Source organism: Sciurus vulgaris, assembly GCF_902686455.1.
Source record: "Sciurus vulgaris genome assembly, chromosome: 9".
In the NCBI taxonomy this organism is placed as follows: Eukaryota; Metazoa; Chordata; class Mammalia; order Rodentia; family Sciuridae; genus Sciurus; species Sciurus vulgaris.
In genome coordinates, this window is record NC_136469.1 from 35,068,462 (window position 1) to 35,212,640 (window position 144,179).

The 144,179-nt window shown below is 34.7% G+C and overlaps 1 protein-coding gene across 2 annotated transcripts; it reads left to right on the forward strand.

Annotated features, from left to right (window-relative positions):
• Nucleotides 1-23,256: 23,256 nt before the first annotated feature.
• On the forward strand, nucleotides 23,257-107,134 carry GLRB (glycine receptor beta). 2 transcript variants are annotated; one of them, XM_079153548.1, is made up of 10 exons: nucleotides 23,262-23,532; nucleotides 25,189-25,338; nucleotides 62,264-62,370; nucleotides 64,078-64,145; nucleotides 81,058-81,287; nucleotides 81,395-81,477; nucleotides 83,466-83,606; nucleotides 88,943-89,095; nucleotides 97,704-97,996; nucleotides 105,651-107,134. In XM_079153548.1, exons 2-10 carry the CDS (start codon nucleotides 25,217-25,219, stop codon nucleotides 105,945-105,947), a joined length of 1,494 nt encoding a protein of 497 aa, XP_079009674.1. In that variant the 5' UTR covers nucleotides 23,262-23,532; nucleotides 25,189-25,216; the 3' UTR covers nucleotides 105,948-107,134. The 2 variants fall into 2 exon arrangements, with proteins under 2 accessions (XP_079009675.1, XP_079009674.1); XM_079153549.1 differs by lacking the exon at nucleotides 88,943-89,095 and having other exon boundaries at nucleotides 23,257-23,532.
• The last annotated feature ends 37,045 nt before the right edge of the window (nucleotides 107,135-144,179 follow it).

Here is a 144,179-nt window from a genome sequence, read left to right on the forward strand (position 1 = left end):
TTTTCAATGAAATAATATCATAAAGTTTCACAAATATAAAGAATAAAATCAAATCAAGAGGCTTATAGGACACCAAATGTGTAAAATTACAACAGACCTAAATCAAGGCACATTAGAATGAAAATGGCTTGCATACAGAATAAGGGTAAAACTTTAAATACTGTGAGAGAAAAATATCAGATTACATATAGGAAGAAACAAATACAGATCTCAGTTGATTTCTCAACTCAGACCCTCAAAGCTAGGATGTCCTGGAATAGTACACACAAAACTCTGAAAGAAAATGGATGCCAACCAAGAATCCTATATCCAGCTAAGTTAAACTTCAGATTTGAAGATGAAATAAAAACCTTCCATGATAAACAAAAATTAGAAGAATTTGCAACCAGAAAACCCACACTTTGGAATATTCTCAAAATATTCCATGGAGATGAAATGAAAAATAAAAGTGAAAACCAGTGAAGAGGGGGACTATGCTAAGGGAATAGTCAATCAAAAGAGAAACTAAGTCAAATTAAAAACAAGAAATAAACCAAAATGACCAGAAGCACAAATTATATTCCAATAATAACCTTGAACCTTAATGACCTAAACTCATCAATCAAAAGACATAGACTGGCAGATCAGATTAAAAAGCAAGGCCCAACAATGTGCTGTCTCCAAGAGACTCACCTTATAGGCAACAACATCCACAGACTGAACATAAACAAGTAGGGGTTTCTATCCTCATATCAGATAAAGTGAACTTCTAGCCAAAGAAAATCAGAAGGGACAAAGAAGAAGGACATTTCATACTGCTTCAGAGAATTATACATCAGCAAGACATAACAATCATAAATATTAGTGCCCCAAACAATGGAGCATCTACATACATCAAACAAACCGTTCTCAATGACAGGAATCACATAGACAAAACAAGATAATATTGGGTGACATTAACACACCTCTCTCCCTACTGGTTAGAGCCTCCAAACAATAACTAAACCAAGAAAATGTGGAACAGATCAGTTTCAAGCAATTAAGTTGAAAATGCCATCAAAACCTCCAACATAAGAAAAGCCCAGGACCAGATGGATTCTCAGCGGAATTCTACAAGTCCTTTAAAGAAGAGCTAACACGAATACTTCTCAAAGTATTCCATGAAGTAGAAGAGGAGGGAACCCTTCCAAACTCATTCTTGGAAGCTAGTATCACTCTGATACCAAAACCAAACAAAGACACATCAAGGAAAGAAAACTTCAGACCATTATCCCTGATGAACATAGATGCAAAAATTCTCAATAAAATTCTGGCAAATCACATACAAAAATCATGTTAAAAAGATAGTGCACCATGATCAAGTGAGGTTCATCCCAGGGATTCAAGTTTGGTTCAACATCTGGAAATTAATAAATATAATTCATCACCTCAACAGACTCAAAGACAAGAATTGTATGATCATCTGAATATATGAAGAGAAAGCATTTGAGAAAATACAGCATCCCTTCATGTTCAAAACACTAGAAAAACTAAGGATAGTAGGAATATACCTCAACATTGTAAAAGCTATCTATGCTAAGCTCATGGCTAACGTCATTCTAAATGGAGAAAAATTGAAAGCATTCTTTCTAAAAACTGGAACAAGACAAGGATGTCCTCTTTCACCACATCTATTCAATATCTTCCTTGAAACTCTAGCCAAAGAAGTTAGAAGAAAGAAATTAAAGGAATACAAAAAGGAAAAGAAGAACTCTATCACTATTTACCATTGACATGATTCTATATTTAGAAGATCCAAAAATTCCCCCAGAAATATTCTAGAATAAATGAATTCAGTGAACTAGTTTGGATATAAAATTAACACCCATAAATCAAATGCATTCCTATATATCAGTGATAAATCCACTGCAAAAGAAATTAGGAAAACTACCCCATTCACAATAGCCTCAAAAAAATAAAATACTTGGGAATCAATCTAACAAAAGAAGTGAAAGATCTCTACAGTGAAAACTACAGAACACCAAGGAAAGAAATTGAAAAATACCTTAGAAGACAGAAAGACCTCCCATGATCTTAGATAGGCAGAATTAATATTGTCAAAATAGCCATATTACTAAAAGTGTTATACAAATTTAATGCAATTCCTATTAAAATCCCAATGATGTTCTTCATAGAACTAGAAAGAGCACTCATGAAATTCGTTTGGAAAATAAGAGACCCAGAATTGCCAAAGCAATTCTTAGCAAGAAAAATAAAGAAGGAGGCATCTCAATACCAGACCTTAAATTATACTATGGAGTCATAGTAACAAAAACAGCATGGTACTGGAATCAAAATAGACAGGTAGACCAATGATCCAGAATTAAAGACACAGAGAAAAATCCACATAAATACAATTATCTCATATTAGACAAAGGTGCCAAAAACATACATTGGAGAAAAGATAACCTCTTCAACAAATGGTGCTGGGAAAACTAGAAATCTATATGTAAGCAAAATGAAATTAAACCTCTATCTCTCACCATGCACAAAAATCAACTCAAAATGGATCAAAGACTTAGCCAGTAGAACAGAGACCTTGTGCCTAATAGAAGAAAAAGTAGACCAATTATTCACTATGTTGGTGTAGGAACTGACTTCCTTAACAAGACTCCTAAAGCACAGAGGTAAAATCAAGAATCAATAAGTAGGATGGAATCAAACTTGAAAGCTTCTTCACAGCAGAGGAAACAATCAATAATGTGAAGAAACAGCCTACACAATGGGAACAAATCTTTCCCACATGAATCTCAGAGAGAACATTGATCTCTAGGATACAGAACTCAAAAAACTTAACACCAAAATAACAAATAATCTAATCAATAAATGGATAAAGGAACTGAGCAAACACTTCACAGAAGAAATCCAATCAATCACTAAATATATGAAAAAGTATTCAACATCTCTAGCAATTAGAGAAATACAAATCAAAACTACACTGAGGGGCTGGGGTTGTGGCTCAGTGGCAGAGCAATTGCCTAGCATGTGTGAGGCACTGGGTTCGATTCTCAGCACAGCATGTAAATAAATAAAGGTCCCATTGGCAACTAAAAAAATTTAAGAAAAAAAAAAAACTACACCAAGATTTCATCTCACTCCAATCAAAATGGCAATTATCAAGAATACAAGCATCAATGAATATTTGTGAGGATGTGGGGGAAAAGGTACACTCATACATTGCTGGGACTGAAAATTGGTGCAACCATGTGGAAAGCAGTATGGAGATTCCTTAGAAAACTTGCAATGAAACCACCATTTGACCCAGTCATTCCATTCCTCAGCATATACCCAAAGGACTTAAAATCAGCATACTACAGTGATGCAGCCACATTAATGTAGTAGCTCAATTTACAATAGCAAAACTATGGAACCAACCTAGGTGCCCTTCAACAGATGAATGGATAAAGAAATTGTGGTATATAAACACAATGGAATATTACTCAGCCTTAAAGAAGAATGAAATGATGGCATTTGCTGGTAAATGGTTGGCACTGGAGAATATTATGCTAAGGGAAATAAGCTATACCAAAGAGCCAAAGACCGAATGTTTTCTCTGATATGCAGATGCTTTCTTATTCGCAATATGATGGGTGAAGGGTAGAGGTAATTTGGACTAGACAGGGGTAGTGAAAGGAGGGAATGGGACATGGAGGTAGGAATGATAGTAGAATGAATAGTACATTATTACCCTACATGCATATATGACTCCATGAGCTGTGTAACTCTACATCATCTATCAATCAGAAGAATGAGAAGTTTTACTCCATTTATGTATGACGTGTCAAAGTGTATTCTGTCATGTATAACTATAACAAAAAACAAACAAAACAACAAGAAAAACACAAAAACAAAGACCCAAAGACAAGGGTATGAGAACAGCCCAATTATAACTATCAACTTGTGCCCATAATTCTCTACCCCCCAGGGCAGGTGGCGTTTGAACCTGAGGTGAAGAACTGATATATATGTGACTGGTACGGAGCCTCCCTTTGAATGACAAGTTGGGTGATCTTATTGACACCTCAGCACAGAAAGCTCCCAAGAGAGGCATTGCCTCTGTTTCTGGACAGCTCAAGGACCACAATTCAGTGGCTGCTCCCCACACCCAAGCCTGCAGCACTATTGGGAGGTGGTAGAAGCTTTAAGAGAAGAGGCCTACTTAGAGAAAATTAGGTTGTTGGGAGTGTTCCTTGATGAGGATATTAATCCCTTTCTGTCTCTTTCTTTGCTTCCTGACCACCATGACTAAACTCATCCTCTTCCACGTAAAACCCCCATGATGTACTATGTTGACACAGGCTAAAAGCAACAGGGTCAAATGTCAAATGACCATGGACTAAAACCTCTAAAACTATGAGCCAGAATAAACCTTTCCTCATGAAAGGTGGTTTTCTCAGTCATTTGGTTATATAAGAGAAAGCTGACTAACACCTGCACTCAGAGCAGTAGAGGTGCAAGTTCCACGAAAAATATCGGTGTTAGCAGCCATTCTTGGCAGTGTTATCTTTATTATGTACAAAGTTATTTAATAAATATTATTGTTATAAGGCTAGTTATCAATTGAGAGGATACAGATTGATTAGCATTTAAATGTTTTACAGAATTCTTTAAAGAAGAGATTTAATTTTTTGCTTGTTTCCAGGGCTGCTTTACCACTGAGCTGCATACCCAGCCCTTTTTACTTTTTGTTTTGAGAAAGAGTCTCACTCAATTGCTGAGGGTCTCCCTAAATTGCTGAGGCTGTCCTTGAACTTGTGATCCTCCTGCCTCAGGCTCTTGAGTCCTTGGGATTACAGGTGGGTGCCACTACACCCAGCAAGACTTAAAGAAGAACTCCATAAACAACTCCTTAAATTAGTTGTGCAGCTATTAAAAAAAAAAATACTTAAAGGAACTATTATAGCATAAAATTTGAGAAAATAATCGTGTGTTACTTTATTTTATTTTATTTTTTTATTGTAAACAAATGGGATACATGTTGCTTCTCTGTTTGTACATGGCGTAAAGACATACCATTTGTGTAATCATAAATTTACATAGAGTAATGTTGTTTGATTCATTCTGTTATTTTTTTCCCTTCCCCCCACCCCTCCCACCCCTCTTTACCCTCTATACAGTACTTCCTTCCTCCATACTTGCCCCCCTCCGTAACCCTAACTCTAACCCTAACACTAACCCTTCCCTCCCCCCCATTATGTGTCATCCTCCACTTATTAGCGATATCATTCGTCCTTTGGCTTTTTGAGATTGGCTTATCTCACTTAGCATGATATTCTCCAATTTCATCCATTTGCCTGCAAATGCCATAATTTTATCATTCTTTATGGCTGAGTAATATTCCATTGTATATACATACCACAGTTTCTTTATCCACTCATCAATTGAAGGGCATCTAGGTTGGTTCCACAGTCTGGCTATTGTGAATTGAGCAGCTATGAACATTGATGTGGCTGTATCTCTGTAGTATGCTGATTTTAAGTCCTTTGGGTATAGGCCAAGGAGTGGGATAGCTGGGTCAAACGGAGGGTCCATTCCAAGTTTTCTAAGGAATCTCCACACTGCTTTCCATAGTGGCTGCACTAATTTGCAGCCCCACCAGCAGTGTATGAGTGTACCTTTCTCCCCACATCCTCGCCAACACCTGTTGTTGCTCGTATTCTTGATAATCGCCATTCTAATTGGGGTGAGATGGAATCTTAGGGTGGTTTTGATTTGCATTTCTCTTATTACTAGAGATGGTGAACATTTTTCCATATGTTTGTTGATTGCTTGTAGATCTTCTTCTGTGAAGTGTCTATTCATTTCCTTAGCCCATTTGTTGACTGGATTATTTGAATTCTTGGAGTAGAGTTTTTTGAGTTCTTTATAGATTCTGGAGATTAGTGCTCTATCTGAAGTATGATTGGCAAAGATATTTTCCCACTCTGTAGGCTCGTTCTTGGCATTGCTGATAGTTTCCTTTGCTGAGAGAAAGCTTTTTAGTTTGAATCTATCCCAGTGGTTGTTTCTAGCTTTTATTTCTTGTGCTATGGGAGTCCTGTTAAGGAAGTCTGATCCTAGACCAACAAGGTGAAGATTTGGACCTACTTTTTCTTCTATAATCTGCAGGGTCTCTGGTCTGATTCTGAGGTCCTTAATCCATTTTGAGTTTAGTTTCGTGCATGGTGAGAGATATGGGTTTAGTTTCATTCTGTTGCATATGGATTTCCAATTCTCCCAGCACCATTTGTTGAAGAGGCTATCTTTTCTCCATTGCATATTTTTGGCCCCTTTGTCTAGTATGAGAAAATTGTATTTATTTGGGATTGTGTCCGTGTCCTCTATTCTGTACCATTGATCTACCTTTCTATTTTGGTAGCAATACCATGCCGTTTTTGCTACTATTGCTTTGTAGTAGAGTTGAAGATCTGGTATTGCAATACCCCCTGTTTCACTCTTCCTGATAAGGATTGCTTTAGCTATTCTGGGTTTCTTGTTCTTCCAGATGAATTTCATAATTGCTTGCTCTATTTCTGTAAGGTACGTCATTGGGATTTTAATTGGAATTGCATTGAATTTGTATAGCACTTTAGGTAGTATGGCCATTTTGACAATATTAATTCTTCCTATCCAAGAACATGGAAGATCTTTCCATCTTCTAAGGTGTTCTTTAATTTCTTTTTTTTTTTTTTTTTTTTTATTGTAAACAAATGGGATACATGTTGTTTCTCTGTTTGTACATTGCGTAAAGGCATACCATTTGTGTAATCATAAATTTACATAGAGCAATGTTGTTTGATTCATTCTGTTATTTTTTTCCCTTCCCCCCACCCCTCCCACCCCTCTTTACCCTCTATACAGTAGTTCCTTCCTCCATACTTGCCCCCCTCCCTAACCCTAACTCTAACCCTTCCCTCCCCCCCATTATGTGTCAACCTCCACTTATTAGCGATATCATTCGTCCTTTGGCTTTTTGAGATTGGCTTATCTCACTTAGCATGATATTCTCCAATTTCATCCATTTGCCTGCAAATGTCATAATTTTATCATTCTTTATGGCTGAGTAATATTCCATAGAATATATATACCACAGTTTCTTTATCCACTCATCAATTGAAGGGCATCTAGGTTGGTTCCACAGTCTGGCTATTGTGAATTGAGCAGCTATGAACATTGGTGTGGCTGTATTTCTGTAGTATGCAGATTTTAAGTCCTTTGGGTATAGGCCAAGGAGTGGGATAGCTGGGTCAAATGGTGGTTCCATTCCAAGTTTTCTAAGGAATCTCCACACTGCTTTCCAGAGTGGCTGCACTAATTTGCAGCCCCACCAGCAATGTATGAGTGTACCTTTCTCCCCACATCCTCGCCAACACCTGTTGTTGCTCGTATTCTTGATAATCGCCATTCTAATTGGGGTGAGATGGAATCTTAGGGTGGTTTTGATTTGCATTTCTCTTATTACTAGAGATGTTGAACATTTTTCCATATGTTTGTTGATTGCTTGTAGATCTTCTTCTGTGAAGTGTCTATTCATTTCCTTAGCCCATTTGTTGACTGGACTGTTTGAATTCTTGGAGTAGAGTTTTTTGAGTTCTTTATAGATTCTGGGGATTAGTGCTCTATCTGAAGTATGATTGGCAAAGATATTCTCCCACTCTGTAGGCTCTTTCTTCGCATTGCTGATAGTTTCCTTTGCTGAGAGAAAGCTTTTTAGTTTGAATCTATCCCAGTGGTTGATTCTAGCTTTTATTTCTTGTGCTATGGGAGTCCTGTTAAGGAAGTCTGGTCCTAGACCAACAAGGTGAAGATTTGGACCTACTTTTTCTTCTATAATCTGCAGGGTCTCTGGTCTGATTCCGAGGTCCTTAATCCATTTTGAGTTTAGTTTCGTGCATGGTGAGAGATATGGGTTTAGTTTCATTCTGTTGCATATGGATTTCCAATTCTCCCAGCACCATTTGTTGAAGAGGCTATCTTTTCTCCATTGCATATTTTTGGCCCCTTTGTCTAGTATGAGAAAATTGTATTTATTTGGGTTTGTGTCCGTGTCCTCTATTCTGTACCATTGATCTACCTTTCTATTTTGGTACCAATACCATGCCGTTTTTGTTACTATTGCTTTGTAGTAGAGTTGAAGATCTGGTATTGCAATACCCCCTGTTTCACTCTTCCTGCTAAGGATTGCCTTAGCTATTCTGGGTTTCTTATTCTTCCAGATGAATTTCATAATTGCCTGCTCTATTTCTGTAAGGTACGTCATTGGGATTTTAATTGGAATTGCATTGAATTTGTATAGCACTTTAGGTAGTATGGCCATTTTGACAATATTAATTCTTCCTATCCAAGAACATGGAAGATCTTTCCATCTTCTAAGGTGTTCTTTAATTTCTTTCTTTAGTGTTGTATAGTTCTCATTGTAGAGGTCTTTCACCTCTTTTGTGAGATTGATTCCCAAGTATTTTATTTTTTTCGAGGCTATTGTGAATGGGGTAGTTTTCCTAATTTCTCTTTCTGAAGATTCATCACTTATGTATAAAAATGCATTGGATTTATGGGCTACTTTACTGAATTCACTTATGAGTTCTAAGAGTTTTCTGGTGGAATTTCCAGGTTCCTCTAAATATATAATCATGTCATCAGCGAACAGGGATAGTTTGAGTTCTTCTTTTCCAATTCGTATCCCTTTAATTTCTTTAGTTTGTCTAATTGCTCTGGCCAAAGTCTCAAGAACGATGTTGAATAGAAGTGGTGAAAGAGGGCATCCCTGCCTTATTCCAGTTTTTAGGGGGAATGCTTTCAGTTTTTCACCATTTAGAATGATATTAGCCATGGGCTTAGCATAAATGGCCTTTACAATGTTAAGGAATGTTCCCACTATCCCTATTTTTTCTAGTGTTTTGAGCATGAAGGGGTGCTGTATTTTATCAAATGCTTTTTCTGCATCTATTGAAATAATCATGTGATTCTTGACTTTAAGTCTATTGATATGGTGAATTACGTTTATTGATTTCCTGATGTTGAACCAACCTTGCATCCCTGGGATGAAACCAACTTGATCATGGTGCACTATCTTTTTAATATGTTTTTGTATGCGATTTGCTAAAATTTTGTTGAGAATTTTTGCGTCAATGTTCATTAAGGATATTGGTCTGAAATTTTCTTTCCTTGATGAGTCTCTGTCTGGTTTAGGTATCAGTGTGATATTGGCTTCATAGAATGAGTTTGGGAGGGTTCCCTCCTCTTCTATTTTATGGAATACTTTGAGAAGTATTGGAATGAGCTCTTCTTTAAAGGTTTTGTAGAACTCGGCTGAGAACCCATCTGGTCCCGGGCTTTTCTTTGTTGGTAGGCTTTTGATGACTTCTTCTATTTCAGTACTTGAAATTGGTCTATTTAAATTGTTTATGTCCTCCTCGTTCAGTTTAGGCAATTCATATGTCTCTAGAAACCTGTTGATGTCTTCGAAATTTTCTATTTTGTTGGAGTATAGATTTTCAAAATAGCTTCTAATTATGTTTTGTATTTCAATCCTGTCTGTTGTGATATTTCCTTGTTCATTCCGAATTTTAGTGATTTGGGTTTTCTCTCGTCTTCTCTTTGTTAGTGTGGCTAAAGGTTTATCAATTTTGTTTATTTTTTCGAAGAACCAACTATTTATTTTGTCAATTTTTTTTATTGTTTCTTTTGTTTCAATTTCATTGATTTCAGCTCTGAGTTTAACTATTTCCTGTCTTCTACTATTTTTGGTGCTGGTCTGTTCTTTTTCTAGGGCTTTGAGCTGTAGTGTTAGGTCGTTTGTTTGTTGAGTTTTACTTCTTTTATTAAATGAACTCCATGAAATAAATTTCCCTCTAAGTACTGCTTTCATAGTGTCCCAGAGATTTTGATATGATGTTTCTTTGTTCTCATTTACCTCTAAGAATTTTTTAATTTCCTTCCTAATATCTTCTGTTATCCATTCATCATATAATAGCATATTGTTTAATCTCCAGATGTTGGAATAGTTTCTGTGTTTTACTCTTTCATTTATTTCTAACTTCAATCCATTATGATCTGATAGAATACATGGTAGTGTCTCTATCTTCTTGTATTTGCTAACATTAGCTTTGTGGCATAATATATGGTCTATTTTAGAGAAGGATCCATGTGCTGCTGAGAAGAAAGTGTATTCGCTCTTGGTTGGATTGTATATTCTATAAATGTCCTTTAAGTCTAAATTATTGATTGTGTTATTGAGATCTATGGTTTCTTTGTTCAATTTTTGTCTGGAAGATCTGTCCAGTGGTGAGAGAGGCGTGTTAAAATCACCTAGTATTATTGTGTTATAGTCTATTTGGTTTCTGAAATTGAGAAGGATTTGTTTGACATACATGGATGAGCCACTGTTTGGGGCATAGATGTTTATGATTGTTATATCTTGCTGATTTATGCTTCCCTTAAGCAGTATGAAATGACCTTCTTTATCCCTTCTGACTAACTTTGGCTTGAAGTCCACATTATCGGAAATGAGGATGGATACTCCAGCTTTTTTGCTGAGTCCATGTGCATGGTATGTTTTCCCCCACCCTTTCACCTTTAGTCTATGGGTATCTTTTTCTATGAGGTGAGTCTCTTGCAGGCAACATATTGTTGGATCTTTCTTTTTAATTCAATCTGCCAGTCTATGTCTTTTGATTGATGAATTCAGGCCATTAACATTCAGGGTTATTATAGAGATATGATTTGGTTTCCCAATCATTTGGTTCATTTTTTAAATTTTATTTATTTATTTGTTTGACACAACTTGTTTCCTCCTTTATTTGACAATTCCTTTAGGATAATTCTTCCCTTTGCTGATTTGCTTCTTTGTTTTTCATCTCTTCCTCATGGAATATTTTGCTGAGAATGTTCTGTAATGCTGGCTTTCTTTTTGTAAATTCTTTTAGCTTTTGTTTATCATGGAAGGATTTTATTTCATCATCAAATTTGAAGGTAAGTTTTGCTGGGTATAAGATTCTTGGTTGGCATCCATTTTCTTTCAGGGCTTGAAAAATGTTGTTCCAGGCCCTTCTAGCTTTTAGGGTCTGGATTGAAAAATCTGCTGATATCCGTATTGGTTTCCCCCTGAATGTAATTTGGTTCTTTTCTCTCACAGCCTTTAAAATTCTGTCTTTATTTTGTATGTTAGGTATTTTCATTATAATGTGCCTTGGTGTGGGTCTGTTGTAATTTTGTGTATTTGGAGTGCTATAAGCCTCTTGAACTTGATTTTCCAGTTCATTCTTCAGATTTGGGAAATTTTCTGATATTATTTCATTGAATAAATTGTTCATTCCTTTGGCTTGTTTCTCTAGGCCTTCCTCAATCCCAATAATTCTTAAATTTGGCCTTTTCATGATATCCCATAGTTCTTGTAGATTCTGTTCATGATTTCTTACCATCTTCTCTCTTTGTTCAACTTTGTTTTCAAGGTTAAATATTTTGTCTTCAATGTCTGAGGTTCTGTCTTCCAGGTGTTCTATCCTACTGGATATGCTTTCTATGGAGTTCTTAATTTGGTTTATTGTTTCCTTCATGTCAAGGATTTCTGTTTGTTTTTTTTTTTAATATCTCTAACTCTTTATTGAAATGATCTTTTGCTTCCTGTATTTGCTCTTTTAATTGTCGATTGGTGCGATCATTCAATGCTTGCATTTGCTCTTTCATCTCATCATTCAGTGCATGCATTTGCTCTTTCATCTCATCATTTGCTTCTCTGATCATTTTAATTATGTACATTCTGAACTCCTTTTCTGTCATTTCTTCTGCCATGCTGTCATTGAGTTTTATTGATGTAACATCTAGATTTGTTTGCAGCATTTTCTTTCCTTGTTTTCTCATATTGTTCAGGTATCAGTGGATCACTGAGATATTGCAGATTTCCTCTATTGACTTACAATGTCCCTGAAGATTTCTATATATATCCCCCCTTAGCCTTCAGTAGGCTGAAGTCTTGGAGGACGTTGATAATGCGGTGCTCCACAAGGAAGCTGCCTCTCTAGGAGTGGTGGCCTTCAGGTGGGGTATAATCCCTGCTAGTGGGCAGAGGTGCCTCCACTTGTTGACCAATGGTCATCCAAAGGGGACCTAGGCTGAGGGCTGAGGCAAGGCCTGTTTGGGCCTGAGTCTCTGGTTTTACCGTCCTTGTGGGGAAACCTCACCCAGCAGGGAAGACTCACCCGGTGGGGAGGTCTCACTGGTCAGTTCCCTCCTAGAGGTTCCCCTCAATTTACAGCTACTGCCTGGGCTGGGCTGCCTTCCTCTGCAAAATCCCAGGGGCCCGGCCCTACCTCCTGGGCCTGGGAGCCTCACCCTTCGCAGATGAATCTCCTTAGGCTGCCCCTCCTCAGAGAATCTGCCCGCAGGCCTGGAACCTTCGCTCCGCCCTAAGCCTGTCTCTGTGCGGCTCTTCCACCCAGAAGCCTCCTAGATCCTGGGACCCTGCTCTGCACCTAATCGCCTGGCTATGCGGCCCCTCCTCTGAGCAGCCACCTGGGGCCCCGTACAATCGCTCTGAGTCCCAGAGACCCGCCACACGCCTCTTCCTCCAGAAAGCCACCCAGTATTCCAGTGCAGTCACTAGGAGTCCAAGAAACGCACTGCGTGCCTCCTCCTCCCACCAACCACCCGTAGCCCTGGGCAATCAATCACTCCGAGTCGAAGTGACCCTCCCCGTTCCTCTTCCTTCTCCAGATAACCCCCCGGGTGTTCAGGAGCGGTCGCTCTGAGTGGCTCTGAATCCACGTGACCCACTGCACGCGTCCTCTGGGCAACCGCCCGGAGCTCTGGTGCGGCCACTCAAGACCAAGCGACCTACCGCGCTTCTCCTCCAGGCAGCCCCCCTGTGTTCAGGAGCTGTCACTTTAAGTCCAAACAACTCACCACTCGCCTTCTCCTCTGAGCAGCCGCCTGGAGCTCTAATGCAGTCACTGTGAGTCCAAACGACCCGCCGCGCTCCTCCTCCTCCTCCTACTCCTCCGGGCAGGCCCTGGTGTTCAGAAGTGGTCTGAGTCCAAACAGCTCACCACGCAGCCCCTCCTCTGGCAACCGCCTGTAGCTCTGGTGCAGTCACTCTGAATCCAAGCGGCCGCGCTCCTCTTCCTCCTCCTCGTCCTCAGGGCAGGCCCCGGTGTTCAGAAGCAGTCGTTCTGAGTCCAAACAGCTCGCCACGCAGCTTCTCCTCTCTCGTGTGTTATTTTAGAATCACAATGTTACTATGAGATTTACTCTCAGTGCCAATTCATTATGTTCTTTGCTTAATGTATTTTAATGAAATTATTTAATATTTGGAATAATTCAAAGTCAACATGTTCCTCTGCTAATCATACTTAAAAGTAATACAGCCATGTTTTTGATCTACTTAATATCCTTCAATGACATTGGGGCCCTGTAAATGAATTATGGGTTTGTTTGGGCCATCTCAAAGTAGGGGTGCTGCTCTTCTGAGAACTCTTGATGAAATCTCACCAATTCAAGACTGCTCACTTTGTGTTGACACCCTGCCCATTGGCTCAGACAGCCCTAGGTTCAAACGTAGCAACCTGGAATTAGAGGAGGTAGGCATAACCTGCCAAGCCTCAACCAAGTTGTCTTTGCCATCTTCCTGTTTTTTTCAGGAAGCCATTCACTCTGAATCCCATTGGCATTCCTACCCGTTTAAATAAAGAGGGCTCCATTTTGTGGTTAGATCCAGTCTCCATTGGAGCTAGATCATCCCTCATGCCCCCACTTTTCACTCATTTCTGTGTGTTGTCTTTATTTCTTAAATTTCTCATACCTTTAATATTTAGGATCTGACTCACTGCCCTAGTTTGGGGAAACTGAGAAAATGTCATGTGGGTTGTGATACAATGGATCTCATTCTTCAGAATGAAAAAAGAATAAACTCTAGCATGTGTTCGGGATGCTCCATTGTTTGATCTTACTTCTTTGGTCCTATCTTTTCCCATTTTCTTCCCCACAATGCTCCAACCACACTGATGTTCTGACTGTTTATTGGATTCATGCTTGATTCAAATGTCCACATGCACCACAATGTATCTGATCAGAAAAAAAAAAAAAAAAAAAAACCATCTGCACCAGAAGAACTTTGATCCAGTTCACTCCTAATTTTGTTGCAAGATCCATCTCAGTCATCTCCTTAAAGAAGCCTTCCTGAGTCCCCCCTACTGGTCCACGTGCTCCCAGAATGTGTAGACTCACCTGTGACAACTCTTCCTATGCCGATTTATAAACATCTGGTTTTTCCCTTGTACATTGCATAATCTTACTGTAGAATCCACTTTTTATGAGTTTTTTATATTATAGATATTTGACCCATAATAGATATCAAAAAATATTTTTATTAAAAGAAAATTTAATTGAAATGAACTAGGTGGTAACCCTTCAATCTTAATGAATAATTTTCTTGCCCTTTTAAATATTGTTGTCTGACATATTGTTCTAGCCTTCTATCATTTGCATCTTCATAAACCATTGATAACTAGATCTTGGATTTTATTAATTTATGAAGGAAAGTACAGGAAACTACTTGAGTTGAGTTAATAAAGAAGATAAATTGAACATAAGAATAAGAGATGGAGCCTCATCAAAATTACAGTGAACTATTTTGTCTCTGGATGAAAAGTTTTCACTTGGGACTTTGCAGTTTGACTAATGACCTCCATGAAATCTTATGGAATCTCTGATTGGCACTTGATGACCTATATATGATGTTGAAAATTTCAGACCTCATTTTTATTAATATTTGTAGAGTAGGCAGATCTATCAATCATTTTTACTAATTCTATTTTCCCTTCAATACTGTGTTTTGACTTCTGCATATTTCTTTTAAAGTTCTAGGCAGATATTTTACTATAGATAATCTATGTAGTTTTTGAAATAATTTATAAAAATAAAAAGACCCAGATTTCAATCGAATACACAGAAAAACAGAGATATGACCTCTACATCCAGCATTAGAGATGTTCCACACCAGGCTTCTGGTACAAGGCAAGCAATCCATGCTGGGTTTCAGTCCTTTGTACCTCCTCACCCCAATTTTTCTTTTTCTTTCTTTTTTTTTTTCCATCTTACTCCTTGAAGATGAAAGATTTCAGCTTTCAGCTCTGGCTACTGCCCTTTTCTCAAGTTGTCTTTTTTCTTCGCTCCCCTAACATTGCATTTTTTCCTTGTCTATAATAATGATTCTTCTTCTGTCTTCCTCTAAGTGTAAGTATTCTCAAAGACACAGCTAGATTTCTTTTTCTGTGTCTTCCTTTAGAGCATCAGTTGGTATTATGCCTCTATCCTGTACCTCTATCCTGTACTTTCTCCTAAATATAGGGGTTTTCATTTCTAACAGCCTATTAGGTATTACCATCTGATGCCTCAGTTTCAAAGCACCTGCATGAGAATACTTTAGCCTTCTTCCCACAAGTGTACTTCCTCCTTTACTTCATATTTCTATAAATATCCCATTAGCCACCTAGGTGTCCAACTTCAAAATCTCTGAGTTGTCTTTGTTTTTCATTATACTTCTTATTCAATCAGTTTCAGAGTATATGGCTCCTTCTATTGAAATACATCACATATATATCTTCCCCATTTCACCTGCCTGTTCAAAGTCCTCTTCACATCCATCTCTGATATTCATTACAGCATACCAAATATTCAGTTTATGTATTATACTAGGTCTGAAAATTTTCCATCTATCTTCATAATGAGAGAATAAATTAATAAGCTAATACTGTAAGTAGTAGATAAAGTTGTAAGAGTTTTTAGTTTGTTCTGCTTTTATATATGCTTCTAATATTTGCATGGCTGAGTTGTGTCTCTCTGAAATTCAGAGGTTGAAGTACCAAACTTCAGTATGCACAGTGTAAATGTATTTGTAGATGGGGTCTTTCAAGAGGGATTAAGTTAAAGTGAGCCCGTTAGAGTAGGGCCCAGTCCAGTATAACTGGGGTCATGGAAAGAGAGGAAGAGTCACCAGGGATGTGTATGCACAGCAGAGCAACCATGCAAAGGGGCAGCAAGAGCATAGCCACCTGCAGGTCAAGGAAAGAGGCCTCACAGGAAACCAACTTTCTTGGCACCTTGGTCTTTGATTTCCAACCTCCAAAACTGTAAGAAAATAAACTGCTTTTTTAAGCCAATCACACTGGAATTCTGTACTGCGGTCCTAGTAAACTAATAAAACAGTAAAGAACTTGAGTATGGTGTTTTCCATTACAGTAGGTATATTGGTATTATTTCTCCAATACACAGTAAGATTAATTGTGTAAAAAGAGAAAAAAAGTAAGAGCAAAATAAGCAAAAGGAAGCATAAATATAGACATAAAGTTTCAAAGTCAGAATGATTTTTACCCATTCCTTTGTATTTTTTACAGTTAATAGTAGGTTACTTAGCCTGTCAGTTTATCTCTATTTGCTCAATAAAAGGCACATGAAGCATCAAGTTTTTAAAATGAAGTGAGGTATAGAAGTATCCATTTTATTATTTCTTGACTTTCTGAATTATCTACATGGATATACTAAAAATGAAACTAAACCACCTATTTTTCTGTTTTTTTTTTTTTTTTTTTTTTTTTGTCTTTTATTAAAAGGGAATCTACTACATTTAGTAAAATAAATTATTCCACTAAAAAACACCCCTTCACAATATAATATCTCAATGGTGTATTCACTATCTAGAATTGCCAACTCGAGATATCCTTCTATTCACAGTTTGAATGATCCTTTCCTGGGTTGCTTGCTTAACCTTCTGTAGTTTGGCAAAGGAAGTGCCCAATGAGTTTATTTTTAAAATACTACAGAGTTCCTACTATGTGGCAGGAACTTCACATTTAGATGCAGAAGATATAATGGTGAGATAGAAAAAAATTTCTACTCTTGGAGACATTACATTTTAGTAGGAGAGATAAATAAGTAAATAAAAAAAAAAAACGATAATTTTAGACTGTGCCAAGGGTTATGAAGAAACTAAACAGTTTAGTAAAATGGAAAATGATATGTGGTACTAATTTAGACCAGGGAGTAGAAAATGCTGACAAAACATTGTAGGTAAAGATAAAGGACAGCATTCTAACTCTTAAAGGAACTGGCAGAAGGACATTCCTCCTAAAATGCACAATTATAAAGTTGATAGCTAAAGATAGTGTTGGTTTTTTAACACTGGGTTTTATAATATTGACAAGTTTCTGTACTTATGACATAAAAAGTTAATATGCTAAAATACTTGGTACATTTTTAAAAGGAGAAAATATGATAGATAGATAATATGTTTTATTTTTAAAATTTTGTCCTTTTTCTTTTTTTCCCCCATGAAGGACCCTGAGGACTAATGTTGAATAGAACATTTTAGGAATTGCTAACCCATTGAATTTTATATGAATATTTATTCTGGTCCCATTTTTACTAACCCAAACTAATGTTTTATTGAGTCTTTTCTTGGCACCTTCCCCAGACAAGCCAGCCTCAGCACTGGGTCTTTACCTCTCTGTTTTCTCTCTGCTGATGCTATAACCTTAGGACAAATGTTCTGCTCCTTTTGTACCAGTACTGCATATAAATACTGTTGACAAAGAAAGTTTTTAAAATAAGGTTAGAGACATATAATCTTAAAAATCTCCAGCAAGCTTACTTAATGATGATGATATGATGAGAGCTTGCTTGGTGAGGCTAAATTTAAAGTCTTATTTTAAAGCCTCAATAATTTAATAAATGACATTCTTTTCTTTTAGTAGCCTATTTAAATATATTTGTAGGACAGTTGTCCATTCACTTTCTTATTAAAAAAAATACTAGAGTGCCACTGCTGATTCATCACCTCTCATACCACACATATAAATTATAAATGGAGTTTACTGATGTGGTTAATATGAAGCATTTCCCACAACGACAGATGTAGCATTCATACTCTACATGGTTGGAGTTTTCAGTTGATCTCTCTTGATGTACTAAGCCAGGAGGAATAAATTGTAACATGGTCCTTGGATAATACTTCTGCAATATTAATTGCTTACCTAGATCTTAAAAACTGGAACTAACAACAAAATCAAGATTGACATTATTGATTAGTTTCTAAGACAGAGTTTTGGATTGCTTATTCAACTGAGGTTATATATCTGTTTTTGATACTAGAGGCAGAGATGTTGTCATAAACATTTAAGGCTCTGTACATAATATATACCCTTAATCAATATGATGATCATTATTATTTGTTAGATTATTATTTTGCTATTATTTTTGCTATGAGTATTTTGAACAGAACAATTTAAGTAAAAAATAACTCACATATTAGTTGAGTTTTAAGGCCAACCTTGAGTTGGAAGGAAGACCCAGATCTAGCATTAGATCAGCTCCTTTATCTTCAACTTTTTCTTACACAGGGAGAAATTTTAAAAGTACTTCTATGTCTAAAAACTAAGCCACTTTCCCTCACCTACATGCTACTGAATTACAGACATGTTTTTAGAAGCTGAACATTGAACCCAGGGCTTCACAAATATTAAATAAGGGGCTGTATTATTAAGTTCACATCTCTGATCCTTGGAAACAGAGTTTTAATGACATAATAGAGTATTAAAGATTAATAATCCTATGCTCCCCCTTCCAAATCTATTATCCTGGTTAATTTAATTTCCCTCTCTGAACCTTTTTTTCCTCAGAAAAATATGGGTATGAAAAATAACTTGCAAAAAACTTGAAGGTTTAAAAACATAGCACAAAAGGTTGTTCTTTAATTAATAATACTCTCTTTATTATTTATACTTCTATTTTGAGAAATTTTTGAAGATGGTGATTTGGGGAAAAAACATCAAGAGAGTATGGGTTTGCCTGTCTTACAAATATCTGATAGGTATAATGCAAGGAAGTTTTGATGAAAAAATTCATGAATGACTATTACAATTCCAGCTGTCATTAAAAAATAACAACTCAAAGGAAAAATGAGGAAGAATTTTATATTCAAGAAGTAAATGTTAAGACTACTTAGGCAGTGATGAGAGCGATAAGTATTCATGTCATACGAACAAACGATTTGGTAAGAATAATCTCTGTTCAATATTTGATTTCTTAGTCTAAAACAAGATATTTAGTGCTGAATTTAGGATTCGTGATCATGTAAAATGCAATTGATATATTTTAGGCTAGATCTGAGTACAGAGAAAGTAGGGCTCCTATTAAATGTTTTCAGATAAGTCTACAAAATATTTCCAGTACAGATGTCAAGAAAATAACCAAAAAGTAGAAAGAAATGTATCACAGGGACCCATCAATCAAACTTTTATCATACAATTAATCAAAAAGAAAGTAGTAGTATGGAAGGGGTAATTCCTTGTGGCCCTTCTTCTCGGATCAGAAATTTAACAACAATATATCTCTTTAGATATATACAATTCTGTAAATTCTTTTTGTCATTTTCATTTCGCTGATAAGAAAACATGAAATTTCAGAAATTTAAGTTAGTAGAGCAAGATTTACTATTATTCAATACTATTCTAGGTGCTTGGGTATCTATAATGGGTGAAAAGAAACAAAAAAAACCCCTGCCTTTCTTTGAACTTAGAGTAACAAGGAAAGAGTTGCAATAAACATGAAGTAAGTATACCATATTGTTATGGTTTAGATATGAGGTGTCCCCCAAAAGCTCATGTGTGAGACAATGCAAGAAAGTTTAGAGGTGAAATGATTGGGGGAAGAGTTTATGAGAGCTTTAACCCAATTAGTGCATGAATCTGCTGATAGGGATTAATGGGGAGGTAACCATTGACTGGAGGAGGTGGGTCATTGCAGACAGGCCTTTGGGGCTTAAATTTTCTCTTTGGTGAGTTGAGCTCTCTCACTATTTCCTGATTGTCATGTCCATCCTGAGCTGTTTTCCTCTGCCAGGACCTTCTGCTCTGATGTTCTGTCTCACTTTGGGCCCAGAGCAATAGATCTGGCCATCTATGGATTGAGACCTCTGAAACCATGAGCCCCATGAGCCACATTTCCTCTGCTAATTGTTCTTCTCAGGACAACAATGAAAAAGTTGAGTAAAACATAATATATTAGAATACAATAATTACTATGAAAAGAGAGAAAAGAAAAGCAGGTTGAAGAGGATCAGTAATGCTTCAATGGAGGAGAGAGTCTGCACTTTTAAAGATAGTAACATCTGAGAAAATTGAAGATGTTAGGGAGTTAGATAGATGCCTGTCTGAGGAGAAAGCATTTAGGCAGAGGGAATAATTGGAACCAATAATGTAAGGTGAGACCATAATTGGCAAGATCAGAATAACTGGATCAGAGTGGAAAGAAGAGAAAAGTAGCAAAGTCAATTATTTGGGAGAGGCTAATAACAATTGGGTTCCTTTAGCATTACAAACATTTTGGTTTATAATCTCATTGAGGTACTCATTGCTGGATTTTGAGTTGAGGAATGACATGATAAGACACATGATATGTTTAAAAGGGATCACTCTGGCTGCTAGGTTGAGAAAACTCAAGGATGAAGGAAGACAGTGGAAGAGGCAGGGAGAACAGTTTGAACACTGTTGCACGAATCCAAGTTAGAGATATTTGTGGCTCAGTTCAGGTTGGTGACCAAAAACAGTAAGAAGTAGTCGGATTCTGGGTATAATTTGAGAGTGAACAGGATTTCCTTACAGATTGAATGTGGAGTGTGAGGAAGACAGAAATTTTGAACAGCTTTACAGTGTTTGGCTTAAGTAACCAACCCAAGGGATGAGGCTGCAATCAACTAGAAGGAGACTGAATGTAGAGAAATTTTAGGGAAAACCAAGTTCAACTTTGGACATGCTGAACTTGATATATTCATTAAATGTGAAGGTTGAGGAGCTGAGTTGGATAAACAGAGTTTGGAGTTCTGGAAAGAGGAATGGAGAAGTAAATTTAGGAGTCATGAACATGATATTTACAACTGTGTGAATGAATGAAATCCTATGAGTGAATATAGAGAAAAACTAGAGGAGAGTGGGTCTATACTTGATATGACTGGGGAAAACAGGTCATTTCATGGCATTATTTTTGAAGCTTACCCTTTCATATTACACTATAAGATAACTACATAAATTGTTGGGAGCAGTGACTAAATTATGGATCTTGAACTCTCTTGTGACAGAGGTGATGCCCCCCTGGAGAATTCTAGGTGCAAAGGCAAAGATGGAAGATTGCCCAGTTGCTATGATGTTGCCCTGTTCAAAGGGAAATTTTGTGCCAGTCTCAGAATTTTATCAGTTCTTGACCTCAGGTTCAAACACCAGCTGCCCCAGCGGTAGAGAGTTATGGGCATAGGCTGATAATTGTAAGTGGGCTGCATTGAAGTTTATTCTTCACTCTGAGTTCTTTGAAGAAACTTTCTTAGTTTTGATGTTTAAACCTATATAATAAATGTGCCAAGTTTGCTCTTGGTCAGTTTTCCTTCATCAGAAGTTGGCTGAACCACTGAGCCCTGACTTTTTCTCTATTTGTGTCTCTGTTTATCTTTTCCCCAACCCCTCACCAACTGCTCTGGTTAGCCCTGAATAAACTGTTGTGCAGGCTGGGACAATAAATATTGGTAGGCAGATCATCTTTATAGAAAAAAAATGTTTAAAACAATGACTGTGACTGCTTTGTGGCCCTATAAGAAATTTTTTTAGGTTACCAACTATATTTCCCAACTTTTGGGCAAAACAACTCACAGAGCTGTCCTGAGTGGGATATGCTTTTCTTATGAATAACCTCATTCTCCACTACAATTCCCAACAGCGGCAGAGCTGGAGCCAATACAAGGGAGAGTGGACAAGTCAACCATAGAGACTTCCAGGATAGAAGTTCTTCCACATGTTTCCATAAGATTTTGTAAATAAAAGATATATTTACTTCATCGCAGGAATCCAAACATCTTATTTTCAACTCTTAATTCCTTGGTTACTTGAAAACTAGGTTTAAAGATTTCTTCAGCTTCTGAACCCATGCAGTTACACGACAGCTATCTTATCCTTTCTTATTTGGCCTGTTCTCCAAAAGTTGTGTTGTATGTAAGTTATGTTATCAACATCATTCTAAAATTCAAAGTCCTATCCTGATCCAATTTGGAGATCTCCAAATAGCACAACTCTTTAAATAAAATAATGACCACTTAGTAATGTAAATAATGATCACTTATTAATGACTGTTACTCTCATGTAGCATAATATTTTGTAGATCTTGTAGAACATGGCTACATATAGGGAATATTCTTTCTCATACGCTCTGGGTCAAAAATATTTATTAGTGGGTACACCCGTATGTCTACAACACAATGCTAAGAATTGCTCACTGAGACAATGCTTTCTTAAAAAAAAAAATCAGATATTCATTTAAGAGTTAACAGGAAAACCATGTCTCTTATCCAAGAGTTGTATATCCAAATAAAGCTATTTTGTTTATTTTTGTAGTAGTGGGGATTGAACCCAGGGATGCTCAACTACTGAGCTACATACCAAAGTCCTTTTATTTTTTATTTTAATGTCTTCCTAAACTGCCCAGGTTGGCCTCAAACTTGCAATCCTCCTGTCTCAGACTCCCTTGATGCTGGGATTATAGCTTGCACTACTGAACCTGGCAAGGTGCATTTCTTAAATAACGATGAAGACAACAGCATCTTGCTAAGGATGGCAAAGCTAATAATACCTGGCCCAGATGAGTAAAAATAAGTGACTTCAAGTCTTTGGTAAATTCAAGATTTTAACCTTAAGTCAGGCTCTTAGTATTTCTGAGCTTCAGTTTATTCATATATAAAATGGGAAGAGAGACTTAAAACTTGCACAGGACCATCATTAGGGTCAAACTCGACATGGGTGAAAGGTGTTCAGAAACTGTCAAGCTATGTACAATTGCTAATTATGTAACAAATGTTAAAAGCCATTTCACACACAGATCTATATTGTCCTAGTAATTCTAATCAATTTAAGCTTGCTTAGAAAGGTCAGGCTTTTCGAAATTGGAACCCTCACTGAGATTTAGATGCCAGGATTCCGGGCAAATATGAAATCACACCAACTACTTTGACCTTTTTGGTCCAAAAAGGTCATTTGTACTCTATCCTGTGTTTCCTGCTAGTGGTCAAAAACTGACCCTAAATAATTCCTGTCCCGTGAAAGGTGTTAGTATTATTACTATTTTTCCTTTTTGAACCAACATTGTCCTCCCCTGTATCCCTCCCTATCCTAGTTAGTCCCTAAAACGGGCGGCGACAAAACCGCTCCGCTCAGAATCCCCCAGTGCGCCCGGAGGGGAGGCGTCCTTCCTCGCTGGTCGGGCTACTTCTTCCCTCCCCCGTCGCGGTGCTGCTCCCGCGCGGCCCCCACGGTCCCCGCAGCGGCCCCGACAGCGGCGCCACGGCGCACGCTCCGCGGCCCGAGCAGGCGCGTCAGCCGAGCTCGGCGGTCGCGCGGGCGGCGGGGACGCAGCTGACCCCGCTCTGCGCCCGCTGCACCCCGGCCGCCACCGTCACCTCGGCCGGGGCCGCCGTGATCTCGCCTGGCGGCTGCGGGCGGGGCGCCTCGGGTAAGGGCCGGGGGCTGCACCCAGGAGGGAGGCGCAGGAAAGGACGGGAAGGGACGGCGGCGGAGATCTAGGGACAGGAATTAACGCCGCTGCGGGAAAGAGCGGGTCCGGTCTGGGGTGGCGGGGGCTCGGGGAGCACTGCGGCGTGCAGCGGGAGGCAGAGAGCGCCGCTCGCCCCGCAGAGGGGCGCCGGGCGCCGGGCCGCTGCAGCCGCGTCACCGATGCGGTGGCGTCCACCAGGACGCAGGGGAAGAAGGTGCGCAGAGGGCCGCGGATAATTAGGGAACGCAAGATTGGGTGGGCTCCCTGTGGTGCTGTGTGTGTGCGTGTCCCTCCAGTCATTGCAGCTGTCTCTTTTGAGAGACTTGAGAATGAAGCCTGAGAGCCCTGTTGAATTTTTCTCCTGCCTCCCCTTCGAACCATTTTCTTGGGGAAAGATGTGGAGATGGGAGAAGTACCTGCTGCTGAGGGCAAAAGTGACTGGAAGCAGATGCCTGGCTAGGATGGGGGAAGGGAGCACCCGAGGCTGTAAGTTGACAGAGAGCCTTCAGCTGCTGTGGGTCTCATCAGCCCCCTCAATTGTGTTGGGTGTAAGGACCTAGGAAGATGCCCTTCTGGCCTGCATTGGAAGAAAAAATAATCTAGGAAAAAGATGAAAAGCATGACATAGAAGTAGCAGATTTATGAGACTGAGATGGAAATTAAGTTAGTGTTGAGGAACCTGACAGGTCTTGTACTCTGCAGAAAACAATGAGAGAAACAATTTATGGCTTGGCAGTGAAGAATCTAAAAGAGGGTCCAATATTCCAGTGTTAGTAGATGCTTAAAGTTTTTTTTTTTTTTTTTATGCATTAGACTGGCGAACATTTAATTCTCATTTGAGCATTAACAATTTTATTAAAATGTAGCTAAGAAGATTATTTAAAGAGTGTGACCACACTTGCTGTATTCTTTCATGTAATGTTCCCTCCAATTTCTAGAGAAATCTTTTTGATGATAAATGTTAGTATCCCATAAGTGGGAAAGCTAGCATATTAATATAGCATATTACTGTTGTGAGGTAAAAATATCTTGCAAATTTCATGGTATAAATAAAAACAATGAACTTAGGGTAGAATCTTGGATGCTGAATTTTTCCTTTATCTCTTTTAGTTGTTTAGTACTTAGAATTAAAATACTTTTATTGTTTTTGAAAAACTTTACATACAAAATCCAAACAACATAGACATTTTAAAAGAAAACAAGAATTACACAAAGGTACTAGTCAGAAATAACCATTTTAACATTGTCAGATATCCTCCCAGGTATCTTCCTAAACATATTTTGATATACTGTTCAATTCAGTATCAATTTACAATTTTACATAACCCTAGAGTGGAAATTTTACATAGTAACCCATTATACCTCATTGGAATCCTATTTTGTATATATCATTATTTCAACTGACTTTTACTACTATATAAAAAAGATTTTACTACTACTATATAGAAGAGACTTGAAATGTAGAGCAATGTGTAACCATGTGGGATTGAGCAATGAGGATTTGATATACAAATGTATTTACCCTGTGGGTACTAAGGATCATAATTCTTAAAGGGACAGTCATATATTTATCATTTGCTTCATAAATGTAAACATTTTCTTGTTCTTTTATAGGTCCATCTCCTGAAATTAACTTTTCAAGATGAAGTTTTTATTGGCAATAGCCTTTTTAATTTTAATTTCTTTGTGGGTTGAAGAAGTCTATTCTAAAGAAAAGTCTTCAAAGAAAGGAAAGGGGAAAAAGAAGCAATACCTATGCCCATCGTATGTTCTTTATGTCTTATATTCTTATATAGAGAAATGTCAATGCATTTGTTATAAAAGCAAGGTGGTTTATTAAAAGACACATCTGCAAAACTTTTCATATCACAAAATGACAGTGTGAAGTGAGGTTTAGAATATGATACCTAATTCTCTGTTAAAGTTTATAAAGTTTTGTTAGTGTCATGGGTTTTTATAATTTTTATATATCCTTTAGTAAGAAAAAAGTAAGAAAAATTTACTGTTGTTTTCTTACGCTATTTGTGCAACTTAGATACCGAGATTCCATGTTTTGAGCAAACACTAGTTCAAAAAGTTTTGAGTATTCTTAAAAATCAGATAGCTAATCTATGATTTCAAGGTCTTTTTAGTTTATATTAATGCATGAAAGAAGAAAATTTGCATGGTAAATGAAATTTCTATTTCAGTAAAGACACTGAAATATTAGGAAATTAGGGTATTTCTCGTAAAGCATATAATTAAATGTGGTGTTATTTGTAAAAAGAAGATTTAAATCTAGCCCTACAAAGACAACGTTTTGCATTTTGGACTCTATTTTTATAGGAAAATATTACTGGTGAATAAAGGCAGATAATATTCACTCGTTAGAATAGTTGAACACTATATACATAAATAAATTTCTCAAATAATGCAACATGTGCAATGATCTGGAATAGAAATTAATTTGCTAGTACAGGTAATTTTTCCATTAAGATTTCTTAAATGTCATATTGATCATAGACAATATATTGTGGCATCATTTTTACTTAAGTATTGGCTATTACAATTTTATAGATGTTCTGTAAGAAACATTAGGGTGTTGGGTGTGGTGACACACTCCTGTAATCACAGGGATTTGGGAGGCTGAGGCAGGACAATTACAAGTTTCAGGCCAGCCTCAGCAACTTAGTGAGGACCTAAGCAACTTAGTGAAACCTTGTATCAAAATAATAATAGAAACAGTTGGGGATGTGGCTCAGTGGTTAAGCACCCCTGCATTCAATCCCTAGTACCCAAAAACAAACTAAAAATTAGGGTATATTTGGGGAAGTGTATTTTATAAAGAAGGGACATTAGAATTGGTATTTTGCAACTGGTATTTGTATGATTATATGAGACCAAAAGTCTCAAGTCAGCGTCACAAAGACATAAAGCCTAGCATTAGACAGAGCTCCTTATTAAAGGACATCTCCTAATGTTCACCTTTGATATTCCTACTTATTTAACAGTCTGATGTCAGAGCCAGAGTTTAAGGTGTCTGATACCATGTCCTTGAGTTATTCACGTGTCCACCCTTGGCCATCTGCTCAGTTGAGTATCAACTGGGGCACTGGGGCCAGATTCATGGTTAACCATAGTCTGCAACCATCACCATTTTTCACAGTTGCAGTTTTTGTGTCATAGCCAAGAGATGAGCATGAACTGGATGTTGTCAGGTCTTACTCTTCCCATGTTCATGTTAGAGGTTCCTTATAATAACCTTTTATTTGATGAAGGCTGATCTATTGACATCATGGTGACCTATGACTTCTGGTACATGCTTTGTTGTCCTGATGATTCCATGTGTGAACTTAAGCCCTCTTGGCTCAGTCAGATTTTCCTGTGTGATAAAGATGACAGGGCTCTGTTCTCCTTCCTGACCCCTGCCTAACATCAAAAATCATGGTTGGATTTTTATGAAGTTTGCAAAAACTAGTCTTAGAACTACCATGTATCTTACACAGTGTGAATTACATATGTAAATGGACTCTGTGTGTGTGTGTGTGTGTGTGTGTGTGTGTGTGTATGAATTTGAGTCAGATCAGAAACTTTTCTGGCTTTTTAAATTCATTAAGCCCACAGTATTTTGAAGCACTAGAAAATCATAAATTGTGCTATTATTCCTTTTTTTCTTGATGTGTAAGTGAAGCAGCAATACCAGGCTTGATAAAGTACGTGGTAAATTTACTTACAAAATTTTAGAAAATTAATAGGGATTAACAAATAAGAAAATTTAAATTAGTATAAATATTTTAAATAAGTCCTTGTGCACCTTCACTTTTTTATTTTACAACTTGAATTTGATGTTGACTTTAGTTATATTGATCTTTCTTCTGATTTTCTCTTGTACCTCAGTGATTTTGTCCAAATCCACGGCTGAAACTGCCATCATTCCCTGTCACCTCCTAAGTCTCTGCCAGCATTCCTTGTTAATTCCTAAGTCTCTGCGTCTAGTTCAGATCTCCCAGAAGAGTGCTACACCTGTATATCCTGACTATTCCAACATGACCTCAAACTCAACATGACAAAGCCTGAATTCAAAACTCTACCCCACCACTCCTAACACAACAGGCCCTTTCTTAGCAAATGACATGTCCTTCTCCTTTGCCATCTAAACTAAACTCCTGGGGATCACTATAGACCTCTTTTTACTGGAGTTTCTCAAATTTAGCATCATGCAGACTTGTCAATCCAGAATCTTTTCCATCTCTGAAATCTCCTTCATTTCCATTACCATGTACACATTGCTTTAATTACTCCTTTTCCTCCCTCTTTGGTGGACCCTTTTTCAGTCTCACTACTTCTTATCGTCTTCCATCAACTCATATTCCACCCTGACTCTGAAGTGTATTTCTGGAATCTTAAATCTAGTTAGGCCATTCCAATGTTGAGATCCTTTATTGAACTGCATAGCTTACTGGATAAGGCTCAGATTTCTTGGCTTCACCCACAAGGCTCTTGAACTGGTGTCTTACATCTCCAATAGTATCTCCTCTATGCTTGCCCCTGTTCTAATCTAGCATATACATGACCCATATCTCATCTGTATTTGATCTTTCACATCTCTGCAACTGTTCTGCACTCTACCAGTGCTTTCCCTCTTTCTCCTGCCTCAGTGGTCTTTTCCATTTACAAATTCATAGTTATAACTATAATTTATTCACTATTGATTCCTAAGCCTGTATGTCTAGCCCAGAGCTCTCTGAAGAGCTACTATACTACATCCGACATGTTAATCTGACTATCTCATCATGACCTCAAACTCAAACTCGAACTCTGTTGCCTCCTTTGGAAAACTTATCCTAATTTTGTGTTTTCTTCTAAGTTTGAGGTACTGGAGATCTAACTCAGGACCTCATATATGCTGTATTAAGTGCTTACCACACTGATTTGTCTAGTCCCCTTTCCTAATTTTGATGGTGTGATTTAGATAATCACAATCTGTACCTTCACGGTTCTCTGATTGCCTCTCATGTTTATAATATTTTATGGCAATCATAAGTTGTAACTGTCTGTTTTTTCCACTAGATTTTAAATTCCTTAACATCAGTGTCTTATTTGACTCAATCACCAGAGAACAGCATAGTGCCTGACACAAAATATACATCTAATACAATTTGTTTAAAGGCTCAGTAAAAACCTAAATATCATCAGGCATGGTGGGGAAAATGTGTCAAGCTACTGTACCTCTCAAGTAATAATCATCACAGGATGACAATTAGAAATGATTGAATCAATGCCTACCATAATTTATAAGAAGGCCTAGTAATATGGACTTATATTTGTATATGTAGTGCATATGAAACCAGAACTTACTAAAACACACTTTCAGAATGTTTGATTGAATAATAACAATAAAAACAAAACAGAATGGTCTCAACAATACCATCATAAAACTCCAGAGTACTGTTTGCCATTTTTATTTTTACTCATAGCAGACCTAACACTTTTTAATACTGATTGTCCAGGCTGTGCAATGTCTTGGCACCATTTTTGCCATCACTGAGCTAGGGAAGCTTTTTCCTTTTGTTGAGGATTGTTCAGATTTTAGACATCTGCTAGTTTATGATAAGTACTACTAATATGTTTACAAGATGCATTTGAAATCTCCCAAATTGCTTATACTATACCTTAGGTATGAAGAACTTAATAAGCTCTCAAGTATGAAGGCTGCTTTTATATCAGTTATGTGTTTATGTTAGCATGTGCTTATCTTGTCTTCTAAATCAGCTTTCCTACACAAACTGTTGACACTGTAGCTTTACACTCATGACGTAAAATGTTTTCGTTTTGGTTTGGGTTCTATATGCATTTTGGGAAAATGTGACTTATTTCTAGTAGTCTGTTCATAAGCCAAAAACATGGTGTATGCATTTACATGTGTTTGATATCTGTTATGAGAACTTTTTGTCTCCTGCACAGAGATATTATGCCATTTAATGATAGTATGTGTGCTCTTGAGGTCTATATGTTGTGGGGCGGAACATTAATAATCAAAGTCATCATGTACTGTCTCAAGATTATGTTAAGTCATCTTCCTGTTCTGATTATCCTATCTGGGATTGTTTAATGGACTAGATGGATTTCAATTTAGTACCAATTTCTTGCTTCCTCATGGAAATGCTTGAGACAGTTATACTGGTCAAAAGATGAAAGACTGGAAAAAGATATGGATAATCTGTAAAATAGATACAAATGAAAGTTGCCTGTCTTGTTATTAATAGTTATCTAGACCAAGTTTTTGACTTTTTTGCCAATGTTTGGTTATGTATTTTCTTACTGCCTATTGAATAATTGCATTTTAATGGCAGGCTATTATTTTGTAGTCAATTGAATTAATGATAATCCCCTTTCCAAATAATTTACCAGGTTTTGAAATTGGCATCCTCATTTTATCAGTTACTCAGGCATGAAACTTAAATGGAATTTGCCTTGCTTTTAAAATGAACTCCAAGATCATGTTCACGTTTTTCTTCAGTGCATCTCTTACCACTATTTTCAACATTTCCATTACAATATTTTCCCAGTTATTCACTCTAATTTTTCTTTTCTCATTATTATCCATCTTATCATGCTGTTTGCATTTCTCTCTTGCTGGTCTTAAGTTCTGTAACCTGCATTTTACCAAACCCTTTTGGTCCATATTGCACCTTTTGATACTTTATTAGAGTTGATTCTTTATGTGACAATGTCCTTCATTTTCTAGTTAAAATATACATAGTGTTAATTAACTATGTTGTAAGTACTTGAGGTAAGATGGTTATATATACTACCTGTTTCAGAATTCTTTGTATAAGAACTCCATTTATGTTTGATGAATCAGATGGAATCAAATGGGTAACTGATTACATAGAAAAAATCAAAAGTTAATTTTTGATGGGTCAGTGGTTCACTGGAATTGTTTAGAAGTACCAAATCTAAACTTGTACAGTTTAAAATTAACTTTATGTGTCTACTTACTAAATTATGATGGGAATTATAATACAGCAGAAAGAACACTACCATATCTCAATTAACACTGTTTTTGATTGGCTTAATGACATTCACTGAGACATTTCATGTATCTTGGTCTCAGTATTCTTACTTGTACAGTGAAAAGTATGATTTCAGTAGTTTCTTAATTTCCCTCTTTCATTCATGGCAACTATACCTTTTATGACATAAATTTCTTTGTATGCATGTTTTCGAACATTTCTGTCATTCTGTTTTGTTTTCCAGTTTTGAACCAGTCACGTCTAGAAAAAAATACTCAAAATATCAAGCTAATTGCAAAGGGATATAATTTTAGAATTGACTTTGGTAGGTTTTTGAAGGTTTTTACAAGGAAGTAGAATAAGGCATGTGTCAATTGAATCGTCTACCTTCTTAGCTGACCACATTTTCACAAATTAAGATGTTTGTGCCACCTATTTTTTTCTTTTGGAGGCTAATAATTTCTGTAATATTGCCAAGAATAGAGTAGATTTATAAACGTCTCCTGTGTTCTTTTTGGGCTACGGCGTGAAAAAGACACATGACTGCCCTGCTATGGAGAGCTCTTTATAAATGAGTTCCTTTACAGACATTTTATGTAAATTTACACTTAGTATTCATGAAGCAAATTATTCAACTTTATGTACATAGGAATAATTACTCTGAGAAAGAATGTAAATATGAAATAATATTTCTAGAGCTCTGATTGAAAAAACAGTAAAACGCTTATTAAGTCATTATCAGAATATGTTGGATAACTTGAAACATTAAAGCTCATGTAAGGGCATGATAGTAGGAACTCATGAGTATTCAGGAAGTTAACTGCTTGGATTCCTGATTCCTGGGAATAACCTCATATGAAAGATTGAGCTATTAATGAGGAGATGCTTGGTGTTCTTTACATCAGCCTTTAACTCTCAGTGACACCTTGGCCTATAGACAAGGTTGTCTAAAGGTCTCAATGCAGCATTCTTTAATATCACCTATATGTTCTACTTTGACCTGCCCAGAACATAACTTTTAAAATTTAATTTTACAAGTGTGTATGTTCTCGGTTACTTAGAATCATTATTAATTGTTTTGTGTGATCTGTTCGTGGCTGGGTCCTACCTATGGTTCCACAGTCCTCTTTTGTGTCCCATAGCAATTCTGTTTTCTCTGACCATACTCTTTCAGGCCCAGCCCTTTCAGCCTTAGCAATGAAATTTTAACTTTCACTTCAAAGATGAAAAATAAAAGTCTTTGAGCAGAAACTCTGCTGGTGTCTGTTTTTACTCCAAAGCTAACAAATGTAACAATATTTTTCCTTTTCTCCTCTGCTGCTGCCTTAGGAGAAAAGGAACTTCCTTTGGTCAAAGCCCAAGGTCCTGTCTTCTCCATTCTCTCCTGAGTCATCTCTTATCAGCTGACCTCAGGTCTCCCAAGTTTTTAATTTTCTTCTTCTATTTGGTAATTTTTTCCCTTAAGGGCTTACAGACATACTGAAGGTTCTCTTGCCAGAAAAAAAAAATATGTGATTCTTATATTCCTATTTCATTAACTTCCCCTTGCTCTGTTAATTACTCTATTTCTTGAACCAAAATGACCTGCGCTTTTTGAGTTCTCCTTCAGGATTTTTTCTGTTAGTTGAAGTTCCTTAAATTACAAAAGCCACACATGATTTTTAAAACAAATAAATCATGTGCTTTTTAGTCATTCTCCTATTAATATTGATTTCTGTCACTGCTGTACCTTTTGATAAAGATATTTATCTTCTTCCTTTAAAATAAATCTAGTGACTTTCTTTAAGTCATTATTATTTGGTAAGAAATACTATCTTCTGCATTCTGAAATAATCCCCTATTTCATCTGCCTTACCTATGACTTCTTAGAATTTTGCTCATTTTTGGGTCATTTTTCTACCTTTCTGACTGCAACCGATTATCCATCTTTGCTGACTGTTCCTCTGTATTCTTGTCCTGAAATATTGAGTTTTAGCAGATATTACATCCTTATTTTTTTTAGTCTCTTATTCATCAGTTTTCCATTTGTGTCAGTGCTTAGGCCTTTATCTTTATCTCTAGGTGTAACTACTCTTGTGATTTCCAGGCCATTATCCTCATCTTCCTCTTGGACCTCAAGGTTATGGTATCAGACATCTTAAACTGGCTCTGCCCTCTGGGTTCCTGGCTCTGTATCCAGACTTTCATGAGAAATGTTAGAATCATCCTCAGCTCTTTTATTGCCCTTTTATCTTTATCATCTCATCATGACTCACGATTCTTGCTCAAAAATGACTCTTGGATCTGGCTGTTTCTCCCCATCCCTACTGCTGAGGTCTTTGTCAGGCTAACGTTTCACCTTGAATCTGTTACAGCAGTTACATACCAACACTCCTGATCACCATCCTGTCCTCTCCACTGGTTGATACTCTACAGCAGTGGACCTCAAATTGTTGTTCCAGGAACCCTTCAGATAATACATCTAATATAGAATCTCATACATTTTTAAGGACACAAAGAACTTTCACTTATGTGGGTTGTATTTATATTACCTTATTACAACTGGAACATCAATTTTAAATAATATTTATATTTTAAAATACTTAAGTGCTGTGATTGTAGTTCAGGATAGAGCATTGCATAGTGTGTAGCTGGCTCTAGTTTCACTCTTGACACACCATACACACACATACACACACACACACACACACACAGACACACACAAACACATGAACCCAAACACAAAATAAACCACTTAAAATAACTGTATCTATTAAATATTAATATGAATAACTTATTTTTATGGAAAATGATCTATATTTTCAAAAACCAAAGAAATTTAATAAAAGAGGGACCTTTTTATTTATCAGTTTAATGACTGGCTTCCTGAAAGATGGATTCTCATCTGCTTCTGTATTCAGTTCATTATGATAGATTGTTTTGGTTGAAGTATATGAAGAAAGTATGACCTCATGCAGACATATAATTGAAAGAGGGAAGAATGTTTTAATAGCCTTTTCATAACTGTGAATGTTCTTTAATGTCATGCCAAAGTTTAACAAGTGATAGTTCCCTAAAAGAGAGTTGCAATGTGAATGTGAAATCAGATCAGTGAACATTTTGTTCTCTGTTTCATTAAAATTCACTGTTCTCTCTTGCACATTGAATGGCTTCTTTTGTTCAAAAGTGATTTTATAACATCATGCACTGGACATTTGGAAAATATTGGTTTGTTAGGGTTTGTTTTTTGCAAATCTTCCAAATGCTGACATATTTTATTATACAACATCAAAAAATCACATTCATCTAATAATACTGCCTATCTCACTGGAATGAGTGTAAATATTGAGAAACTGTCAAAATCATGGTGGCATTTATTTTTTCCAAAATTCATATTTTTGTTTGGAAATTCAGATTCTGTCATTGAAAGCAAATACTCTCATTTTTTTTCCCTCAAAAGTACAAACTCCTTTCATTCACTTTTGCAAAAAGTTTGCCCAAATATGCACATCTGAATTATCATAGTTTTTCTGTGATAGTCCATGCAAATGGCCTTTCCTGAGGAGTATTTATTTCGGCTATTAAGTTAAACAATCATTCAACTGTACTTTTCTCAGAAAAATTATCATAGTTTGGTGTGCAGCAGAAATGGTATCTGAATACTCTCCATTTTGTCACACAGGATATTAAAAGGTGTTAATACAAGTTTCAGAATTTAAAAAAAATTAATAATTGTCTTACTACTTACTTAGCAACATTGCTTAGGAACACTGTCTACAAATTTTGCTTGGCCAGGATATATGGTGGTGAAGAGCACAGTTACACTTAGTATATGTAAGTGTTGTTTTCTTGATTTGTCCTATTGCTCCAGCAGTGTTTTTGTACCATCAGTGTAAATGTCAACATATAAAAAATGTAAATAATATTTTATTATTATTATGAAAGTAGTTTTGATTCTGTTGACTGAGAGTCTGGGCAACTCAGGGGTTGTTGTACCCCACTTGGACAACTGTTACTCTTCTGTGTCGACATTATTTGTGATGCTTCATGTAGCTCTGATCATTTACTTCTCTGCTTGTGACCAACCTTCAAGTTTCTTTTCCATCTGCTCTTCATTTCCATCCTCTTCTGCCTTGCTGTACTTCTCAGTGTCCCCGTACAGCCACACCACTTGGTGAGCCTATTCTGTTATACATTCTTTAACTTCTTCCTAGCATTTCCTTATCCCTTTCCTCTTACTCTGTTGCACCTCTTCTTACCCTTCTAGTGCCAGACAAAAGTCATCTGTTGTATGAACTTCCTGCCATTTAATCTGTACCAAATGAGTGCCAAAAATGTAAAAATATAACAATAATAATGATAAATTTCAAGTAAAATTAGTTGAATTAATACAGAGGAAAAAATCAATGGGCCACAAAATTCAGGAAAATAGAGCTCCTGTTCACTCTATTATGGATTTATTGTGTGTCCTTATATAATTCTTCTTGGGTCCTGATTCATAAACTAAAGGCATTAGCAAAATGATTTTATGAGTTTCTCAGTGTCATTGGGAAAAACACTTATTCTGCAATTGTAATATGTGGAAACAGTATTGTCTATAGAAGGAAGAGACCTTGCTTCTGTTTTAGAGTGAATTACTGAATGCTTTTGTAAGAAGCTATCATTTTGCCTCTTTCAGGTCTCCATTTTCTTATCTGCAAAATGGAAATGATCATCTTTACCTATTTCACAGAATTCTCAAACAGTACAATTTGAAATTATATATGAAAGTATTTTCTAAATTGTGAAAGTTCTACAAAGTGAATTACCTATCTTTGTGATATTAGAGTTTCCTTTAAAGAGTCCAAAGGAGTTTTGCATTTAAATAGTACTTTTGGTCTCAGTCTTCTGCCATTACTTAAGATAATTTGTAAAGATAGAAAAGCTAATTGTGGGGAAAAAATCTGATTAGTGGCAGATTTGGCAGTCAGACTTTGTTCTTTTCATTCCTTATCCAAGTTTTTTCATTAATGTTCTTGCCACTGTGTTTATATTTATTTAGTTATTACCCTCACTAATGGGAACAAATTTTTCATCTTCATTGTCACTTGGTCTTTGTTTATTTTATCATTTTCAAGCAACATTTGGGCTTACTTATAGTTTTTTACTGTAATTTAAAGTTCATTGAAGTTCTTTTTAAATAACATAATATTACTTTCTGAGCACACAATCTTACAATCTTCCTCTTCACGGGTGTATGTTTCACCACATAAAAAATAATCATGAGTTTGATTAATAGTATTCAGTTTGAATGTTAACTACCAAGGGGAGTTTTGAAATAAGAACTTACTCTGAACTACTATGGTCAAGAAAAAATGTCTGAAGCCTTCCTTCTTAATAGTGCATGTGTGTATGTAAGGAAGCAAAGTATGAAATGTATTGCAGTAAAAGTAGGTAGGAGATGAGGGGAACCAGGAGTTTAGTTTTGAACATGGTAAGTTTGAGGTATCCATTAGATATTAAAGGGGAAATGTCAGTTGTCAGAAACTCTGGAAAACTATGAGACCTGATGAGGTTACTTAGAAAGTGAGTTAACTAGAAATGTAAAGGTACCTGAGAAATAATTGTTTGGGAACAAGGTTGTAGAAATGAAGAACAGGCAAAGAAGAATGAAGAGAAAACATCAAGGAAGTAAGATCAGGATTAAAAGTGTGAGGTCTTTTACTTGGAACTCTAGTGAAGTTAAAAAATAAATCTTAGGGATCAACAATATCTGATACTGTTGTTAGATCAAGAGAGAGAATGTTGGAAATTGGCCATGGAGTTTGACCACATGGTTGACCTTGACATGGCTTGTTTATATAGGTGGTGGTTACAAAAGTCCTAAAAGATTGAATTCAAAAGATATTGCAAAGAGAAGAAACAGGGACTGAAGTATTAATATTTGATGAATTTTGATATACGCAAAAGCAGAAAAATTGGCCATAGTTGAAGGGGAGGTAGGATCATCAGAAAGGTTTTTAACAGATGATGGATAATAAAGCATATTTATACGGTGATGAAAATGTTCTAGTAGAGAGAGAAAATTTATGATGCAAAAAAGAGGGACAATTTCTGGAGTGATTCCACAATGGCAAGGATTCTCAGACAATTGGAAAGTGTGACCTTGAGTAGCATTTTCCAAGCTTATCATGAGATGCACATTGATAGAGAAAAATTAGATTATCAGTTGTTTTGCTTAAAAGCCACATTAAGTTGGGGAATATAGTGAGGAATTTCATATCATAGCATGTCAGCACCTTCTAACACTGGCATTTAATTAGAACATACATTCAAAGCAAAACACCGTACTTGAGTGATTCTGATAAATAATAGAACACCAAGTGTTTTCTCTTAAGCCTCAATTACATAAGCCAAAAAGCTCTGCAAAGTCGGTGTAGGTTTTAAGTTACTGATCCCTCTGCCAAATCATAGGTAACTGTCTGTGTATCCTCATTCTGCTCAGGTTCCTGAAGATTAGTGTATGGAGCTTTAGATTGCTTATGAAGGTCAATTTCTAAGCCGTATTTGTGAATTACCTTTTAGTAGTGTGTGAAATCTTAGGGAGAAAAAGCTTGCTTGAATGGGAATCTTAATTGTCCTAAAACCTCCTTATGTATATCAGATAAAATTCTTAGTAACCTTGCAGGGAAAGGAATAGGGTTTCTAAGATATGAACTCTTGGTATCACAAATTAAGCTAGGTGTTCTTTGAAAACTTACTATTATTTTAGTTTTCAAATTTGTGAGGTGCCATGTTATGTATGATTCATTACATTTATGTGGCATGTTGTGATCAGAGTAGTGAACATTTCTATCTCCTAAAACATTTTTTAAAATGTTGCTTAACATAAAATAACTGTACATATTCATGAGGCTCAGTGTGATGCTTCATACACATATACAATATGTACTGATCAAAATAAGGGTAATATTTTTTCTATCTCCTTTTCATTGTTATTTTTGGGGATTTCAAATTCATCTCTTCTAGTTATTCAAGGAACATATAATGGGCTATTGTAAACTATAGACCTCTACTTTTCTGTGGAACATTAGAACTTCCTATGTCTATACAGTTGGTTTTGGGCACCTATTATCTAATCTTCTGCTGTCTCCCCTCCTCCCTTTCCATCCTAGTAATCACTGTTATACATTATGATAGAATTCTTTAGCATCCAGATGTGAGAGGGAACATGTGGAATTTGTCTTTCTCCATCTGATTTATTTCACTTAACATGATGTCCTCCAGTTGCATCTATTTTGCCATGAATAATAGGATATTATTCTTTTATGGGGAAATTATATTTTATTATATATGTTTACCACATTTTATTTGTCAGTTGATCTGTTGATTGGCATCTCGATTGATTTCATAGCTTAACTATCATGAATCTAGGTTTTCACATAGAGGTTTTTGAGCTCTGTATAGAAATGACCAATGGTTGATTAAACAACTAATTTAGATGACAGAACTTTAATTAAAAACAAGTTATTAAATTTAAAATTGATAATATTCATAGTTCTTAAATATTGGCTCATGTGAAATTTCCAAAGTTCCTATTTTAAAAGCTATGCCTAGCTATATTTATTTATGATGACCTTCTGTATTTGGAAGTCTTTGTCTTTATGCTGTGTCCTGTCAGAATCCAAAATACAGACATGATCACTGATATTTTGCTATTAAGGTACATCCTAATTATTGCTATGGTTTGGACATTGCTTGAATGCACCCCCTTATGTACTTAACTTTGTCTCTAGGGTAGTATGTTTACATGATACAACTTCTAAAAGGCCTTGCCTAGCGTAGGATAATCAGGTCATGGGGCCACCATCCTTGGAAGCAATTAATACTGGTTTTACAGGGTAAGTTAGTTCTCATGAGAACAAGTTTATAAAGGGAGGCTCTCTGATGTGTTTTGCTTCTTCTGCACATGACTGGTTCCCTTTCTGTTTCTCTGCCATGTTGTGATTTAGCTATGGGGACCAGGACATAGGCGCTATGCCAGAGGTTAACCCTAAGCAAACCACTTTTCTTTATAAAGTGACCAATCTCAAATATTTTTAAGTTATAGCAGTACAAAATGTTTTAATACAATTGCTTATTTTTAACTTTTTTTATTCATTCATGTTATGTGGTGCCGAGGATCGAACCCAGTGCCCCAACCATGTGAGACAGGTGCTCTACCTCTGAGCCACAATCCCAGCCCCTGCTTATTCTTAATTTTAAAATAAATATTTGTTTTCATATTACTTATGTAGTCAATATATATTTAATATGAGCAAGATGTACATTTAATACATAAGCAATAGTTATATTTTCTGTTTAAATTAACACTTTAAGCAGTTAAAAGTTAACTTAGTGTATCAAAATGTTGAATGAGACTCTTCTTCAGTTATGGCTGAATCCTGAAGGTCAAGAACAAAACAATAGAACCAGAAACTCCTATAATATCAGTTTGAATTCTGATCTCTTATACAAGTCATGCCAAAAAAGGTTTTCATATAGAGACTGAAAATTGGCTTTATTTCCTTTAGCTCAGCATTTACTTCAGTGGCCTAAAAGGGATAAGGTTGGAGAGACCAAGTAGGAGTCATTCTTTGGAGGAAATTCTGTGGTTGTTTTCATATTACCAGCTACAGGAATGGGAGGAAGATGCTTTTCCTTTTCCTCAAATCGAATGAGACGGACTTAAAGGCAGAATTGTATCTCCCCTTGTATTTTGCTCCTCGTGCGCTGATATCTGATTCACACTAGAGAAGTCAAGGCAGGCTGTGACTATAAGACAGAAGCAAGGCAGCAGAGAGGAGAGCTGACATGGGAAGGGAATGTTTTCTGTCAGGAAAAGGAGTACTAAGTATTTACCATGGCTCAGATTTAGATCACAGGGGAGAGATCCAGAAAGTGAGAGATCAAGAGAAAAAGCAAGTAAGTGAAGTGTTAGCTCAAGTATGAAACAAAGAAACTTTGCCCTAAATGGTCTAGGAGGGTGGCGGAACCCCACAGTGACAGCCTGTTGTGGACTACAGAATGCCTGTGGCTGAAGGTTGGAATCAAGAATTGCCAGCTGGGAAAACAAAACAAACAAACAAACAACAATAACAACAACAAAGACCACATGGTCTTTGGTAACTGAATTTTGAGCTTCTGCAGCAGGGGATTTTGCAAAGATACTGTAAATTAGGAAGGCAAGAGAACAGAGGGAACACCAGCCATGCCCCCGGTCCCACTGCAGTTTCCCAGTCTCTGGAAGGTTTGGCTGGGGAGGGAGGAGATTTCATTATTGAATCAAACTCAAGAGTTTTCATTGTTTCCAGGCGTGCACATCTTATGGTGTGACAATTTTAAGTGGTCCTGAAAGTGCCAGGAGGGACCGTTTTTCTTAGGAGAGACCTGAAAATGTTCTGAAATTTGCATGAGATGTCATCCAACTGTATTGGGAGGTACCAGCTCACAGAGCAGGTTTGGATGGATCGGGGAAAATGGAATTTCTTTATAATTAAGTCCCATAGGTTCTGGTTTATTCAATCAAAGACATTGGTTTCTAAACAATGATTGATAGGAATGATTGAGGCTTATTATTATCCATATGCAAGATTGCATTCTTCATTGAGAATCATATCCGTATTTGTTGCCTCTGTGTGCGGTAGGGGTTTTTTGTTGAGAATTCAGGTCATTTTTCAGACAGGTGGACCTGTGGTTGTTATAATGAAGTCGATAATTCAAGAGATTATTTTCTTATCTCTCTTTTACAAATAATCTTACACATATGGGATTATATGAAGATCATCTGCAAAGCGTAGTGAAAGCAAACAGTGGGTATTAGGGGTGGTCTTTTAGGGCTTTTGCACTAGGTTCATGAGGTTCCTGGCCAGGAGGAAAAAGCCCCTTTATCTGTAGTGTCCCTAAGAGTGAATTGCTCATAGGGCTGTGAAAAATTATTCATTTCTGTTCTCAAATTCTGTTTGAGCCTCTCTTTGCTTAACTTCTTCTTTTTCAGTTTTTGTTTATAGTGGCAAGGAAAATACTTCCTTTTAAAACTTGATCCCATCAGGGACTGGGATTGTGGCTCAGTGGTGGAGTGCTTGCCTAGCATGTGGGAGGCACTGGGTTTGAGTCTCAGCATCATATATAAATAAATGAATGAAAATAAAAGTCCATCATAAACTAAATAATTATTTTAAAATAATTTTAAAAAACGCTTGATCCCATCAATGTCTAGAGAACAGTGAAATTACAGTAGGGATACTTGAATTTATTGTATGTATTTATTTAAGAAATCAAACTTAACCAAACCATATATTAACAACTCTCAAGAAATTGGAACTTGATTTTTTTTTTCTGAGTAGTTCTTACTTTTGGAACATAAATTTCTCTTATTCTTGGTGTTACCATGAATTGTTTATCACACAAACATTTGGTGCTAGTCTGATCTCCTTACTTACATTGCTTAACTTAATTATGGAAAGGTTTTTTTTTGTGCATATGAATAAGTAATTTGGGGGTATTATTATCTCTACTTACAAATGAACTAATTAAGGCACAGAGATTAAGTGTCCAAAGCTACACTATTAGTGGTATACCAACCAGAATTCAAATTCAGTCACTCTGTCTCCAGAAGAGAAATGTTTCATTCCCAAGTCAGGGGAGCTATGTCTTTTTTTCTATTAGGTGAGAAAGAAAACTTGCCTTTAGTCTATAGCTTAGGAAGTCTGAAATGATATGCCAACAATTTAGAAGTTATTGTAAAACTGTATAGACAAATCTATATATAATACTGATGTGCAATTAAAAAAAATGATAAAATAAACACGTGTGTATGTGTTACCCAGCCTAGGAATTGAAACATGACTATTCTTTTAGTTTTAAATGTAAAATACACAGCATATATTTACCACAAATGCTAGTTGTAAATTACATAGTCATCTATTCCTCTTCTTGATAGAATATTTTGATGCATTATGCAGTATAGTACCAAACTGTCTACCTGATTCTTTTTGAACTCTCTTTGAGTTTGACCTGTAACATTCAGCAAAGTACACAGATTTTAATAGTAGAGTTCAGTGACCAATTCAATGACTTTTTTCATTCAGCTCATGATTCCTCAACTCAGACAAACGTAAAACATTTCTAGTACTCTAGAAAATTCCCACATGCCATATTCCAGTTAATACCTCCTTCCAAAGGTAAATCACTCTTGATTTTGTTGTGTTAGATTGAGTTTTCCTCTTCTTGACCTTCATATAAATGGAATGATAACTATAGACACTCTTGAATCTACTCTCTTGCTTGGCAATCTTATCTGTGAGATTTTGTCTCTGTTGCTGGTGTGGCAGTGGTCAGTCCCTTCTCATTGCTCTTTAGTGTTTGTTTAGTTGTTGTGGACATATTATCTTTATCCATTTTACTGTCAAATGAAAAAACAAATCCATATATAGATGAGGGGCTTTATTTGAAAAGAGTGTTGTGGAAGGGAGAATGTTCCAACTGGAAGAATAATAAGCCTCTCCAAGATTGGCAGAAAGGGGTTCTCTCTCTTCCAAGAACACAGGGTCAGAGGAACCAACAGTTGAACATGTGGCATGAGTGGACAGCGAGTAAGAGAAAATGAAGGAGGGGCACGTGAGAAAGAAGCCTAATGCAAGTTTGATCAAGTAAAGTTGGCAAGCATTCTGTTCAGATTGGTCTCCTTGGACAAATAGTTGAGCTACTCATAGATGAGGCCAAGCAGGAGAGTTTGGAAGTTCTGCATCCAGTCTTGCGATAGGTAAACAAGGAGACCATCAGCAGGTCTTGTCTAGGTAATTTGGGAAATGGTGATTGTTTGCAATAAGATGCTTCATGTAGTAGAAAAGAATGAGGGCATTTCTAAATGTTATTCTTGTTCCAGGAGCTCAGATAAGTTCGGCTCTCACTGTCATTGCTATTGGTGAATATTCTCAGCTTGGGCCTCTTATGTTTAAAGGTATTATGAACATTTACATTATACATGTACTTTGGATAACATGAACATTCATATCTGTTGGGCATATACCCCAGAGTAAAACTTTTGTATCATAGCGTACATAGCTTTAGAAGATATGGACAGTTTTCTAATTATACTCCCATCATCAGTGTATGAGAGTCTCAGTTGTTCTACAACCTCATTAAAATTTGATACTGTTGGCATTCATTTTAAGTTTAGCTGTCTCCTTTTACAAAGTTGTTTTTCAACTGTTTGCCCACTTAAAAATTATTGATTTTTTAATTGATATGTAGAAGTTCTTTTTATATGCTATCAGATCTTTTTTCAGATATATGCATAGATGTATGCTGCTTAATGACAGGGATAGGTTATAGAAATGCATCATCAGCCAGTTTCATGATTGTGTGGAACCAAAGAGCTCACTTACACAAACCTAGATGATATAGCCTACTGCACATCTAGGCTGTATACTATTGTTCCTAGGCTGCAAACCTGAACAATATATTACTGTACTGAATACTATAGCTTTAACGCCTGGTAATTATTTACGTTTCTAAACATATCGAAACATTGAAAAGGGGTCATAAAAATACAAAAGTGGTGCACATGTACAGGGCACTTACCATGACTGGAGCCTACAGGACAGAAAATTACCCTGGTTGAGTCAGTGTGTGAGCAATGAGCAAATGTGAGGCCCTGGACATTGCTGTGCCCTGCTGTGGACTTTATAAGCATATGGGCTATACTCAATTTATTTTGAAAATGTTACTTTCTTCAATAACAAATTAATTTTAGTTTACTGGAAATTTTTTTTACCATATAGATTGTTATTTAAAAACCTTTTTTACTTTTTTGTGATAATACTTCACTTGAAACACAAATGTTGAACATCTATACATATTTTATTTCTTTATATCATTATCTTATGAGCTTTTTTCTATTTTAAAAACTTAAAATTTTTTTTTCTTAAAAATTAGGACACAAATACACATGGTAGCTGAAGCCTACACAGGTCAGAATCATCACTATCACTGTCTTCCATGTTCACATCTTGTCCCTTGTCCTTGGAAGGTCTTCAGGGACAGTCACATGCATGAAACTGTCATCTCATGATAATAATGACTTCTTCAAGAACGCCTCTTGAAGGACCTGCCCAAGCTAATTTTACAGTCAACTTTTTGAAAAATAAGTAGGACACGTACACTTTAAAATCACATTGAAAAATATGGTGGCATAAATACGTAAACTACTAACAATTGTTATCATTATTAAGTATTATGTATTACGTATTATACAAAATTGTATGTACTATACTTTTCTAAGACTGGCAACTGAACAGGTTTGTTTACTCCAGTGTCACTACCAACACTTCTGTAAAATGTGTTGCCTGAAAATATTACATTAAACTGTCACTAGGTGATAGGAAATTTTTCAGCTCCATTAAAATCTTTGGGGACATCCATCATCTATGTGGTCTATCAGTGACTGAAGTATTGTACATGACTATACTACAGATCTCCATTCTTTGATGTACATTTTCACTCTCTAACAATGTCCTCTAATGAACTGAAGAGCTTATATTTTAATTAATTAATATTTAAACATTTTGAGACATAATATTTGTACCTATTTATGGGTTGCAACATAATAATGTGTGCAGTGATCAAATCAGGATAATGAGCACTTCAACTCCTAAACATTAATTATTGCTATGCACTGGCAACTTGCATGCTTTTCTAGTTATTTTGAAATATATCATCGACTCTTTTAACCAATAGTTACCCTACTGTGCCATAGGAAACCAGAACAAATTCTTCCTCTCTGTTTTGGTGACCTCTAACTTATTTCCATCCTCTTAACCCTCCCCTTCCCAGTCTCTGTGACATAATTTTACTCTGTTCTTCTGTTGAAATTGCTTTTTAGTGTTCACAAATGAGTGAAAGCATGTAGTACTTGTCTGTAACTGACTTATTTAACTTAAGCTGACCTCTAGTTTTGTCCATGTTGCTGTGTACAACAGGATTTCATTGTTTTTATGGGTGAACAATATTCCCTTGTGGAATAAGAAATGGATAAGGAATGGACAAGAAACAGAATAAGGAATGGATAAGAAAATGTTGTATATATAAATACATAGTTGTATGTATGTAAATACATATATCATGTGCATATGATGTTTTTGTGCACTCCTTCATTGATGTATACCTTGATTGATCTCATAATATTGGCTATTGTGAATGGTATTGCAATAAATGTGTAAATGCAGGTATCTCTTTAATGCCATGATTTTATTTTCTCTGGAAATATATCCTGGGTTTGCTGGATCACATGTAGATATACTTTTAGTTGTTTAGGGAATCTCCATACTATTTACTACAATATCTGTACTAATTTTATATTCCCATAAACTGTGTATGAATTCCCCTTTCACTACATCCTCATAAGTATAATTATTTTTCTTGTATATTTGATAAGTCATTAAAGAACTTATTTTTAATGAAGTCCAATTTGTTGATCTTTTATTGTTAATGTATTGCATTTAAGAAATTTTTTTTTCTATTCTAAGGTCATGAACATAAAACTGTTTTTTTTATTATTTTGAAGAAGTTTGTTGCTTTATGTTCTACACTTAGACCTGTAATCCATTTTTTTTTCAGTATTGGGGATTAATCCCAGGGCCTCATGTGTACTAGGTGATCACTCTACCTTTGAGCTACATCCCCAACCCAATCAATTTAAGAAAAATATATATACGATGTATATCCTGATGATTAAACTTTCCTTTCTTTTTTGGAGGGTGAGATGGGTAGAAAAGCTCCATTTATTTTAATTTTCAAAGCTGAAATATGTATAAACTGTATCAGTGATGTTTCCTCCGGTGGTGTTTACTGATAACCTTTTCGTGTGCCAGATTATATTTAGAAGAAAACCAAGAACTTAAATTTTGTTTCCAAGTAATAGCTATGCAGATAGTTCAAACAGTAGGCCATTGTTACATTAAAAAAATTCAAGCTAATTTTTGACTGATTTTTTTTTCCTGTACCAAGTAAAGCAATAACTCAAAAAGTCATTGTGTTTATGTACATACCATTCAACTTGTTTCTTAGGAAGAGTTGCCTAGGGATCATTTTCTAAAAAAATAAATAAATAAATAAAATTATGGTAAGAACACTTAACATGAGATCTACCCTCTTAACACATTTTTATGTATATAGTATTGTTAACTCTAGGCACAATATTGTATAGCAGATACATAGAACTTACTCTTCCTGCGCAGATGAGACGTTATTCCTCTTCAGTAGCAATCCTCCACTTTCCCCCACTCCAGCTCCCACACTGACCATTCTACTCTCTTTTTCTGCGATTTGACAATTTAGTGACTTTGTATAATTGGAAACCTATGGTATTTGTCTTTCTGGGACTGGCTTATTTCTGTTAGCACAGTGTCTTCAATATTCATCTGTTTTGTTGCACATGGTGGGACTTCTTTTTAAGTCTGACTAATATTCTGATATGTATCTATTATAGCACATTATTTTTTTTGTTCACTCACCTTTTGGTAAATAGTTGGGTATATCCCATTCTTGCCTATTGTGAATCATGCTGCAATGAATATGACAGTGCTAATATCTTTCTAGAATTACTGGGCTGGGGAGATAGCTCAGCTGGTAGAGTGCTTGCCTTGCAAGCACAAGGCCCTGAGTTTGATCCCCAGTACCGCTAAAAAAAAAAAAAAAAAAAAAGAATAACCATTGCAGTTCCTTGGGATAAACGATAGCAACTGAAAAAGTTTACATTCCTACCAACAGTGTACAGGGTTCTAATTTCTTCATGTTCTTGCAAACATGTGACTTTAATTTTTTTTGTTTTTAATAGCAATCATTCTAATAGCTGTGAGATGACAATTCCTTGTGATTTTGACTTGCATTTCCCTAATTAGTGACATTGAGCTCTTTTCATAGATATGTTAGCTCTTCATATGTCTTCTTTAGAGAAATATATGTTCAAGTCGTTAGCTCATTTTAAAGCAGGTTATTAGGTTTTTTTGTGATTGTTGTCATTATTGAGTTGTAGGAGTTCATCATATATTTTGGGAATTAATCTCTTATTAGATATGTGGTTTACAAGATATTTTCTTCCATTCCATAGGTTACCTTTTCATGTACTGACTATTTGCTTTGCTGTGAAAAACTGTTTAGTTTCAGTCACACTTATCTATTTTGACTTTTGTTTGCCTGTGCTTTTGATATAACATGCATAAAATCATTGCCAAGAACAATGTTTTAGAAGCCTTCTCTCATGTTTTCTTCTAGGGGTCTTACAGTTTCAGGTCTGTGTTTAAACCTTTTAATATATTTTGGGGTTGATATTTGTGTGTGGCTTAAGATAAAGGTACGGTTTCAGTTTTGCTCAGATCATTTGTTAAAGAAACTGTTCTTTCCCCACAGGGTATTCACGGTCCACTTGTTGAAGATCAGTTGACTATATATTCTGGATTTATTTCTGGGCTATCTATTTTGATCCATGTCCTATATATTTTTATGCCAGTACCATACTGTTGTAATTACTGTACCTTTGTTATATACTCTAAATTTGGGAAATGTCATGCCATCAGCTTTCTTTTCTCTTAAATTTGCTTTGGCTATTTGAAGTTGACTCTTTGTGGCACCATATGAATTCTGGGATTGATTTTTCTATTTCCTTTGGGATTTTGATAGGGATTGCATTGAATCTGTAAATCTCTTTAGGTAGTTCATATATTTTTAAAATGTTAAGTTTTTCAAACCATAAACATGAAATGTCTTTCCATTTTATTGTTTTTGATTTCTTTTTCATCAATGTTTTACAGTTTTCAGTGTAAACATCTTTCATTACATTAAAGTTATTTCTAAATATATTATTCTTTTTGATGCTATTGTAAATGGGATTGTTTTCCACATTTCCATTTCATGGAGTTTATTATTGATGTATGGGAAATCAACTAATTTTTGTATGTTGACAATTTATCCTGCAACTTTACTGAATTTATCAATTCTGTGTATGTGTGTGTAGTCTTCAGATTGTTATAAATAATGTCATGTGATATGCAAAGATACATTTCTTCTTTTTTTTCAATTATGATACTTTTACTCTCTCTAATTACTGTGGGACTTTTAGTACTATGTGGAATAGAAGTTATAAGACTGGACATTCTTGTCTTGTTCTTGATTTTAGTGTAAAATCTTTCAATTTGTAATTATTGAGTATGACTTCAGCTATGGAATTTTATGTATGATTGAAGTAATTTCCTTGTATTCCTAATTTGTTGAATTTTTTTTATCATGAAAGAATGTTAAATTTTACTAGATGCCTTTGGTGCATCCATGTGAGTAAATAATTTTTATCTGCTTCTTATTGTTGTGGGTGATGTGTGCCACTAATTGATTTGCATATGCTGAATTCTCCTAGCCTGTCAGGGGTAAGTGCCACTTGGCCATGGTGTGTGACTTAGGAAGTCTTCCTTCCTTTTTAATGTTTTGGAAGATTTTGATAATGATTGGCTTTAATTTTTCTATAAATGTTTCCATAAATGGGGGAAGAGAGTCAGGGAGGGAGACAGGAGGCACGGGAGAATGAAATAGAACAATGTACGATACGAACATATGAATATATCAATGAATCTCACTATTATGTTTAATTAGAATGCACCAATAAATTTTTTTTTATAAAGACCTTCTTTTTGGACCCTACATTTGATCTATCCTGTGGAACGTTCCATGTGTGCTTGAGTAGAATGTATATTATGTTGTTAGATAAACTGCTGTGTATTTGTTATGTATATTTAATTTATAGTGTGGATTAAGTCTACATTTTTGTTGATTTTTCTGACTGGTTCTTTTATCAGTTATTAAAAGTGTAGTATTAAACTCTCCTATTATGATATTGCTATTAGTCTTTTCTGTTTTATCAATATTTTCCTTGTATATTTATGTGCTTCTGTATTTGGATACATAGGTATTATTATTGCTACATCTGGCATATTGACCGTTTTTTCTTTATATATTTTTTCTTTGTTTCTTGTGACAGTCTTTGACTTAAAATCAATTTGATCTAATATAAATATAGTTCCCCCTGCTCCAGTGGTTACCATATGCATTGGGTAACTTTAATTCACCACTTTCAGCCTATGCACGTCCTGAAGTCTAAACTAAACCTCTTGTAGAGAACTATGGTTCAATATTTTTTAAATCCATTTACCTGTTCTGCATCTTTTGACTGAGGAATTAAATCTATGTACATAAATTTTGGCAGGAATTTCCGGGGATTGAACTCAGGGACACTCAACCACTGAGCCACATCCCCAGGCCTATTTTTTACTTTGTTTAAGACAGGGTCTCACTGAGTTGCTTAGCACCCAGATTTTACTGAGGCTGTCTTTGAACTCATGAGGCCTCCTGCCTAAGTCCCGCCGCCCAGCCACTGGGATTACAGGTATGTACCACCATGCCTGGCTCCGTGCACATAAATTTAATCATCAATGGGGGAAGATGTGCTATTATCATTTGGCAAATTGTGTTATCTTAGTTCTTTGTTGTTATTTTCTTCTTTTGCTGTCTCTCTCTCTCTCTCTCTCTCTCTCTCTCTCTCTCTCTGTGTGTGTGTGTGTGTGAGAGAGAGAGAGAGAGAGAGAGAGATTGATTTGTATATACATGTGCTTTTGTTCCTTTCTCTTTCTCCTATATGACTTCTATAGGTATTTTCATTGTGGTTATTAAGGGGCTTACAAAAACATTTTAAGTATTTAAATATTTTAAATACTTAACAGTGTGTGTATATAAAGTTGATGACAAATGTTAATAACAGAAAATATTCCACAATGTACTTTCTTTCCCCTCACTTTGTCAGTGTTGCCATTAACACACTTAATACTTAAATAGTTATTTTGGATACTTTTTATATATAGTTTTATATTAAAGTTAAAATTATTTGCCCACCAATATTATAGTAATACAGTATTGTGTATTTTTGTATGTAGTTCACTTTACCAACAAGTTTTACACTTCATTATGCTGCCATAATAATTGGAAGAACTCCCTTCAGCATTTCTTGTAAGGTGTGTCTGTTGATGATTAATTTCCTCAACTTTTGTTTGTCTAGAAAAGTCTTCATATCTCTTTCATTTTTGATGGAGAGTTTTGCTAGGTATAGTATTCCTGTTTGGCAATATTTTGTTGTTATTGTCATTGTCTTTTTTTCTTAGAGCACTTTGAATGTATCATCTCATTGTCTTCTAGCCTGTAGGGTTTCTGTGAATAAATGTCCTGTCATATAGAAGTTCACTTTTTCGTGACAACATGTTTTTATCTTACTGCTTTCACAATTATTTGCCTAACTCTTTTGACAATTTGATTATAGTATGCATGATGCTTAATTTTAGGTGCCAACTTAACTGGATTAAGGTACATGTAATAGTAAAACATTATTTCTAGGTTTATCTTTGAAGGCATTTCAAAGGAAATTGACATGTGAATTAATGGATCAAGTAGGGGAGATCTGCCCTCAAAGTAGGCAGGCACTATCTAATCTTCTGGGTCCCTGGATAGAACAAAAAAGAGAAATGGAAAGGAGAGTTCTCTCTCCATCTCTCCTAGAGCTGTGGCATCCTTCTTCTGTCCTTAGACATCAGAATTCTAGATTCTCTGGCCTTTGGTTTCTGAGACTTAGACTGAGTTCCCCAGGTTCTTGGGTCTTCACACTTGGACTGAGAGTTACAGCTTCAGAGTCCCTGCCCCTGAGATTTTCAGGCTTGGACTGAGGTGTCTTTTCGGCACCCCAGGATCTCCAGCTTTCAGACTGCCTGTGGGACTTCTAAAGCCTCTATTATAGTGTGAGTCAATTCCGTGAGATAACTTCTTCTCATATATCTATACCTATCTAAGATAGGTATCATTTATACCTATCTTTACATAGGTATATCCTATTGATTCTGTTTCTCTGGAGAATCCTTAATAATATAATGTATTGTAGGGTGTATTCCTTGGGATTTTTTAATGATTATTATTATTATTTGGGATTCCTGGATTTGGTTATCCAGTTGAGGCAGTTGAGGAGATTTTAACTGTTACTTCTTAGAATAAACTTTCTGGTTCTTTCTTTTCCTTCTGGAACATACCCAATGCATATGTGTCTGTCTACTTGATGTTGTCTATAGGAAAGATAGAAAAAAATCCAAAGTGTTTTACGTACTCAATTCTCCATTGATTACTATGCCTCTGACGATGTGTGTGTGTGTGGGGTGTCGGCAGGGGGAGTGGTCCTCATATATCAAGCTATCAGTGTTCCAGTGGGCACCAGTTACCTATCCTATAATTTGTGACACTATCTTTCTGGATATGGTGTCAAATACTACAGCTTGAGGGCTCTAAGAAGACCACAGCCCCCTCCCATTCAGATGCTAATTACAAGGCCTAGGGTGTTACCTATATTTCTGATCAACCAACTGTATCTCAGGGTTTCCATGGCCCCCTTTTTGGGTTTGATTAATTTCTGAAAGCAGCTCATAATACCCAACTCTTTGATTACATTTACCCAATTATTATGAAAGAATATTAAAGAGAATACAAATAAATAGTCAAGTAGAAAACATGCATAGAGTAAGGCATGTGGGAAGCAGCAGAGAACTTCCATGATCTCCCCTGACACACCACCCTCTAGAAGATGGATTCCGCTAACTGGAAACCATTCAAACCCAGTCCTTTTAGGTTTTTATGGAAGTTTTGTTACACAGGCATGATTGATTAGATCACTGGTCATTGGCCATCAATTCAAACTCAGCCTTTCTCCCCATACCTGAGGTTGTGCTGTGGTGCTAAGACCCTATTAATATGACTTTCTGAGAAACAGCTCACATCCTGAGGATATCCAGGGACTACCATCCACCAGTCATCTCATTCCAAAGATTTTAGGTGCTCTGTGCTAAAAAATGAGAATGAAGAAGAAATACACACACACACTTGGTCTTCGTATATATACACACACATACAAACATAACACAAACACATACATAATATCTATGTATATATAGAAATTCATTTATTTATTATAAATCTCAATATAATACTGTCCCACAAATCCTTTAAGCTTTCTTTCCTTTTTCATTCTTTTTCATTTTTATTCCCTGGGCTGAATAATTTTAAATACCTTGTCTTCAAGTTTGTTGATTCTTTCTTTTTTCCTCTAGAAAATTGTTCTAGTGTGCTTTTAAATCACTATTGAATTTCTCGTTCAGTTGTTATATTCTTCAGCTCTGAGATTTATCTTTGTTTCATTTAAAAATTTCTCATGTATATTGAAATTCTCACTTTTTGCATTATTCTTTTGAACTTGTCAAGCATTTTTATGATATTTATTTTACACTGACTATCAGACAACTCACACATTTCCATTTTAATAGGGTTGGTTTTTGGAATTTTATCTTATTCTTTTTATGGGTCATGTTTTCTTGTTTCTTCATTTTTTCATCAGTCCATGTTGAATCTGTACCGTAGAAAATACCTCCCTCTCTCCCTGACTTCATGGACTGACCTCATAGGAGAATACCTTTACCAATTTGGTTAGAATTTTGTGGGCTTCTCAAACCTTCATGCTAGTGAAAAACCACTGTCCTTTATTCATACTTGTCCCCAGATGTCTGGAATATGTCAGGTCCTGTCTGCCCTCCAAGATAGATGGTTCAGAAGACAATCTCTCATACAGTTCTTGGAGAAGTTGGGATGCTGAATCTGTGGCTCAGCTTTTCCCTACTTAGGGAGAAACAGGAGACTGGCTCTTTATTTACTTGCTCACTCTACGTTGAGTTGGAAAGGATTTGTTGTAAGTCCTATATACTGGTTCAACCACCACTTCATTTTCTAAAATCTTCAAGGGCTTAAGGATCTTGGAATACTGTCAGTGTTCTGAGAAAGATGACATAAGGGATGTTAGATGTGTTGTCTAGGTGTTTTCCTCTTCAGGGCAAAGCTGACAACTGGGGTTTACTGCTTGCTTGCTCTGCACTGAGCTGCAGCAAGTGCTTGCATACTAGTCAAACTTTTGCTTTTTCTTTTTTTTTTTCCCCTGTAGCCCTCAGGACACTAGTGTACTCTGAACCCCCTCAGTGTTTCCAGAGAGGAGAGATAGAAGCCAGCACGTCAGAAAGCACCTAGAGAAATTGGGACACTACATCTTTCATCCAACTCTTTGCTTCTCAAGGAGAAGCAATGAGCTGTGGATTCCCTCCCCATCACATTGTGCTTGGCTGCAGTGGGGAATATGGCAGAGGGTGTCTCTCTCTTTCTTACTGGTCACATGTAGTTGATTTCATACTTGTCTGAGTTGTAGGAGATTCAAAAGTAGTTTTAGACTTTCCACAAAGGACACTGTTCCATGTGTTGCTGTTGAATTTGTGTGCCCTTGGAGGGAAGGAAAATCCAGAGTCTCTTGTTGCATGGATTTGCTGGTGCCATTACTAGTCAAGCTTTGCAGTAAGTCAAATGTACTTCCTCACTCCATTTCCTCATAATTACTAGTCTGCCTATCCCAATCTGGCTTTTACCTCTTTCTTAACTGAAAAACAGTTCTTTTGCTAAATCTCATAGGGAGTTTTTACTCCTCATCTTAACCTCCTATGGTCATCTGACTTTTAACCAACCATTCCTTGAAATAGTCTTTTTCTTTGAGTTTTACTGATAACCCACACTTCTGAATTTGCCTGTGATTCTATGGTAGTTTATTCTTTTACTCAGTTGTTGGCTTATCTTTCCCTATTTGCTCATATTTCATTTGAGGATTTTGCTAGTGTTAGACATAAGTAGTTTATAGACCACCTCAGCTAAATTCAGTGTATGGCCAAGACGAGACTCATTAGACAAGTTCATTTAAAACCAAAGTTTTAAATATTATTTTTATTAGAATAATGTCTGTGTTTTTGATTCTCAAATGCATAACCTGATGGTAATGTGCATGGCATATAGTAAAGACTCAAAAATTGTTAAATGTAGTGAGGAATGACTAAAGTAAAAGAGAAATTCATCATTTTGGTAGCGTAACTGATTAAAGTTTTCTGTGTTCTTTAAAGAATCTTAGTTTATTAGTCCATTGTCTGATGCTGTAGCAAACTATCTAGGGCTAGGTACTTTATTTGAAAAAGTGGTTTAGTCAGCTCATAGTTTTAGAGGTGAAAAGTCTAAGACTTTGTACCCTCATCTATTTGACTTCTTGTGAAGGCCCCCTTTGACTGTGTCACCACATGGCAGCCATTATCACGGTGGGAGTGTGGGCAAAAGTAACAGATCACATAGTGTGATGGAAAGCCAAGACAGGGAGTGGCCAGTCTTGCTCTTGTAAAACAACTCCCTTCGTTCAGCAAAACCAGCATTAATCTCTTCTGGGGATAATGCCTCCATGATCTAATTGTTTTCCTGTAAGCTCTACCTTTCAAGCACCACTGCCATGCTGGGAAACAAGCTTCCAGCACATGATCCTTTGGGAATCACTCAAATCATAATCCAACCACAGGACTTAGTGTTTTGATGTTGTGTGTTGACTTCTCTCAGAGACAGACTCTGCCATGAAGAGTTGAATGAAGAAAGGGATTGCTGTTGGGAACAACAGCTCTCAATGATAAGCAAGTGGTTAAAACACAGAATCAGTGTAGGTTATCTGAGTCAGTATTCTATACCACAGGGAGCTTTGGATCTGAGATGGCCCTTCAAACTTGTCTCAGTTTGTAGGAAGGGACCCAGCCATTTACATCTCCATTTCAAACATTGGATGTGGACTGCCACAAGGCAAGACAAGCCACTTCAACTGAAGGCTATTCCAGAAAAGACCCAGCTCCAAACCTTGAGCAGCTCAACCTTGAGTGAGCAACCGCACTTCTGAAGGGACATCCTGATAGTGGAACACTGTATCCACTCTAGGTAGAATCAGATCATCAACTGAACAGGATCTTGGAGGTTCTATAATTTGAATCTTCAAAAGTAACTGTACTGAAGCTCACAGTGATCTGCTTAACCTCATATGGAATGGGGCTCTACCACTAGTCTCTTGACTCTTAGAGAAATGTTTTTCAATTATACTAACACTTAACTTGAATGTGTATGTGTGTGGTTTATCTTATAAACGTTTTTGTTGGGCTAAGAGGGAAATATTTTATATTTGTACTGTATAGAGAAAATTAAGTTACATTATAGTTGGTAGCAGCATTAGAAGTTTTACTGTAGATTCTTATTTGCTGAGCCAAGTAGAACCCTGTTCTGCATGGTATGGAAAATTACTACACAATAACATATTCTGTTTGGATTGAGGTTTAAATATGATTCCTTATGTCATGAGGTTTAAATATGATTCCTTATGTCAGGAGGAAACCAATTAGAATAAGTAAGAATGTATTATATTTTACACTATTTGAGAAACATGTCATATAAATAGGAGATATTTCTATTCTGTTATTCAGAGAATGAGTTGTCTCACATGTGATATAAAGCTAAAAGTGACCAAGGATAGCTTTCAATGTCATTTGGAAATTGCTGGTTCAAAATCTAGCATCTCTCCAAATAAATGTTTCTACATAATGAAAAATACTTTTATTTGAGCCACAAATGATGTAATGGCATAATTGGAGATATAAAAGATTTGATAATGTTTCCACAGGCTATGACAGTTCTTTCAGCCCAACTGCAGGATAAATAAAATGAACGCTGTAAGACTGTTCTTAATTAAGATTCTTGGCCCATAAGAAACCAACAGACTTTGTCACACCATACACATACCATAAACACATTCTTCTTAAATAAATTTAGACTAAACTAATCGTATAAAAGGTTTCACTTACTGTCTGTATTCATAACCTCCTATTCATGGCTTAATCCATGAAAATAGAATGGAAAATAAATACAGAAGCTGTCAAAAGAGATGACATGTTATGGGATAGATAAGAAAATACAAAACAAATAAAATATAATAAACTCACAATGATCTATATTCATAACTAATTACTGATATTTATGAAGTATTTGATTCTTTATCTATCTGATTATCTCTCTACCCACCTGTATATCTAAAAATTGTTCTATGTAGATGGAAATGTCATGCTGAATTTTTAATAAGTTGATATGTACAGACTTGTGACAGTGTTTTTTCATAAGCCTCAGCTACAGAATATTATCAAGATGTCACTCCTATGTGATCACTTTCTTCCAGGTAAGATTGTATGATCCAGCTCTCATGAGTCCTTCAGTTTCTTTTTTGCCCTGTAGGGCTGTGAGGAGTACTGGTCAGGTGTTTTATAGACTCTCCCTAAATTTGGATTAGCCTGATAGTTTTCTCATGATCAGTCTGTGTCATATGCTTGGGCAGAAAGACCAGAACAGATTAAAATGCCATTCTTTCCGCATCTTGTCAAGGGTACATTTTATGAACATGGTTATTCTTGGTCATCTGCTCAGGAAGCCATTGTCAAGTTCCACTATAGTAGAGTTACTCTCTTGTCTCCTTTTATATTCTAAACCTTTGGAAGGAAGTCAGTATGCACAGTCCCACACTAAGGAGTGGGATGTTTATGTTCTGATAACTTGAAAGTAGAGGTTCTATACCAATTATCAAAATTCTGCCTGGGAGATGTGTCTGTTGTTCCCTATTTATTTATTCAGTCTTCTATTTTTACCAGTTTGAACTCATGTATTTCTTTTCATAATTTGGATTATAATCCAATATTACTTTATTTTGTTGTTGAAATCATTCTGGCTTTGACCATTGAGAGTCCTGTCAGTTGATCTTTGGGTCCCTTTTTGACATGTTACCATCATGGTGAGTTTTTTGCTTGTTACTGTTAAATCCCTCCCCCCAACTTCCTGTTTAAAATCTTCTCTTCTCCCCTCACTTTATAGGATAACAGCTTTTTAAAAACAATGAATAATAAAGTCACTGTTGCCACTATTTGCAGTTGTATTTTTTTTTTTTCCTTGATGGTATGATTCCTCTGTGAGTCCTGTTAGTGTGGTATTCAGAAAGGAGTCTGCCATCTAAAGACTCACCCAACAAGGATCCTTTGTGTGCTTGTATCTTCTTGTGTCTGGGAAGAAGAATTAGCATTTATCAAAGCCTCCCACGGAGCCAGCATCTCTTCTATGTGATGATGAATGATTACATTTGTTTCTTTGAAGGAGGGTATCTTAAATGTGGTCCGCAGGTACAGGACCCCTCAGACTTGCAAACTTTGTGTACATTTTTCAGGGAAACGCAGGTTTTATTGGATTCTAAGAGGTGTCTGTCACCTAACAAAGAGGTAAGGAATCATTTCCTTTGAGCAAGAAGAAAATAATACAACCTATACACTTTACATACCGTGTTCTTCCCGTCGGTAGCTTTGTGGTTACTTTCCTTTATGTCCAGAGGCGCCCCTGCCCCTAGGTTTCTCACACTGCCATGTACCACACTGCATTCAGGTCTGAGAAGCCCTGTGATCATTGTTGTTGCATTTATAACTCTGAAAAAAATAAAGCAATCCTTTTGGACTCAGACTTTTGATTTGAGGGAAAAGATCAAGACAATATGCTCACACACCTGTTTTGAAATAGTCACTAACAGGTCTTGTAAAAATAAGCATGTTCTAGAGTTGGTGCAAAATGAGCTTTCCCCTTTTACAAAGAAATTTTTGGATTTCGCCCTCAGTGCTGGAAAACATTACATCATGCTGCTATATAGCCTGACACATTCCTCGCATAACTTTACTTATTAGTAATGACATTGGTTGAAGTTTAGGCAAGTGAACAAGAGGACTGGTTGTAAAAAGACTTTTAATATGAAACATTATTTTCTGTAGTCATTTGATCACTTTGCCTGAGTAGAGGCAGAGTAAGTTATTTTCTTAAATTAGTGTCATATTTTCAAGAAATAAATCCTGCTTTGTGAAATATTAGAATTGTTAGATTTCTTGAAATCAAACATAATAGTATAGTCAAATGGATAAAACATTGGACTGAGATTCAGAATATGAAGACATTAATAATGAAGCAGGCCTTAAGTGTGTGACCTAATCAAAATCATTTAACTCTTCTAATTTATTAATTTGCAGACACAGCTGTATCCATCTAATGCTTAAACATTTTCAACAGTAAAGATGATTGTGATTTTTAATATTGGTAAACTAAAAACTATGGTTACTATTTTTATTTCCTTAGGTAGGAAAGAATCCAAAATTCATTCTTGTGAATATAAACTACATGGAATTCCATTGAAATTTTAAAATCTTTGAATATAAAGTGCACTGTCAATTAAATATTTATGTCAGGTTACCTGTAGCAGAGTCATGAAAATTCAGATTGACACAAATAAAGAATGGGTTTTTTGTTTAATTTTCCCGGGATTCTGTCAACTGGGATAGAATCCCAAACAAGCATTTGTTTTTAGCCGTGGAGAGAAATAACATTTGGAAGTGGCTAGTGTAACACTGGCAATTTAGAATAGGCCAATCCATATTCTCACTATAATGAATTAAAAATAATTAGTAAGACTAATAGAACCCAAAGTGCATATATAAACCCTGAAACAATATCTGTATGGATGACATCATAAAAATTACAGGAGGCCATTGCTTTGGATCCAACTTCTGCACTGGTCTCCAACAAAATGGGTAACAATCAAAATGGAGACACTCAACAATGAAGTTCCCCATTGCCAGACTGCAACTGCGATACAAAAGAGAAAGAGATATACTGAGTCTTAAAGGAAGTGCCCATGAATCACTGAAATGCAGGAAACATCCAGAAACTATTGAAATGCAGAAAGTGTTCATGAACAGTTACAACTCCTGATCAACCCAGCTCATGCCCTGGGCCTGCACCCCTGACCTACATCCTTGTCTGCAAAAGTAACAGAAGGGTAATGGGCATGTGCAGGGAAAACTGGCTTGAAATTGCTTAGCTACTCCCTGATTTTACCTCTACTGCAGCCCCTAGCCAACCCTTACTCTATAAACCCCACACCAAGGGGTTGCTGCTTTTTTTTGGAGGTGGTGGTTGCGGGGACTGAGGATTGAACCCAGGGTTGCTTAAGCACTGAGCCACATCCACAGCTAAATTGCCGAGGCTGGCTTTGGACTCAGGATCCTCCTGCCTTCGTCCCCAGAGCCGCTGGTATTACAGCATGTGCCTTTGCGCACTGCAAGGTTTGCTGGTTGGTTGTTTCTCCCTTGAATGTACCTCCACTATTCCTAATTAAATGATTGGCACATGCTGAATTTCTTTTTCTTTATGTATGTCAAGAACCCTGCCCATCCTGAGTCCAATTCTCCCTTCTTCCTGGGAACCCCTGGATCCATCTTCTGTGACAAAATTAGAGGTTTATTTTACTTCCTAAGAAATCAATATTACAGATTGCTGCCAATTTCATAAAATGGTCAGTTTCAGTTGGCATAACAATGAAATGCCCACTACCTTAATCCTTACATAAAAAAAGGTAATTTGAAGTAATGTGATGTTAACCAGTTGTTTTTCTATTGTTCTGTTCCTTTGTCCCTGAGGTATAAGGAAAGTAACTCTGAAATGACCAGTTTACTTCTTCTTCTTCTTCTTCTTTTTTTTTTTTTTTTTTGATTCTGCTTTCTTCAGCCTTTTCTTATCTATCCAAGGAAATCTTCCCTGATGGATTCTTTGGAACATTTATGTAATTTTTATGCAATGAAGAGTTGCCTGATTCTATAATTGAAAATAAAGTCAGTTAAGATGTTAAAAACTCAGTCGCTGTAATTTTGTCCTTTGACAGTGGTAATAGGAAGATAGATCTTATTTCATTTCCTTTCGATCAGGTTTACCTGGAATGAGAATCCCAAGTAAGAATAGCCTATGCCCCCCCCCCCCTCTGTGTGTGTGTGTGTGTGCGTGTGTGTGTGTGTGTGTGTGTGTATTGATTTGCTCTTGTTTTTGGCAGTACTTGTGGAACCCAGGATCCCATGTACGTTAAGCAACAGCCCCAGCCCAGGTTTCAATCTTGATTCTGCCATCTTAGAAAAATCCTGTAACCTATCTGTTTTAGTTTCTTCCTGTACCATGTACTCTTTCACTTTATTTACTTATCTCCTGCTCGCTTCTCTACCTATCTGGGTTCTTTCTTTCTCTCCATGATGCTGATATTAACTGGGAAAAGTTGGAAAATGTAAAGTGCTTGAGCCAATGTGTATTTAATAAGCAAACAATATAGGGAAACACAAACATATGGAAGTCACCGCTTCCTCAGTAGCCATACTGTTTGCATTGTATTTAGTTGGTAATATATATGAATATGGAAAAAATAGTTAAAAATAATTGCAAATGGTGTATTTATTAGTTTGTGTTCATTGGAATAAGGTGGCATGATTGAGGAAAAACTTTAGAAAAATGATGTTTTAAAGCACTTGAGACACATTGGGATGGGCCTGGTGGCACATGCCTGTAATCCCAGCAATTTAGGAGGCTGAGGCAGTAGGATTTCAAGTTCAGTTAACCTAAGCAACTTAGTGAGACCCTATCTCAATATAAAAAATAATGGGAATATGACTCATTTTTAGCCCCAGGTTCAATTCCTGCTATCAATCAATCAATCAATCAATCAAACACTGGGTTTAGAGTAATATGATGGAAAATGCAAATTTCACTTTTCAGGGAATAGGGTCAAATTCTGTACCAGTAAAAGGAGGAAGAGAAATTTGCTACTGAATTAAAGAACTGGAATTTGAGTTTGATTGACATAGCTTATAGGTAGGAAACAAATTAGGCTGGGAAGTTCAACTCCACAAAAATTAGTGTTAATTTTTTTATGTTGTCTATTCATTGCTTAGAAGACATGTAAAGGATTTTATATCAAGAGACACAATAGCAGGCTAATTGATCAATACAAGTGTATTTCATAATCAATTCTGTTTCTTCCTTTGAAAAAGAAAATTTCAAAATGAGATTGGTTCAAACTCTAATTTGCATCCAATATCCAATTTCCCCACATAGGCTCCTTCTTTGCAGAGCTTCCCATCTTTTGATAAGGAGTCACAATGGGCTCTAAGGAGGTTACAGTTTCACCTGCAATGAAATAGAAAATCTCATTACTAGTGCTGAAATCCCTGAAGCTGTGATGTGGAAACTGATAAGTACCTGAGAAGCAATTTTAGAAAATCTACATAAGCTTCTGAACCTTTGGGAATTTTAACTAATTGATTTTCATTTTTTTGATTTAATGTTTTACACCCTGAGTCATTTCTATTTGAAAGAGTTGTCTGTATCAATTCAAAGTCATTTTAGATTTGCAAATAAACTTTGTGCTGTCATATTTCACCTGTAGTAGTTGCCTCCTATAAACAATTGTATGATAATTAAGTCAGAATATAATTTTCTAGTAAGAAAGAGTTGATTTCAGTACAAAGCCAAACCTGTTGCATCAAAGTTTGCTTCACATAAATTAACATAATTTATGAAATTAAAGCTTTTTACTATATAAATACAATATAAGCAATGCTAGATACTCCAAGTATAGTTTTAATGGACCTTGTGATTGACATGAACTTTTTAAATTTTTGTTTTGTTTTGGGGGAAAATGATTATATGATAAAACATTTTTGTGGTTAAACAAACCAGAACAAAAACAACAAAAAAATTTTCCCTTGGCTTCTGAGGAAGTGCCTTTTTATATAAGTTCTCTGAAGCAACCACCAATTTAGTCATGACTCGTTTTTCAGATAGTTAAAAATAGTAAAACATGACAGGTTTTCCTGTTCTTAATAAAGAGCTGATGATAAATGCATTCATAAAATGAATAGGTAATTAATATCTTATAGCTCCGTATTTTCCTCACATGACCTACTATCCCCCATATATATACATATGTATATATACACACATACATATATATATATAGACAAACATATATATACATGCATGCATTTATACACACACACACACACACACACACACACACACACACATACATGTACACATATATATGTACCAGGGATTTAACCGAGGGCTGTTTAATGACTGAATCACATCCCTAGCCCTTTTTATTTTTTTTTATTTTGAGACAGGGCCTTGCTAAGTTGCTGAGGCTAGCTTTGAACTTGTGATCCTCCTGCCTCATCCTCCTGAGCCACTGGGATTATAGGTGTGCACCATCACGCCTGGCTTGGACTAGTACATTTCAGTCAGTAATCAGAATATTCACTGTGTTTCTTGAGAAATATCACTTTATAAATGTTGACATGATTGTTTTATTCTTAGGCTACTTCTCTAGCTACAATATCTCATAATATGAACTCACTCCTTTGCTTAAGTGGAAAGTTAATAATATATGTTGTTCAAAAGTGTTCTTTTGAACAACGTATATTTTGACTTAATGGATAGGTTCCTTTTGTACTTGTCCAGATTTTGATAGTGAGTTGTTTCACAACAAGTAAGATACCTGATTATTAGAAATGACCTGGAGTATTTAGGCCAGTGTTTTGTGGATTTAGTAAAGTAAGTGATAAAATACTTCGTTGTTATTTTTTATTTAATATACAAATATCTCTTGGGCTTCTTAAATATTTTAAGAACTTCTTAAATATTTTAAGTAACTACTGCTCAGTTACTTGTATTTGGAAAAGCACTGTCATATCTGTGGATTTGCTTCTAAAGAGCAAAGTCTTTTATCCCAGTGGGGAAAAAAAACATTTTTGTTGCTTCTTGTCTCTTATATTTTTTTCTTTCTTTTATAGTCAGCAGTCAGCAGAGGACCTTGCAAGGGTACCGGCCAACTCCACTAGCAATATCTTGAACAGACTCTTGGTCAGTTATGATCCTAGGATAAGACCAAATTTCAAAGGTTTGTTGCCTGTCTGCCTCGAAAAAGAACCTCTTTTTTCTTTATAGCTTAAAAATGTCATTCTTTGTAATATACAAAACAATATGTTTTCAAATTGACATATAACTGTCCTGTAATATGCTTTTCTTTTAAGTTCAGAGCAATTTAACACCTGACATAGTAAATGATAAGGAAAATATTAACTTTAAGAGTTTAATATGGTTGTTAGTTTTTAAAAAATGATATGCTGTAACTTAATAATCTAACCCATGTAATGGATTTTCTAAGGAATAATGGATTTTCTAAGATTTTCTGTATATTCTTAACTTCAGTGATTAAAAATTTTAAGTTGTGGGTACAGCTCTGGATTTCGTTTACAGATGCAACAGTTATAATTTGTAGAATAACCATTTACCCATTTAGAGAAAAAGAGCAGTTCTGATATTTACTTAAGTTCTCTTACTTTTGTTAGTGCTTCACATTGATAAAAAAATAAAATCCCCTTTTGCTGAAACAACGGCCATATGGTTTTTAAAAGCATGTTAACTTTATGAATAAAAGTGACTACATGTTCTACAACAGAGATTATTTTTATTCCAAAAGAATATTACCATTTATTGCACCTTTCAAGAACAAAAACTCTACTTCAATAAGTAAAAGTCATGAGCAGATTGTATATTTGTATACTCCCCCAACCTTTTTCTTTAATCCTCTTGATGAATTAGGGAAAGCTATGTGGAAAAAAAAAAGTCTCCTCTGGAAAACTGTAATACTTATTGTTGGTTAAGGACAGGTATTAATGTAGATCAGATTAACATTATAAGTAACATTATAAGGCTTGATATTTTTCTCCTTTGCAAAAAAAAAAAAAAAAAAAATGGTCTGCAGCTGCTTCTAGTCAAGTGAAGTTATACAACTATGTTGTAAAAACAGGGGGTTTTGTTCATTACCAGAACCTATTCAGTTACTTTCAACAACAGCCATGGTCTGGGTTGTCACATGTCCACCATATATTGATTCCCCACCTGGTTTTCATCAGGCAGTGGTTATGTGGCTAAAAGGCTAAATTCACATTTTCTCTTTGATAGCCTAACCAGCAGTCACAATGATTTGAAGGAAAAAAAAAAAAAAAAAAAAGAAAAGAAAAGAAAAGAAAAGAAAGAGTTGCAACATTATACCTTAGTTCTCACTCCATGAACTTTCAAATTATTTTCAAACAGGTCAGTCAGAAATCTTTATAATGGCTCTGTTACACATCTTATTAACTTTGTATTTTCATGAATTAAAAATTAAAATATAGTCATTACAAGTAAAGGTTATTGAATATCGTTATGCCATTTGGTTTAAAAAATTGAAATGATTAGAAAAATGAAAAATGAACTATTTTAAAACAGTTTTTAAAAGAATCATTTGCAGTTTCATAGAGCTAAATGCAGTAGGCCAATTAAAACATTTTTGAAAGTTAAACATGTTTTCTAGAGTTTCTTCAAATTAAGAGAAATATTTCTGAAATATCAAACATTATAAAACACAACTCATTTTTATTTGTATTGTCCCTACTTGAAAAAATAATTTAACAGCAATTGTGAACCTGTTCTAGTAAGACCATAGATTTTGTGTTTCAATGTGGATTTAAAAAATACCAAAACTAAATGTATGAATCATATTATGAAGAATCTGATCACGTTTTTTATGACTACTAAATATATTCTTAATTTTTATTCATAGGCATTCCTGTTGATGTAGTAGTGAATATTTTTATTAATAGTTTTGGATCCATCCAAGAGACAACAATGGTAAGATGTTTGATATTTTTGATTGTCAAAATTTTAGAGTAAGTACAATTATTTCAGAGTAGGTACAATATTTTAGAGTAAGTACAATTATAACTGAAAAATAAGGAGTCACTCTAAGGAAAAAACACATTCCTTTCTCTTAGTATAAATATTTAAATTCCTAGATTTTGTTATGCCAGTGATTATATACCTTTGCAAGTTGCACTAAAACTTAGTTTTGGAAAAATTCATGTATTCTCCCTGGAAAGCTATGACTTGATACTGCCTGGGAAAAGGATTTATGCAATGAAATCTCTTGAGCAACAGTTTGTTTTTTTTTTTCTTTCTAATATGCTTATATATTCAGGCCTCCCAAAACACTTCACATATTCGCAGTTTTTTCTTCCAGTTTCCTGAGGAGATACTTGTTTTCTCTGATATGCTAATTTAGTGATGTGTGAAGCAGGGAACTGTGAGAAGCAAAGAGGAAAATTGATTATCATCATATAGGGTACCAGAACTCTCTGAAAAGATGGAGAACCAAGGTGAAAGGACAATGGAAAGACAGATGAAGGGTGGGGAGGAGCGACCAGGCAGCCTCCTCTCTTGAAGAAAAGAGAGAAGAAAGTTTTGAGAGAATGGCCTCTGCCCATGATGATTTAGATTTTAGGAACAAAGACCTCTATAAATTATGAATAGTAGGTTTCCTGAATATTGTATAATGTCATTTACCTCCAAGTTCTTAAAAGGCATTTGGTAAAGTGTACTTGTCATTCGATGTTTTAGAATGTTAGGTCTGTTGCCTTTTTGACAAATGACATGCAGATATGATACTTCAGGTGAGAGAAGGAAAACCCAAGGGTTCATTTGTTTATTTATTTTGAGATACTTACATCTTTTATTTATTAATCATATCAGGTTTGGATTGTAAGTCTAGTTAAGAATGTTTAGAGTGCATTATAATCTTTCCAAGAGTATTGCAAACTAGAGAGAGAATGATTTAAAATATTTACTTCTTTTTTTTTTTTTTTGGGGGGGTGCTGGGGTTCGAACCCAGGGCCTTGTGCTTACAAGGCAAGCACTCTACCAACTGAGCTATCTCCCCAACCCAAAATATTTACTTCTTTTTTCCAAGTAGAAGCATAGTGTGGTGTGTTCCAAAAGTGATTGTATACTGTATTTAATTTATGACACCCATCATTATATCTAATTATGATATGTTATTTTTAATTTTCTTTTTGTAGAAGCATATACATAAAATAATTGCTATTTTGGATAGTATGTAGATATATTGAGAGAATTATTTAAGGGAAGATTTTGGGATCAAGTCCAAAGTTCACTTCCACTGGCTTTTTGTTCATTTAAATGATATAGACATACATTATTGATCACTAGAAGATTGCTCTGAAATGAGATATAACTGCCATATATCACTGAGGAGACTAGAATAACACTTGTTAATTAAAACATGCTTAATCTGTCTTAAGCACGTCACTATGTGAGAGTAAGAGATAACATTTCATAATAGCATAGTTTTAAGGGTATCAATTCTTCTGTTTGATCTCCATCATTCTCTCTGTACCCTGAACATCTTGCATGCCCCCACTTATACTAACCCTAAACACTACTAAGATGTTCTATGGGGACTCTTGGAAACATCTCCACTTTTTACCTTGCTTGCCTCTGGAGTCATATCCACAGGGCAATTAATGCCAGGATCTATTTTCTCATTTGAATTTATTCACATGGATCAGAGCTCAGCATGTATCATTAATGTATTTATTCTTTTATACATGCTAAATACCATCTAAGCACCAGGGACCTAAACTTCTCTAGGTCCCCTCAGCAATTATGTGACTATATTGTGTTGAATATATCTGGGAGAATGGAATATTTAAAAAGGAAGAACTTACAGATTGAAGATTACAATAAAATGTTTTATCATTTCTAATACTCTTATTCTCTATCATAAAACAAATATAGTAGCTTGCATACACACACACACACACACACACACACACGCACACACACACACATATTTTCTGCCCCTTGGATCAGATTCTTATCATGGAAGTTTTGCCTCTTTTATTTATTCCTATCTCCACTAAGCTCTTCTAATCAGATCCTTTTATGGGTATTTCACTCATTTTGACTTACTTTATGTCTTTCATCTCTATTTTTTTTGTTACTTACATATGATTCCTTCTATATGCTATATTTTAATATATTCATTTTATTCTGTAATGAATTATAAAGCTCTTAAAGTTAAATATAATATATTCTAGCTTTCATTTTCCATAAAATATAGAAGATAGTAGGCATAGATAGTGAACACATAAATAATTTTTATATTTGCTAATATTGAATGAATGAATTCTGTTCTTGACTAAGGTAAGTAAAAGGATTTTAAAGCTCTTAAAGTTAAATATAATATATTCTAGCTTTCATTTTCTATAAAATATATAAGATAGTAGGCATAGATAGTGAACACATAAATAATTTTTATATTCGCTAATATTGAATGAATGAATTCTGTTCTTGACTAAGGTAAGTAAAAGGATTGGCACAACAAGGGTAAACACGATATTAATTTTGAGCATTATCATAGAGTGTTAATTTTGAAATTTTTGGAGGAGGTCTTTATCCCGAGGAGTTAAATTAATATTGCTATTTCTTTTGATCATATAACCTGGATGAAATTTGGTCTGTTCTACACCTCATGTTGGAAGACACAGCCTAAGTGTTCAGAATCAGAACCACAGTCATCAAGTAGACTTAAATATTCTACTGTATCCTAATCATTATTTTTGCTTTCACTAATGTTTACTTCATCCACCTCTATAAAATGTTATAGACATATCTTATGAGGATGTCATATTTCATACATTTACTCCTTTGATTTGCTCAGACTTGTTGCTTACTCGTTAGGAAAGACACAAGTTATAGATATATAGATAACATTAAAATGTCTTCCAAGGAAATAATGGATCTAGACAAAACTTGTTCTTCATGACTTGTTACAGACATTGATTAGAAACAACAGTGAAGACTCAAGAGAGCAACTCAAAAGCATATTCATTCATGGGTAGGACTTATTTTAAGTGGATACTCCTTAAAAGCCAATGAATAAATACAAAAAAATGTACAAAAACAAATAAGTACAAAATAGTTTCTCAGCATGAGATTGAGAAAGCAGAGATATTGGATTCATCTAAGAACAGGAAAAGTAAAGGTAGTGTGTGAGTTGCCAGCAGACAGACCTGTTGTATACCTGCTGTATTACGTCTTAAAGGGGAAACACTACCTATTTAAAGCAACAGTATTTTTCCTGGCATAGTGACTATTCAGTGATAGTGACCCTTTGGTTGTCATGCATTTTCAAACTATTACAATATTTCACAAGAGAATCTCACCCTAAAGAAAACAAGCCATTTATGGGTTTAATAGTAGTCTCATTGTGCATTTATGGATGTTTATTAATAGCCTTCTAAAACTCTTCCTTAAAGAGATCGTCTGAAATAAAGTATATCCTGACATTTTGGAAATTTCAGTATTTTCCCAACATTTCCCTCTCTGGTTCAGACATTTCTACCTCAACAGGCTTGCTTATTCCAGAAAGCACAATGCAGAACACAGAGCCTGAGGGTAGATAGAACATTAATTGCTACTAGTCAGGCAGCAGACAGGGATCCTGGCAACTCCTTTCTCCAGTGAGTTGATTATTAAACAACAAAAACTCAAGGTAATCATCACTGATATTGTTGTCAAGACATCTTAAACAATGACATTTGGAAAAATTCCTTCCTACTTACTCATTTATGGTTTTTTTTTTTTTTTTGAATGCCAAATAATGCTAGCTAAATTAAAAGTAATCTCTGTAATTTGCAAATCATACTTGTGTAGTGGAGGAAACACTACAGCTATATTCATATTCCTTATACACTTTTATATCTCTGGTTATAAGCTCCTTCAGACTGTTTTTTTCTTACTTATTTTTTTGTTGTTGTTTGGTACTGGGAATTGAACCCAGGGGTGCTTAACCACTGAGCCACATCCTCAGACCATTTTTATTTTTTATTTTGAGACAGGGTCTCGCTAAGTTGCTGAGGCTGACTTTGAACTTGCAATCCTCCTTCCTCAACCTCCCGAGCCTCTGGGATTACAGGCTAGCACCCCTGCGCCTGCCCTTCAACCAGTTTTATGTCTCAATTCTGTAGCTTTATAGTTCCTATTTCTTATGTCTGTGTGTTCATTCACATTCCACTACCTTACGTTTTTGTAAGGTATCAGTATTAATACCGTAAGTGACATTTACTGATATTAATAGTAGGATCCCCCAAATTGTCAAATAAATGTCACCATCCCAATTTTAAGTTACTGGAACAGTGACTTCTAATTTTATCAGCTTTTGTGGTGCTATTTTTGACAAATGAAATAGGAGCATTCAGATCAGTGAGAAGAATGATTTGTGAGAGTCTAGGTGGCATCTGCTCTATGCTTAAATATTTGTTCATTTTTCTATTCATTTCCTACCTTTGGCTTAAACCGGTGGGATTTTCATAAATGAAAATATGAACTATTGCACTCATGGGAGAAATATTGGACATTATGGTTTATTGTAATAATCTATACACAGGCACTTTGTCTCATCAGAAATACATAAGAGCTCTTTCATGGAAATAAAAGCCTGTATATACAATCCATTTTTTTTTCTTTAGTTTAGGCATGCTTTGTAATTATATTGAATTATTATTGCACTACAATTCATGATCCTGTCAGTCTTTCTGTGCCTTTCCGCTGCATGACTTTTTGTTTGTTTTAATAATAGACTTCAACTCATTTTGGGCAACACAGCTGTGCTTGTCAAGAAAGAAAATCATATTTGGGATCAGCTTAAAGAGCTCATTTCAAGTTCTTTGCAATTGCTCATCTTTGTTGTTGCAAAACAGTGTTTCTTTGTGTATATGTATTTTAAATCTTTTCCTTAAAATGTGTCTTAGTTTACTGTTCTTCATATTTTGTTGCTTTTCCTATTGATTTTTAGCATGGTTTCATTTTGATGATATTAGACATATTTTGCCAGTTTTTAAAACTTTTCTTTATAGTAAATTTTATTTTACATCTTAGCCATTAAATCATGAAGCTTAAAATGACATTGTACTCATTTCTCTTCATATTATTTATCTTCAGGAATTATATCCCGTGATAGGCTGAATAATAGTCCCCAAAAAAGTTCATGTCCTAATCACCAGAACTTATGAATATGGTGTTTTTCAGGGTAAAAGAGGCAGATGTGATCCAATTAAGAACAGGGGGAATTATTCTGGTTCATCCAAGTGGGTCCACATGTAATCACAAAGGCCCTAATAAGAAAGACACAAAAAGATCCAAGGCAGTAACAGTTGCTGTGATAAAGGAATCATAATGGTGGAATGATGTGAGGAAGGGACCACAGGTCAAAAAATTCAAGCAGAATTCTCTAGAAGATGAAAAGAGCCAAGAAATAGATTCTTTGCTCAGAACCTAAGAGGGAACCAGCTTTGTGTACAGATACCTTGCATTTAGCCCAAGGAAACTTATTTTGGTCTTCTGAACTACAGAATATAAGATAATGAATTTGTGGTGTTTCTTCTGTAAAGTGTCTGTTCAGTTTCTTAGCTCGTTTATTGATTGGGTTATTTGTTATTTTGGTATTGAGTTTTTTTGTGCTCTTTATATATCCTGGAGATTAATGCTTTATCTAAGGTGAATGTGATAAAGAATTTTTTCCCATTCTGTAGGCTCTCTTCACATTATTGATTGTTTCCTTTGCTGAGAAGAAGCTTTTTAGTTTGAATCCATCCCATATATTGATTCTTGATTTTATTGCTTGTTAAGAAAGTGAGATCCTAAACTGACATGGTGAAGATTTGGGCCTAATTTTTCTTCCGTTAGGCACAAGGTCCCTGTTCTAGTGCCTAAGACTTTGATTCACTTTGAGTTATTTTTGTGCAGGGTGAGAGATAAAGTTTTATTTTATTTTGTTACATGTGGATGTCCAATTTTCCCAGCACTATTTGTTGAATAGGCCATCTTTTCTCCAATGTATGTTTTTGGTGGCTTTGTCTAGCATGAGATAACTGTGTTTATGTGGATTTTTTTCTTTGTCTTCTATTCTGTACCATTGGTCGATGGGTGTGTTTTGGTTTCAATACTATGCTGTTTTTGTTATAACTCTGTAGTATAGTTTAAGGTCTAGTATTGTGATACTTACTTCTTCACTCTTCTTACTAAGGATTGCTTTGACTATTCTGGGTCTTATTTTTCCAAATGAATTTCATGACTGCTTTTTTTTAGTTTGATAAAGAATGTCATTGGGATTTTAATAGGAATTGCATTAAATCTGTATAATGCTTTTGGTAATATGGCTCTTTTGGTACTAGAGCTTTTTAAAATATTTTTTTCTCCCTAATTCTCCTGGATAGGTGTCTAATTTATATATAACCTTCTTCCTGGTCCTGCTGTGGGGTTTTCTGATTGTATCTAACTTTTTCCTTATGTGGAAATATCAGACTAGTAAGTTTTTGTTTAGTAATTACTAAGAACACTCCTTGAAGTTAATTCTCTAAGAAATTAAAAAAGATCAGTGTTTTGAATAGTTAAAAATACTGCATTCCTATCTCTTTATCAAAGTTGTATTTTTTTAGCATATCTGAATCTGAAAAATAACATAATTTTTAGGGGTACTTTCTTCTGTACCCCTAAAATCTTTTTTCTTCTTGCTGTTGTTCAGGAGATTGGTAATTAAACTTTGTAAGTTAGAGTATTGCATTAGTCAATGAAGAAAGATGAGAAATTTCATTTCATCTTTTGTGTAATTCTTTTATTAACTGTTTCCAATAGTTGTTATCAATGGATAGGTTAAGAGTGAAATTAATAGTGTGAAGATCCTAAACTTCTAACCTGTTAAAATGTCACAGAAGTATTTTCTTCATCCCTATATTTCTTCATTACATGTATGTTGATTGAATACTTTCTGCACACTCAGTCCCATCAGGTTGCTACATGCTATGGTCTCTTTGTCCCCCCCAAATTCATATCTTGATATCCAATCTTCCATGCAATCGTATTACCAGGAGCCACATGAACAGGTTTAATGTCCTTATTAAGGAGGCTAGAGGGAACTTATTTGTACCTTCTGCCATGTCATATAGAAGGTACAATCTATGAGCAACAGCTTCTCACTAGACACTGATCTTGGACTTCTCAGCCTCTAGAACTGTAAGCAATAACTTCACTTATAAATAACCAAGTCTAAAGTATTTTGTTGTCACAGAAGGAACACAATTAACGCCTTCACACAGGGGATTTGTAATCTGTCTAGTGTGACACTATGGCACTACCTATGAGGCACTCCTAATAAAAATGAGCTATTAGCATAGGTCTAGAAAATTGGGACTATTCATAAGGTGATATTAAGTCATAGGTAACTATAAACTTTTAAAAGGATTTTTTGAGAAAAATTGCTAAAATATCACTCAAGAGATTTTATTGGCATTTTTGTTAACTTCTAATTCTTATGTAAAACTTCTAACTTCACTAAAGTCTAAATTTTAAATCCTTTCAAACCAGGCTTGTAATAGCTCTGTTGACAGAACTCTAATTATAATGTTGCCAGATGCTGTGAGATGCTGATCTCTTTTATTTTCTTAAATGCTAATTTTTTGTCATAATGTAGAGAAAATAAATGAGTTGGTGATTTCATATGTAAGAGTTAGGTTAAAATGACATCCAGCAGAGTTAGCCTAGCAGCATTACAAAATATAGATAGAAAGTTCTTAGTAGTCAAATATCATTAATGAAACCTAACCAGTTATACTGTCTTGTTATGAAATGTTTTATTGCCTTGAAGAAAGAGTTTAATTTGGGTGTTAATTGATACTGAAAATTTTGGAGAACATCCATTTTCCAGATAATGACTAATAGTGTGCCATTTGGAATAAACAATGAATAGTATTTGTCACCAAGCACTTTAAAAACAATTAAGTAATTTCCCACTGATAAAAAGCAGTCTGTTTCTGATGGGGAATTTGTTCATTGAAAAATAAATAACAGAGCTATAATTATTGTGATTAAATAATTGAAAATGAAAATAAATGTCTCAAAGATAGTTATCTTAATAAAGAGCATTTAAAATGCCAGTAAGTAGCAATCATTTGGAAATACTCATTAAACATAAACCAAGCACACTGACTAATGAGCTTTTACCTTTTAATGAATGTTGAACCCAAAATATTAATTTAAATTATGAAATTTTATCGCATTCTTAAAAGGTGTGTAAGCTTGCTGTAACTTGTGTTGAAACATAATAGTATGTAGCTACAAAAGTAATAGAAAAGAATCCTGGAAGTTCTTTTAAAATAAAATAGTAAAATATAGCCAAGAACAATACATTGAGTGAGGCAACAAAGCAGGTGATCTCCAGTGTTTTAGAGATCCTCTTTGGAATATGACTCTGAAAGATATCTATTGCAATTAATTTTAAAGGATTGGAAAAAAGATCTGAATTTTATGTGGTGTGCTGAGCTTACAATAGTGCATCTTAAAGCATGAAAGAGCATTTAGGAGATGCAACAAAATTGTATTTTAGTACCATGTGGAGTTGTCACTGAGAAACAAATTAATGTTAAGGATAATTATAGGTCAGCATCCACAGTCCAGAACAAAACTGAATTAGTTATACCATATGAAGAAGTTTTTTGAATCAGAGAAAATATTATTCACTACTGCCAGAACTATAAAGGAGTAACAGCAACATAGGCACAGATCCTGAGAGGGTGAAACACTTGTTTAGTGTTTAATCCCTCCAGGTTCATTTCATGTAGTATACATATATCACCTCATTTCATTCTTATTAAAACCCTATGTTGTGTTTCATTGTTTTTCCTACCTTATTATAAGGAAAATATCCTCTGTTCACTCCTTAATCCTCTGTAATCTTGTGTTGAATATACCACTGTAGCAAAAAATGTTTTTTCTCTACTCTTTGGTAGCTTCCTTAAGTATCTGAAATTATTCAGTTTGTACGTGGTCTTCTGTGTCAATTGTTGCTGTTGACGACCTCAACTTTTGATTTTTTGGTTTAGTAAAATAACACTCTCAGGGTTATTTATTTATTTTATTATTATTAGTCTCCTAGCCAGCTCTTCAAAAGCTTGCTCTCCCCAGGCTTCTTTGTTTATTTTTTTCTTGCCCTTCCTACTCTGGTACTCTGTGTACAATATTAGACAAACTCTTCCTCCGTATGGTTTCCTTGTGATGTAATTTATCCACCTTCCATAAGCTGTCTAACTATACATAGTCAATAATCTAATAAAAAATTCAGGAAAAATATTCCAAAACTGTGAATAAGCAAAGATATTACTATTTATCTTTTTACTATCATCCTTAAAAATAAAATCTTGTTGCATAAGCCCATCTAAAGACCCTATGACTTTTCAGGATAGTGTTATTTTGTTTGATTGTTTACTTTCTATTAACTGGATTCTATAAAATTAGGTAGCTTATAGAAGATTGGTAAATTATTAATCATAATCAAACATTCATCAAAACCCATAGGATGTACAAAACCAAGGATGAAACCTGAAGTAAGCTGTGAACTTTGAGTAATAAGAGTGACCACTTGGTTCCTCCATTGTAATCCGTGTGCCTCTCTGATGTTGGATGTGGATGAAGTAACTGGGGACAAAGTATATATGGGAAATCTGTGACTTTTCTGCTCAGTTTTTCTGCGAACCTAAAACTACTCTAAAACATAAAGTATTCTTTTAAAAGGTGAAAGCAAAATGTATCATAAACAAAATGTAATTTTAGAGCAATTTAGGTTCCCACAGGAGAGGGGTTCTTTTGTTACAACTCATGAACCTAGTCAGACACATCAAAATCACCCAAAGGTCATAGTGTGATGACATGTATCCACCATTATGGTATCATACACAGTATCAATTGCGCAGTATCAGTTCATCCTTCCTTCCTCTCCAAAACTTAGCAACCAGAAATACTTCTGTGGTCTCTCCATGGTTTGACCCTCTCTGAGTGTCATATACTTGGAATCATGCAGTATATTGCTATTTCAGATTGGCTTCTTTCACTTTGTAACATAAATTTGTTTTCCCCATATCTTTTCATGGTTTGAGAGTTCCTTTCTTTTTAGCTCCGAATAATATTCCTATCGTTCCTCTGTCCCACAGTTTATTCAAACATTCACCTACTTGAAGTATATTTTGGTTGCTTCTGGATTTTTGTAATTGTGAATAAGTCTGCTCTAAATATTAATGTACAAGTTTTGGTGTTGATAATATGTTTTCAAGTCCTTCAGGCAAATACCAAGGAGCTTAACTCTTAGATCATATGGTAAGCAAAGGTTTAGTTTTGTAAGAAACCACTAATATGTCTTCCCAAATGGCCATGCCAATTTGTAGTTTCTGTTGGTACAAATGAGAGGTCCTGTTGCTCCACATCCCTGACAAGGTTTGGTGGTGTCAGTGTTCTGAGTTTTGGCCACTCTCTCATGCCATCTTGTTTTAATTTCCACTTCCCTGACATATGTTGAACATCTTTTTATGTACTTATTTGCCATGTATATATATTCTTTGACGAGCTGTATGTTTAGGTCTTTTACCAGTTTTTAAAATCTGGTGGTTTTCTTATTGTTGAGTTTTAAGCATTTGCTCATTTCTTGGTTTTGATTTTAAATCTTTCCAATAAGCACTCCAAAATCTCTATCTCTTGTTCAGCCTTCTTTATATGGATGATCTTGATTGTTCATCATTTTCCTTAGCTTAATATTTAACGATTGGTCTGTGTTGTTGATGAACGTGCTTAAGAAATGATGACTTATTGACTCTTTACTTCTGCTATCCCCGCATGTTACAGTAATGCTGTTATGGTTTAGATATGAGGTGTCCCCTAAAAGCTCATGTGTGAGACAATGCAGGAAGGTTTAGAGGTGAAATGATTGGGTTATGAGAACCTCAACTCAAATCAGTGAATTAATCCCTGATGGAGATTAACTGAGTGGTAACTGAAAGTAGATAGGAGAAGGTGGGTCCCTGGGGCATGCCTCTGAGGTATATATGTTGTCCTTGTTGAGCAGAGCTCTTTCTGTGCTTCTTGGTGTGAAATCTGGAGCCTTCTTCCTGGATCACATCCTTCTGTGATGTTCTGTGTAACGTTGGACTCTGAGGAATGGAGTTGGGTATCTAGGAACTGAGACCTCTGAAACCATGAGCCCTTAAATAAATTTTTCCTCCTCTAATTGTTCTTGTCAGGTCTTTTGGTCACAGTGATGAAAAAGCTGACTAAAACAATCACCATCTATCAAAATTCTGCTTCTCTTCAGTAGTCTCCTATACTTTGATTCTTCAAACTTCCCCAGTCCCTAGTGTCTGAAGCTATCATTTATTCCCTTAACAAGTATCACTTTGTTCTTACTACCTTTAGGGTATTTACCAATTACTTTCTTACTTGTGGTCTTTACCAATTACTTTCTTACCAATTACTTTCTTACTGTCTTACTTGTTATTTATCTAAAACCTCTTTAATAACTAAACTAAAGATTAAATGGAACATATGGTTAGATTTTTTACTCTATTTCTTTATTAAGGAAGTTTGCTTTGTTAACGTACGTATCTTATCAGTGAAAACTGAATAAGTCTAAAAAATCTCAGATTTGTTTTTTAGTAATGTATTGTGTTGATCTCTGTAGGACTAACACCAACATAATGCTTGACATCTTGTATACACAAAATATTATTTTAAAGAATTTTTGGACAATAAAATTAATGTTAGTTTTGATTATTTTTAGTAACCCAGGAGAACTTCAAGGTGGGAGCAATAGAAATGGACTGCTCTCAATAGCAACTGTAACATTTTCAAAATGATAGTAGCTATAATGATAATAATATTCAGGGTACATATAATAAAAATAACTAATGTTTCTGACTACTCACCTTGTGCCACGATTCAGGCTTTCGGTACAATATTTCATTTAATTCTTAGGAATATCTGGGAACTCATGTTTTATCAACAAGGAATTTGAGGATTGAAGAGGCTAAAACACTTGCCCTAGCCAAAATAGCAAATTATTTAGCACATAACTCACATCCAAATTTTTCGAAAAATTCTAAGATTCTACATTCAGGTCTGAATGTAGGTGTCAGTAGATTTGTATAGTTTTAAATGATCCTCAGAGTCTGTAGTAGATGTCCCATTGCAAACTGTTTTTCTTTGCATAGTCTTTTTTGCTTTATATTGGACTAGTTATCAATATCCCTTATAGTTATCTCTCTAAAGGCAGGGAGTACTTGCAGCTCTATCCTTAGTACCTGGAGCATGAAAAGGAATTCATGGCTAATAAGTAATTTTTGAGTGAATGAACCAACCAGTCAATTACCTATGGATTAGCAGTAATTTTAAATAAGTGCTATTCTAAATTCATGTGATGCAATATGTGGCCATATTTCCAAGGTCATAAAATGGGAAGGAAACTAACTTATCTTAAAAGCAGGTTCTATAGTAATCCTCACATTAGGAATATTTGTCTTTTTCCATATTAAGAAACTGAGCTTAAAATGGTTAAGAAACTGGTTCAGAATCACAGCTTCTAAGATTCAAAGTAGAGATTCGAATTAGGAACGTTATAGTTCTAAGTCCTTGCTGACTTCATATTACTTGCCTTTCCAAACTAGATTAATGAAAAAATTTTAAAAAGTCATAGATGATGGCATATACAATAAAAAGGGGGTTGACAGTAAATCAAAGTTTTTCATCATTTCTAATTTTTTCCACAGATGAGCTTTATTTTATCAAGGCTCTCATGCTACACAGGGCTTTCCTGTGTACTGTATACAGCCTTTTGCGAATTAAAATGCTTCAAACTTAATATACTAATAAGTGACATAAATATATTTTTGAATTGTGTGGAAATATTGATTGGATTTCAAGAAAGATTTAAGGAAATAACCAACTTGGAAAAACACTATTAATGATTCTATAATGATTCTTTAAGAGGAAAACTAATTTTGCTATAATTTCAGATGAGTTAACCATACCATTTGGGAAATAGGTAGAACATAGAATTGTACTACCAAAAGTGTGTGTGTGTGTGTGTGTGTGAATTTTAAAGATATTTCAATATAACATGGAATTAATTTCTAAACTTCTTTCCAATTATTATAGATGACTTATCTTTTAATTATGCAAAACATACTGTGGTTAATTAAATAACATTGTTTTAATCCCTGCCTGATGATATCTGGAATATCATTATAAAATATGATGTACTGGCCTTAAAATTAATTACAGATAAGCAAACCAGCATATATTCTGAAAAAGTAATTGTTTTGGTCTAAAGAATACCAATGAGGCCTTAACATTTCTATTTCCATACATAAATGTAATCTTCTAATAAAACAAGAAAACCTAATATTAGGCTAAAATAAGATGCCTTTATTTTGGAAGCCACAACTGTGAAGATGTCAGGAACTATACCCAAATAACGTTGCCCCTTGTATAACATCTGCAAACTGTTATTTATTTTTCATAATTTGCTATTTCTGAAAAGTGTTCAAGGTATATAATAACAAATGAGATAATTGAAATACAACGAAATATGCAATAGTCAAGCAATGACAGTTACACCAGAATATGAGAAGAAATTGTTAGGGAGATTGTCAGTAGGACTAACTTACAGTTTCCTAGCTATAAGAATAAAAAAAAGAAAATATGAGATACTAAACTTTTATTTTACAGTAAAAGGAAGCATTTAAGAGTATCAGGAGAAGGTTTTCATAGTAAACTCTGATTATTAGATGCATTTTTGTAAAGCACTTACACTAAATAAACTTAGTAAACTTAGTAAACTTAGCACGTAGTAAATAGTTATACAATTATGTTTGTAATGCATGAATAAACAAGTAAAACATTAAATAAATAAGTAAAGAGGAATTTCTCTTGTGTGTTTTTACACAGGAGTTATTGACCAAAACATGGGACTATAACTTCAATAACAATTTTATGAAAGACAGACAACCTTATCCTGTTTTTTTTTTATAATGATCCTTGAGAAATAGTTACATGATATTGTTTGATCATAATGTTGAGAAAGCTTAGATTAAACACACAATTTAAAGATGTAGTCATCTTCTCTTTACCTTGGTAAAAGCACAGCACTCAGAGAAGGTAATAACATAGTTTTTTGTATATATAATTTACAATACCAATAAATTTGGCAGATCATTTCAAGGTTTTTATCAAAGAATTTGAAATGGAATACTGTTGTGTGCTCAAAAAGATTTCAAGTGGCTTTTAACTGTGTGCTTTCACTAATGTAGTATAATTGATATTTTATTAGAAAATGATTGCACCTAATGCATATTCTTTTTATTTGATTAGTTTTCATTTACATTTTTATCAAGTTATAACCTATATATGGTTAAAAACATACAAATCATAAGTGTATAAATCAAATTTAAACATGCTTATTTGACTAGGATTTCAGATATTCCTTCTCAAGTGGAAAGCCATTCATGCCTGCATGGAGTAGATAAAAAGTTCTGCCAGGAAGCAACAGTATATTTGCTGGAAGCTTCTTCACATGAAGTAGGCCTTCATCTTGGATATGCTTGAGTTAATTTTTGTACATAACACAATTGTAATTGGATATTGAGTTGTCAATTAACTCCCATTACAAATTTTATATATGTGCATTATAATACAAAATTTTTGTGACTGTGTAGTGCAGATCTTCATTTTCTGTATTATAGGGCTTCCTTGAGTCCACGTTCATTGAGTTAGAAAAATGTTATTTTTTTTAGGGATATGAATATATTCACTGTCGTTCATATAATCCTCAACTTCAGAACTATCTGCATATGACTTTTAGGAGTCAAATTATATGTTGAGTTTTTAAAAAAAATTTATTTCAATCAACATATATGAATTGTACATATTTATGGTATACAATATTATATTCAATACACACACACAGAGCAGTGTAATTAGCACCTATCACCTCAGTCTGTTGAAGTTTCTGTGAATATCTAGCTTAGATTTGTAAGATAAAGGTAGATCAAATCTTATTTCACTACCTGTAGCTCAGTAAATGTATTTTATTATTTAGTGTCTTATCCTTCTCCAAATGCTGTATAGAATCTGGACATAAAAACAAGATTTTATTAGTGAGAGTAGAAGCTCCTAAGGTTTTCTAGAATCACTCCTCATTGTTCACGTTTTATTTGTACTTTAAAGCACATGTATTTATGTCATGTAGAAATGTTTTAGTTGTATCATGTAATAAAATATGATATATCATTCCATCCTATTTAATTATTTGGGTTTTGTTTTGAAGTTCATGATCTAATTCATTTTGACCAGAACAAAGTCTTTGGAGGAAAAGTATTGTATGAATTTTAGATTACTGAAAACAAGAAAGGATCAGGCCGTGTCATATACCTGTAATCCCAGTGACTCTGTAGACTGATGCGGGAAGATTGCAAGTTCAAGGCCAGCCTCAGCAATTTAGCAAGACCCTCAGCAACTTAGTGAGACCCTGTCTCAAATTAAAAAATGAACAACAACAACAACAAAAAAAAAAACAATGTGAGTTCAAGCCTCAATTTCAAAGAAAAGAAAAGAAAAGAAACAATAAAAGAATATAGGGAAGGCCCTGAAGGCCAATATAATTTATGACTTGAATACTTTGGTACATATGCTGAGTTTAGTAGATAAAATCAAAGTTAGAAGATCTGAGCATATCTCAATACTGATTTGACTGTATATACTAATAACTCAATTTGTGACAGAACTTCATTCTTATTGGTAAATATACAGTATACTAAGGAATTATACATCTTCCTGGGTTCATATACTTTCAGAATCTGTATGTCTTACAAAATTCAGTTTTTATAAAATTTTAAAATTGATATCTCTGAAGATAAGCAAATAACTGACTAAAATATTCAACTATTTAGTGCATTTAAAAATATTTTCTACTGTAGTTGAATGTCTGTATCACTTATGAAATTAGCAACTACTCTGATCTGCTTTTTGTTGTTTTTGTTTTGTTGGTACCAGGGATTGAACCCAGAGGTGACTGTCTTGCTAAGTTGCTTAGGGCCTCACTAAATTGTTGAGGCTATCTTTGAACTCATGATCCTCCTGTCTCAGCCTCCTGAACTGCTGGGATAACAGGCATGCACCACCATGCCCAGCTCCGATCTGTTTTGTGTAATCTCTGTCTTATTGGTTATTGATCTTAAACTCTGTCTATAATGACTTACACATGTGGGTAGCCACAGATAGTTTTTCTTTGACCTACCAAAGAACATATAGTAACCTTCTGTATCTACCTTCTTTTTTATATTGAAGAATTTATAGTCACCTTCTGTATCTGTGGGTTCAGTCAACTACAGATGAAAACTATTGGGGAAAACATTGCATCTGTATTGAACATATACAAACTTTCCTTGTCATTGTTCCTAAAATAGTACATTATAAAAACTGTTCATATGATATTCACATGGTATTGTTATAAGTAACCTTGAGATGATTTAAAGTATATAGAAGACTTGCATCAGTTATATGCAAGTATTAATTGTTTTATGTGAAGGACTTGAGCATCCATAGATTTTGGCATACACAGGGAGTCCTAGAACCAGTTCCTAGGAGATATCAAGGGACTACCATGTGTGTATACTCTATTTATGAGTTGTCGTGATCTTGATAATATCAGAAGAACAAAAATATTTGTGCTGCTAATTACTGAAATACATTTTTGCTCTGGTGTTGAACATGTTCTTATAAATAGCAATACATATAAACATTCACTATTTTTTAAATAATTGAAAGTAGCAATAAATATACACATGCACACATTTATTTATTTTTTCCCCAGGATTATAGAGTTAACATCTTTCTGAGACAAAAATGGAATGATCCCAGGCTGAAGCTCCCTAGTGATTTTAGGGGCTCGGATGCACTGACGGTGGATCCGACCATGTACAAGTGTTTGTGGAAACCTGATTTATTTTTTGCAAATGAAAAAAGTGCTAATTTTCATGATGTAACCCAGGAAAATATCCTTCTCTTTATTTTTCGGGATGGTGATGTCCTTGTCAGCATGAGGTACTCCTTTATACTTAATATTTGTCTATTTGTATTTTTCTATTCAAATCAGTGAATCACTGAGGCACATAATAAATTATCTCTGATTTCTCTGTTCCTGTTTTCAGGTTATCCATTACTCTTTCATGCCCTTTGGACTTGACTTTGTTTCCCATGGACACACAACGCTGCAAGATGCAACTCGAGAGCTGTATGTAAATAATGGCATAAGTGATTATGGAAATAAAATGCTTATGTTTAGAAAATATATGCTACTAACATTTTATGTAACAGTGGTAAAAAATAATTTCAAACTTTAATGGTCATTTGAATAAACTGTAGTTATTATTTTATTACATTAATTCATATGGAGATAGACAAATCCTTCCTGTTTTAGTCTAATTTTAGTACAGTTGATATGGGTATATTCAATTGCCATCTCTGTTTGAATGAGTAATACAGAAAAGGTAAAGAAAAAAATGGCGTCTGAATTAAAATAGCTTGTCTAATGATAAGACCCCATTTTTACAGCAGGAAATTTGGAAAACATTGAAAAATAACTCTGTAAGCCCAATCAATTCATTTTTTATGAATGTATAAAAATAATTCTGACTTTTTAAATTTATTTTTATTGTAAACAAATGGGGTACATCTTGTTTCTCTGTTTGTACATGAAGTAGAGGCATACAATTACATAGGGTAATGGTGTTTGATTCATTCTGTTGTTTTTTTCCTTCCCCCCACCCTCCCACCCCTCTTTTCTCTCTGTACAGTCCCTCCTTCCTCCAAAAATAATTTTGACTTTTTACAAAAGTATATTTTTCATGTTCCCATGATCATCTATTTTTTTTAGTTTATAAAAAATTTTGTAGAAATTTCTTGAAATTTTCCATAAAGCTTATTAATTAATTTGCTCTGGTGCTTATCTTTTGAAAATAAAAGTAGGACAAAAACCTTGAAATATTAACACTAAAATTAACATAAGAAATCTTTAGTCTAACTATCTCTACACCACAACCTATTTTGGCAACAAGTAAAGAATAATAAACTTGTAAAATATAATGCATATGCACGCTAGATTTTATACCTAAAGTTGCTTTGTGATTATTTGTTGTTAATGGATCCTATATTTGGTTAATAGTTATTGCTTTCAAACTAAAAAATGAGATTTTTCACATATTGCGTATATATATATGTACATATTTTTATATCTGTCATATAGGTATGTTTGAAGATATGTATTTTTATAAAATATTCCAACTGTGCATTTACATTTTAGTTATATTAGTAGATGCACTAAAATAATGGATTTAAAAATAGATGCACATTAGGGATCAATGGTAGATCACTCTGCTGTGTACCCCTTGAATTTTAACCACATTAACTATAGCCAAAAGGATGCTGAAATGACACTGTAATGATGTCCATTTGAGAGATGATTTGATTGCCCTTTTTTTAATGCTTCCTTTAGTTATACATGACAGAATTTATTTTGACATAATTATACAAGCATGAATATATCTTATTCTAATGAGGACCCCATTCTTATGGATGTATACAATGTTGAGATTCACTATGGTGTACTCATATGTGTACAAAGGGAAATTATGATTGCTCTTTTGTCATAATGCAACTCCTGCCTTATCCTCCTGACAGGATTTGTCAAAAAATTAGGTATTCGAATGCTTACATTCTTTTAAAAATGTTTGGGTAATCAATTGCATGATTTTAAATGTATATAGTCAGAATTCTTTTTCTATATATATATATATTTATGGTGTGTGTGTATATATATATATATATATATATATATATATATATTAAACCATATATATGGTTTTTAGTTGTGAAGGGTTAGCAACCCCAGACCTCCAAAACTTTTGTATCATTTATCATTTTATTGATGATGAGACTTAAGAATTCTAACAGAGAAGTGAATTGCTATACATGATGCCCTAGGATTTTAACTTTTATAAATATGCTCATTAATTAAACATATACCTTCTTTAGGCTGATTATCTGTAACTGTTTTGCTTATATTTTTATAAACGACCATGGATTTTTAACTCTCCATTTTTAACTACAATTTCATATAAGAATGTTCTATTTTCTTACCTTTGTTTTATATTTGGAGTATTAAACTATTAAAAATGTATAATTATATTTCAGTCTAACATGTTCATTAATTTTTGTTTATAGTTGGTTACACAACTGATGATTTACGGTTTATCTGGCAGTCAGGGGATCCTGTTCAGTTAGAAAAAATTGCCTTGCCTCAATTTGATATTAAAAAGGAGGATATTGAGTATGGCAACTGTACAAAATACTACAAAGGCACAGGTAAGTGGTCTTCTTTATTTTAAACAAAACTGAGTTCTATTTCAGAGGTTCATTTTAATATTAATAGATGCTAAAGGAAGAATAGAAAAGAACTAGTTAAAATTAAGTTCAGTATAAGTATTTTATGTTTATATTCATAAACTAAAACTTACAGAATTACATTCACTGAAGTTTTCTAGTCTTCTATTTATGAGGTAGATTTGCTTTTCTTTATTTAATTCTGGTGATAAGAGGTTTTTGATTTTTTATTGTAGTAATGCTAACTGTCCAAGTCATTGGTTTTAGTACATGTTATCAATTCAGTTTAGGGCTAAATATTTTTGGATATGAACAATGTAATCCCTATGTATTCTTCCATTATCTTTTGAACAATTTTTAAGTTGTGATTTGCCCATTTAAAATTTTTTTAAAAATATGACTTTTTGTGCTACACAGAAACCAATAAAAGTGGGAGGTAACTGGACATCAGTGTTTATTCCCTGTACTATCTTCTTGGCCTGAATCATAGAACAGTCAGTTATGGAAAGGAAATCATCCTCATTTATTAAAATATGTTGAGCTCTTGCAAAAAAATAAGATATTCATTATTCGGTACTGTCATAATATAATTAGTGTTCATCTTTGTTGTTTAGTGATAGTTATAGGCATTAAGGGCTTTAACTTATTTCACTTGGCAACATAAATTTAAAAATTCTAAAAGTTTGAGCATTATTAGTAGTAATAATCAGTTCAACTTGTGAGTTGTTAAACAATTGTAATTCTGTATCAAGAAGTAAATCATGCCAGAAGATACTCAGGAGTAGATAAAGGTAAAGTTTAACTATATTGCAATATTTATTTTATAGTAATAAAATGGTATATAGATTAGTTACACAGACCTTAGAGAGATCAAATGTTTGAGATAAAAGGCCACCATCATGACATTGTCAAGAACAAAATATAATTTAAAACAATCCTCTCGATATTAAAATAGGAGAGCAAATATTGATGTCTCTACACTATTATGATAAAGACAACAAAAGAGAAGAGGGTATATTAGTTAGCTTTTTGTGGTCATGACCAAAATGCCTAACAAGAAAAAATTCAAGGAAGAAAGAATTTTTTGGTACATACTCAGAATATTCAGTCCATGGTCTGTTGGCTGTGATGCTTTGGGCTGGAGGTGAGGCAGAACATCATGGTGGAAGGATGTGGTGGAGGAAAGCAGTTCTGCTAATGACAGCTGGGAAACAGTGGGAGAGGAGGGAACTTGAAAGGAAATATACAGTTCCAGGGTATGAATGCCCCCAGGGACCTATGTTCTCCAGCTATGTCCCACCTTCCAGCGATCCATTCAGCCATCCACTGATGTGGTCAGAGACATTACCATCCAATCAGTTCCCAAAAGCCCTATCTCTGAACACGTGAGCTTTTGCGGGACATCCAAATCAAAACCGTAACACTCGGGAATAAAATAATTGCCAGATTATATAACTTATATAATTCTTTCATTTATGGAATTTATAGTATATTAGCATAAGAGAAATAATAAGTTTATTGCTAACTAATTATCAAGTGTTTAAAAGTAAAAACGAGAGCTCTTAAAAATTAGACCATCAGATGCTCAATGAATCAACCATAGATGAATGTAGATTGTTAGATACAGAAGTGATCTTACAGATAAAAAGTAGCTAGCACCTTTATTTATTTATTTATTTAGGTACTGGGGATTGAACCCAGAGGGCTCAACCACTGAGCCACAACCCCAGCCCTTTTTATTTTTTATTTAGAGATAGGGTCTTGCTAAGTTGTTTAGGATCTTGCTAAGTTGCTGAGGCTGGCTTTGAACTCGCGATCCTCCTGCCTCAGCCTTGCATCCAGCAAGTTCTTTTGTTTAACACGTACAATAACTGAAGTGCAGGGCAACTGAAGGACTTATTGAATATAAACAAGCAAATTAACGTCAGCCTTGGCACTAGTCATAGTATTCCTCCACCCATCCAAACTTCTTCAAACTAAGAAGACTAGAATTTAAAGGAATTTTATAACCCATCTGGTTATGAAAAAAATTATCTTGAAAGTCAAAAAAAGGGTTTTGGGATTATTTTGTAGTAACACATTTAGTAGACAGCTTTTTGTGTTCTTACTATACTAGGCATTGCTTTAAGTGCTTTACAGGAATTATACCATTTAATCATCACAGTAATCCTCTGAGTTAAGTATTGTATTATCTCCATTTGACACATTAGGCTAATGAAGCAAAGACACTTGGCTGAGGTCATAATGTTACTAAGTGAAGCACTAGAATATTGAATTTGATATCATTACACTATTTGTGGAGTTTGTTATAATTTAAAAAAATAGTTATCTATGTTCAGATTATATAGTTAGCATTTCAAAATGAATACTGTCTGAGGTTTTTGATAAATCTGAAGACAAGTCTATTTAAGTTGTAACCTTCATTTAGAGATGAAAATAAACCTAGCAATTTTATTGGTAATTTTGTTTTAGGGCACAAAGTTATTTAGTAGCATTTAAAATCCTAGGTTTTGCCTTTTTTTTCCTTGTCTTACTTTTAGGGCCTACTTTAAAAAATCTCCATTGGATACTGAGCAATGAATAAAACACAGGCCCCTGCTCTTTATAGAGCCCTAATCCAATGTGGTAAATTAATACAATAAAAATTCATTTTAGTTTTTAGAAGGAAATAAGAAAGTTTACTCTGGTACAAAGAATTGGGAGGATTAGTCAAGAGTCATGAGTAGGATTTTTTGTGGTATTCTTTGAGTAAGCATAAACAAGTTACTGAAATCTCATTAGCTACAGAAAACAATAAGGAGCTTATGGCTAACAATTTTTTTAGCACTTACTGTGTTTTAGTACTTTATCAGCATTTACATATATTGTATTAATATAAGTAAAACATTTTAATGTTGGTTGGTACTTGGAAATGTGAAAAATGGGACATTGAATGCTGAACGATGCAGAGTAATAGAAAGATATGATAGAGCAATATATATATAAAGTCATGGCAATTATTCTCTTTAATTTGTATGGAAATAATGACTCAACATTAACTTTATTAAATTATGCTTTTCTATGATGAAAGAAATCAGAAAGGTGGAGAAATATACAAAAATACTTAAATTGGTAGCCTGAGTGAATAATGAAATAAAACCTCACAGGAAATAGAAAGTAAATTGAATTTGCCCAATGAACATTTATATCAATTAACTGCCCACCTGTCTCTCATAAATGTAACAGTACTAGGGAAAGATCAAAAAAGATCAAGAAATGTTTCTCATAAAAGTTTATGGACCAAATCACTATAATATCAAACATAGTATTTTATTGCAAAATGCATCCATGTCTTGTGAGGCTCCCCTGGTGGGTAACTTTGCAAAACGTACATGGTGGAGACTTGCTTCAAAATGCGGGACTTCTGTTATTTAAACCTAGTGGGATGGAACGTAAAATGTTATTTTTAAAGTGTGCTGCTTTTAAAGTGTGTAGTAAATTATCATAATCTTTGTGACAGCTGAGGCTACCTAAAATATGTTTAGAAGCTCATATGCATCATACTCCTTTTCCTGTGTGGTAAGTGAATATAAAATTAGTCTGAAGAAGCGACACTTACAAAACAAAGTACTTTGGAACTGCATTTCTTAATTGGAACTGATCTTTCTTAATTGCAGTAATTGTACTTATAAAAGTTTATATTTTTGAAATATTACATGTGATTGTTGGAAACATATGTTCTTGATTGGGCAGGAAGTTAAAATGAGTGGTGGGGAACAGGAAAGGGGGGGACATTTTTTATTGTTTTGTTTGTTTCTATCTCATAAAACCTGTGAATGATTTAATATATCGCCTAGTTTTAATGAAAAGAAAATTAAAAAAAAGCTCTGCACTTTTTTTTTTTTAATATAATATGGAAGTATTTGGGATAATTATAGTTTATGTCAATTCCAATCAGCTAATTATTTTTGTTTCATATTAGCCCTACTACCTTTCTAATCTCTCAGAGGCAACAAGGATTATAATTCATATAAGAAAAATAATAGATTTCTCATTTACTTATTAAGGAGATATAAATAACCTTCCTTTTAGTAACAGTTATTTAGAAACTGTTGTGTATAAATACTGCTCTATGTATAAATACGAACATTATTCTAATATTACAAATATGAATATTCATCCTAATTAAGAAGACTGTAATTGTTATTTTTTAACAGTAAAAGAGTAAAAAGTAACTTTATACTTTCCCCCATAATTGTTTTCCTTATTCACTGTTCATTTGTTTATATGTTCCAACAATTTTAAGTAATTATATACAGCTTAAACTGAAAACAATTGGAGAAATTAAAAATTTTTTTGGTATTTATGCATAGTCTCACTTTTGTTAACTGGTAAATGACGTTCTTTTATCTAAATTAAGTATTTTAGGCATTAAATCTCATATTTAAATTGCTAACTAAAAGGGCTGAAGCATTGAAAATCATCTCCAACATCTGTAAACACATCTTGTGTTTGCAGTGCTGTGAGATTTCTGTGACTTATTTTCTTCCTCTACGCAGCAAAGGCTATCGTGAGCCTGCCTATAATTCATAATAAATCTGGGGACTAATCGTCATGGCAGTTCTAGAATTATGTTATAAAACAATTTCTGCATTTGTCTCAGTGTGTGAAAAGAGAGTCTTCCTCACTTCCCCAACTAATGGAGATGGGGAGGGAATGGAGAAAAAGGCCAAATGCTGGCACTTCAGTCTTTTGTAACTATAAACTGAAAACACCAATGTCTTCCCATTGCTATTGTTTATCTCCAAAACTTACTTAAAATTTTGTTTTAACTATGCATTTGGGCTATGGTGGACTTATCCTTTCTGGATAAGCACTGGTACATGTAGCTGAAAATTACACTGCCATTAGTATCTTCAGTTTATAGTCACAAAAGACTGTGAAGTGCCAACATTTGGTCTTCTCCATTCCCTCCCCACCTCCACTCCAGGCCCTCAGATACACTCTTTTGGGAGGAAAGGACTGTCCAAGAGAGTTTCCTCTTATACTTGCTGTGCTTTGATCTACTGTTCCCTTTATGACTCCTGTAGATCATTAGTCCAAACAGTACTCTCAGGTCAGGAAGGGATGAACGGTGGCAGATTCACTGCATGGAGACTTAAATTCCCAGACATTGCCATCCATTGTGGAGCAGACTGTGGGATCCGTTCCTCATGTCGTGGCATTTGCTTTGTGAAATTGACTTGGATGGAAATGTCTTGTCACCTATGGGTGTGTTAGTGATTTTTTTTTATATTGGTGCAAACCTCATAACTGTAACGTGTGTCTGTTTCCGAAAGGCTACTACACGTGTGTGGAAGTCATATTTACCCTGAGAAGACAGGTCGGGTTTTATATGATGGGTGTCTATGCCCCGACCTTGCTGATTGTGGTTCTCTCCTGGCTTTCCTTCTGGATCAACCCAGACGCAAGTGCTGCCAGAGTACCCCTGGGTAAAGTATTCTACACTTCTCCCTTGTGTGAGGACTGTTATGCAGGTTGAGCATTTGCAAATACAAAAATCTGAAATGCAAAATGCTTATCCAAAGCTTTTTGAGCTCCAACTTGACACAAATTCCACACTGACCTCATGTGATAGATTACCATCATCAGGCAGGTGCATTAAAAATATTGTACAAAATTATCTTCAAACAATGTGTTTAAGTTTACATAAAACATAAAGGAATTTTGTGCTGAGGCTTGGGTTCCATTCTAAAGATTCATATAACATATATGCAAATATTTAAAAATCCAAAAAATTCTGAAATACGAAACTCTTTGGATTTCAGATAAGAGCTACTTGACCTGTATCTTTACATAACTGATGATATAATTGGATACTTTGAAACGATGGCTTTCAGAATTAATGACATCCCTATTTTTGGGGGGAGGGAAGCTTCTTTCAAAATTTAATACTGAACTAGATTTTCTCAATATTTATGCCCTCTGTAATGTTAGGAAGCTTTCCTTTTCATATCCTCAGTATATTTGAAGCAGTTAATCTATTCTTTTTCAAACCTTAAATAAATATTGATACATAATTTTCACATATTATTGAAATCAAACTTCTTTAATAGTGACAAAGATTAAAACAACTATTTTAATGGAAATCTTTTTCAATAATATTATATACATCCCACAATCTTAGGGTATACAGTCATGCACCACATAATGATATTTCAGTCAATGATGGACTTCATATATGATCTTATGCCATGTAACCTAGATGAATAGTAGGTTGGCCCATGTAAATTTGTACTCTATGAAGTCCACATAATGACTGTGTCACCTAATGATGCTTTTCTCTTCATATAATGTTGACATTAACTGACACATAACTAATGATATGAGTTATCTTTTTAAACTTACTTAACCTAAGAATTGATTATCTTTCCTTTATTTTCCTGATCTTCATTTTATTATTTTTAGTCATCTGTAACATAGAAATACCAGTGTCTGTAAGAATTGAAAAATGCTTTAGAAAATTATCAAGAGCCCTTCCTATGGGTAAAGTAAACAAATTTGAAAATATGGATATTGTGACCTAGATTTTTAATTGTTTTGGAGTGTTCTAAAATGTTTTTTCTTCTCTGTGTTTGTGTTTTTTTCTGAATGTCACCTGGAATTCATATATTCATGATGTATCTGATTTTTTCATGAGTGATTGCTTGTTACATTTGATATTTTCCTTCCATTCAAAAGACCTGTGAACCTCTTGTTTCCAAATTATTGGAGGAATTAAATGAAGTACAGATTTTAAAGATTAGGAAACCAGGAAAGTAGCAATGAAAAGGACAATGTTATCTGAATAAGAAATTTCATGGTTTACTTTTAATGTAAACCATGAAGACCAAATTAATATCTTAAAATATGAAAATATGGGAAATCTCATCCTAAGGGTTATGTATCTATAATGAAGAAAAAAAGGACAATTGATATATTAATTATTTCCTTATGGGATAAAATTTAACTATATAGTAAATAGCATTGGAGAAAAACCAACACAACAAAAAAAAAATTCCACTAAATTTAAATTCTTAGACTTGTCAAAATTATCATGCATTTCTCCCAAATCATCAATTTTTTATTGAAAATATTTTGCAATCATGCAGTGCTGTATACTTAAATGGTATATTTCCAAGGGTACTTTTGAAACATCCCAGTCATTTTATATTTCCTTAAAGGATTTTTCTCTGCAAATCCCCATTCTTTCAAAGACTTCTGATATGAAGTCCTTGAGCTTTCACTTAATATTCTGTGGGTCTGTTATCTGAGGCAGAAGTACTTTATTGTTTTGTAACTATTTTGTTTTGTGGTGCTGAGGATTGAATGCAGGGTCTTATACATGCTAAGCACATGCTCCACCACTGAGATATACTCCTAGTCCCTGGGGCAAAAGTATTTGCTGGTTGAAAGTCAGTCTCCAGAGTTAAACCTTGGTCTGAATTTCAGCTCTCTGTGTTTACCAAAAAAAAAAAAAAAAAAAAGAACTAGGTCAACCAATCTAACCACTTTAAACAACTCTTCTGAAATATCAGTTTAGGAATGATAAAAGATATTTGCCATTGTGTCCTTTGTGGGATTTAAGAAAGCAGAATCAAGGGTAACTTCAAGGTTCTCTCTTTGACTGAAAAATTAAAAAGATAACATTAACATTAACCAAGATTGGAAAGCTTGCAGGGGCTACTGGGAAGATTAACAAAATGAGTATGAAGTCCATATTAAATACTCTGAAGTTAATTTTAAGCTACACTTATAAGTGCTTTACAGTTTGAAAAAGCACTTCATGTACTTTAACTTATTCAAAATATTTATTTTGTGCTATTGAAAGATACTATTCAAGAAGATGGAGATGTAGTTCACAAAATAAGTAGCTAATAATTAAATGAGTGCTAATAAATTTTTTAAAACTTCTTAACCTTAATGAGTTTATATTCTCTTGAGAGGAAACAAATACCAAGTAAGTACAGTATGTAACATGTAAGACAGTGTTATAAGGAAAGCATCCTCCTTATCAGAAAAAGCCTCAAGGAGAGGCGATGTTGATAAAGAAATGAAGTAAGTGAAGAAATAAAAGAGGATCATGTGGTTATCTAGGAAAGAGTGAAGAGTGGACTTGGTGACTGTTGTTTGAACTGGAGTGAGATAAAATCTCGGCAAAGTTTTTATTTCCATTTCCCTGATTGCCAAAGATGTTGAACATTTTTTCATATAATTGTTGGCTGTTTGAATTTCTTCTTTTGATAAAATTTTATTTAGTTTATTGGTCCATTTATTGGTTGGGCTGTTTGTTTTTGTGGTGGTGAGTTTTTTGTGTTCTTTCTATATTATGAATGTTAATCCCCTGTCGGAAGAGTAGCTGGTGAAGATTTCTCTGAGTCTGTAGGTTCTCTCTTCATGCTCTTGTTTTTCTTTCTTCTTCTTCGTCTTTTTTTTTTTTTTTTTTGCTATGCAGAAACTTCTTGGTATTATTTCCTGAGCTTTAGAGTCCAATTGAGAAAGCTGTTGCCTGTGCCTATCTGTTGGAGTGTTGCCCCTATGTTTATTCTAGCAGTTGAAAAGTTTCAGGCCTAATTCCTAGGTCTTTGATGCATTTCGAGTTGACTTTTGTGCAGAGTATGAGATAGGAATACAGTTGCTTCTTTCGCATATGGATGTCCAGTTTACTCAGCATCTTTTGTTAAGAAAGCTGTCTTTTCTCCTATTTATCTTTTTGGCACCTTCGTCAAGAATTAGATGACTGTATTTATACAAGTAATAATAAAGGGGGGCAAGGAAGTGAGGGGAAAGGAGCACTTATACGGTGTTAATCCATTGTAAATTGGTACAACCATTCTGGAAATCAGTGTGGCAGTTCCTTGAAAGAGTAGGATTGGAGTCACCAAATGACCCAGCTATACCACTCCTCAGTATTTATCCTAAAGAATTAAAGTAAGCATACTGTAGTGATACATGAATACCAATTTGTATAGCAGCACAATTCACAATATCCAAGTTATGGAACAGTGAGATAGCCCACCAACAGATGAATGGATAAAGGAAATATGGTATATATACACAGTGGAGTTTTGTTCTGCCATAAAGAAGAATTGAATCCTGTCATTTGCAGAAAAATGGAACTGGAGAGCATCTTATTAAGGAAAATAAGCCAAATTCAGAAAGTCAAGGGCCATGTGTTTTCCTCTCATATGTGGAATCTAGAGGGGAATAAAAGAAAGAAAAAGGTAGTCACAAAAGTAGAAAAGGAATTGTTAGGTTAGAAGAATGGAGCAGGGGGAGGGAGGCAGGAAGGGAAAGAGGAGGTGCTAGAGAATGAAATCAATCAAATTATGTTATGTGTGAGTACAAATATGTCCTAATGAATCCTTCTATTGTGCATATAATCATAATGCACCAATAAAAACAAAAAAACCATGAGTGGGCTTGAGCAGTGAGCATCAGAGGCAGCATTACTGAGGCAGGCCCATGGCTAGAGTATCTGGGGAAACAGTGATGAGGCCAGCATAACTGGAACGGAACGAGTTAAAGGTGGAGCTGTGAGAGAGAGGTCAGAAAGGTAGCCATGGTGAGGAATGAACCGCAGAACCTCCAAATGTATTCCGAAGTTTATTCAGAGCAACGTAAGATGCTCCAAAAGGCTTTAAAGCATGATCAGACTCCAGTTTTAATCAGTGGTTTGTTTTTTTTTTTTTTTGGGGGGGCGGAGGAGTATTGGGGCTTTAACCTAGAGATGCTTAACCACTGAGCCACATCCCCAGACTTTTATATTTTCTGAGATAGGGTCTCACTAAGTTGCTTAGGACCTATCTAAGTTGCTAAGGCTGACCTTGAACTTGCAATCCTCCTGCCTCAACCTCCTGAGTCTCTGGTATTACAAACATGTACCACCTTACCTGGCTAATTTTAATCAGTTTTGACCAATTTTAATGTTGCCTACTTTGTAGAAATCAGACTGCTGGTGGGTAAAGGTGAAGCAAGGGAAGCAGTAAAGAGGTTCCTGCTAAAATTCAGGTAAAGTGACTGTTAAGTTCCTTTACCCATTTATTGATTGGATTTTTGTTGTTGTTGTTGTTGTTGTTGTTGTTTTTGTTTTTGTTTTTTGGTTTTAAGGTTTTTGACTTTGTAGATCCTGGAGATTAATGCTGTATAGGAGGTACAGGTGGCAAAGATTTTCTCTCTTCAAATTTTCTGTTGTTTCCTTTGCTTTGAAGAAGCTTTTTAGTTTCAGACCACCCCTTTAATTGATTCTTGATTTTATTTCTTGTGCTTTAGGAGTCTTATTGAGGAAGTCAGTTCCTAAGCCAACATGATGGAGACTTTGGCCTACATTTCTTCTGGTAGGCACAGGGTCTCTGGTTGAATGCCTAGGTTCTTGATCCACTTTGTTTGAATTTTATGCAGGGTGAGAGATAGGAGTTCAATTTCATTCTACTACATATGGATTTCTAGTTTTCACAGCACCATTTGTAGAAAAGGCTCTTTTCTCCAAGGTATGTTTATAACACCTTTATCTAGTGTGAGATAACTGTATTTAAGTGGTTTTGTCTTTGTGTCTTCTATTCTGTACCCTTGGTCTTTATGTCTGTTTTGGTGCCAATACCATGCCATTTTTGTTACCATATCTCTGTAGTATAGTTTAAGGTCTGGTATTGTGATGCCTCCTGCTTCACTTTTCTTGCGGGGATTGCTTTTTCTATTTCTATGAAGAACATAATTAGCGTTTCAATAGGAATTGCATTAAATCTATATAGAACTTTTGGTAGTATGACCATTTTGACAATATTAATTCTGGCTATCCAAGAACATGGGAGATTGTTTCATCTTCTAAGGTCTTCTTCAGTTTTTTTCTTTAGTGCTCTGTAGTTTTCATTGTAGAAGTCTTTCACCTCTTTTGTTAGATTGATTCTCAAGTATTTTGTCAACATATATATGAAAAAATGTTCAATATCTACAGTAATTAGAGAACTGCAAATGAAAACTACACTGAAATTTCATCTCACTCCAGTCAGAATGGCAATTATAAGAATACAAGCAATAATAAATGTTGGTGAAGATGTAGGGAAAAAGGTACGCTCATACATTGCTGGTGGGAATGCAAATTGGTGCAACCACTCTCGAAAGCATTATGAGGATTCCTCAGAAAACTTGAAATGGAACCACCATTTGACCCAGTTACCCCACTCCTCAGCATATTCCTGAAGGACTTAAAATAGCGTATCATAGTGATGTGGCCACATCAATGTTTATAGCAGCTCAGTTCACAATAGCTAAACTATGGAACCAACCAAGGGACCTTTCAACAGATGAATGGATAAGAAAAATGTGGTGCATATACACAATGAAATATTACTCAGCCATAAAGAAGAATGAAATTATGACACTCACTGGTAAATGGATGGAACTGGAGACTATTATAATAAATGAAATAAGCCAATCCAGAAACACCAAAGGTTAAATGTTCTCTCTGGTATGTGGATGCTAACATATAATAAGGGGTGGGAGTAGAGAGTAGAAATTCATTGAATTAGACAAAGGGGAATGAAGGGAAGGGAAGAGAGATGGAAATAGGAAAGACAGTAGTACATAACTTTCCTATATTCACATATGAATGCAAGACCAGCAAAACTCCACATCATGTACAGCCACAAGAGTGGGATCCTAATTAGAATAAGTCAAGATACACTCTACTGTCATGTATATCTAAAAAGAAAAAAAAATTAAATGTAACCATTTATTTAATATATAACTAAGCAACAACTCAGTTGAAAATGCTACTTACAGTACATTGCTTTGAAAATATGAATTTTCAAAAGAAAAGAAAAATGCAGTTAAGTATTCATGTTGTGGTCTAGAAGCTGGTAGTGTAGGTTCTAAATAGTATTAGGTGGTGGGTTGTCGCCGCCTGCGGCAACAATTGCGCGAGTATTTATCCGAGGTGGACTGAAAATAAACTACTTCTATTCCTGAGCTGCTTCCTTGCTTGTTTGCTTATTCCCTAGCTTATTGAGGAAAAAAGAGGCTTGCTTGATTTTAGAGAAAGAGAGGCTTTGAGAGAAAGATAGGCTTTGCTTATAGAAAGAGAGACTTTGCTTAGAGAGAAAGTTTTAGAGAAAGAGAGGCTTCTACGCTTATCAGAGATCTATTTCTTCTTATAGTTCTGTTGCTTCTTCTTACAGGTGCGTCCCACATCCTGTGAACTAGGTGCTATCTATCTGAGGGCTAGCTGCTTCTTCTCTCTGCTAGCTGCTGCTCTTCTCACTGCTGCTTCTCCTGCTTACTGCTGCTGCTTCTCTCTGCTAGCTGCTCCTGCTCTCTGCTAGCTGCTTCTGCTTCTCTCTGCTAGCTGCTCCTTTTTGCCTTCTGCCTACTCCTCGCTTATATCCCCTCCAGGAGGCAGAGGGCGGGGCCATGTTAGTTGATCAGCCGAAGAGCCAGCTGCCCTATCACGGCAAAGGTTAAAACGAGCAGGCCTGAGCAGGAGCACTCGGGAACACCTGTGCACGCGTTGTGTGCATGGACTTAATTGAATATGGCCAATGATAAATCACCTGAGTGTGCTTATGTTAATTAACCTCGTCACTGCCGATGTGATCAAAGCAACCTCCGGCTGGCCGCCAGGCTCCATCCCGGCACCGTCCGCACAGCATAGCCCCCATCAGTGGGTTGTTTTCCACTTAGTTTAGGAAACATTTAGACCTATATTAATTCTGAAAATACAGTTCTATATTTTATTAGAACTTATCTTATTAGTTTTTCCTCAGAACTGAGGATAATTACTGTAATAGCAAGATGCCTATCAAATCATTATATATCTAATATTCATCTTCAGAAGTTATTATATTTTGCTGAAAGTTTTTCTTTCTACTAGATAATATCTTAGGTTCTTGAACAATGTAAAAAAACTGACACCTTTCAGAAGCTTTTGAGATGATGTAATTCATAGAATATAATTTTAGTGTTTTAACTGATTATTAATATTGATATAGTGCTTATCACCTCAAGGAAAGGGAAACGAGAGTCCAGTACACTTTTTATTATTGCAATTATATATATATATATATACACATATATATATACATATATATATATTTATTAATTCTTAGAGAGGCCACATCTAAGAAGAAAATACTATACTTAACCCAGTAAGTGAAATGGACTTAAGAGAGCCAACTCTAACCTGTTAACTGAGTTGACTTAAAGTGAGCCTCCCTTGACAGTGAGTGAGGTTTCTTCTGAACCAGTGTGTTACTGGTAGCCTGTGCCAACAGGTCGTATTTCAGTCTCCACTTTCCTGAAATATGAAGGAAGGGAGAAAGAGAAAAGGGAAAATTAGAGAGAGGGTAGCAAGTTCAGAAAGAGACTCATTTTTGCAATTCTTCAGCATTTTATGGTTACTTCAATTAATGTGATTATGTGAGTTTTAATTACTTTAGTTAAATTGACATTAACTTTTCATGTATAGTTAATATTGCATATAGCAGAATTCTATTCCTTTTGTTGAAAAGTTGGACTCAATTTGTTGTTATTGTTGCTGTTTTTTTTTTTTTTTCCTAAAGCAATCAGGAATATTCTTTGTCCTCTCTATTGTATTTTTTTTCGTAAAAATAATTCTTATCAGAAAATGTCTTTGTATGTTCTGTTTTGTTCAGATTTGGTTGTTCATGAGTGTAAATTCCCTCTGTAACTGAAATCTCTCTGAAACAAAACCAAAAGATGAAATAATCCTCTCTAATCAGAGAGCTCTATGAGTTCCTTGAATATTCTACAGAATAGTTTTAGACATTTTCAGTATTTAAACCAGAACCAAATTGTGTTTTCATTGAATATCTACTTATTTTTAGGATGATAAGTATTCACAAATATCCCTAACCATAATCAATAATTCTCACATAAAAGCATCCACCCATTATTTCTTCTAGTCTTCAAGATGTCGAAGGACCCAATGAGTTGCTTATGGTCCATTGAAAGTTACAGGAAAGGAATTTAGTAAATCATCAATGACTGCAGATCATTTATTTTAGGGATACAAGCAACTTTTAATTTCTGTGTGTGTTTCTGTAGGCATCTTCTCTGTCCTGAGCTTGGCCTCTGAGTGCACCACTCTTGCTGCTGAGCTTCCCAAAGTATCTTACGTGAAGGCCCTTGATGTTTGGCTCATTGCCTGTCTCCTCTTTGGGTTTGCTTCGCTGGTGGAGTATGCGGTTGTCCAGGTGATGTTGAACAACCCCAAAAGAGTTGAAGCTGAGAAAGCCAGAATTGCTAAGGCCGAGCAAGCAGATGGAAAAGGTGGAAATGCAGCTAAAAAGAATACTGTGAATGGCACAGGGACTCCTGTTCATATTAGCACATTGCAGGTAAGAATGACAATATCCATTGACATGATTGCCCCATCCTCTCTGCAGTGTCAGGAGAGATTCTGTTCTGTGAACAGATGTGGCAGAATTCACATTCACTTACTTTTTTCTCATAGATGAAAAGGAATTGAGCCCAACATACATTTTGGAAAATATGCTTTTTAGATAAGATTCAAAACACTTAGGTCAAATACTACTTAAGAAAATAAAAAGTCAGTGACTTAATTGAAAATGTCTGAGAACTTTCCCACTGAATTTAATGATACAACTTACTTCTCATGGTTATAATTAAACAGGGAGATCTTGCCAGAATATGAAGCTCCCTGTGTTTCTCATCTGATAGACCGTGGTGAAAGGATAGAGGACAACACTGACCTTTCATCAGTAAGGAGACTCGGGGAAATCAATGCTCTTGTTGAAGTAACCCACCTGTCCCCCATAGAGTTAGAGAAATGCCTATAGACTATATCAGGCAGGTTATTTGTATATTGAATGTCTAGCCCACAGGGAATCTGTGCCCTTAGTGAGGGATCTGTGCAGCCCAACCATTAGTGACTAGAGAATTGGATGGGATTTCATTCCTTAACCTTACTTTACCACTTGTTCATGGCATTAATATAAGAATGGTAGGCATTTCCTATAGATTCAAGTAATGATGAGTCCTGGAACAACAGGCAACTTCTTTGATTAAGGTTAGCTGTCTCCCAACTCCACAGTGCCCCTTCCTGATGTCTTCTGGTTGGGAAGACTAGTCAACCAGGAGACCATTATCATTCCACTAGCAGACTAACTTCACACTGTCCTCCAATCTTAAAAATCTTGTCTGCTCTGCTTATGTTCAGACCCCAAACTACTCTGCAAGTTTGCTGACCACCACTACTCCTCCTACTTTAAATGCTAGACAAGTATGCTACATACACATTTTTTACATAGAAAAGCAAATGAACTATGGTGCTTTCTATGGCTCCTTTTTTTGTTGTTATTGTTAAGTCATTATACTCGCTTTCTGAGCCTAAAGTCCAGTCCCTCTACGAATCTTTAGTTGCTACTTTGGGGGAGGCTTCTTCAGGTTGTATAACTTTTTGATTTCCTAATACTCTTCATGAAGAGTAAGGATAAAACTTTCATTAAAATGAAGCTATCATGGCTTTAACAAAGGCATGTCTTTAATATCTCTTTTCCCACAGTTTTACATCCAGCATGTCTATATCATTATATTTCAAGTGAGTTTCTGGTATACAACTTGTAGTTGGTTTATGGTTTTTGCTTTGCCAATCTCTTTTGTTTTAACTGGTTTATTTATGTCATTTATATTTAATGTAATTATTGATATATTGGGATTTCAGCCTACATTTCTTTTTTAAGTTCCTGTTTGCTCTGTTTCCATTCCTCTATTTTCTCTTTCCTGTTTCATGTGGGTTACTTAAACAAATTTTAGAATTTCATTTTGAACATTCTATAGTCTCCTTCCACTAACTTCTTTAGTGGTTGTTCAAGATACTACATCATGGATACATAACTTAACTCAGTCTACTAGTACCATCATTTTAACTAACTTGTATGATGTGCAAAATCATGCCTCTTTGATATCCTTTTATCTGCTTCTTTATAATTGCCATAAATATTTCTTCTATGTACATTTAGAACCACATTAAGTAGTGTTATAATTTTTATATCCTTGTCAAATATGATTTATAAAATTCAGAAGCAGTAAAGCTTATTGTGTATTCTTACTAATTTTTCTTTCATTCTGATGTTCCAAGGTGATGTTTTACTGTTTTCTTTCATTTAAGTAATTTCTTTATCCATTTGTTTTTTTAGATTGTTGTACTGGTGAAAACTCTTGTTTTCTTTCATCTGAGAAAGTCTTAGTTTTTCCTTCATTCCTGGATGATTTTTTCTCTGGGAATGGGACTGATGTGACACTTCATTTCTATTAGGTACTTTACTGGTATTGTGCCACTTCCTTCTGACTTCATGACTTTTCATGAAAATGTAACATTCTAATTATTTTTTCCCTATAGGAAAAGTGTCATTTATCTTTGAATTTCATTTTATTTATTTATTTTTTGGGGTCTTTAGTGATCACAAGTTAAATTATGTTTCTGTGGTTTTCTTTGGGTTAACCTTCTTTGGGATTTGTTCAACCTGTTGAAAATGTAGATTTGTATCTCTTGCTAATGTGTAAAGTTTCCTGTTATTATTTCATTGAGTACTTTTTTAGACTTGTCCTCTTTCTCCTCTCTTTCAGACTCTGACAGACAAAACTTTTAGATCCATTGTTATAGTCTTACATCCTTGGCCTCTGTTCATTTTCCCCAGACTATTTTCTTCTGTTATTTTTGAGATGGGATAATCTCTTCTGTTACACCTCAGTTCACTGATTCTTTCCTCTGCCCCTCCATTTTCCTGTTGATACCATTCATGAGCTTTATGATTTAGTTTTGTATTTTTCAGTACTAAAATTTATCATTTGGTATGTGTATATGTATACATGATTTCTGCTTACAATTTGTATTTCTTTACTGAGGCATTCTATTTATTTCATTTTTTTTCCAAGCATAATGTGATAGCTCACTGTAGCATAGTTATCATGGGTACCCTGATATCTTTCTCAGATTTTGCATGTTTGACATCCTGAATTTGACATCTGCTGAATTTTTTCCATTCAGTTTGTGATTTTCTCCGGGTCTTGGTATAATGATGATTTTCAGTTGTAAACTGGACACTTTCACATTATGAAATATTGAATCTTGTTTAAACCTATTTTGGCTGGCTTCTTCTAACTCTGTCCTTCCAGGAAAGGGAAGGGAACCATCTCATTACTTTCCAGTGAAAGTCCAGGTTCCTCACTCAGTAAGACTGGTCTTGTTACTAGTGAGTAGGATGGAGAGTTCCCCATGTGGTCTCTACTAACACAGCAGAGGGGTGCCTTTCTGACTGCATGGTTACCCTACTGTGATCTCACCACAGTGTGAAAGAGAAGAAGTACCTCGTTACTGCTGGGTGGAGGTAGAAGGCCATGTCTTCTACATGGTCTCTATGGATACTGCACAGGAAGAGGGGACCTGTTGCTACTATATAGAGGTGGGAATTCCTCAAGTTTTCATCCCACCAATCCCTGTACCTTGAGTTCTGGCTGAGATGTAGTACAGAAGAAGGTAAGGCTATTCCACAGAATAGATACTTTTTTCCCCCAGCAATGCCACAATCAGTTCCATCCCCTAGTATGTTATGGGGTCTTAATAACCACAGAAATTAGTAACAGAGTACCATGTATGGATGACCTTCACATCTTAATGTATTCTGCCAAGTAGAATATTGATGGAAGGAGACTAATTAGAATCAACTTTTTAGAGCATTGTAGAGCATATTAAGGTTATTTATGAACATGAATATGAAGGATAAGAGAATCCCTGAAATATAAGACTCAGTTATGTTATATTAAATTTATCTTTCAAGCATTAGAATAATAACCCAGTGAATAATAGTTCAACACATTTAAGAACTTCTATATTTTAATTATGTTTTTAACTTCTAATAGAAACACAGCTTCTCTGGATTCTGAAACTGCTATGACTTTTTGCTAAAAAATCATAGAGAGATGCTTACAGAGTGTAGGAATTAACCAGAAATTTTAATCTCTGGAAATAAATGTAAATCATTCTTAGTCTCTATCAGAGAAAATAAACTTTCCAAAATAAATATTATACCCAGGTAATATTTTTATTTTGATACAGGCTTCAAAATAACAAGTCTAAAAATAAATAAACATTAATGTACACATCAGATCTATATCAAATCTGTAACTTGATTAATTCATAAGATTGTTACATATTAGATGCATGAAAGAAAGCATAATAATGGAAACAACTTTTAAGTTCTATTTTTATATTTTCTTTCATGCCAGTGGTTTTCCTATGAAAAATATAATTATGGTTTTGGATTCAAACTTCATTTGTTTCAATGTATTTTACTTTTCTAAACATAGACTTTTGCCAAGTAATTTCAATCAGGTGCTATGTCATTTATTTTTATGTGGAATAACAATACTAATTAATGGAAGTATAATGAAATTTTCACCATAGCAAGCTTTTGGTAGCTCATTTTCAAAATAATATTGTGCTTTCTCAAGAAAAGAATGACTTTTAAAAGTATAAAAGATAAACAATATTAGTCAGATTGCTAGTATGAAATTTGTGACCTGCATACAAAAAAATTTATCATTATATGTACATAATTGTCTAGATATTTTATAATCTTAACACTGATACTTTCTCAACCATTTTAGTATTTGGGTCACTCATTTGATAGTTCACTCACATTTCTCTTTTTATTCGACAAAAGCAGTTGAGGACCTCCTGTCCCCAGCACCTTTTCTGAGTTGTTTATGAATAAAATGCAAATAATACCCATGCTCATAGTTTTGAGTAAATTAACTAATAAAAGCTGTTGTTTGCCCATGAGTGAGATAGTATCATTATTATGATAATGATATTTGGTTTTGAATAAGGATTGATTAGAGCTTGATAGATACAAATTATTTCCCCTGAACATATTTTATCTTCTGTAGTAGAAACCTTATCACCATGAAATCATGACTAAGTGTTCAGATCACTAGATCATTTGCCTTTAAATGCATGTCAGTGGAAGCTTAAAAGGACCACAGAAAAAGTTTTAGAGGCTAAAGTTTGAAGAATTAGGAATGTTTTATATGTGTAAATCTTTTTAACTTTTTTTATTATTGACAACTTCTTTATTGTTTTGTTACTGGTAATTTTGTTGCCAGTAATTTTCAGAAGTGACATAAATTTGTATGATGAAAGTAAATGAGACACGTATTCATAATAAGGAAGAATTGAAAAATTATAAATTGTAGAATAACACAACCACATTATTTTTAGGCATGTGTGTTAAGTGGGTTATTATTTTAAAGTTTATTTCTTTCCTTTGCTTATGATAACTGTTGAAAATGGTATTCATATTACAAGCTCTTTTGTACTTTCATGTATATATTTGATATGCTACTAAAATCTAAAGATTATCAACTAAAAAAGGAAGTACTTTTTGTGTGTGTGCATTCTCCAGTGAATGGAACAAGAGAGCAGACAACTAGTTAATGAATCATGACTTATTTAAAACCTCAAAGACCTTTCCCAGTTGGGAAACTAATCTTACTTCTTATTCAGTTGTATCACATCATTAAATTTTTTTTCCCACTGGTGTGTATGCACATACACACGCATGCACTCCACTCATTTTGAATATAAGAATTCTCCAATATATCTCTGAGCATGGTTTCAATGAATTAAAATGGTAAAATCTTAATATAACCAACTTGAAGCTTTTTAGACTGCTTTTGTACATTATTTTAGCCTTGAAGAAGTTATTCTTTAGTTTCATGTCTATTATATTTAAGTAATCTCTCTGACTAAACATAGCATTCTATTGCCAAATAATAAACTGTGTAGTAAAAGAAACATATTTATTAAAATGTTGCAGAATCGAAGAATATGGTTGTATAAACAAAAAAGATTAGAAAATTTGAAATATTCATGTGTGACATAGGTCATAATCATATAAATTTGGTAACATGTTTAGCTATTTACAGGCACCAAAATCACATCTTAAACTGTTTTAAAAAAATCTGAGTAATAGTAAGTACATTTCTACACTAAATCCAATTGTTCTTGTTTGTGCAAAAGTAAAAATTAAGTGATAAGGAATTATGCTTTTGAAGTCTAGTGCAGAAGCTAAAGTACTCCTTAGTTTTGCAAACTGGATTCTGAAGCAGAGTTAGTGCAACTAAAGCCTTTGATATCCAGAATTCTAAAGGGAGAAAGTAAGAATGAGATTCGCAGAATCTCCAAGTATTTCAATGTATTGGTGATTCACATCTTTTTTTTTTTCTGAAAGTATTTGAAGTTCCAAAGGTGAAATTTTAACTCCCTAATTGTCATTCCTGCTTATCAACCTATTTTGTGCATGCTTCTACAATTTTATTCATATAAACACTTTCAATACATACTTACCCAATATATAGATGTGATATAAAGTATTTAATAATGAAGCTGACACTTGTTTACTAACTTAAAAAATAATATAATAAATGTTCATAATTGGAAAAATTTAAAAATAAACTAAATGTATAATGATAGGAGTGCATATATATACGTGTATGTACTTTTTAAAAAATGAGCACTATTTTGTAATTTGATCTTTTATTTTTTATTTTGACTATTTTATTGATGTATAATATTTGTACATATTTATGTGGTACAATATGATGCTTTGGTCATACATACAATGATCATATAAACATAAAAGTCAATTCAGAGTACTTAGCATATCCAAGGTCAATTAATGAGTACAGTGTTACTATTTGATAAGAGGCATAAATTCTTATGAACTTGCTGGTTTTTTTAGTCAGCATGTCTGAATTATTTTTTGCTGTCTATCTCTGAACACTGCCATCTGGCACTTGCTAAGGAAATGTATGTCAGTATTTGTTCAAATAAAAGATAGTTTTCTGATACCTAAATTAATACTGATGAATAAAATTTGTTTTGTTTTATTTATTATATTAGGCATATATATTTTAACCCAGCTATAATCTAGTAAAGGTAAATGGAATATACAGAATGTTTCAATATATTAATTATCCTAAGAATGCAAAATCTAGAGTCACTGTAACAGAAATCATTAGACAATAAGATGAGTTCCTTTCTCAGTAAGAATTTACTAAATGTCAAAAATGAAGATTCCAAAGGCAAATCACAAAACTTAATTGTAAGAACAGAGAAAAAAATTAAGCAATTGAGACATTAGGTGACCTCTCCATGGCCTTTTGTGCTATAATAGTGCATTGGGGGTTAAACTATACCTTTAATTTTTCTAAGCATATTTCTAATTGCTAGACAGAGTTCAGTGAGAAAGAATTATTTTTATAAGGAATTGATTTTAAATTAATAATTTAAAATTATTAATTGAATTATCTCTGTACTGAATCATCTGGGTGAAGTGTACATAATTTCTTTGTATTTTCTGTCTGGTGATTTCATACAACTTCAACAAATAAGTTGTGAATATTCCCCACTAGCAAGTCTTTGCTTTGTAATTGTGATTCTTTTGGTTCTTATTTGTACATGTGGTTTAGAGTTTCAGTCTTTCTCATTGAAGGGATAAATGCTTGTTATTTGTAAAAACCCTATTTGGAAATAGGAACAGCAGGGAAATTAATGATTAGAAGTAGATTTCTGTCACCCATGCATTATAGTAATATTATCTGTATCATGGTTATATCTTGGGCCAACGATGAATTTTTATTTCTTGGTCTTCAAGCTGAGAAAACTCTCACAAGCCTAAAATCAATGTTGATTTGTGCTTTTATTCCTTAGTGTAAAATAACCAATCCAACTTTTATCGCATGATACAGTTTTGTTATTTAGGCAACGTTTCAAAGCCCTAAATGTTAACACAATCTGATAGTTTAATCAGTTGTTTATTATCTCTGTTGGTCCTTTGTGGTGAAAATAAACACCTTCTGTGGAAACTAGCAATTTTTAAAAATGTCCTTTTGAAGAGATGTGTTTTATAAGTAGAAAGTTTTAGATGTACCATCTAAATACATTTTGTCCTTAATTTTTATCCTCAGGTTGGTGAGACCAGATGCAAAAAGGTTTGTACTTCTAAGTCTGACCTGAGATCTAATGACTTCAGCATTGTTGGAAGCTTACCAAGAGATTTTGAATTATCCAATTATGACTGCTATGGAAAACCCATTGAAGTCAACAATGGACTTGGGAAATCTCAGGCAAAGAACAATAAGAAGCCTCCCCCTGCCAAACCTGTTATTCCAACAGCAGCAAAGCGAATTGACCTATATGCAAGAGCACTATTTCCTTTCTGCTTCTTGTTCTTCAATGTTATATATTGGTCTATATATTTATGATAAATTATTTCATTTCTATCAAGTAAAATCCCACTTCATTGTGACAAACCCAATTCATACATGCTGATATGTGAAAACTTTTGCATTTTCATAGCAATATATTGCATTTTGGATGCCATTTGATTGTAATAAAATGTGGCAACTTACTTTTGAATGGCAGCATGATCCTGTAATGTCTGTGCTCTAATAATGATGTCTATATGTATAGCAAGCATATTGCTTTAGGAATAAATGAAGGATAAGCATACTGCATAATATAAATCCAAACATTTTTCTTCAGTTAGTGTAAACTGCAAATACTTCAGATATTTCTGGTAATAAAATGATGTGCACGCTGATTCCTGTTATGGTCACTATTCTAATGTATGTAGTATTCCCAATTTCCTTCCTTGTAACTTTCAAAGCAAACCATCTTATTCTTGTATAATTTTAGATGGTACTATCACAGATTAAGCCAAGTAGTGTTACATATTGTTTAAATTTTGTAAGTAGAAATATATCAGTTATAATTATGCAGGTTCTGTGGAGAAATAAAGTTCCAAAAGCTATTAATTTGTAAAATCAGCTTATTTTAAGGTGTGCCTGTGTTGCCAAATTGCCAGATAATAAAACACAGTAAGCATTTTTAAATAAAGGGAAATCCACACTTATATAAATGCATACTGAATTCTGAGTTCTGGTAAATAAAAATACATAAAGGATACATGCATCAATTAAATATTTAGCATAAAATTTATTTAAACCAGCTTAAAACCCAAGTAGATTTTCATGTATTTCATTTGTTGATAGAGTACACAAAAGCATTGTGCCTTAAAAAGAGTTATACATATTTTAAATCAGAGAGGAGTGACAGATATATGATTTCACATCATTTTTAGGAAACTAAGGGGAAATAAGTACCCTATTACTAGAAGTAACTTGAATTGGGAAAAAAAAATCCATAATCATGAAAGGATTTTTAACTTCTTTATTTTATTAAAATGCTTACGTATTTTAAGTAAAATTAAAAATGTTTTCTGAATTATTTTATGTTTTATGTATTTGAATATTTGGGAGTATGTTACAAAACCCTTAAAGATTATGTAAATGATATCTTTGTTTATGTTAGACTTCATTTCTACTTGTATTTTCTCTCTTGCCAAAAGTCTAGACAACCGAGTTTTACTTACTTTGATCTTGTTCCAACCTGAAAATAAGCACTAAGTCTCCTTTTATGAGACCCCCCATTTTCTAATATCACATCCAATGCACCTTTTTATTTCTGCCACAGCTGAAATTAGAACTATCAGTAATTCACATAACATAAACATAAGACCAAAGGAGTACACTTATATTATTTGGAGGTTTTTGTTCCAGCTGACCTTTCCTATGACCAATTCAATATAATTATGGCTCATGCAAATCACCATCTGTAATTCAGTGCTATTCAGTTCATTGAGGATATTATTTTGAAAAGATCATTGCTGATCGTGAAGTTTTTAATGGGATATAATTTAATCTTCTTTAGTCCTTCAGCACCCCCTAGTTGCAAAAGTGTACCCATCTGAATAATTTTAAAATGCCTCAAGTAACTCTATGGATGGACTTCAGTATCCTACCAAGGCCCAAAGCAGTAGCACTTTAATGGAACTGTGGTAGGAAAAACAGGATCTTGAATAGGATTTGAATCATTTAAAATTGTATTTGCAAAACTTATATTTGCTTATGTCTTACTTATTTTTACAAATTACATTCATACGGGGGAGTTTGATCTAGTTTTAAGTGTATGATGTACCATATTGAAGATGGATCTCATATAGAAATATATTTGTTGAAAATAATGTGAATGAATTTCTTCTTTGTAATATAATATTGTTCCCTCTTTAAGATCAATTGTAATACCAAATTACATATAAATAGCTATTTCAGGATTAGGTGTGTATATATGACTTCAAATGGAACATTAGACAATGATCATAACTGAGAAGTGTTATCAAAAGTTGGTTTGTAATACTTCTCTTTAAGGTTTAGTAACTTAACTCCAGGGCAGTTCTCATCTGCACATTCTATAGTATAGATTTCTAAATTCATGGGATCTTCTGTACCTCAAATCAAGTGTCTTCAAAATAAAAATTATCATGTCCTCATAAATTAGTAGGTCCTTTTATTTTCCATTTCTGTTAAAGGCATTGCTTTTCTAGTAATAGAGTTTCCCTTCCTTTATCACATTGTATATTCTTTCGAGTCCCCAGTACTAATATTCTCTCTTATGGTTTGGAAATTAATTTGGAAATTTCTTCCAAAGGCCATGTATTTAAGGAGTGGTAGCCAGCCTGTGGCACTGTTGGAAAGTAGGGGAACCTTAACAAAGTGGGCCCTAGTGGAAGAAGATTAGGTCATCAGGGGCATAACTGAAAGGGGATACTGGGACCCCAGACTCTCTTCTTTTTCTCTTTGCTTCCCAGAATCTGTGTGGTTAACATCTTTGCTCTACCACATGCTCCACACCATGATGTTCTGCCATGCCACAGGCCCAGAAGCAATGTGACCACCCAACTACAAACAAAAAATTCTGAGTCAAAATATATTTTTCCTCCTTTTAAGTTGATTTATCTGGGATATTTGTCACAGTGACAGAAAGCTGACTAACATTCTCCACCTTACACTTTCTACCTCCTACCCATTCCTGATGACACTATACTAATTTTCCCACTCTACTTAATCAGACTATATCAGCAGTTGACAGTCTCACTCCACTATAACTTGATTTAATTTTGAACTAAATTTGTGATTATTTTACTTGTGAATTGCACAAATGATGCATTAATATGTTTATGTATTTTAAAACACATGGCCAAGCGTAGTGGTGCATGCCTGTAATCCCAGCATCTCAGGAGGCTGAGATAGGAGAATTGCAAGTTCAAAGCCAGTCTCAACAATTTAGTGAGGCCTAAATTTAGTGAGAAACTTAACCAGACAATGTCTCAAAATAAAACATTTAAAAAAAAAAAGGACTGGGCAGGTGGCTCAGTGGATAAACCCCTCTGGGGTTCAATTCGCTGTACAAAAACAAACACACACTTATATTCAGAGTCAGTGCTTGATGTTGCTGTTATCCCTTTCTTTCTGTAAGCTTGTCTGTCTCTTCCCTAAGGGTCACCTTGATTTGCAACCATTCAGATCTTATTCTGGGTATTTTATCCTCTATCTAATTTTTAAATATAAAAGATAATTTAAAGTAATGGGATATAAATGAGATTTTACATTGTATGCATTGTTTTGCAATTTCTTTGTTGTTGTTTTTATTTAATGTGTATTGGAGTTCTTTCCAGGTGGGGACATAGATGACATTCATAAACCTAACTTCTGTCTCCTTTTATTCTGTAGGATGAATGTACCTGAATTTCATTTCTTTTTAAAGTGGAAAAATAGTTTGTTTGTTTTTTCCTAATAAAAAACAGCAGTATCACAATAAGTATCTGTGTGCATGGATATGTATATTTGCATGAAGCAGACGTCAGAAATGGAGTACTGAATTGAAAGATAAAAAATTTAAGGTTCTCTTAAATTTCTCTCCAAACAGATGCTAATGTAACCCATGATCTGCCAATCTCTGATCTTAGTTCTTACCCCATATTATGTTGTTACTCTGTTGGTTTTCTTTTTAAAAAACTTTTTACACCATTTTGGACATTCAAAATTACTGAAAAATGTTACAGATAATTCTGTGTACCCTTTGTCCAAATTTCCCAGTGTTAATATTTTCTCACACTTGCTTTATTTTTCTCTCTTCTATGTGTGCCTCAAACTATTTTTTCTGAAACTTTCAAAATAAAGTAGCAGATGGAGTCCTTTTACCTCTACATTAGGAGTGTTTCCTAAAATACAATGACATTATCTTTCATAATCAGAGTAGTACAATGTACCAACATCAGGAAATTAACATTGATTAAATGCTATAATCTAGACTTTCAATTTGAATTTACCAAAGGTCCCATTACTTTTTTGCTATTGTTCAGGATGCAATCTAGCATTATGTGTTTCATTTAATTGTGGTGACATTCGTGTCTTTAAAATAGAACTGCGATTACTGCATTTTTCTGATCAAATAGTTTTAGTGCCTTCTGCTGCCCAATGAACTGAATAAAAAATTCTCATAAAATTTTTATACGATTATCTCTATTAATTATTGAACTTATCTCTGCAGCCATTTCTCACACCTCTATTCTGCTCACATCCTAAAATCCAACCAAACTGATTTTGAACATTTTATATCACATTTAAGTTCAGCCAGTCTCTTTCCTTTTAGGTAAGTACTTAATTTGAAGTTCACTATTTCTTTTAAATGAACCAGTCTCAGATGTCAAGACTCTTCAAATACTCATTTAAGTAAAATGTATTTTATTCAACGTTAAATGTTTTTAAATCAAATGATTTCTAGTCCAGCATATCATCATCTGCATTACTGAAGATTTCAGTGTATACACATTGTTGGATTTAAAATTTTAAACTACTAGTTCTAAAATGAGAAGTAGTAGTAGTTTGAAATTTTTTTATAGCCTTTACTGAATATTTTCATTGTAGGATATTATTACCTTACTTCAGAACAGTAGGTTTACTCAAATTGTGTTCTCAAGTTAATTGCATATACATATGCAATATATTAATGATTTAGCCTTCACTCACTTCCATTTTTTTAATGAAACTGGTCTTAATCTTTTGAGGGGTTAGGGCCAAGTTCTTTCATTCATCAACTATATCACTAGAGTAAAAATATCTTACAGATTTTCATGTGATTAATATTAACAGAAAATATGATGTCATATTCAAGTTTGCTTATGCTCTCAGTATATATACATATATGTTAAATTTGTTATTTTGTATATGTATACTTGTTATGCAAACTTGTTATTTTATACCTTAATATATTTTTGTATTTTCTATATGTTTACATTATATAAAATGTAAATATGCATTATTTTATTATGTTCTTAGCCAGGAAAAATAATGAAAAACTTGTGAATTTTGTTCTAGTTAGGTTTTTGGTAAAACAGTTTACTCCCATAAATATTTTTAAATTTCTCAAATCTCACATATCATACTCAAGAGCAATTCCTTTAAAACCCTCTCAGAAAGAAATTCTGAACAGAAAGATTGTAAATTAGTAAGAGTTTATAGGATGAATAAAACATAACTTCCATTCTTAAGTGATATATAGTCAACAGTGGGAGAAGGACAAATATACTAAATACATAAATCACTGTAATACAAATGAAAACAATGCATATTAAAAAGCATAAGAAGATGGAACAAAATCACTTGTCTAAAAGAAAAATAAAGAAGAAATACTTTAAGATGACTAAATAGAAACTCTTTTATAATAGATCACAGAACATTGAGGCTAGAAGTCAGAAGTTTACTGAAACTAAGAAGAAATGTAAGTTGCAAAGTGAAGAAACATTGAAGTAAAAAGTCTTAACATGCAATTTGAATTTTTTTATCCTACTTAACATTGTTGAGGAAATAATGAGCAGTAGAGCTTCCTGAGCTGGTGATGTAATGCACTTTAGCTAAAGTTTCTTAACTAAAACCCACATCTGATCTCAATCCTATAACCTGACACAATTTTCAGTAAATCCCGATTTGCAGCCTGAGGCATTTGCAGTTCAATTAATGTCATTGAGAGTGAAGTAGCCCAAAGGAGGGCAGAGCCCCCCCACAGTTTAGCAAGAATTGCAATGAAACTGCAGGTTCATTGCCAATTACCTCAATGAATAGAGATTTTTATTAGTCAATTAGTATTGCCTGCCCTGTGCCATTGATGACAGTAAGAAAAACACTTTTTTTTCTTTTTTTTCTTTTTTTGTGAAATGGCAAACTAGGGGAAGATGCAAATCATTTTAGTCTTTGGAAAATTCAACTTAGTTTATTGTATGTTCCCACTGGACAGACTGTTCTTTTCTGAGAATTGTAAATGAGGCAGAAGGGAAATAGAATTTGACAGTAGTAGATATCTGTCTGCCTCTCTTTGATGACTATACCCTCAGCAAAAGGCTTTTGGGAATCTTGTTCTTGGAATGTGAAAGACAAGCACAGCATCAGATCTGCTTGCTTAGTAACAAACTCCAGCATGTTTCCTAAGGCTAAGTCGGAGTCTGCTGGCTTGTCAACTACAAAGATGATCTTTAACATATTAACTGAGAGCATATTATGTGGAACTCATTAAGAGGGAATAACCTAATAAATTCTGCCTTGGACTATTATAAACCCTCTTTCTAAACACAGCTGCATTTTTCCGGTTCATTCATTCCTAGGCTCAAAAGCTCTTTCATTTGAAAATCACTAGTTTCCCATCCGTCCACTGGCATCTTGGAAACTTTCAAACTTGTAGGTGAATTGATTTAAATGTTCAAATTAAAGTGTAAAATGTTGTGAGGAATATATGTGGAATATGCACCATAGCATAATAAACTAAGGGGCTAAATTAACCTGAAAGTCAATATCCCGTACAAATATAGGGGGAGACAGGAGAAGAAGGGAGAAAGAAACTTGGACTGGAAATACTGGGTTCTGATTCTGGGTCTGCCGCCTACAACTCTGCTGACTTTGTCAAAGAATCTTTGTTTTCTTCAGTCATCCCATTTTTAAAGAGGGGATAAATAATAATATAAGTATTATGAGTTATAATGTTATGTCTGTCTTTTATAATGGTTAAAAGCAATAACTTGGACATAGACTTGGCTAGCGTCATACTCACTAGTTGTGTAGATCTTGGCTAAGCATTTACATGAGTGAACCTCAGTTTCTCCACTTGTATTTTTAATAAAATGACAACTTCATACATTGTGACAATTTAATGTATCGTATACACAGTACGCAGCAGAGCTCCCAGAACATAAGTATGTAAGGAACTATGTTTAATTATCTGGTTTTATTTCCTACTACTACTATGCTATTTTTTGCAGTAAAATTACTATTAACAACACTTTTTTTCAAAATGGTTTTATTAAAATTAATGTTAAGCTAAAAAACACGTAGCCATTTTGACAAAAGATGCATACTACTTCTGCTCTTTAGATATTTTAGCATTCAAATTTATTGATATCCATATAGAATATAATTTGAGGGTTAGATAGAACTATAAATTACTTATTGAGATATTATTGGAATAAGCAAAGGAGTCTTTGAAATATTGACTTGTAACTCATAATTAGAAGCTAGGTTGTGGGTTATTCAATATAAGATAATAATGCCAGAAAAAAAAGAATTTCTAAATTCACATATTTAAGGATAGTATTTCATATAGTTTCCATTCTATATAAAGTAAAACATGAATAAATGAGAATGTTTCTGAATCTTTGAAAGAAAAAGAATTATATTAAACATAATATACAAATTGAGCTTCAATTTCTTATAATTAATCTATGCATGGTAAAAACAAAAGGTAATAATTCTCATGATGATTATCCTGGAAAACCCTATGACTCCAAATTTCTTTATGAAACAGATGGAATATTAAATTATGTTTAATAGAATCATAGTTTTAATAGATTTTATCATAGTCTAATGTTTTGAAGTTCCAACTACTAAATATAATGGTTATTCTCAATTAATCAAAATATCCAATTAACCCAGTTCTGTATAATGATAATGTTTTGTATTCTGAACTCATCCTTAAAATATATGAAACCAACTTTAATTTCCAACTATTAAAATCATATTTATCTCCCACTAAGGCAATATAATTTTGTATTAGAACCACAGTACCTGTACATTTACTGAGAAAACATTTTCTGAAGTGTTTAACACTTCAGATGAGTATATTGCTGGACAAAAACTAAGGTAAATTAATTTATTAAATTGGTGAGTTTCAACTATAGATACTATTTGATGAGGCATGAGAAGCAGATACCATAACTCCCAGAACAGAAAAAGAACGTCTGAAAATACAATAATACTTTGTCTCATTATTTAAATATCTAGGGTCTTTAAAAGGCCTTTAGATGCCATCCATTCCTGTGTATGTTTTTAAGGGGTAGTATACTTTATTTCCCTGATTTATTTTGTATTCTACCTACAAAACAACAAATTAAGATGAGAGTGGTGTAGGTTAACACAACCTCCATACACATATGACACACATGAGACACACATACCCATGTTTGTACGTGTACATAGACATACTGAATATATTTATATAAGTATACAAATATGCAAAAATTTTAATAACATCAATTGTGTTCTATTTGTAACTAATACATACTATACTTTTTCCCCTTTTGAAGTTTTGAAGGCTATTTTATGTAAATGCGGAACAGTTTCACTTAAGGTTACATTAGGAGCTTTTTGCCAGAATGCCTATTTAAAGATCAAATAAAATAAGTGTGTGCTAATTGATATGAACCAGATGGCCCACAAAGAAAAACTTAGTCTCCACAGATTGTTCCATTTATTTATTTGTGTGTTTATTCATTTAAAAACACTCCCATTCTTGTATGTACCCCAGGCTCATTCTTCTCCACCTCATAAAACGAACTATACACCCTTCTCACCCCACTTCATTCCATACATCAAAAACAACCCCTATTACTTCCATGCCAAATGATCCTGAGAAGAAACATATCCAGTTGCCTCCCTGTTCACCTAGTTTAGTTTTTTGAACTTATACAAAATTCAGGCTATATTTAACTCTTTTGACATAGGTCAAGTCACTCCCATCCTCCTGGGATTTGGGGACCTGCAGACATTTTGTTAGGGTATCCTATCTTGTCCGTATTCCTGAACTGCCATTCTTGATTGCAGTCCCAAACCCAACTCATTTTCCATTTCTGGGCCCAGTCTTCCTCTAGTTCCCTCCTTCCCACGTATCTTCCTCCGTGCACTCTTGAATGTCCAGTCTTTCTAAAGCTTCTCATCCTCAAGTTTTATTTGTTCTGTTTACTACCCTGCCTTGCTTGTACTTAATCTGGACTCTCCAGAGAACTTTCTGTTAGATATCAAACTGTGAAATAGATATTAAATTATATCTAATTTAAATAGGTGTGGTTTTTTTGTTTGTTTGTTTCACCATATATGAGTTATGGGACTTGAATTAGCATTTTTCTTGTTTCCTATTAATGCTTCCATATTATTTCTCTGCCTGGGCAAAACCCCTTTCTTTTGAAGACTGAGCTATCTTTCTATATTATGCTTTTAAATTTGTGTGTGTGTGAGAGGGAAGAAGAGAGAGGTAAGAGTGGAAAAAATCAGAAACATGGTAGAGGAAAATATTTATCCATATTCTAACATTGAGAATTGTATCATTTTAACTTTATATTATATTTCCTTTAAATTTTGCTTATTTTTTTCTTTTTATCAGTAAGTGACATATAAACACATGATCTTATTGTTTAAAAGAGAATGGAATGTGAAAGAGAAGAGAATAATAAAGCTGAAGCTGTGATCACCTCCATTTGTTTATCAAGATCCTATGTAATCATACCTGGGTGCATCCATGATTATTAATCTAAATTAAATACTGAAAATAAAAATATAACAATATCAGTGTTTGAGAATATTTCACATAAATACCCAGACTATTCCTTTATAAGTATGTATCACATTTTATTTAATTAGCAATTAATATAATATTTTTAAAATATTTTATTATTTCAAATAAGTCTTCCATAAACATTTTTGTGAATATCTCCTGGTATTTATGAAAGAATGTTTCTGGGAAGTGGATAGCAAGTAGAATACCACACATCAGTAGTTAGCCAAAATTTAATTGATAGTACAAAATTATTCTGCAAGGTAACTACGTCCCATACAATCACACTGCTACCAAGATTATATGGAAGAACTCATTGTCCTTTTTGTAATAAGTGGTATAGTTAGAAGATAACATCAAGCAATTTTGTCAAGCTAAACACTGAATGAATTGTTTTAATTTTTAGCAATTGAGATGGTCATATTGTTTTTCTCTTATAACCTACTACATAGTTACTGTGTAATTTGAAATAATATCTCTTTTCCTGGGATGAGCTATATTTGTGATGTATTATTTTTGGCATATTTCTTATATATTTAGTTTAGTCATTTAAAAGTTATAAAATTGTTATATATGTACTTATACGTGAGATTGGCCATTTATTTTTTTTAATGTTATCTATATTTTGTTTAGGCATCAGGCTTACACCAGTCTCATAAAATGAGTTGGGCAACTTCCCAGGTCTTACCAAACCCTGGAAAAGAGTAAATTAACTTGAAATTAATGGTTTTTTTAGTTTTTTATAATTGCCATAAAATTGATTTGTTCTTGTGCCATTGAGGATCAGCTGAGGATCAGAATCATTTATGATTCTGTGCTCTTTTAAAAATATATGTATACTGAACAATTCAGATGTTTTCCTTCTTAGGCAAATTTTGATAATTTATATTTTTCTCTAGAAAATTATCCATTTCATTTAGACTTTAACTTTATTGTCTCAACATCATTCATAATGTCTTGCAGCATATAAAATATTTATTAAAATCTATGTCACTTTCTATCTTGATATTTTTCAAGTTTTTTTCTTTTTATAATTTCATTTGAGAGTTTCTACATTATTGGTCTTAATTGACTTTTATTGATAAACTCTGGTTTATTGTGTGTGTCTGTGTATTTTATTTCATTCATTTCTCTTTTCATCTTCGTTATTTCCTTTCTTCGATTTTCTTTAGGTTTGGTTTGCTATTTTTTTTCGCTAATACTTTGATTTGAATGCTTTGTCCATATTTTGCTAACCATTTTTATCTTCCAACAAATGCACTATAAATTCTCCTTTCGGTATTACCGCATACCACGAAAGTGGACAGATATTTTTATGGATGTTTAGTTATAAATGCTCCACATATTTAATTTTTATTTTTCCTTTAATCTAAAATTATTTAAGAGTATAGATTTTAGTATCATAATTGATGGTATATTTGGCTATCATTTTGTTAGTGATTTCTTATTTTACTGTGTGTGATTGAACATAATCTGCAAGAAACATTTTTTAAAATTATGGGTTTGTCATTTTCTTGTCACAGTTCTGCTAGATTTATTTATCTCCTATATTTTTTGAAGCTTTATGTAAACATAAATAAATATTAAAAATAAATATGACTGCATACATATGAGTTCACAATGAACTTTTCTGGTGAATTGTTGCATTATTTGCATGAATTTTTCTGTATTGCACAATTTAAGCTTTTCTCTTTTACTTCTTCATTTTACCTAATGCTAATATATCATATAACTTTCTGTTTTCATCTTTCTGGTTTTATTTGCATTATGTATATTTCCTGTGAATTGCATATAACTCTGTGATATGAGTTATTTTTAAATCTATCTGGAACCATTGCTGAACTGTATGTAATAAAACACTAGATGTCAAATTGCAGGGCATATGAAAGACCTGGCCAGTCATCTTCAGAAGAGTTAAGGTCATGCTGAGCATAGTGGCCCACACCTATAATCTTAGCTACATGCGACACTGAGGCAAGAGGATGGCAAGTTCAAAGCTACCTGGGAAACATGAGATCCTGCCTCAAAAACTAAATAGGGCTGGGGATGTGGCTGAGTGGTAAAGAACTCCTGGGTTCAATCCTAATTACCAGAAATACTGGAGGCTCATGTGGAGCAAATTATATTCCATGCAAGTATAATAATGTCAAAATGAACCCCAACATTATGTGTAATGCACTAATGAAAGCATAAAAACAGACTATACCCCCTCCCAAGAGTATCAAGTTCATGAAAAGCAAGGATACTTGCTTTTTAAAGGAAACTAAGAAGATATGATAATTAACACAATATGATATCCTGCATGGGATCCTAGAACATAAGAAAGACATTGATGGAAAGACAGGAGAAATTACGCTAAAGTCTGTAATTCAGTTACAGACAATGCTGAGACCAGTGTGTTAGTTTTGGTAGACATGACGGCGCTACATAAGATGCTAACATTAGAGCAAGCTCCGTGAAAAACATGAGAACTGGATATTTTCTTTGCTACTCTTGTGTAAATCAAAAGTAAGTTCAAAATAAAAGTTTAACACTGTAAATTGAGTGTCTATTGATTTGCATGTTTGACATACCCATATTTACTATATTTACTGTTTTTAGTGATATGAACCTGCATCTGACGTTTTTTGTGGTGTTTTTACCTCTCTGTCTCTTTCTCCTTCTCTTTGTTGTTTTGATCTCATTTTCTTGATTCTGTCTTTGCTCTGCCAGGTAGAAATCTACATGTTATATTATTTTGTGTATAAAAAATTTAACTCATATATCTAAGTATTTTCCACAAAGTCTAAATAAACGTAACATAGCTATTCACTCTCTGAACCAAGTAAGACTATTAACGAGTATTTCTTTTAATATTTCTCTCAACTCAGATATTACTTGTAGTTGCCTGAAAATTTAATTCTGGAATACTAAAAAATACATCCATTTTATTATTGAATTCAATATTTATTTAAACTTGTCAAAATGTTTTCCTAATCATTTTATCATATCCAATTTCTACCTGTCTTTTCTTCCTGTTAGAATATATTAGTTAGAAGATTTTAAAAGTGTACTTTACTTTATAATGGATGAATAAATTTTGTATATATTAATCATGCACAGCATGGCATACTGTTTTAAAGTATGTATACGTTATGGAATGGTTTTTATCAGGCTAATTAACATAAGCATTACCTCACATACTTATCATTTTTCTCTAGTGAGACCACTTAAAATCTCTCAGTGATTTTCAAAATACCTCGTTATGCTGCACAATGCAATCTCTTCAATTTATTCCCCACTAAGTGAAATTTTGCTTCCTTTCCTCCATACACTGTTTTAGACAGCTTTTGCATTGCTGTGACCAAAAGACTTGACCAGAACAACTTTAAAGGAGTAAAGGTTTATTTTGGCTCACAGTTCAGAGGTTTAGTCTGGGGTCTGCCAATTTCATAGCTCTAGGTCCAAGATGAGGTGGAATGTCATGGCAGAAGGACCTGGCAAAGTAAAGCAGCTCATAACCAGGGAGCAGAGAGCTCTACCCACCAGGAACAAAATTTAAACTCCAAAGGTTACCCTGGTGACTTAGCACTTCCAGTCACACCCTACCTGCCTACTTTTAGCACCCATTTAATCTGTATCAGTGGATTAATTCACTGATTTGATTAATTCTCCAAACCCAATCTATTCACCTCTGAACTTTCTTGCATTGTCTCCGACATGAACTCCTGGGACACAGCCCATATCTAAACCACAGCACACTCACACCAACATTTAACTCTTGTGTTTTTGATAACAGACATCCTAACAGATGTGAAATGATATCTCATTGTGGTATTGGTTGGTTTTTCCTTGGAGACTAGTGATACCAAGCCTCTTTTCATATACCTATTGCCTATTCTTGTGTTTTCTTCTGAGAAATGTCTAATTAAATCCTTTGCTCACTTTAAAAACTGGCTCTTTTTTCTACCCTTGAGTTTTTAATGCATTATGGATATTAACTCTTTATTAAATGTTGTTTGCAAGTACTTTCTCCCATCTTCTATTTGTATCTTCACTGAGTTGTTTCCTTTGCTCTGCAGATGCTTTGAAGTTTGATGTAACTACATTTGTCCATTTTCACTTTTGTTTTCTGTACTTTAGGGTCCAAAAAGGTATTGTCCAGATCAATGCCATGGAGCTCTCCATGTTTATTTTTAGTTTCACAGTTTGTTCTTATGTTGAAATCACTAATCAGTTTTGAGTTGATTGTTGCATATGTTGTAAAATAAGGGTCTAATTTCATTCTTCTACATGTAGATATCTAGTTTACCCAATACTATTTATTGAAGAGATTATCCTTTCCCATTTTGCATTCTTGACAACAACATCAAAGATCAATTGGCAATAAATTTAAGGGTTAATTTCTGAACTTTCTCTTCGGTTCCATTGGTTTATGTGTCTGTTTTTGTGCCAGTACCATGCTACTCTGATTAATATAGCTTTTTAGTGTATTTTAAAATCAACTGGTGTGATTCTTCTTGTTATTATTAGCTTAATATTGCTTGGGGTTCATCTTGGTTGTGCAGGAGGATCACAAGTTCCAGGCCAGCCTCAGCAATTTAGCCAGGCACTAAACAACTTAGCAAGACCCTGTCTCAAAATAAAAAAAAAAAGGCCTGGGGATGTGACTCAGTGGTAAAGCAACTCTGGGTTCAATCTCCTGTACCTCTCCCCACCAAGAAAATTGATTTAAGTTATTCAGAGTTTTTGTGGTTCCATTAGGATTGTTTTTACAATTTCTATAAAAAATGCCACTGGTATTTTGGTAGAAATTGCATAGAATCTATCAATAACTCTGGAAGTATGGATGTTTTAACAATATTATTTTTTCCAATTCATAAACACAGGATATCTTTCCATTGTTTGTGTCTTCTTAAAATTTTAACACCAGTGCTTTATAGATTTCAGTGTATAGATCTTTCACTTCCTTTGTTAAATTTATTTCAAGGCTTCTTAAAAATAATTTTATTTTGTAACAATTGTGAATGGGACTTTTTTTCTCTTTCCTTCTTGGACAGTTCATTGTGAATGTTTAGAAATGTTACTGATTTTTGTATTCTGAGTTTATTTCTCTGGATTTGACATTGTTTGCAGCAGGGTACTATGTACAAAGGTAAGTTTTATGAGATTATGAATTTCTAGAAATTGTGCTTCTCCCTTATTCTTAAATGACTATTTCATTGAGGATGACATTTTAAATTTATTTTCCCTTGAACGTTCCTTGTGAAATGTCTGATATTAATCTAGATCTTATTGTGTGTTGTTTTATGTTTTTGTTTGTTTTTTTTTGTAGGCTATCTGCCTGTTCTCACAATAACTTTTAAGATTTTTTCTTTGATACTCTAAATTTTAATTAGGTAACTTTTCCCCTTAACGTTATTCCTTTTCTTATTGGATTTTGAAATATAAAGTATTTTTTCCTTCTTGGTTTTGGAGAAGTTTTTAGCTTTTTTTTGCTGTTGTTTTGTTTTGGGTTTTTTCATATTAGGTACTGAGGTTTAAACTCAAGGGTGCTTACCACTAAGCTCTTTATACTGTTTATTTTGAGACAGTGTCTTGCTACAATGCTGAGCTTTGACTTGAATTTATGATCTTCCTGCCTCAGCCTCCCAAGTGGCTGGCATTACAGGCTTGTTACCCTGCCCAGATTAGCTATTTTTTTTTTTTTTAATTAAAGCCTCATTGTCATTTTATCTCCTCTCTCTGAAACTTCTATAATCATCTTAACCACTTTACTTATTAAAGGAAGTTAATTTGGTCAAGAAGCATTGCCCTTGTGTATATATATAGTTGCGTAGTTTACATTATATTTTCCAGGAAGTCATGGGGTCTGTATGCTTCAGATTTATTTACCATGGTTATTGTTAGATAGAACAAGTATATCATTATAAAAATATTCCAAAGATAGGGAGTTTTGTTACCAATGTGTTTTCCAGCTACTTTGCTACTAACATCTTTACAAAGATGTGATTTCTTTTATTTCCTTTCTTCACATTCATCAGTGATAAAGGAAAGACTCTATTGTGTGCCTAATGGTAGTCTTTACTTCCCAGTCCCCCTTCTAACCTCAGTGGAGATATCCTTGATACACACTTATCAGAAACATTTTCATAATTTTCATGTTTTATTTTACAGACTATTTTATATTAAATAATAAAGCTCCAAAGCCCTCTGACCACTAGGATTTGAACTATGAATATTTGCAGAAGGAATTCTCTCTATAAAACATGTTAACTGTGACCATGTCTTTTTACAGTTCTTCGATTTTTTTTTTTTATTAGCTCTCTCAATTCCAGCATCTGTAGCTATTTGAACTTCTTTAGAAACATGTGTTGATGGAGGAATTTTTAAGAGTTTAAGGGCAAATTTATTTATTTTTTACTGGAGAATTCCTTAGGAAAGTGATTTGAAATCATTTGGGTTTTCAAATTTGCCTCTCAAAATATTTTCTCATCCTGGTGGTCATTATCTATAATAAGCACAATCTTTATTTTATTTTACTTATTGAGCTACAGATCCTTTGTTACCCATAGCGCTGCAGCAGACGAAAAAGAATACTTGGCACATCATACATCAGTAAAATGACAGTGTTATTCTTCACTCATTCTTAACAGAAAGTATGTTTTACAATGTGCATATAATCAGAACAACTTGGGTGATGACTAGAGAGACCTTTGTACAGTAAATCTAGATTCTATCAGGCTTGCGGACATAACCATACCCTATTTATTATGGCAGAGGTTTCTACAGAGCCTGATGTCAAAGAGACATAATGTCAAATTGCTGACCTATCCTTGCTGTGGGATATGTAGTAATATACCTTTTCTCCTTCAATCCTAACTCTTTGGGTCATGGAAACTACAGTATCTTTTTTATTTGAAATACTGAACCATTGGAAAACATCAATGTCCCATGATACAGCATCTCATTTTAACATAGACTGTAGCCAAATGTATTTCCATAAATGTTCCCAATTACTTTAGCCCTCCAAGCACTCCCTGAACTAAACTTTAAATATATCAAATTACATAATGATTAGATTTCCAAAATCTTTCCTGGGTGATAATGCCAGTCCTCTGTTGTGATTGTTGACAGGTATGGTGTTCCAACTGAGTAATTAATTCAATTTCTCATGCTTTTATGGTCTGAAGAAATAAACTGAAAGAGAGCTGAATTTGACTATAGCCCATTTGACTTGTCAAGGTGATCCATCCTCTCTCTCTCCCCTGTATTTTCGGAACTCAATTCTTAAAGGAGAGCTCCTATAACAAAAGGACTCCAATTCTACTTCTTCAAAGAAAATGAGTTCAGGGTACTCCCCCAATGACCCAATCAGTGCCAGATATGAAAGAAATTGTTAAGAATATTATTCTCTCATTCTTAAGGACTCTCTTGTAAATATCTTGTGGAAATAACATGATGGCATTCCTGTCTCAGGTTGTGATTCACTTATGAGACCCTCTTCTGTTGGTTCTTACTTCCCCTTGTTTCCATTGATTTCCACTCAAGGTAGCCTTTTCTGGTTCAAAGGTCCTATTCACCCACAGGACTGGTAATAACAACAAGCTTGCTAATCTCTTCTTCACCCTAATCCTAAGTAGAAGTAGTAGAATATGACAGATTAAAAATTGCAGGTTTGTCCCCACCATTTGATAATGATACAGTCACACTAGCCCTAATTTATCTGCATGCAGTGAAGTTATGACCCTTATTAGTGAATATAGGTGCTGCCATATTTAATAGCATGGATTTTGTATCTTTTATAGAATAATCACCATTCTTTGGCATAGTCAAATTTGAATCCAGGTGTGGGACCACTGGATACAGCAAAAATATAGATCATTATTAGTCATTGCAGTTTTTCCCATCCTACACACTCCCACCTGTGTGTGTGCATGCATGTGTGTGGTGGCGGGGGTGGTTCTGGGGACTGAACCCAGGGGCACTCTGCCATTTAGGTACATCCTCAGTCCTTTTTATTTTTTATTTTGATACAGAGTCTCACTAAGTTGACAAGGGTGACCTTGAACTTGTGATCCTCCTGCCTCAGCCTTCCAAGTAGCTGGGATTATAGGCATGTGCTTCTACAGCAGACTCCCACCTCTTCATGCTAGAAGTCCCTAAAGTGGATTTCTAGCTTCTCTTCCCCTCAAAGTTGATTTGAGGACCAAATCAATTAAACAACTAATCCAATCATGCCTGTTTTGAATAATTAGTATTTCAATTAGAATTTTAAAATATTGTAAGTCCAGATACTAGCGTGTGTGTGTGTGTGTGTGTGTGTGTGTGTGTGTGTGTGTGTGTTCCCATTTTGGCTTACTGGTATCAGTAAAATGTGCACCTTTTTCTTTTCTTTTCCAGAAAATAATATATCCAGGTGGGCTGAGAGAGTAGAAAAATTTGCTCTTTTTACATATTAATCATTTTCTCTAAGGTTGCTTTTGAGATAAAATAAGACAAGTCTAGAGTAGACTTTATGCCAATTCCAGTTTAAAACCATTTACAAATCCCAGGCTTTATTAGTTATAAATCAGTATCAAACTCCAGTGTAATCAGCTTTGCAGGTGATTTCCTTCCTATTAACTTTAGGCACAGTTTGTTATTGCATTTTGTCATTCCAACAGGTGCCAGAGGAACATGGTGTCGTCCAAGCCAGGAGCACATGTCCGAGCACACACATACCCACTTGTTCACAAACTCACGAGCTAGAGAGGCATCTACCCAATCCCTTGCATAGCTGGCAGCAGCATATCGGGCATCTGCACGAACCAGTTTAATTTTTACACTAAATTCCCATGGAGAATGCCCTATCAAATGCTCTTATGTGTGGGACTTTTTATTGTGTGCTTATCTAGAGCCCATTTGCCTGACTATATAGCAAGCCTTTGGCTACAGCCCAAGTCTATAAATATTCAAACACTCTTTAGAGGTTCTGAGCCCAATTTCTCTTCCATTTTTAATTAAACACCTCTTGGTTCTGTCTTTCCTGTGTGAACTTGCACTTGCCTTTTCTCATCAAAATTTAACCATCTGCTGAGTATCTGTGGCTGATTTCCAAATAACAATGTGGTCCTAAGATTTCACAATCCCGCCAGTGACCAAGAGGCCTACCTTTCCTCAACTGGTAAAGAATAAGTTTCTGCATCTACAGCAATGAAGGTGAGGAGTTCCTCAGAGGTCACAAGATCTACCAAAGTGAGGCTCCCTCTCCCGTGATCCTGAAATACCTGTTGAACTCTCCAAGCTTTTAGCTGCTTTTAAATATACCATTTTCACTTAGTGAATGCCCCTCACTATTCTGCTTTTTCCCTATGGAAATGCTTCTTTGACATCATCATCTAAGTTGTCTTTGGTAATTCTGGCCTTAGATTTATCTGACCCTTTCTATATTGAGGGACCTCTGATTAATATTCAATAACAAGCTGACAATAATATTCTTTCAAGTAGGCTGTAATCAGCATCTGTCTCAGGCTATTCTCAGATACAAAATCTCCAAGGTCTCTGCTAGGTGGTTTTACTCAAACTCATTGAAGTGTCCATTTGATGTTTAATCTGATTACAGGCATTTTCAATGTAATTTGAATAGTTGGGCCCTAAGGACTTGATGGGCTTACCTGTGACACCAGTCTGTATAAAGCTTCTACTCAGATCTCAATTTCAATTCAGAATTTTTTTTTTTTTGGTGTGTGTGACTTTGAAATTACAAGCCATCGGGATTCTTAGATAAGGAAGATGATATTGCTAAACCCAAAGGGCCTCAGAAATCACTAAGTTTCTACCTTATTGATAGAGTCTGTGAGAAATAATAAATTATGGCTTATGGTTTTATGAATTTCCCAGGAATTTCACAGACCAGGCTAAACCTGAATTCATCAGCCAGTCTCTATTAAGAATAAAGGGATAATCAGTTTTGAGTTCCTCCTGGGATTTCTACTCTTAGGATACAGTTATCATGATATCAATAGTTTTGGGATCTAACTTATTTGTGAGGGTTTTGAAATCCCACTCCAATATACTATTATAATGTGTTGGTAAATTAAAATATTCCCTGTGGCAAAACTAGAAATGTATGCTCCATTCCAGGAGAAGGTAAATTGCTCCTGGCTGGACTCCATAAAAGGGAATGAAAAAGATGTTCTTAGCCAGGTGTGTAGGATCATGTGGGGCTCCCTTTTTCTGTTGCCCTTCTTATACAGCCTGACTGACTAAGAGGATTCATCATACATAATCCTTAATAGTCTACTGTCAACCTTCCAGAGATATTTGCTAATTTGCTGGCCAGACAAGATTTTTCAAAAGAGAATGAGTGGGAGACCCCAAACTCTCCCTTCTACCATTTCCTGAATCAGAACAGTCATATTTTATTGCCCTTCTGGATTTTTATATTCTTTAATGTTTGCTACTGGGAAGAGCCCAGGCAATTCCCAAATTCCCATTTACTGTGGTTATTTTAAATTGGCCACACAGTTTATATAGCTTGTGAAAAGTGTACCTGTGTCTCATTCACATGTATCTATTACAATTAGGCATGTAAAGACAGTGAGGTCATAGAATAATCTGTCGAGCCAGTGTCCAATTTATAGTCACTTCCCTACCTTGTTCTACCTTCTCAGCGTCTCATACCCTCCCTGTGTCAACCATGGGAACTCAAGAGCACCATTTCTGTTTCCTAGAAGGATGACTGGGTTTGACCACTGTGAAGCCAGGGAGGCTTTGGTGTGTACATCTTAATCCAGAAGCTACACTTCATTGTTGGCCTCTTTACCCCATTGCCACAGTGAATGATTGGGTCACTCACATTTATTGCAGAATTTGATAAGTGGTATTGGGGACCCTATTTGTGCAGTTTCCAGGTCCTCATAGGGAATTTTTTTAAATCAGATTTCTGGGTCCATCAACTGTTGTGTAATTTGCTTGAGGTCTTCTTTTGAAGATGGTCCTTGACCACTGGATTGGACTGAGAACTGAAAGTACCAGGAGTTTACATCTGCTCCTAACTCAGGGTAATGTGAGGCCAGTTTCTGGCTGTGTGGGACAACAGAAGTCTGGGCCCTTCATTTTGAGGTGGACCTCATGTTCCAGACCTCTGTGAGGGATCAGATTAAATCTGGGACTTTATCTAAATGTGCAGGTCTTCTTGACTTTTTCCCCTTCCCTATTCAGCTTCCTTTCCTGGTTTCTGATGGCATTTGAATCCCCTGTTTCTAGGAGGATCTGATGAGGAAAACTGCCTAATGACCTCAAATTCCTGATATCTTTCTCAGATAAGACTTAGAGGAGGAAGATCATATGGGTGGCACTTTTTCACCAGTCTCCTGTCCCACATCCATAGCACCCATTCTGACACCTTTCCTGCTGAACTCATCAAGGATTCAGAATTCTCCACAACATGCTCCAGAAGGCTATAGCTGATCTTTAAATATGTTACCTTTTTAACCTCAGTATAAAAACAACATCAAGGACAACAAATAATAACAACAGTTTAATCACTCAATCTCTCACCCCTACTGATCTACAGAATCTTATACACGAGCTAGATTAAATTCATGTTGTGTCCTCTGCAGCACAGCCTGCTCATCTATGAGTCTACACTGACACTTCTTTCCTGTTTTCATTAAGGAGTCATAAAGGGATTCTGCAGCTATGTGGTCAGAATGAAAGAGCATGCAATTCTGTCATGTGGATCATCACTGGTGTATCTTGGAACATTCATCAGTCTACTTGGAGTGAATTTTTCACTCTTTTGAATTATATGAGCACCTAAATTGAATTTGGAAATAACTGTGTTGAAAGATGTGGTTCTTTCTACTGCTTCAGATAACAGCTTCAAATTGGCTTCTCTGATAGCTATTCTTTTAAAAGACAATTCTCACCTCTATCAAAGCACTTCGATTCTCCTTGCTCCTTCCCACATTCTGCAACTATTTTTTTTAGCTTGTCTATTAACTTGGTATTGTTGGTTTCTCTTACTTAATATAAGAAAATATTAAATAAAAATTTTATAAGAAGAGGGACCTCATTAGAATTGTTTCCCACTGTATCTCCCACAGTTCATTGCCTTGCCTAGGGGAGAAATGCAGCAAATGTGTGATGATCAAATTAACGATGAATGAAATTACAGGAAGAAATGTGTGAGGACTGGCCTGTATGGTAGATTTCATATGTGTCTCAGAAATTGAGACTCATAACTTATTCCTCATTACTATGATTTTATTATGGGTTTATATTCTAAGTGCATTATGAACAATGTATCACATATGCATTTAGGAATTAGACAGAATCTACATTAACATTCTTATTTATCACTTACTATATATTGCAGGACTGCTTTAAATTGCAGGGTCCATGGGGTTGGGGATTTTGCTCAGTGACAGGGTGCTTGCCTGATTTGCCAAGGCCCTTTAAAATATTTAGGGTCAAGGTAGGGTTCAGTGGAGGGGCTTGCACTGCATGCATGAGGCTCTGGGTTAAGCCCCAGTAACCTCCCTGCCCCTGCCCACAAAAAAAATCCAGAGCCCAAGAAGGAAGTGGGGATGGGAATAGGAAAGACAATAAAATGATCTGACATAATTTTCCTTTGTTCATATATGAATACACCACCAGTGAAACTCCACATCATGTACAAGAAGAAGAATAGGATCCTGATTAGAATAAGTTATACTCCATGTATGTATAGTATGTCAAAAGATTTGCTGTTTCTCTTCTTTAGAAAATAATTTTGAAACATTCCTAGATTTGAAAAAACTGCTTTAAATTTTTAATGGCCAAACAAGAAAAATACTAAATGGGACAATACCATAGGAAGAATGCCATGGTTGTGCTCTGTGATGTATGCAGGTCCCCGAGCCCCAAATTCTGCTCCTGGTCTATGGAGAAATTTAGGCTGCATAATTTTTTGGTTTTTTTTTTGGTACTGGAGATTGAACTCAGGGGTGCTTAACCACTGAGTCACATCCTCAGCTCTTTTTTGTATTTTATTTAGAGACAGGGTCTCACTGAGTTGCTTAGGGCCTTGCTAATTTGCTGAGGCTGGCTTTGAACTCATGATCCTTCTGCCTCAACCTCCCGAACCAGGCTAGCACCACCATGCCCGACAGGGCTGCATAAATATTATTCCAAACTTTCGCTTTCTCCCAGTATCTTGTCTTTTGCACCACTGAAAAGAAGATAGTATAACTTATTTATTCAAATGTTTCTATTGGCAAAAAGTATTGTTTGAAAAGTTTGGACATTTTGGTGCTGATGGCTTCTTTATGGCTACCTATTCATTCTGTCAATAACTCTAAAATGGTTTTGAAACCAAGTGCTCTAAAGGTAACCCTTATCTGATTCTTTGATTACTTCCTTCCTAATGTAATAACTTGTATTTTCTTCTTATTTAATTGCGTAGTAAAGGGGATTTTAATATATTTATGGAAACATTTTAGCTAAATAAGTGTTTCTTTTTGTCTCTACTGTTATCAAATTTAAAGAAGAAAATCATTTTAATACTGAGCAGTATGCCAACCAGAAGGAAATTTTAGTTATTGGTGTCAGACTGAAATTATGATCAAAAGTAAAATAATAAGAAGAAGATGTGATTTCCTTCCATAGCAGTAGAGAAGGTCACAGGACCTATATTTTGCTGAATTAAATTAAATCTGAGTCAATGCCCTTTTTTTCCCCAGGGTGGAGGGAAATTTAGTGTTGTCATATTTGGAGGGAACTTTTCCCTTCCTGGGGTCACATAACAAACTGGAGAATCAGTAATATCTAGAAAGCGAGAGAAAGAACAGCATTCTGCAATGATGCAAGCTGTTGCCAAGATGTTCATTCTCTGAGCCATGTGATATTCAGACAGGAGCAGTTCTATCCTTTCCTCCCAGGTATGGCCACAGAATCCTCTGCCCTAGTACCAAGGCTGTGGTTCTTTGGACTCTTTGCTCTCCCAGTTCCCACAGGCCACACACTGTAGGTTCTAGTGGCTCTCAAGTCCTTCCAGATTTCTCCATACCTCATGAAGAACCCCATACCCTACCAGTCTCGTGAAAAATAATAAAAACTAAAGTAAGGAAAACACCCATCTCTATCCATCACCTCAGAGGAAGTTTCTAGAAGTTCAGACCATTTCAGTTTTAATATTCTAACTTCATAACCATACCTTTCCATGGATGACAGTTTAATCCAAAGTCAATTATATCTGATCCCAGAGCAAGGGAATCTCTGCCTTTAGAACTTAAAGCCCAGAAAAACATTTCAAAGAGGGTGAGTACCAAAATGAAAACAGTTCTCCTTCCCTTTTATTAGAGGGAGTTCAAAATATAAATTATTTATATCTATAAATTATCTTACCATTAACGGTACCAGGTTTTCTTGTCACTGAGCTATGCTTTGTAATGCCTTCCAGTAGAAAGGAATGTTAATGGCATATCTGAATTAGACTTTTGTGTTTTGTCTGACAGGAGCATTTTTCTAAAATTAATAATGAACTCTAAGTTTGTGTACATTTACAATTAACTTTTCAAAACCTTAGGTGTCTGTGAGATTTATTTGAAGTTTCTTTCCCTAATTTCAGTAAATAGCTTTGCTTTATGCATTAGTACAATGTACTCTAACTAGAATTTTTGTTTAATGTCACTGTCTGAAAAATCTCAGTTGTGATTTTAATGCATTCCCCATACATAAGGTAAGGTAGCAAAGATTTCCCAGTAGCAATATACCACTTAGTATACTAATATTTTCAGTATACTGGAAAAAAGAGTGAACAAACAAAAACAACAAATAAATAAGAATAAAACCCACTTGTCATTTTATATACAATGTTGTTTATTTTAATATTTTAAAAATAGCTATCCAACCATGAAGTACTTTAGCAAAGTCATATAAAAAATCCTAATTACTGTTGCCAAAAGAAGAATGCTGAACAATGATGTTTGTGGGCTAAAAATTCTTTTATGGAACTCATTAGCAGTATAAGACACAAAAATATTTATGATGCTGTAAAACTGCTGGAAAAAGCATGGCATTCAGTACATTTCAGTGTTTATTTGGGTCTCAAACTACATTTATGACCTTGAAATTCTCTCAGGTTATACGTATAGTCACAAGTGATACTATTTCACCTACATTCACAGTGTTACTAGGTTATACAATTTTAGTAAATACTACCCTTTGAAATGAATGCTGTATTCGTAGCAAATTATTTTTAAGGGATTAAGTCAATTTTTAGTCTTCTAAGAATATAGAAATAAAGTTATAAAATTTCTTCTTCACTAGAGTTATTGTTGTTTCTCTGTTCTGTTTATTCAATTTTACCTCCTTGTCTCTCTGTTCAACATCCCTTTCTTATGTCTCCCCATTTTTAACTAACACAAATTCTTTAATTTCCTATCTTCAGTGTTATCTCTCAAATACAATTGCCCCCTGCCCCCTGGGCGCCCAACATAGACATTGGATCAAAGTAAGCCATGTGAGCTGGCAAGCCAGTTAGGATAAACCTTAGGTCATCTGATTGGAATGCCAGGGCCAAAGTGCTTTCTCTCTAGCTGGAGACAAAACACCAGTTGCTATAAAACTAAGGAGAATTAATCTTAACCTTAGATTAAAACCGATTCCAAGAAAATCACACTGATTGAATCAACCAAATTCTGCTCGATTCTGGAATCTAATTATATCTGTTAATAAGTCCTTGGAACTGCAGTTTTTGTTGCTGCTATTTGCATAACACTTCATGGGCTGAGCAATCAAATTACTCTTTTTAGAAAAGAAAACTTTCACTGCTTTTTGCTTCATTCGGATTTAATAAGAAATTCAGTATTTCCATATTACACTAAACTAAATTTTTATTTAGGCTTGAGCTTCCAAAACTTACATCGTAACTTGTTTTCCCTTGAAAACAAATTTACTAAAGTGTGTGACAGTGTCGCAGGCATTGCTCTGTATATCTAAAATCCTTATAGTAATTTCTCTCTGCTCCCTTCTGATGAAGAGCTGGGACTCTACCTCCATTACAAGGTTATGTTGAAGGTTTGGGAAAGAGAGAGTTTTTTTTTTTTTTTTAATTTTTTTTTTTATTGTAAACAAATGGGATACATGTTGTTTCTCTGTTTGTACATGGCGTAAAGGTATACCATTTGTGTAATCATAAATTTACATAGGGTAATGTTTGATTTGTTCTGTGATTTTTCCCTTCCCTCCACCCCTCCCACCCCTCTTTTCCCTCTATACAGTCCTTCCTTCCTCCATTCTTACCCCCCTCCCTAACCCTAACTCTAACCCTAACACTAACCCCTCCCACCTATGTGTCATCATCCACTTATTAGCGATATCATTCATCCTTTGGCTTTTTGAGATTGGCTTCTCTCACTTAGCATAATATTCTCCAGTTTCATCCATTTGCCTGCAAATGCCATAATTTTATCATTCTTTATGGCTGAGTAATATTCCATTGTATATATATACCACAGTTTCTTTATCCATTCATCAATTGAAGGACATCTAGGTTGGTTCCACAATCTGGCTATTGTGAATTGAGCAGCTATGAACATTGATGTGGCTGTATCTCTGTAGTATGCTGATTTTAAGTCCTTTGGGTATAGGCCAAGGAGTGGGATAGCTGGGTCAAATGGTGGTTCCATTCCAAATTTTCTAAGGAATCTCCACACTGCTTTCCTGAGTGGCTGCACTAATTTGCAGCCCCCCATATCTCTCACCATGCATGAAACTAAACTCAAAATGGATTTAAGGACCTCAGAATCAGACCAGAGACCCTGCAGATTATAGAAGAAAAAGTAGGTCCAGATCTTCAACATGTCGGCTTAGGACCAGACTTCCTCAACAGGACTTCCATAGCACAAGAAATAAAAGCAAGAATCAATAACTGGGATAGATTCAGACTAAAAAGCTTTCTTTCATCAAAGGAAACTATCAGCAATGCGAAGAAAGAGTCTACAGAGTGGGAGAAAATCTTTGCCAATCATACTTCAGATAAAGCACTAATCTCCAGAATCTAGAAAGAACTCAAAACACTCTACACCAAGAATGCAAATAATCCAGTCGACAAATGGGCTAAGGAAATGAACAGACACTTCACAGAAGAAGATCTACAAGCAATCAACAAACATATGGAAAAATGTTCAACATCTCTAGTAATAAGAGAAATGCAAATCAAAACCACCCTAAGATTCCATCTCACCCCGATTAGAATGGAGAGTTTTAATCCTAACAATAAAACTTTAAATCTTAGACCACTTTTTAAATAAGTAGCTTATATCCTCTTTCCCAAGAATTCTGGACCTCCTTTCCTGTAGTATCCAGCTTTCTATTATCCTGTATTTCTTTGTGTCTGTTTTCTAGGACACTTTGTTTGAGAATCTTTTATAAATTCAAGTCTCCTTTTATTTTATATTGTATTCTATTTCATTTTCATTTTGCTTTTTGTTTTTCCTGGTCTCACTCTGTTGCCTAGATTGTATTTAAACTCCTGGGCTCAGTGATGCTCCTGTTTTAGCCTCCCAAGTGCTCGGGCTATAGCTTTATGTCATCATGCCTAAATGGTCTCCTTATATTAAAAAAAAAAAAAAAATCATACACACACACACACACACACACACGTAAGTTATTTCCTCCACTTCTTATCTATAGATCCATCCTGAGACTTCCAACAACTCCTTAAAGTGCTCTGTTAAATAAAAGATTAACCAAGCTGAATGTCATCCCTTTGTAGCTTAGACTGGCAGAGGTCTTGAGATTGAAGTCATTTTTGTTTTCCTCTTCCATAACTCTCTGTTCAAAAGGAAATTTATTTTTTCTGCCATTTGAATTTTTCTTCTCTGTCTGGATCACTAGAATATGAGCTCTGCAAAAGCAAGAATCATATTAGTCTTTTATTTCTCTTATTTTTGTAGACATTTAATATATAATTGTTGGATACAAGAAAATGTAACAGCAATAAAGATTAAAATTGAGTGCATTAAGAACTAATTTTACCAAATATCATAGACATTAATGCAATTTTATCCAAGTACTATACTCACTTATTATTCTTTTAATATTATATTAATGATTATTGGAAAGAAGTGTACTACTTCTTTCAATGATTAGACTTTTCAGTCTTTAATATTATTTGATTTGTTGGGTCATTCTAAGAATATTTAAGGATAATTGCCATTATTAATTTTTTTGTATAAATGATCCTTTCATATTCACAGGGGGGAGGAGAAACTATTAGAAGGTAACTTTGTTATACTTCTTATTTGTCTGTGTTGAAAATAATGGCATATTCCTGAACTTTTGAGCTATTAAGTTAAGTCTGTGTGCCTGTTAACAAAGTTAAATTATAGAAAATAAATTCAGAAGGTTGGATATTTAGGTCATACAGAAAAGGTAACTGATACCATAAAAACTGATCTTGTCAGTGCAACATATGTTTCCCCAGGTTTTTTCAGTTTTTGGATTTAAAATGTATAATTTTTAGTGATGATTTTAAGAATTTCTTTGGTTCTCGATGTCTCCTGCAATATACGGTATATTAGCTTCTCATCCTCAAATTCGTTTTAACTGTTGTGAGTTCCTCAAGTTATCTCATGCAGGTTGACAAACTTGCCTCTGAGGTTTTACAGTTCTGATTTCTTCACCTATGTCTTATACACACACATGCAAAACCATTTTTATAATAGCACTTTCCTCACCTACTAATGCTAATGCCACATGAGAGAACATTTACATACTTTATAAGGTTTTATCAGAGTGGCAAAGCCTCAAACTATCAATCACATAGAATTCCTTGCATCTTTATTCTGACATTGTTATACCATAATCCAAACATTTTGGAGGGGAAGTATGTAAAATCATATCTTTCTCTCTCACAGAGACTCTGTGAGGTCATCTCTTGAATTATTGTTCTTTCTCTCTAGAGGTTTGATCCATGATCTGAACTCACATAAGTCAGATATGAAGCTCTCTTTCCATTCTTTAATCTTCTTCATCCCATATCTGTTATGCAGTTCAACTCTTGATTTCTGTCTTGCTTTCACCTCTTATTTAACATTTATCTGAATCTTAATTTTGCTTAAGAAAGAATGACCCATGTGCACTGAGCATATTGCCATTTCCTCCTCAAATTCATTCTCTCTCCTTCTCTACCCTGTTCTCTGCCCCAGGCAACTGCTCTGTATGAACTACATCAATGGGTTTCCTTCACTCTGACTTTTAGTTGACTTTATTGAACACCAGGACTGGTCAGATGGTTGGAAGAAGAAAGAAGAATGAGATCCCAATGTCTCTTCCTCTGGCTTCTTCCTAATAGGTCACCTGAGATGATCTTAGTGCTTCAACCAATGATCTCTGCATCTTTCACGGAGGCCTTCTCTGTATGTATCATTCTTTCTGTGTTCAGGTACTGGATTCCTTCCCCAGCCTAAGGGTGCTAACAGGTCTGCTGCAACTAACTCTGGATTATTGCACTAACTTCTGTGGTTTCCCTCAGATACACACACAGTATAAGCAAAATATCCTTGGATCATCCCTTTTGAATGTGCTGCCTGTTTTCTCCAGAGAATCAGATGTAGAGTAATTGGTACTGAAATGACCCTAGGAAATAAAACCTCACAATAGGATTCAAGGATAAGATTTTCATGTATTTAGGATCAAGGAATGTGTTCTTATAAAAGGAGGCATGAGGTGTGAGCTATTATTAATGTCAGATGGTGGCATCATGATTACCAGCATTCATTGTCACATATGGGAACAGGATGAGCAGAGGCAGGAGAGAAATCAGATTGCAGATAGTAATCATAGTCATGATTTTAGACATTAGAGCTGTCCAGTTTCTTCTGCTGGTCCCAGAGAGCAAAGGCAGAGAATATGAGAAATTAAAATCTGTGAACATACAATTAAGAATATGCATGGTAGAATAGAAAGATCCCTTGAAATTTGGAAAAAGCTCTGATTTTCCTGTTGTAGCGAGGAATTTATGACTTGTGGGAAAACTAAATTCTGTTTTTAAGTAAACAAAGATTACACAGCACCAATAAAATGCTCTACCACACATCTCTAACTTAATGGTACTGGTGGTCAAGGAGCGTAACTCTTATGTACAAAATGAAGATATTAATACAGACTTGGATGAGCCTAAGAGCTCAGAAACCAAATTTCCCAAAATTTCTGTGCAAGCGGAAGCAAATCTGTCAAGACTCTGAGGAAACCATCTCTTATTCGAAAAACAAAATCAGTTAATGACCACAAATAAAACAGTCACCTTTCAAGATGAAGCCAAGTCTTCCCCAACCCAACATCATTCATTCACTGATAATAGGCTGATACTAAGAGTTAGATCACACTGTACTCTCAAGAGAGATACAAAGATTTATCTGGATGTGATATCCCTTATAGCCAAACAATAAATTGATATATCGATAACACCATGATAATTGGGTCTGATGAGCAAGTAGTAGCAAGCAACTAAGATGCCTTAGCAAAAAATTGTGTGACAGTACATAGCACATATATCCCTCAGATGTCAGGAGGTAGGTATCATAGATAACTTTTTAAGTATTCTGTGATCTGAAGTTGGTGCCTTGCACAACCCATCCCAAAGGAAGCAGCAATACTTAGTAGGCTTCTTTGCATTTTGTAAACGATATGTACAACATTTGGGCATAGTGTTTACTTTTCTTAGTATTGACCTATAATATGACAGTTGGACAGAGAGAATTAAAGTACAACAGCCAGTTTAGGATAGAATGTAAGCTGTCATTGGAACCTTAAGATCCAGTAGATTCAATGGTATTGGAAATATCTGGAATAAACAGAGATGCTAATATAAAGCCTATAGGGCAGTTTCTATAAGAGAATCACACACAGTCGCCTAGGGTTTGAAGCAAATTCTTTCTCCCCTCTGTTGGAAAGTTTTTTCCATGTCAAATACAGTTTCTAATTTGCCCCTGGATGCTGGTATATACTAAGTTTTTTTCCAGAGGGCACCACAGGATTCTGCAGTGATCTTCCAATCCAGAGGAAATGGGTATTATCTCATCCACTGAATGATAAAATTGGACATGGACAGCATTATACCATTATGAGATAGAAATAGAAAGATATTCAGGACTGAATTTTGGCATATATATAAACACAAGTAAAATGCATGAGAGGATGGCTGAGACTTCCATGATACCATTTCCTACAGGCTTACTCCTTCTCACACTCATCCAGTCTTTTGGGTAGTTCCCTATGACCTGTTAATTCAGGACGATGTAGGCCTGGTTTACAGATGACCAAGTATGTTATATGAGCACCAGCTGAAAGTGGATGACTGCTATACAATACCTCACTCAACAGTGAATGTGAAAGACATTGCAAACTAAATGACATGTCATGTTTTTCAACTTTATTTGAAGTGAGAGCAAGTCTGAATCCATAAGAACACTGACTATGGATAATGGCTAATAGGTTGTTCAACTGCCAAGTTCTGAATAGAACAGAATTAGAGCACTAATTTATCTGAGAGAGACAGAAATATTGATGGGAAGAGTGTAAAGATACTTATGCCATTCATAGATGCTCTTCAGAAGTGCATACATCTTTGAAACTGATTCTCAATCAGGTGGAAAGAAGACCTGTTTGTGGACATCATTTAAGTTCTTTGTCCAACACACTATTCTTTTCTTCATAAGTCTGTATGCAAAATGACTTTGAGATCATATTCTGGATATGGATTTGCTTTTCCAACATTAAGAACTCCTACCAGTACTACTGTTAGTGGACTTGCAGTATGCTTTTCCATTATAAGGAATTTCTTGTGTGTTAGTCATTTTTTCATCATCATAAAATACCTGAGAAAAAAATAAAGGAGAAAAGATTCATTTTGGCTTTCAGTTTCAGAGGTTTCAATCCCAGGTGGACTGGTTCAATTGATTTGGGCCTAAGTCAGGCAGAATATCATGGTGGCAGGGCTGTATAGTTGAGTAAGCTACTTATTTCATGGAAGCCAGAAAGGATAAAGAGAGAGAGAGAGAGAGAGAGAGAGAGAGAGAGAGAGAGAGAGAGAGAGAGAGAGAGAGAGAGATGAGAGAGAGAGAAATGGCAAAGCAAAAAAGTCAGGGCAAGGCAGGAGAAGAGATATATATTCAAAGGCATACACCCAGTGACCTACTTCCTCCAATTAGATCCCACTTTCTAAAGTATCCACCACCTTCCAATAATACTGTCAGCTACAATACTATTAGATTATTACTAACCCACTGATGAAGTCAAAGTCCTCATGATCCAATCACTTCCCAAGAGCCCCATATCTGAACACTGCTGCATTAAAGACCAAGTCTTCAACACATGAACATTTGGGGAACAATACAGACCCAGACCATATCACCTTGCTGCATTGATTCCCATCAGGAAACACATGTTATGGCAAAGGAACTGTATGTAGTACTTGAGTCCATTATAGGTGAAATTCTCTCATCTTGCTATACATGTACTCTATCCTTCTAGAACAACTGGCTATATAGAATGGGTGAATGAGTTTGCAGATGGCTATGTGTTGACACTAGATTAGAGATAACACCATATGCCCTATTGTCATACAAAAATGAGAGAGGGATTTTTTAAAAAAACAATGGCTGATATATAATGAAAATGCCTTTAATTAAACAGAATTTAACAATCTTGGAACTAATGGTATGTGACACTACTCATTGTTACATATCAGAACCTACTTGAATAAGTTTTGCTTGATATCATAAAATCTTGGTTATGATTGTGTGATTGAGGAATGAACATTTATTCTAGGAAATGAGGCTGTGCTCTAGGTTAATTGGAAGCTGTTTTTTTTTATCCACAGTGAGCTCTTTTTGATTCTAAATCAACAAGTAATATAAGTGTTACTGAGACCTATCTTCTATTTACAGCCTAGAGAAGTAATAGGGGAGTGAGAGAGTAGGGGAAATTTTGTGGTGAGGCCATTGCTAGGGGGTTGTCAGGGAAGGGTCTTTGTGGTCCTCACCTCCATTTTTTGTGGTGGTGACTGTTCCATGTGGAACCAGGTGTTTTTCAGAATTTTAGTCCCAGATTACAATATCCTTGCTTCATGTAATGATGGAGTATTGTCTCAGGTTTAGATCAGGGTGAGTCAGAGTAAACAGAGAGTGACTGTGTTCTAAGATGGAAGATATGTTTCAAAATGGCATTGCCTGTATCAAGTTCTTCCTAACAACCTGGATGATTGATCCTGCTTATAAGGAGTCAGGGGAGTGGATATGATATAACATGGAAGAGAGGAAGATTAGATTTGAAACCCAGAAAGACATGGAAGAGAGGAAGATTAGATTTGAAACCCAGAAAGACATGGAAGAGAGGAATATTGGATTTGAAACCCAGAAAGTTCACTATTCACTAGAGTGCTTCTTAGTATTCTTTGACAAGTCCGCCCATGTCACTTGGACTGTAGCTTATCAATGTGCAAAGTACAGCATCATGGCAGGGACCATGATGGACTGGGATGAAGCAAAGCTGCTCACCTGATAGTGTCCTGAAAGAACAGAGAAAGAGAGTGAAAGAGAAAGCAAAAGAGGGAAAGAAGAAGGAGGAGAAGGAAGAGTAAGAGGAGGAGGAGGAGGAGGAGCAGTAGCCATGTTTCTGTCAAGGGTACATCCCCAGTGACCTCACTTCCTTCCATCAGGTCCCATCTCCAAATGTTTCCACCACCTTCCTTGGTGCCACCTTCCACCTTAGTGCCACAGAATGGCATTAAGTTCTTAACACATTTATCAGATCATAGTTTGCCTTTTTGCTCTGTTAATTTTTTTCCCCATTGAGATGAAAAAGCTTTATAGTTTGATACATTCCTTCATAGTGGAAAATTTTCCAGTTTTCACCATTGAGTATGATGTTAGCTGTGGACATGACATGCCATATTTAATTTTTATTATGTTGATATAATTTCCCTCTATTTTACTTGGTAAGAATTTTTATCATAAAAGGACATTATATCTTATCAAATACTTTTTCTGCCTCTATTGATATGATCCTGTAATTTTGAACCTTCATTATGTTCCTATGCTTGTGTCATATTAATTGATTCACAACATTTGAACCATCTTTGTATCTCAGGCATAAGTCCTATTGGGTCATAGTATGTAATCTTTTAAATACACTATTAAATTCAATTTCTTTGTAGTTTTTAAGCATTTTTACACTTATGGTCATCATATATATTGGCCTGTAGTTTCCTTTTCTTGTGTCTTGGTTTGACTTTGGTTTCAGGGAAATGTTGGCCTTCTAAAATGAGTTTTAAAGTATATTCTCTTTAATTCTTTGGAAGATTTGAGTGAGATTGAGGTTAATTCTTCTTTAAACATTTGATGAAATACACTATTGAAGCTATTTGTTCATAAGATCTCCTTCTTTTTTTTTTTTTTTCCTTCTGAGACAGGGTTTTACTGAGTTGCTCAGGCTGGCCTTGAACTTTCTGGCCTTCTATCTCAGTCTCCTGAGTCACCTAAGATTACAACTTGTGCCCAGTTTCATAGACTTTTCTTTGTTGGGAGTTTTTTTAGTACTAATCTTTTTACTTATTTAGATTTTATCTTTTCCATTTCTTCATGATTAAGCTTTGGTAAGTTTCCATTTCCAGCGATGTATCTATTTCTTCTAGGTTATCCAGTTTTTTCATAATAGTATACTACAATCCTTTTTATTTCTGCTCAATCAGTTGCAATGCACTCTTATGTATTTCATTGTTATTTCTTCCTGATAGAGTCACTCTTTATCATTATATGAGTAATGTTCTTCTCTATTTCTTATGACAGTTTTTGGCTGTCATATTATTATGAGACTATTTTATTAGATATAAATATATCCACCCTTGCTTTTTTTGGACTTCTTTTTCCTTTCCTTCACTTTCAACTTATATGTATCCTTAAATCTATAGTGAGTCTTTTTAGCAAGTATATTGTTGTCTTTCTTTTTCCAATCCATTCTGTCACTTTGTCATTGGATTGAAAAGTTGTTATGGTTTAGATAACTTAGATAATCCTGATGGGAATTAACTGAGTGGTAACTGAAGGCAGGTAAGGTGTGGTTGGAGGAAGTGGGCATTGGAGGCATGTCTTTTGGGTAAATATTTTGTATTTGGTGGGTGGAGTCTCTCTCTCTGCTTCTTGGCCATGACCTGAGCCACTTTCCTCCACTACACTCTTCTGCCATGATGTTCTGCCTCACCTCAGGCCTCAAGGAATGGGTCTGGCTGTCTATGGATGGAGACTTTTCTGCCATGATGTTTTGCCTCATCTTGGGCCCAGAGCAATGGAGCCAGTTATCAAGGGACTGAGACCTCTAAAACTGTGAGCACTAAATGAATTTTTCCTTCTCTAAAATTGCTTTTGTCAGGTCTTTTAGTCAAAGTGGTAAAAAAGCTGACTAAAATAGAAGTGTAATCTATTTAAATTTAAAGGAATTATCGATAAGGAAGAATTTTTTATTGCCATTTTACTAATTTTTTCATCCATTTTACAGTTCTTTTTTCCTCTTTATTCTCTTGCTGTCTACCATTGTGTTTTATTGATTTTTTTAAGGAAAATTTATATGCTGTGATTATGGTTTTTCTTTTGTGTAACTTCTGTATTTTCTTTGTGGTTGACATAAGATTTAGAAAAAAACTTATATATGACAGTTTATTTGATAACAGCTTAGCTTTAAATACACATAAATAATTATATTAGTGATGTCACAATTTATATCTATTTATATTGCAACTATTACCACATTTCTGTACTTTAGTCCTAACCTTTATATTTGAAATAAAAGTAACTTATGAACCACTATTATAAGAATATTCTATATTTGTTTATATATTTATCTTTACCAGTGAGTTTTATTCTAATTTCTGCTTAGGGTCTATTGTTTTTTCAAATTGAAGTATTCCTTTAGCATTTTTTTATAAGGCAAATCTTGTAACAAACTCAGCTTTTGTCTGTCTGAGAAAGGCTTTATATATTTTTTTTTTTTTCATTTTTGAAGGATAACTTTGCTGGATATAACACTGGTTGGTATTTTTTTTTTCTTTCAGCATTTTGAAAATGCCATTCTACTTTCTTCTCACTGAAAAGTTCCTGCTTAAAAACACATTGATAGTCCTATGAAGCTTCTTCCTATATGACAAGTTGCTTTTACTTGTTAGTTTCAAAAATTCTCTTTGTCTTTGATTTTTGAAAATTGGATTATAATGTGTCTTGGTGTTGCTTTCTTTGGATTCATTGATTTGTAGTCCTTTGAAGTTTGGATCTGTATCTTCTTTTGCTTTCTGAGATTTGTAAAGTTTTCATTCATTATTTCTTGTTAAAACTTTTCTTGTTCCTTTCTCATTTTCTTCTCCTTGTGTGATTACCATAATGCATATATTGGTTCCCTTGATGATATATTCTGTAAGGTTTTAATCCATTTTCACGCTTTTTCTTTTCTTTTTTTTTCTTTTTGTTCCTCTGACTACATTATTTTAAATGAACTCTCTTTGAGTGAGATGATTTTGTCATCTGCTTGACTGAGTCTAGATGAACTTCTCTTCAGAATTTTTCCAGTTTGGTTATGGTATTATTGAGCTCCAAGATTTTTGATAGACTACTGTAAAATTTTCGTCTCAGTTGACATTCTTACTTTGATTATGTTCTTATGAGCACATTAAACATTTTTATGAGAGTTATTTTGATTCTTTGATCAGATAATTTAGTGTATTCATTTCATTAAGGCCAGGTTTTAGAGTTTAAAGTTATTTCTTTGTTTAAATTTTTTTTCTTCATTTTCCTTGAATTTTTAAATTGGTATCTATATATTAGAAATAGGATATTACTTCTCCCAGTATTCACCGTGTACAGAAAACCTAGATCAGTTGGCCTAGTCTAAGATTCATTGTGTAAGTCCACTCTACTGTCTTTGTTCTTAGTAACCCACCACTGTCTAGGGTTTCCCATCTGTTCACTGAAATGGGAGAGAAAAAAGACATCTCCTTGTGTAGCAATTGAAAGTGTTGGAATGTTGGATGATCATTCCATCCTCAGGAGTAAGGCAACTCTTTCCCTCAGAGAGTATCTCTGGGAGCTGCTTTTTTTTTTTTTTTTTTTTTTTAATTTATTTGTTTTTCTCCCATTTACTTTTCACTGAGCTGGCAGAATAAACTGTGTGAAGTTTCCATACTAGTTTAGACTGTTATCTTTGTTTTGGGCAGCTTCAGGAAGTCTATTGTCAGCACTCCAGGACAGAAGACAGTCCCCTGGGCAGCACCTGGAAAAGTTGAAGCACTAGAGCTGTGGTCCAACTTCTCTCCCCAGGGAGAAGCTGGAGTTGTTTTCCTCCCCACTCACATGGTGCTATGCCATGAGCAGGGACTATGGTAAGAAGAGTGTCCAAAATTTTCCCAAGGATTTCAGTGTGAGTGTTTTTGCACTCAGCTGGGGTACAGGAGTCTTTCAAATAGTTTTTGGATTTCTCATAAAGAAAAATCAATCTGCATATTATTTAGTCAGTGGGGAGAAGAAAAGTCCAGGACTTCCCATTCTATAATTTTGCTGATGTCATTTCTTGGTGATTTACAGAGTAAATCTTAAATCATGTAAAATACACCAACTGTTGCAGCTACTTTTTATGCTATTTATTTCATATTTTATACTCCCCCTTTCCTCTTAGAGTTTATGAAAAACACTGGTGGAAACCCACTGTTTAGTTTTGTCCAACATCATGATCTAATTTTTGCTGTCATCCATTGAACAAGAGTTAAATATATTTTTAAACAGACAAACAAGAAAAAACTTCTATAGCAGTTGAGTTTGATGTTTTGGTTACGTAATTTAATTAAAATATCATGGAACTTGATAATGTATAATAAAAATTGTGAATGTAATATTGAATGTTATAGAAAGCATCAATAATATAAGGAGTAAAACTTTTGTTGTTTTGTGTAAGCCCATTTTTAAGTACTAGAAAAATCCTAAACATTGAAAAGGATTTAGTATTATGATTGCTTCACCACTATTCTTAAGATCTTATACTATGTAAAGAAACTAAAATGGGGTACTACACAGTATGCCTATACTCAAGGTAATAGCCTTGGACAAATTTTTAAAAAGTGGAAAATGATGTATATTTGTTAGTATTAAATCAAAGTAGGATTTCAAATATACAAACATGTCACCTCTCAGTAAATTTTGTATTTTCTAATTTTTTGCTCTAATTGAGTTTGTCAAGAAATAGTAACTGTCTTATGAAACACTATAGGTTGATGAGTCTCAAAATTAACTTGTCTCTTCCCTGAGTCTTAGAATCAGTTTCAGGTGTTAACACTATAGATTGAGTGGTCATATCCCACCAGCCTTGTAACCCAATGTGTCCAAATCTGAACCCATCACCTCACCTGCACTTCTGCTTTCCAGCCTCGTCCACATCCTTTGATGATCATCATCTTTTGGGGCAGTCAGTCTCTTATCCTGGAACATGACTTTACCTCTCTTTCTCCTTTACCTTCAACATATACAAATTCATTGGTGAAAGTTCTCTTATCACCCTCAAGCTAATTCTTTTTTTCCTACAAGATAGTGTACCCACTTCTCTTCTAGTGAACTCCAAGGTATAAATGACATAAAAGATTTTCAATTGCCCTCATTACATTGCCTAAATAATTTGCCATTTCTCTGGTTTCTTTTTGCCCTATTACATGATCTTAACTCTGCATTTACTTGAAGTCT

What these genes read in the sequence shown, in the direction of transcription:
- GLRB (XM_079153548.1), top strand. Translation starts at nt 25,217, where the DNA reads ATGAAGTTTTTATTGGCAATAGCCTTTTTAATTTTAATTTCTTTGTGG. An exon ending in CCATCCAAGAGACAACAATG is followed by an intron (nt 64,146 to 81,057) that starts GTAAGATGTTTG and finishes TTTTTTCCCCAG; the next exon opens with GATTATAGAGTTAACATCTT. An exon ending in TGCTGCCAGAGTACCCCTGG is followed by an intron (nt 89,096 to 97,703) that starts GTAAAGTATTCT and finishes GTGTTTCTGTAG; the next exon opens with GCATCTTCTCTGTCCTGAGC.